The sequence below is a fragment of the Ovis aries genome, chromosome 7, assembly GCF_016772045.2.
Source record: "Ovis aries strain OAR_USU_Benz2616 breed Rambouillet chromosome 7, ARS-UI_Ramb_v3.0, whole genome shotgun sequence".
Taxonomy (NCBI): Eukaryota; Metazoa; Chordata; class Mammalia; order Artiodactyla; family Bovidae; genus Ovis; species Ovis aries.
This window is the reverse complement of record NC_056060.1, coordinates 40,997,501-41,141,679: the sequence shown is the minus strand read 5'-3', so window position 1 is coordinate 41,141,679 and position 144,179 is coordinate 40,997,501. Positions and strand designations below refer to the sequence as shown.

At 38.7% G+C, this 144,179-nt stretch overlaps 3 protein-coding genes and 2 non-coding genes across 7 annotated transcripts; 3 read left to right on the top strand and 2 right to left on the bottom strand.

Annotated features, from left to right (window-relative positions):
* Positions 1–29,745: 29,745 nt before the first annotated feature.
* Positions 29,746–33,629, bottom strand: ARF6 (ADP ribosylation factor 6). 2 transcript variants are annotated; one of them, XM_015096683.3, is made up of 2 exons: positions 33,568–33,629; positions 29,746–33,467 (listed from the first exon to the last, which is right to left on the bottom strand). In XM_015096683.3, exon 2 carries the CDS (start codon positions 32,991–32,993, stop codon positions 32,466–32,468), a length of 528 nt encoding a protein of 175 aa, XP_014952169.1. In that variant the 5' UTR covers positions 32,994–33,467; positions 33,568–33,629; the 3' UTR covers positions 29,746–32,465. The 2 variants fall into 2 exon arrangements, with proteins under 2 accessions (XP_014952169.1, NP_001156020.1); NM_001162548.1 differs by lacking the exon at positions 33,568–33,629 and having other exon boundaries at positions 32,466–32,993.
* A 24,324-nt stretch (positions 33,630–57,953) lies between these two features.
* LOC114115902 (U6 spliceosomal RNA) lies at positions 57,954–58,060 on the top strand. The gene has a single exon (XR_003590011.1). It is a non-coding gene; the product is annotated as a U6 spliceosomal RNA (small nuclear RNA).
* Positions 58,061–72,827: 14,767 nt separating this feature from the next.
* Positions 72,828–130,701, top strand: NEMF (nuclear export mediator factor). 2 transcript variants are annotated; one of them, XM_004010504.5, is made up of 33 exons: positions 72,828–72,954; positions 73,796–73,864; positions 73,984–74,086; positions 77,434–77,559; positions 86,497–86,645; positions 88,539–88,606; positions 89,617–89,703; positions 90,900–90,973; positions 91,827–91,897; positions 91,978–92,053; positions 92,435–92,497; positions 94,378–94,455; positions 94,548–94,756; positions 94,980–95,171; positions 95,610–95,673; positions 99,745–99,833; positions 105,510–105,613; positions 106,976–107,038; positions 111,821–111,933; positions 113,249–113,306; positions 113,774–113,832; positions 113,911–114,031; positions 115,569–115,845; positions 116,596–116,638; positions 116,787–116,836; positions 118,918–119,071; positions 124,213–124,290; positions 124,436–124,633; positions 125,810–125,842; positions 126,654–126,754; positions 126,851–126,894; positions 126,977–127,056; positions 127,325–130,701. In XM_004010504.5, the coding sequence occupies exons 1-33, from the start codon at positions 72,896–72,898 to the stop codon at positions 127,400–127,402; spliced, it is 3,231 nt and encodes a 1,076-aa protein (XP_004010553.2). In that variant the 5' UTR covers positions 72,828–72,895; the 3' UTR covers positions 127,403–130,701. The 2 variants fall into 2 exon arrangements, with proteins under 2 accessions (XP_004010553.2, XP_012036708.2); XM_012181318.4 differs by having other exon boundaries at positions 115,566–115,845.
* KLHDC2 (kelch domain containing 2) lies at positions 128,537–143,326 on the bottom strand. Its single transcript, XM_027971721.3, has 13 exons — positions 142,869–143,326; positions 140,289–140,368; positions 138,523–138,640; positions 132,947–133,062; positions 132,565–132,646; positions 132,322–132,405; positions 131,718–131,798; positions 131,582–131,640; positions 131,074–131,183; positions 130,605–130,677; positions 129,216–129,303; positions 129,074–129,126; positions 128,537–128,846 (listed from the first exon to the last, which is right to left on the bottom strand). Exons 1-13 carry the CDS (start codon positions 143,019–143,021, stop codon positions 128,723–128,725), a joined length of 1,221 nt encoding a protein of 406 aa, XP_027827522.1. The 5' UTR covers positions 143,022–143,326; the 3' UTR covers positions 128,537–128,722.
* LOC114115946 (small nucleolar RNA SNORA11) lies at positions 133,814–133,937 on the top strand. The gene has a single exon (XR_003590050.1). It is a non-coding gene; the product is annotated as a small nucleolar RNA SNORA11 (small nucleolar RNA).
* Positions 143,327–144,179: the final 853 nt, after the last annotated feature.

Genomic DNA, 144,179 nt, shown 5'->3' with positions numbered 1-144,179 from the left:
TAGATCTAGGAGGAAATAAAAAATTGACATTTCAGAATATCTGAACTATAGCAATAATGAAAATACTACAAATCAGATTTTAGAGGTACGATTAGAACAGTGGTCCCAGGGAAGCTTATAGTCTTCAATAATAGCTATGTCTAAATAAAAAGGAAAAAAGAAAACAAGAACCTAAAATTCTGATAAAACTTTAAACTCTCAATATGTTAGGTTTAGTTATTTTTATTTCTTTTCTAAGGAAAACAGAATTAAGCTATAAAGATAAAAATAGAGGTTAGTGAATTAAAAGTCAGAGAAAAGGTAGAAATAAATTTCAAAAGCTGTTGCTTTAAAAACAAAACAAAAGGCAAATAAAATCCTGTCTAACAAATCAAGGACAGAAAGGGAAAATTTGAAAACATAAAAGAAATGAAACATAAGGGCAAATAATCACAGATACAGAAGAAATTGAAACACTCATGAAAGTTTGATGATGTAAAAGTATAATTTAACTAACTTTCCAAGAAGAGACAGAAAATCGAAACAGACCAACTGTAGAGAAGAAACAGAGAAAATGGTCAAACAACACAGGTTACAGTCTCCTGGGAAGCTTTGAATCTCCTAGAAGTCCAGACTGTGCCCCAGGCCAATTTAATCTACATCTCTGGGAGATAGCAGTAGTTTTTAAGCTCCTCAAGTGTTCCAATACTTAGCCAAGGCTGAGAAGCACAATTCAAATTATTAAAGACATTGAAAATGATACTTGAACTGCTCTTGGGAATTCCCTGGCAGTCCAGTGGTTGGGACTTGGTGTTCTCTGCTAAGGCCCAAGTTTGATCCTTGGTCAGGGAAATAAGATCCCACAAACCTTTCAGTGCAGCCGAAAAAAAGCAAACTACTCCCTTCCATAGAAAAATAAAGGAAATTCTTGTTAACCATTTACAAGGTAAATTCTTACCTTGCAATATTACTATTGATATTATTACTTTGTATAATAAGTAATAATTATTATTTATAGTAACTATAACATAATTTATAACATTATTATCAGTGTTACTTTGTGATAATACCAATTAAGATAAAACTGATGCTAAAATATGACAAAGATAGCACACACAGAAAACTATAGGCCAATATTTTTGATGATTATCAATGGCATAAAGCTTACAGTGAGTGTCAGCAAACAGAATCCAGCATCATATTAAAATAATAATAGACCAAGTAGCTTTCCTTCTAGGAATGCAGGTTTGGTTTAATATTATAAAACCTATTATAATAACTCACCATATTAATAGATGTGGGGAGAAAAATCATACGTATGAGTGCCTCTATAGATGCTATAAAAAGATAAGATATAAATGTACTATCACCTCTTGATTAAAAACTCTCCCTAGAATAGGAATAGATGTATGCTTCCTTAGGGCTTCCCTGGTCTCAGAGGTTAAAGCGTCTGCCTCCAATGTGGGAGATCCGGGTTTGATCCCTGGGTCGGGAAGATCCCCCTGGAGAAGGAAATGGCAACCCACTCCAGTATTCTTGCCTGAAGAATCCCATGGACGGAGAAGCCTAGTAGGTTACAGTCCACGGGGTCGCAAGGAGTCGGACACGACTGAGCGACTTCACCTCACCTCACCTTAGTGTGACAAAAACGATCTCTCTCTCCAGTCTCAAAGCTAGAACCCTGCATGCTGGCTTGTGTACCCACTCAGGTCTTTCCACTGGCTGTGTCCTCCTGAAACATTGTGCGTCCAGACCTCCCCAAGGCTGATTTCTCCTCCACGTTTGCATCTCTGTTCAAATGGTACCTTCTCTGAAGGCCTCCCATGAAAATTCAGTGGAAGCAGTTCACCCTCCCCATATATCGATTTCATTTATTTATTCACTGTCTTCCCTCCTTAGATTAAACTCTAGACGAGCTGGGTTTGGCCTGTTACAGCACCACCACATTGCCAGCGCCTACATCAGTGCCTGGCTTATCAAGTGGGCACTCAGTGAGGAGGGCGGGGATTGAAGAGAGAAGAAATCCTTCTGGAATACTCAACCCAAAGCATAGCAACACAAAAGCCTTTTTATGAAAAATAAAATACTGTGGTTTGTGAGGTTCTTTAAATATTAAAATCAGACAATGCAATATCTCCAATTTAAAGCATTTCATTTTGCATTGCATCTCCATCACGCAAGAGTCTTTTTTTGGCAAATTCCCCTGCTTTGGGCTTCCCTTGTGGCTCAGCTGGTAAAGAATCTGCCTGCAATGCAGGAGACGTGGGTTCAAGCCCTCGGTTGGGAAGATCCCCTGGAAAAGGGAAAGACTACTTACTCCAGTATTCTAGCCTGGAGAATTCCATGGACTATATAGTCCATGAGGTCACAAAGAGTTGGACACGACTGAGCAACTTTCACTTCACTTCACCTGCTTTGAAGCATATGCTTTTCATTAGCTATATTTCTTCTTCTTGGAAATAGCCATAACAGGAGTTTAAAATCAATGACTTAGACAAGAATCTGCCTGACTCTCGTCTTCATCAGCTAGTTTCTCTTCTCCATCCACCGTTTTCTCCTGGTCAATGGGCACCTCAGCCATCCCACTGATCTTTCTGTTTGCCCATCTTGACTGTCATTATGTGCTAAATCAACACAAAACCTCAGATATAGAACTAAGAATGGTCCTAGCTTAACCTGGCCTTTTCTGGGATAAAAATGCCCCACAACCATACTTCTGGTCCACTAGGCTAGTGAATGGGCTTCCCAGGTGGTGCTAGTGGTAAGAACCCACCTGCCAATGCAGGAGACATAAGAGATGTGGGTTTGATTCCTGTGTTGGGAAGACCCCTTGGAGGAGGGCATGGCAGGGCAACCCACTCCAGTATTCTTGTCTGGAGAATCCCATGGACAGAGTAGCCTGGCAGGCTATAGTCCATAGGGTGGCAAAGAGTCGGACATGACTGAAGTGAATTAGCACACAAGATATTGAATTCCAAACTAGTTAAGTTAAAAGAGAAAAAACTTAATGGTGAAATGTGTGTTGACACAAGTATTATTGATGTACCTGGTCTTTAGCTAATGTAACAGGAGCTTTTCTGTCTTTTAAAAGAGTGGATAAGGCTGAGTTTATTTCAAAATCATAAGAGACATGGAAAATCATGGATCCTATGTAGGGCACACATCTGGCTCCATCCCCAGTATCCTTGGGACTATCCCGCCATGAACAAGGCAAAAAATATCAAAACATACCAACATTTACCTAATTTTTAAGTGAGTTATATCAAGATTGAAGGCCATTCATTGAATTTCCGAGAAATAGAGTAAATTAGACATTACATAAACTCTGCAAGTATGACACATTCCCCCTGAGAGGAAATGTTTGAACATTTATGTGAGATATTAGAGAAGAATATATACAGGCTTCTCAGGTGGCGCAGTTGGTAAAGAATCTGCCTGCCAATTCAGGAGATACAAGAGATGCAGCTTCAATCCCTGGGTCAGGAAGATCCCCTGAAGCAGGAAATGACAACCCGCTCCAGTATCCTTGCCTGGAAAATTCCATGGACAGAGAAGCCTGGAGGGGTGACAGTCCATGGAGCTGCAAAGAATTGGGCATGACTGAGCGTGCAGTGCACACATCCAGTCAGAGCAAATTAATGAAAGTTTAAGGGCATTCCTCCTCCGCTCAAAAATCTTTTCATGAAAAGTTTAAGCAAAGAACAAAGTTGAAAGAATTTTGTGATGAACATCTATGTACCTTCCACCTTGATTCAATTATTTCTGTGTTGTTTATACTTGCTTTATCACCTTATCCATCCCTCTACCATTATTAATCCACCTTATTGTTCAATGTCTTTTTTTTTTTTTTTTTGGCCACCATGCACAGCTTGCAAGATCTCAGCTCCCTAGTCAGGAATTGAACCTGGATCATTGCAGTGCCAAATCCTAACCACTAGACCAGGAAACTCCCATAGATGCATTTTTCTTAAAATTATAAACATCAGTACACTTCCCCCTAAATATTTCCTCCCTATGATTAACTAGAATTCAATATTTATTTACAGTAAAATTAGTATATACAATGAATACACTTCAATGTTTGCTGAGTTTCAACAAACGCACATATTACTGAGTTTTAACAAGCACATATATCTGTGTAAACCAAACCTCTATAAAAAATATAGAACATTATTATTACCCCCCAAAATTCCCTTTTGCCCCATCCTAGTTAATCCATACTTCCATGCCCTTAGAAGATATCAATATTCTGATTTTTTTCCAACATAGATTCAGTTCAGTTCATTCAGTCGCTCAGTTGTGTCTGACTCTTTGCGACTCCATGAACCACAGCATGCCAGGCCTCCCTGTCCATCACCAACTCCTAGAGTTTACCCAAACTCATGTCCATTGAGTCAGTGATGCCATCCAACCATCTCATCCTCTGTCGTCCCCTTCTCCTCCTGCCCTCAATCTTTCCCAGCATCAGGGTCTTTTCAAATGAGTTAGCTCTTCACATCAGGAGGCCAAAGTATTGGAGTTTCAGCTTCAACATCATTCCTTCCAATGAACACCCAGGACTGATCTCTTTTAGGATGGACTGGTTGCATCTCCTTGTAGTTCAAGGGACTCTCAAGAGTCTTTTCCAACACCATAGTTCAAAAGCATCAATTCTTCCGTGCTCAGCTTTCTTCACAGTCCAACTGTCACATCCATACATGACCGCTGGAAAAACCATAGCTTTGACTAGACGAAACTTTGTTGACAAAGTAATGTGTCTGATTTTTAATATGCTGTCTAGTTTGGTCATAACTTTCCTTCCAAGGAGTAACCGTCTTGTAATTTCATGGCTGTAATCATAGGTTAGTTTTGCTTAATTTCATATAGATGGTATCATAAAGTATATACTCTTTTGTATATGGTTTCTTTTGTTCACCTTGTTTTCAAGATTCATCCATGTTATTTTTTGTATTTATTGTATATTATTGAGTTGTATTCTACTATATCACAGTGTATACATCCAGTCTCATATTAATGGATACGTAGGATGTGAGAGTTGTGCATTTAGAATCCCCACCCGCAATATTTGAACATTCCAGTTGCTCCACGTCACCACCAACATTTGGTACTGTCAGTCATTTTAGGTTTAGTCTTTTGGTAGGTGTGTAAGCAATTTTATTTTTAAATTAAAATATTCTTTCTATTCCAAAAAATATTTGCAGTTTACTAAAATTCATTTAAGATGAAAAACAAGCACAAAAATTAGAGTGAGAAAAAGAATAAGTGTTCATAGGTATGATGAGTTCAGGAAGTATTAGTACAAAGAAATAAATGCATGAAGTAAGTGCTTTGTAATTATTAAAAATGGTCCACTTCATCAGACCCTGGGGATCTTAGTGGCCAAAAAAAAAAAAACAGGGGGAAAACATGACCAGTTACAGGATTTATACTGTCCTTATTGTAAAAACTTATTAACTGTTCAGGAGAAGGCATTTATAAGGTACTGGGAGAAGGCAATGGTACCCCACTCCAGTACTCTTGCCTGGAAAATCCCATGGACGGAGGAGCCTAGTAGGCTGCAGTCCATGGGGTTGCTAAGAGTCGGGCATGACTGAGCGACTTCACTTTCAATTTTCACTTTCATGAATTGGAGAAGGAAATGGCAACCCACTCCAGTGTTCTTGGCCTGGAGAATCCCAGGGATGGGGAGCCTGATGGGTTGCTATCTATGGGGTCACACAGAGTTGGACACAACTGAAGCGACTTAGCAGCAGCAGCAGGTCATAAGGAATCTCTCCTGTAGGGTCTCATATAGAAGACCCTGATTGATTCTATAGTACACATTTTCAACTGTGTGTTCTATGATAAATATACATTGTGTATCAAATTGCCCTTTTAAATATAACATCCCTCAGTGCAATCCAAAGGCTTATTGGAGCTTGTGACTCCAGAACAACCCTAAGAAATGAAGTGCAGCAGAGAATGTGAACATCGCCTTTTGTACTGAAATGAGATCATGTAAATCACTTTTTCTAGTTTTTCTCTCTGCCTCACAGTCTCTGTCTTACCTGAATTGATCTCTTTAATTAAAAGAATTGATGTATATTAAATTAATTTCAAATTATTCATATTTATTTCTTGAAACATTATACCCTTATCTCTTCCCTCAAAATTTTGTGTAATATTTCTTTGTTTATGTGTTTTCACAGATGATCCTACTACCTCTCCAGTTTGATTATAAACTCCCAAAGGCAATGGCCATTTTTATATTGTAGTCAACAGTAAATGTTGACTAAGATATTACTGGTAGAGAAGAAAATATGACATAAATATAAGCACTATGCAGTTATACAGTATAACATAACATTTACGTTAAAACAGAAAATGTTTTTATGATGCTAGGATAATACTAAAACACATGTGAAATACCATAAATCTGGTATAGTATAAACCTAAACATAGAACCATTTAGAAGTCAGTATTATTTTGTATGTTCAATTATCATTTTAGTTCTTTCCAAGTTAGGCCTTTAATCATTTTGCTCTCAGAAATTCTAAGAGGGAAAATCTGTGTTATTATTTGAAAAATCTTTCTTAATTGTTTATAAGAATGCATAATACTTAGCGTGTTCCTCTTCAGTATTAAATATTATTGTGCTTGCATTCTCAGTAGCTAAGTCATATCCAACTCTTTATGACCCTGTGGACTCTAGCCCACCAGGCTCCTCTGTCCATAGAATTTCCCAGGCAAGAATACTGGAGTGGGTGTCATTCCTACGCCAAGGGGTCTTACTGGCCCAGAGATCAAACTCATGTCTCCTGCTTGGCCGGTGAATTCTTTACCACTGAGCCACCTGGGAAGCCATTAAGTATTACGACCGCCTTACTATGGTGATAAAAGCTACTGGTGGCAAACACTGCGTGCTGGCTGACCAGCCAACGCTTCCAACACTCTTCTCCCTTGCCTGCCTCTACTGCAGAAGGTATAAAAGTTAAAAACTCACTTTCCTAGTTGTCTTGGCAGCTTTGTGTGGTTACATGACAGTGTTACAAATAGGACACAAGGGAAAGTGTGCTGAATATTATTTTAATTCAAGTATAGTTGGTTTACAATATTGTGTTAATTGTCAGGTGTACAAATTAGTGATTCAGTAATTTTTGCAGATTATTTTCCATTAGAGGTTATTATAAGATACTAGGTATTACTTCCCTGCGCAGTGCAGCATATCCTTTTTGCTTCTCTATTTTATATATAATATCCCATATCCCTTATTATCCCTTCCCCATTTCCTCTCCCCTTTCGTAACACAAGTTTGTTTTCTGTATCTGTGACTCTGTTTCCGTTTTGCATTTATATTTACTTATTTTTTAGATTCCACATATAAATCAAATCACTTGGTATATGTCTCTGACTTATTTCACTGAGCATGGTATTCTCTAGGTTCATCCACACTGCTGCAAATGGCAGTATTTCATTTTCTCACAGCTGAGTGATATTCCATTATAGGTGTGTGTGTGTGTGTGTGTGTGTGTGTGGTGTGTGTGTATCACATCTTCTTGATCCAATCATCTGTTAGTGAGCACTTGGGTTGCTTCCATGTCTTGACTATTGTAAATAGTGCTGCTTTGAAGATTGGGGTTCATGAATTTTTTCAAATTAATGTTTTTGGTTTTGTGGGTATATACCCAGGAGTGGAATTGTTGGACCATATGGTAGTTCTATTTTTAATTTTTTAAGGAACCTCTGTACTGTTTTCCCTATGGCTATACCGATTTACATTCCCATCACAGTGTGCCCTTTTCTCCATACTCTCTCCAACATTTGTTACTTGTAGACTTTTTCATGGTAGATATTATGATAGGTTTGAGGTGATATCTCACTGTGGTTTTCATTGCATTTCTCTAGTAATTAGGGATGTTGAGCATCTTTCCATGTGCTTGTTCACCATCTGTATGTCATCTTTGAAAAAATGTTTATTCAAGTCTTCTGCCCATTTTTTAATTGGATTGTTTAGGTTTTTTGATATTGAGTTGTATGAGCTGTTTGTATATTTTTAATATTAACCCTTTGACAGCTGCATCGTTTGCAAATATGCAAACCCATTCCTTGGGTTCTCTTTTCATTTTGTTGATGGTTTCCTTTTCTGTGCAAAAGTTTTTAAGTTTAACTAGCTGGTTTTAGAAAAGGCAGAGGAACCAGAGATCAAATTGCCAACATCCACTGGATCATGGAAAAGAAAGAGAGTTCCAGAAAAACATCTATTCTGCTTTATTGACTATGCCAAAGCCTTTGACTATGTGGATCACAATAAACTGTGGAAAATTCCAAAAGAGATGGGAATACCAGACCACCTGACCTGCCTCTTGAGAAATCTGTATGCAGGTCAGGAAGCAACAGTTAGAACTGGACATGGAACAACAGACTCATTTCAAATAGGAAAAGAAGTACGTCAAGGCTGTACACTGTCACCCTGCTTATTTAACTTCTATGCAGAGTACAGCATGAGAAACACTGGACTGGAAGAAACACAAGCTGGAATCACGATTGCCGGGAGAAATATCAATAACCTCAGATATGCAGATGACACCACCCTTATGGCAGAAAGTGAAGAGGAACTAAAACGCCTCTTGATGAAAGTGAAAGTGGAGAGTGAAAAAGTTGGCCTAAAGCTCCACATTCAGAAAACAAAGATCATGGCATCCAGTCCCATCACTTCATGGGAAATAGATGGGGAAACAGTGGAAACAGTGTCAGACTTTATTTTTTGGGGTTCCAAATCACTGCAGATGGTGACTGCAGCCATGAAATTAAAAGACGCTTACTCCTTGGAAGAAAAGTTATGACCAACCTAGATAGCATATTCAAAAGCAGAGACATTACTTTGCCGACTAAGGTCCATCTAGTCAAGGCTATGGTTTTTCCTGTGGTCATGTGCGGATGTGAGAGTTGGACTGTGAAGAAGGCTGAGCGCCGAAGAATTGATGCTTTTGAACTGTGGTGTTGGAGAAGACTCTTGAGAGTCCCTTGGACTGCAAGGAGATCCAACCAGTCCATTCTGAAGGCGATCAGCCCTGGGATTTCTCTGGAGGGAATGATGCTAAAGCTGAAACTCCAGTACTTTGGCCATCTCATGTGAAGAGTTGACTCATTGGAAAAGACTCTGATGCTGAGAGGGATTGGGGGCAGGAGGAGAAGGGGACGACAGAGGATGAGATGGCTGGATGGCATCACTGACTCGATGGCCGTGAGTCTGAGTGAACTCTGGGAGTTGGTGATGGACAGGGAGGCCTGGTGTGCTGCAATTCATGGGGTCGCAAAGAGTCGGACATGACTGAGCGACTGAACTGAACTGAACTGAGGTTCCATTAGTTTATTTTTGCTCTTAATTCTTTTGCTTTAGGAAACTGACCCAAGAAAATATTGCTATGATTTATGTCAAGGAGTGTTCCATCAATGTTCTCTTCTGGGAGTTTTATGGTTTTGTGTCTTACATTTAAGTCTTTAAACCATTTTGAGTTTATCTTTATATATGGTATGCAGGAATGTAGTGTGTTGTATTCATATTTTTCCTGCTCTGCTTTCCATGCTGGCACCTAAAAGTAACACTTGGCAGAACCACAGCTGTGTTCCAGCCATAGGACAGAAATTCCTAACTACGGATGACAGACTGGCAAGATGAGAAAGAGCTTGGATCTATGATAACATACCTTTATCTTCATATTACCTATGAATTTCCTACTGTGGTGGCCAGCATCCCAATTGGCCCCCAGTGACCCTTAACTCTTGGCCTTTACAGCTTTGAGTAGTACCCTTCCACAAGGAATTAGGGCTGGCCTATGTGATTAACAAAATAGAACAGAGTGATGTTGTGTGACTTCTGATGCTGGATCATAAAAGGCATCACAGCTTCTGCTTTGCTCTCTTGGATTGCTCACTGTGGGGAAAGCTAGCAGCCATCCTTTAAAGACATTCAGGGAGCTTTCTGGAGAGGCACATGTAGGGAGAAAATGCTTCCTGCCAACAGTCAGCACCAATTTACCAATCATGAAAGTGAGCCACTTTGGAACTATATCCTCCAGCCCCAGTCAAGCCTTCAGATGACTACAGCCATGAGAGTTAGCAGCAATCTGATCAAAGACCTTAAAACAGATTTACCCAGCCAAGCGACTCTTGAATTCTTGAACTATAGAAATCATGAGCAAGAATAAATTATTGTTATTGCATAATCCATGAAACTTTAGGGATTATTTGTTTTGCAGAATTAAGTAACAGATACATCAGAGAATTCTTGTTATATAAGAGGAGTTTCAGCTCAGATGGTAAAGAATCTACCTGCAATGCAGGAGATACAATTGTTATTTGGGTAACTTTTTATCATTGGAAGGACTGATGCTGAAGCTGAAACTCCATTACTTTGGCCACCTGATGTGAAGAACCAACTCATTGGAAAAGACCCTAATGCTGGGAAAGATTGAAGGCGGGAGGAGAAGGGGACAGAGGATGAGATGGTTGGATGACATAACCGACACAATGGACATGAGTTTGAGTAGGCTCCTGGAGTTGGTGATGGACAGGGAAGCTTGGAGTGCTGCAGTCCGCAGGGTCGCAAAGAGTTGGACACGACTGAACTGAACTGAAACAGTTCTAGGTGATAAACTACTCCTGGAAATTTCGTGTATGTGAATCCCATCTAAAAACTGTATTCAAAGCGATATCAAACCCAAAATGAGGTTTAATTTCAGTACCAGTATGAAGAATAAGATGGGAAAAATGAACCACATTTCAAGAAACCTAAACTCTAGCCCCAACTCTGTCATTATTAACCTATGACGTTGGGCAAATCTACCAGAGATCCTTTTCTTCATTTGAATGATGAGGAAACTGGACTAGATGATTTCTGTAGCTCCTTTTAACTCCTAATTTCTGACTCTGAGCTTAGAGTTCAATGGTTCAAAGAATTTGAAAAAGAATAAATACATGTATATGTATAACTAAATCACTTTGCTGTACATCTGAAACTAACACAACATTGTTAACCCTCCAATATAAAATTAAAAAAAAATATTTAAGGTTCATTGGTACTGTTTCAGGGCTCTGATAACCTTTAAAGAGAAAATTTTACCTGTTAAGTTAGTGTAGTAATGGTAAATATTGAGGAAAATGCAAGGTTATTGGCATTAACATGCTATTGTTGGTGACAGAAATTGGTTTAATCCTCTTAGAAAGCAATTTGGTATTATGTCGGTGGGTTTCTTTTAAGCCAATGTTCTAACAGAAAAAAAAAATGATAGTGTCATTTTAGAAGTGGAACATATAGTACCCTTACAAATAATGTTTAAGAGTTTATACTGATAATGTAGAGAAATATATTTTCATACTAAGAAAAAGTTTAAAAAGAATAGAGATATCTCTTGATAGTCTTCTTTGGGTGGTGAAACTAGAGATTACTTTCCTCTCCATCTCCCACTGTTTTTATATTTTTCAAATTTTTCATCCATGGCTCATTTTTATAATTTTAAAGCCTGAATGAGAGCCTAGAGAAGGTAAAATTCAAAGAGGAAAATGCAAAAGAATGAAAAAAATTCAAGAGGGTGACTTTGGGTTCATTAAATAAGCCAAGATCTACTGTGGGTAGCTTGGTAGTTAATCAAGAGCAGATGCTGGCAGTAAGATAGGCCAGTCAAAGAAGAAGCAGTTTGATGAGGCTATGACTTGGAAAACTGGATTAGGAAATAATCAAACACATATGGCACAAAACCAAGAGGAACAGAGGAACAGGAATACGGCAAATCCCAGGAGTCAAGGCCAATAGGAAGTGAACGATGAAACAGAACAAAATATACAGACATAGCAATCACCTAATAACAGGTGGACTGAGAAGACTAAAGTTAACATTCTGTGCAGGTATTGCTGTAGTTATGCCTATTTTTAAAGATTTTTTAATGTGAACCATTTTTAAATTCTTTATTGAATTTGTTACAATGTTGCTCCTTCTTCTCTCTTTTTTTTTTTTGGGGGGGGGGGGGGGGAAGATTTTTGGCCACAAAGCACGTGAGATCTTCGCTCCATGACCAAGGATCAAACCCACACTCCCCTTATTGGAAGACAAAGTCTTAACTACTAGACCACCAGGGAAGTCCCATGTAGTATGTGTATTTAAGTTAATCAACAGACCACAACATCACATATACAAAAAGCAAAGATTTTTTTTTTGCAACATACAGTGGAGTATGAGTGCTAGGTTATAAACAGTTTGGAATTAATATTTAGCACAGTTGTTGTTAGTTTTTCCTATAAATTTTTATATAACAATATCAGTTTTGCAGTTGTTGTGCTTTAGAAGAGATTGAACATTTTGTTTGGTACTTGCTTTTACTTTCTGGGCACTGAGATTAATCAGGAGATCAATAGCGAACATGGGCAGTAACATCCCCAGAAAGTATGTATGATCTCAAAGTGTAACAGAGGGACTGTACCAACTTAGTGAGGGCCTAGGGAGGAACTTATCTCTGCGACTTTTAGATTCAGACTTTTCCCCTCTGTATGTCTCCCCACTGAATTAAAACTAAAACCTATTGGTTGAGTATCTTTAAGAAAATAGGGCAGTACTTACAAGAGTTGTTTTGAAACTACAAATCAAAGCAACAGAGAAAAGTTCTCCCTTTGATATTGAGACTAGATGTAATCTGGAGACAGAGCAAAGCCAAAGCAAATATTGTTAGCTTAACACACAAGCGTACTTCCTCACATGCAGTGCAGTGCTCTACAACATGATGACTGCACGGTTCTTGCTTCATCTCACCGATTGATCCTCCATCCATTCTCCCCCGACCCCCTATCCTCTAATTATGAGCCTTCCCTTTGGATTTGTCCTTGGATCCCCAACCTAAACTTTCTCCTGGGGACAGCTCATTCACATCCATGGTAACGCATGAAAACTTACTGAGCACCAACTATGGACTAGGCACTATGCTATACATCAGAACACAGCAAGAATACATTGTCCATGAGCCAGAGAAAAACACTTGAGTAACAACAGTATAATGTGGTAAGTAGTACTGAGTGAAAGTCACTCAAGCATGTCTAACTCTTTATGACCCCTTGGAATTCTCCAGGCCAGAATACTGGAGTGGGTAGCCTATCCCCTCTCCAGGGGATCTTCCCAACCCAGGAATCAAACCGGGGTTTCCTGCATTGCAGGCGGATTTTTTACGACCAACTGAGCTATCAGGGAAACCCATAATGCGGTAAGTGCCCTACTAAATGTTCGTGTGAATCATAGGAGGAAAAAAAAAAAAAAGAATGTGACTGACATCTGAGAAGTTTTCACAGAAGGAGATATTGCTAAAGGATGACCAAAATGTTCAAAGATGGATGTGAAAATTTCAAGCTAAGGAGACAGTGCAAAGACACTGCATAACATGTTAAGGACAAGTTTGACGTGGAAGAACTTAGAGGAGTTCAAGGGGGTAGAAGGAAGGGAGGCCAGAGATAAAGTGAGTGCTGTGGAGAGTTCTTCTAAGCACTGGTAATAAGTTGCAACTTTATTCTTTATGTATTGAAAGCCATTAAAGGCATTAAGCAAGAAGGAGACAAGATCATCTTTGTATTTTAAAATGATCCTTTTGGTAGCAATCTGGATGCTTCTTTGCTAAGACTCAAGCGAGTACAAAGTATTTCAATAATCCAGGTGAGAAATAACGGGAGCCTAAACTAAGAGAGGGGCGGTGGGAGATGAAGAGGAAGGACAGATTCAAGAGCACTGATCAGATCTGTAAGCAACAGAATGTAGGTGGGTAAAGAGAGGGATCAATAAAAGGCAAGTTTTTGACATAGTTAGCTAGTTTGATGTGATATCACTAAATGAGACAAAGAATATGAGGCAAGTATGATAGAGATAAGGCAAAGGATAAAATGAACATACATATTTTGACATGGTGAACTGAGTCCACTGGGATATCTGCAGGCAGATATCCTGGGAACAGTTGAATACAAGAATGCAGAACTTAGAAATGATATGGGGAGTCAAAGCCACTGGCAAGTGACAGCTTCAGTGCTGAAAAGACATCTAGGAAAAATAGGATGAAAAGTATCTAATTGTCTAGACAGTCGCATTTTTCTCTGATACTCTACTGTTAGAAAATCTGTCCTCTGTCTCTGTTCATTACCAGACTTTTCTGTTTGGACATCCTACCATCACCACAAACATGAGTGAATCTAAAATGGTTGAATATCGGAATTATGTATATTTCCATCTTAGTAATTAGCGTTTCACAACTGGATTACCGCAGCAGTTTCCAGGCTTCCTTATCATGCAGCTCACTACTTTACAATTTATATTGCCAGATATTTCTTACCCTTTCCTCACATATCATTTCCCTGCTCAAAATCCTTTATCAGCGTCCTGTTAATCACTGCAGCCCAGCCGAGCCCCACATTCAGTCTCTCACTTCTCAGCACTATTCTTCTTACAGGACTAGGCTCCTCAAGTACCCCAGTGTTCACCGCACCTTGGTTCGGGCTGTACCCCTATTTCCTCCTCTCAGTTTAACCAAATCCCATTGAACATTTCAAGCAGGATTTCTCATCTTTTTGACCATTTCCCTTTAATAAAGCTAACTCAAAACCTGCTTCATCCTTGTCTGCTTCCACTAGAGAGGCTGGAAAAGTTCAGTGCTTGTTTTCTGAGCCTTCCTTGCAACTAGGAGAAACCAGGTGACATGGTTCTAGCCAATGGTGCTGCTCCCTTCTCCTCCTTGCCTTGAAAATGAGCACAGGTACTCGGAACTGCAGCAACCATCATGGGCTCATAAACAAACGAGGCAGCCTGTTTAGTCTTACAGCCTGGGAAAACACAAATTACAAGGTAATTGATTCCATTCCTTATGTCACACCAGGCCACAATTGCCTACCTCTGGCCTTAAATTAGGTGAGAAAATAAGCACTCACTTGTTTAGGCTACAATTGACTATCTTTGTTTTTTGCTGCATAAAAAAATTCCAAATTGATATACATGCCATACTTCCATTATTTATTTTCAAACAATAAGATACCCTTAATAGCTAATATTAATAAATTCATATGAGTGTTTTTATGTGCAAAAATTCACTGGACAGTTCAACACATATCTAATAAACTGTCAGCTAAGATATGTAGACACTCATATCTTCCACCAGTTACAGCTTTGTGCAGAAACTATTCTTGCTGAAATTCAGAGAGGCTAGGAGAAGCAATAATTAAAATGCTTATATTAGTTAAAGGGAGAATTTCAGTTCTTCAATTGCAATATGTTTAAGTTATTCTGTAAGTATTTAGTCCTCCTTTACTGAAACTAAAAAGAGAGTTCTAAATTACTGAATTTTATATATATATATTTACATTTTGCTTTCCCACTAAAAAGAGATGGGTGACTCCTCACAGAAGAGCACTGAAGTATCTTTGTGTCCTGATGTGGACAAAGGATCTTTCCATGCTCTGGTAGGCATCCTCTAAGGAGGCCCTCAGTGTTCCCTACCTCATGGTATTTACAGCCCTGTTTAACCTGCTCACATAGGGTGGGGCTTGGATTTAGGGGCCAGGTCTTATGGTAACTCTATGTTTACCATTTTGAAGAACTGCCAAACTCACACCACAGTGGCTACAGCATTTGACATGCCAGAAAAACTACTTTTTTATCTCTAGAGCAAAGGGCAAATTATTTAACCTGAGTTTCCCATAATTTATAAAATGGGATAATTCCAAAAGTAAAGACTAACCTTTACTTAGCACTTACATGTACCTGTACTGTTCTATGTAATTTCTAAGATTTTACTAATCTAATCCCCTGTGTAGGGTTGTCAGATAAAATAGAGGATACTCCAGGAAATTTAGATAAAAAATAATTTTTTTTTTTAGTATGATTCTGTCCTCTGCAATTTTGCCCAAGGTCTCATAGTAGTATGTGCTATTATGTGCCAGGGTGGGAATCTAGGCAGTCTAACTCTGGAACAACTGCTGTTTATTTCCCGTAACTTCAAGCAGTTCTTGCAAGGTGGATTAAGTACATTTAAAAACTTGGTACCCACAACAGTAAATTTCCAGTAAATGTTAGTTCTCTTCCAGGCTTCTTCCTTTGCTGGCCTTCTTTGCTGACAACTCCCAAGCCTTTGTGTGCCCATAGCACTTTGTTTATACTCTTTTGTAGTGTGTGTGTGTGTGTGTGTGTGTGTGTGTGTGTGTGTGTGAGTGTGTGTGTTAGTTGCTCAGTTGCATCTAACTCTTTGCAATCCCATGGACTGCAGCCCACCCGGCTCCTCTGCGCATGGAATTCTCCAGGCAAGAATACTGGAGTGGGTAGCCATGCCCTCCTCCAGGGGATCTTCCAGACCCAGGGATCAAACCCAGATCTCCCACATTGCAGGCTGATTCTTTACCGTCAGAGCCACCAGGGAAGTCTCTTTCACAGTAATAGACTACAGAGAGGTTGTCATTGCTCAATGGTCATAATTTCTAAACTGAGACTTCAGTGAAAAATTATTTAAATATCAGTTTACTGTAGTAGGTTATGGTAAGGATACCAGCATCCTCAGGGAAAACTTTAAGAAATAAACACTTATTTTATAAATGCAGAACAAAAAAGTGAAATTCTCTGTTCTCTCTAACTTGGCACCTCACTTCTGATTTTGTTCTTTAAAAGTAAGTCTTCAATTTAATCAGGGATCAAGAATATCAAATTTGATGAAATACTAAGCACATTAATCTAATCATATTCCTGTATTTCAAATGTCAATTGTTTAAATATATTAACAGCAATTTTTTATTTCTCAAACACATTAACCTCTAGAATTCACCCCAGAAGATTTGCAGAGATTTTTTTTTAAAGTAGTTCTTTAGCTTTCTGCAGTAATGAATGTGCCTTTAATCAATCATTCAACACAAAAGAAGTCAGATTTTTTTCTCTCTCTATCTCAGTGGTGTATAGAGCAACCACATCCCTATGAGGAAGTGCTCTACACTTGTTCACTCTCTGGAATTTTTTCTGTTTATATTTGTAACTCAGTATACATTCATTCTTAGAAAATGTAATATGGTACAGAAGAGGAAACACTGGTATATATCCATTGTGATCCTGCAATAACGAAAAAAATGTCTGCATATAAAGCTGGTTCCAATGTCATAGCAGTCATTTTGGTTACTGTGTTTCCTGCACCAACTGCTGTCTTTTTCCAGCTGAAAATTACATTGGCTGAGAGCCATGCCACAGAACCTCCACCCTGAGGAGTGACTCAGATAATTAGACAAAAGCATGAAAACCTCTCCAGGATTTTTTCAGACTTCTCTCTTGACATTCCTTTCTCTTAGGCATAGAATTGGTGACTACACATTTTGTGTAGTTGAAGGGAAAAAACTACCACCATTCATAAATCTACAATGCCTGTTCTCAATCATCATCTTTAAAAATGTATTAATACAACAAATAGTTGGCTCTGCAGTATCTTGAGAAAGTCTTTGTTCACTGAATGTTTTTTATGTACGATATAATTTTTCAAACTTACTATGGATAATTTCAAACATTCGATTGAATACCCATGTACACATTTACTCAATCTCAAGAGTTAGCAACTCATAGTCCATATAGTTTCACCTGTAAGTTCAGTTCAGTCGCTCAGTCGTGTCCTACTCTTTGCGACCCCACGAACCACAGCACACCAGGCCTCCCTGCCCATCACCAACTCCCGGAGTCCACCCAAACCCATGTCCATTGAGTCAGTGATGCCATCCAACCATCTCATCCTCTGTTGTCCCCTTCTCCTGCCCTCAATCTTTCCCAGCATCAGGGTCCTTTCAAATGAGTCAGCTCTTTGCATCAGGTTGCCAAAATATTGTAAACCCCTCCTTATTCCCAGATTATTTTAAGACAAATCCAAGAAACGTAATTTCATCAAGTACTTCAAGGCTAGCATAAGTCTTGAATTTTATTTCTGCTTTCATTTTTTTATTATTATTAAGTTAGAGGGAAGAAAGAAAATAGAACTAACATCTACTGAGTGCCTCCCATGCCAGATGTTATGCAAGAGATTTCTCCTAAATTACCACTTTTAACGATAAAACCCTGCTGGGTGAACATTACCAGTCCCATGTTTAGAAAAGGAAGCAAAGAGAGAAATTTTACAGTGTCACTTAACTATTGAGTAGCAGGGCTTGGGTTCAAACCTTGGCTGGTCAGGTTCAAACCTGACTCAAAACGTTATGCTGTTTCCCCAAATTGACCCTGTCAGGCAGGGTCCTAAAATGCCGGTGGAAAGGTAGGAGTTGTCTTAGACAACCTTTTTGAGGAGGGGGCACCTCTTCCATCTTCAGCCCTCCCTCCGTGCTATGAATGATATCCCAAAATCATGCACAGGATGTTTCCAGAGTCTAATTCTTTACTCTGGTATTTCTAACACTTATGCAGAAGTCACAGTTTCCTCAGTCACTATTTTGATGCTCAGGAAAGTGACATGGATTCTGATGTGCACCAATAGGCGACATACTTCAGGTTTTATTAGGAAGGGATGTGCAGTAAGAAAAAAACACAAACAACAACAACAACAACAAAAACCCTACAGCCTAGAAATCTCCATATGCGTAGAAAAATAAATATTAACATGTCTAAGCACATGGAAACAAAAACCCTGTCAACAATACTAGAAGGAAGATTAGTTATCCAGGATATAATTTGGAAAATTTTCCATACTAGTCTAAAATCTATGCTCAAAAAAAAAATAAATTTTTTAGTTAATAAAACCTATACTCCAATGAGATTTCCAACAAATAATAAGAGTACCTGTTAGCATTTATTTAAAATATTTTCTCCAAGATGGCTCTATTACATTATTACACTAAGTAAAGAAAGAAAAAAAAAAAAGAATCAATATGTGATATTTTGTTGTATAACTTGTTTGTCTCAACGACAAAAAGAAAATAAGATTCCTCAAATAAGTTTCTAAATACCTGGTTCTTGTGTGAAATGCATTCACTATCTTAAATCAAGTATTATCTATGAATTGGAGAGAATGAAAAATATAAATCAGGGACTTCCTTGGTAGTCCGGTGGCTAGGACTCTGTGCCCCCAATGCCGGAGGCCTAGGTTCGTTTCCTGGTCAGGGAACTAGATCCCAGAGGCCATAACTAAAGATCCCAAGTGTAGCAACTAAGACCATGCTCAACTAAACAAATAAATACATGTTAAAAAAAAAAAAAAATATATATATATAAATCAATCTTATAAAAAGAATTCAAATCATACATAGGCAATCAACCATAAAAGGCTAAGAATTTTTCATATACCAGTACTACTGTTTACTTTGTAATACTTACCTATCTTTACCCTCAAACTTGATAATTACAGTTCAGATTTTTTAAATTTCAAAAAGAAGCCATAATACAATGTGTTCATTTCAGATATAGATTTAAGGTTCCTAAGGAACAATTCATGGTCTAGGAAAAAACTTGAGTGTATCAAATGAAAATACAATGTGTCAATAGCTACCAGCGTCCCAGGTTTGTCCTGTTATGTCTACAAAAGAATCCTTAGGTATTAACCTCAAAAATCTTGCTTTAAAAGTAGTTTAAGCATCACTATTGGTTACCTTGAGCTAAATATAAATACAAAGATACTGACTGACTTAACACTTTACTACCAGATCACTATGTTTTTTTTTTAGTTTGAAGTATTAACTACTATTTTTGATACCAGTGAATGTATTGGAAAAATGAATGAATCCCAAATACTAATATTAAAAGAGCTGTTTTTTAAATTTACTTATAGCACAAAAGAAGATTTTTTTAAATAATTCAACATTAAGCTCTCAAAGTCAAAGCCTCAGAAAAAGGAAAGTTATGGTTCATAGCCACTGACTCATTTCCTTAGATGATTCAACCTCCTGGCTTTAACAGTGCCTTGCCCTCCCCTCCCCCTTCCACTTTTAATTCAGTACTGGGGGAAATAAACCTCTACCACTAAACAGCTAGCTTTCCTGTGCTAGCACATCATAATCTTTTAAGTAAATGAAGTCTCTCTACAAGCTTTTATATACTTTTGATATTAAAGTCCTATTATATAATTAACAGTGGCTCAAACACACTATGCGGATTTTTCCAAAGGTTATTGAAAAAATGCAGAGGTGTTTTTTCCACCTCTTAAATATGTCACTGGCACAAAGATGATTTCATTAAAATGTGCATCCTTCTGCTACCCTACCCTGCACAAACCTTTGAAAATAAGCCTGGGCTTCATCTCACTTCTCCACGTATTCTTTAAATATTTATATACCTCAAATGTTATATTCCTGATGAATAACATGTTCATGAGCTTAGCTGATACAAAGTAGAGACCCACAAAGACAGATAAAGAGAATTAACACAAATACACCAAAGGCATGTCTACACATACCCAGAACTCCTGGCCAAATTCACAACAGAACCCAATACATCTGGCTCCTCCTCCCCAAGTAAGGCAAGACTAGCCAGCCACACAGAGTTCAGAAACCATGTGTACTGATGCTGCTCCTGAAAAACAACAAACCATCCCCTAATCAGAGGCATATAGAGGTATATAGTTCAAACCAAGTTGAAAGAAAAAGTGAAAGTCACTGTCACTCAGTCATGTCCAACTCTTTGGGACACAGGATTTTCCAGACCAAGATTCTGGAGTGGAGAGCCTATCCCTTCTCCAGGGGATCTTTCTGACCCAGGAATCAAACCCAGGTCTCCCACATTGCAGGCAGATTCTTTATTAGCTGAGCCACAAGGGAAGCCCAAGAATACTGAAGTGGGTAACCTATCCCTTTTCCAGGGGATCTTCCTGACCCAGGAATTGAATGGGGGTCTCCTTCATTACAGGCAGATTCCAACTGAGCTATCAGGGAAAACAAGTTGGGGTCACCTTATTTAACATAAGGTAGGAGAGAAGAAGGCCTCTTCCTCCTCACCATCTATGGCACTCCTCCTGCCCCACACCACCCCCTTGTTTACCCCAAAGCTTTTCTTGTCAACCAGGCCCACAGGTGATAGCAGATATATAAAGAAGAATGTTTGGGAGTTATTTAAAATTGCCAACTTTTTCACTCTTTGGAGGGAAGTACCCTGCTCATACACTTCTAACAATCCCTGCCCTTCCAAAAGTTGTTTTGCCTCCAGGAGCATCCACAAGTCCCTGATAAGTTGGATTAATGATGGACAGATCTCCTGGATGACTGCCACCATGTCTTACTGGATTCCATGTTGGGAAAAAAAAAAAAAAGAAAATTATTTCAGTTTATTAGAACCTTCCCCTCCTAAAGCCTATTGCTTTGAAGTCAATAAGACTTGAGTGTGAATGTAGGCTTTCCCATTTAATAGCTGTGGTATAATGGGCAAATTACTTGAATTTTGTACAGTAGGTTTCTTACCTGTAAAATGAAAGATTACACCACTTATGTAGCTAGTCTGTTGTGAGGATAACATTTAAAGTCTGTTGCACACTGGAAGGCACACAATAACCACTCAATAATGTGTAATTCAATAAAATTATTTAGTACTATACTCCACTTTTTCATCCCGTAGGATTTTTTCCTCTAACTCTTAAATCATTGCAGAAGATAGACCATGAAATTCAGAGCTGATTCTGACAGGCAGTATTGTCAATTTGCAAATCTTTTTTTTTTTTTTTAATAATTTTATTTATTTATTTTGGCTGTGCTGGGTCTTCATTGCTGCTCAGGGTTTTCTCTAGTTGCAGGGAGCAGGGGCTTCTCATTGCAGTGGCTTCCCTTGTGTTGGTGCACAGGCTCTAGGGCACATGAGCTTCAGTAGTTGTGGCGCACCGGCTTAGTTGCTCCATAGCATGGGGGATCTTCCCAGACTAGGGACTGAACCTCTGTTTCCTGCATTGACAGGCAGATTCTTTATCACTGAGTCACCAGGGAATCCTGCAAATCTTAAGCTTCCTAATAAATTGGTAACTATATTTTAGTTAAATTGGGATTAGGTCAATCATTATGTCTACAAATTAGAAACTCTTTTAAATTTCACTCCATGGCCATATAATTGCCAAATACAAATAAATTTTGCACCTAGCCTCAGCTACATCACTAATTGCTTTGATTTCCTGGACAAGTCAGAGCCACCATGGCTTACTTTTCCATCACATTTGTAATTACAGTGGGGCTGGAACTACTCGGGCATGGTCACTGCATTTCCAAGAAGAGAGCTCCAACTAAGCTAAAAAATAAAAGTATATTACAGGAGTTAAGGTTTTCCCTGATAGCTCAGTTGGTAAAAAATCTGCCTTCAATGCAGGAGACCCTGGTTCAATTCCTGGGTCAGGAAGATCCCCTGGAGAAAGGATAGGCTATCCACTCCAGTATTCTGGCCTGGAGAATTCCATGGACTGTATAGTCCATGGGGTCACTAAGAGTCAGACATGACTGATTGACTTTCACTTTCACAGGAATTAAGGTGAATGTTTTTCAAATGATTTCTTTTTCAATTTTCCTTTCCCTCTAGGAAACAGGTGGTAGGGAGCACATGTTCTCCATTCCCCAATCCACCGTTAATAATCAAGACCTGCTGCTGCTGCTGTTGCGGCTGCTAAGTCGGTTCAGTCATGTCTGACTCTGTGCGACTCCATAGATGGCAGCCCACCAGGCTTCCCCGTCCCTGGGAGTCTCGGCAAGAACACTGGAGTGGGTTGCTATTTCCTTCTCCAATGTGTGAAAGTGAAGTCGATCGGTCGTGTCCTACTCAGCAACCCCATGGACTGCAGCCCACCAGGCTCCTCCGCCCAAACTAGTTTCTGACAACTTCACTCAAATTTATCTAAGGAAGATCTCAATGACTTTTAATGTCAATTCTAAAGAAGTCATTCTGAACTTGAACATTCTTGATCTCCCTGTAGGATATGATGTCATTGATATTCTGACCCATGTCTTCTAAGTCTTCTCTGTTAACACCCTCTTCTAACCATCCCTTAAACATTGGTGGTCCCCAGGGAGGAGTTCTATTCTCTGCCCTTTATTCTTCTTACTCCAAGGAAATCTCAGTAGCATCTTTGGTTTGAAAAATCACCTACAAGCTAATTCCTAAACTTCTATCTGCAATCTAGATGTCTCATAACCCAGTTGGATGTAGACTGGACATCTCCATGTAAATGTCCATACCATAGGCACCTAAAACTTACTGTCAAATCTGGGTATGTCATCTCCTTCCTCCCCTTAAACTTATTCTTTTCCAGCTATACTTTTACAAATATAAAACTTTAATTAGCAGCCACTTATGCAAAATTTCCCTCTTCTTCCTCTCATTTGGTTGACCCAAACTCATTTATTCTGTCTCTAAAATAGGGTTTCCGAAACTACAGTCCTCGGGACCCTTGTCTGTTTGTTGTGTGTGTGTGTGTGTGTGTGTTTTAATATTGGGGTGTGGGATCAAATGAGTTTGGGAAATGCTGGGTTAAGGCAGGACTTCTAAGACTCTTCAATATACTGCTAAAGTGTCTTGTGAATCCCAAATGCAGATACAATCTGAAGTGTTTCCCAAATAACTTGGAAGCCTTTTTTTCCAAGGATTATCTTCTGTGATCAGTGTACCAGAGAACATACTTTACAAAATGCCATTCAAGGATTTCTCAAATGGATCCTCTCCTCTACACCATCATAGCCACTGCTTCAACTAGGAAATCCTATCTCATCTAGTCTATACAGTAGATTTCCGGCCTAGGAGCTTTATTCATCTTTTATACAGTATTTCGTAAGCTCCCTACAGTGTAAATTTTAGGCAGTTTCGTGCTTAAAAATCTCACAGCTTTTTCCTAGTACCCAAATTATAGAATCCAAAGTTCCTCAAAAAACCAAAGGCACTTCATGATCCAGCCCCTCATCATCTTTTAATCTTTACCTCAGACCAGTCCACGCTATGCTCAAGGCCTAACTAACCATAAATTCCAGAGTGGTGGTAACACTCTTTTGGGTTTTGCACATAACTGTTCTGCCTAAAATGTCAACCAGCTTTTGCTTATCTGAGTAATTGCTATTTGTCCTTTAAAACTCACCTCAGATAGTCCTCTTCTGAAGCCTCCCATTCCCTAGTCAGAGGAAGGTGCCTCACTGGTGTGCAGTCAATGAGTCATCTACCATAACACATCTTTGTAATTAACTGTGTATATTTATTTTCAACTGAACTGTGACCTTCTTGAAGATTAAAGACATTTATTTATTCCAGCTACGGAGCCTAGTGCAGTGCCTGGAACCTAGTAGATGAATGCTTGGTTAATAAATGCATCAATATATACATTATCTTTTAGCTCTTTCAATATTCTTTCTTTCTGAAAACTCATTTAAACGTATAAAGTATGGGTTTTATCCTTGGAACTTTAGTTTGGGACCTAGAAAGATATTTGCCAACTTCAATTAAGGGCCAGATAGTAAAGGCCTTGGGCGCCATATGGTCTCTGCCCTAACTATTCAACTCTGCTGTCACTGTGCAAAAGCAGCCATAGACTGTACACAAATAAATGACCATGATTATGTTCCAATAAAACTTTATTTAACAAAAGCAGGCAGTGGGCCAGATTTGACTTGTGGACATTGGTTGTCAATCCCTGGCTGAGAGAGCTTATCATATCTCAATGATCCTTAACTGGTACCCTCTAATGAAGTTACTGAAATTATAAGCATGGGATCAGGAAGAAATAACTACACTCTAAAAATGAACTGTCCAGTACAGCAGCCACTAACCACATGAGGTCATTGAGTACAGGAATGTGGCTAGTCCTAAATGAGATGTGCTTTAAATATACAGTATTGCATACTCTTGGATTTTGAGGATTTTGTGTGAACACAAGTGAAATTATCTTAGTAACAATTATTTTATACTAGTGACATTGAAATAATATATTTGAGTTAAACATTTTGCTAAAATTGATTTCACTGTTTATTTTTACTTTTTAAAACGTGACAACTAAAATATTTTAAATCATATACGTGGCTTGCAATATATTATATTGGACAGGACTGCTCTGAGAGAAAAGTTACAAGAGTATGCCTAACAGATTCAACCTCTTTTCATTCAAATTATAAATGAGACACTTTACCTGATTATCAAACTGTTTCTATTCAAAGCTGCTGTGTATCTGGCTTTCTATCAATGATGCTATCATTATCTTTTACAAAAAGATTAAGGATCATAATCTAATTCCTTCTCCCTCCACATTAACGTATGAGTAAAGTGGCAGATAAATATAGGTCAGCCAGTTAAATTGGAGTTTCAGATAAACAACAATTTTTAGTATATAATTTTAGCATATGGTTTGGGATTATTTGTACTGAAAATTAATGTTTGTGTTAAACTGAAATTTAACTCGGTGTCCTGTATTTTTATTTGCTAAATCTGGCACTCCTAGTCAGACAAGTCTTTTCTTTATCTACCAAATACTATACATAGATTACTACCCTTGCTTACCTATTTTAACTGAGATAATCAATTCACTTACAACAGTGCTTAGCATACAATAAGCTTGAAGTAAGTACTGATATTGTTATTCCTCTGACTTTGTGGGTCTGGTACAGAATATAATCTCTCTCCTAAATCTAGTATTTGATAAAGTATTTCATTACTTACTTTGAACATTTCACATGTGTCTTATCTAGCCTTAAATTTCCACCTCATATAGAAATTACTGAGAAACAAAATAGGATTGTTAAATAAGGCATTTTGCAACTTTTTATCAACGTTTACTCTTAAGTTCCAGCTTAAATTCCTAAGTATGTGAATAAAGCGCCCTTGATAACCCTGGACTCTAGGCTCTTGCTATCAGGAGGATACAGTGTTCAATAAACCTCACTTACAAAATGTGAGGTTACAAAAAGCAAGAAATTCATGTATTAATACCTGAAATGTCCATAGTTATAAATTTATCAAGTAAAGACAATATAAATTGTACACTCTGAATTTTCTAAAACCTTCTTAAATCAGGAGTCTATATATAAATAATCATACATTAATCAGCTCATTGAAAATGTTTACCTATTTTTCACAATGATCTGTAAAATTCACAATCCAGCAAGTAGTCACATGTTATTTTTATAGAAAAAAATTTTTTCTCAGTTGGAGTTTAATACAATACTATGTTTGCCACTATACAGAAGACTCAAATTATATAGGGACTGAAAATCTGTTGATGACCGAATAAAATTATGGGATATTCCTCAGAATAAGCTTTCTGTAACCACACACAAAATTTTAGGTACATTATTAACCAGTGGTTCACCTCAGTTATATTCTCAGGACAGTATAGACTACCTGAGTCCAAAGTCTGTCTCTGCTACTTATTAACATATGCTATCTAGTTGGTGACAAACAGGGAGGCCTGGCATGGTGCAGTCCATGGGGTCACAAAGAGTCGGACACCACTAAGCGACTGAACTGAACTGATCTAATCCTCAGTTTTCTCAGCTATAAAACGGGAGCCCTTTCTGCCAAGGCGTTGAGAGGATTAAGAAGATATGCATGAAATGCTTAGAACAATGCCTGGCACATGGCAAACATTCAAAAAACGCTAACTCTTATTATTCTTAGAATGTTTTCCAATTTGATTTCTTTGTGCCCCTGTAGCTCCAACTTAGGACTTATTCACAAAACTAATTTTTAGAAATAAACAGATCTGGAGGAGAGAAAACACTTTGCTGTATTAGAACAAACTTCAAAAGTCCTGATCCTTGCTTCTATAACTCCTTTAACAAATTTGGCTTTTGCCCTTACATCCTATGACTTTCTGAGGCCAGTCTATTCAGATGTAATGGGAAACAGCTTTCATGCTTATGACTAGCCAGTTTCACATAGACCCTTCTATGAACAAGAAGTATTTTTATTTTTTAAAGCTCACTTGTAAATATCCTCCATAAAACTTACTTCCATAACTCCTAAATCATTTTAGGTTCTAAGATAGTTAGGAATTCCCACATCCTACTATGTATATAGTATAGAACAATTTTTCTATGCAAGTAATAATTCACATGTAAATTATTTTTCCTAATTTATATTGATTAGAGGAATAGTGTTGTGGTCCGTGAATAGTACAATAAGAAACCAAATACCATGCATTATATTATTTTCCAAGTCCAAATAAAACACTTCCTCTTACAAAGTTTCATAATTAAAAATACTGGATTCAGGACTTGATTAAAATAATACCAACTGAATAAAAGCCACAGTTCAATGATGTTGTCAAACTATCCCAAACTAATCCAGGTTACCTGGAGGAAAGGCACTTTGAGGAAGGGTACGAAAAACATGCTTAACTTTGATATCCAAAGACCAGTGAAACGACCATAAAAATAAGAGAAATATTTTTAATGAAATGATTCACTAAATTTTTAAAAATGTGAAAACTGATACTGTAAAACTATGGATTTCACACACTTCATCCAGCAAGAAAAAAGCCCAGGTTAGACTACTCAAATACAAGTCTCAAAGATCACTACTTGTTCAACTGTGGTAAATTACATGTGCCACTGTTTCCTAAAGTTTTGATTAGACTCATTTAACAATGGTCTTTTGAGGGATTTGCTCTATATTTTGGTAATGCTTTTAAAATTGGGCTTTAGGGAATTCCTTGGTGGTTCAGTGATTAGGACTCCATGTTTTCACTGCCGAGGGCGTTTTCAGTCCCTAGTTGGGGAACCAAGATTCCACAAGCCTCGAAGTGCAGTCAAACCCCGCCCCCCCCAACCCCGTGCCGAAAAACAGGGCTTTAAATCTGGGGTCAACAAACATTCTCAATCAAGAGCCAGATAAGTAAATATTGTAGGCTTTTCAGGATACTGTCACATATTCTCATTTGGTTTTTTTGATCAGTCTTTTAAGATCCTTTAAAATGTGAAAAAACATTCTTAGCTCTTAGCTTAGTCTCTATAAAAACAAGAGTAACTACATTTGCCCTTGGCCAGTTTCCCCACCCGTTTTACACTATACATATTATCTTTTTGTTACTATGTCAATTTCATTGATATTAATTTTTCTGCCTTCAAATCTTTGTTCAAAAGTCACCTTCTCAATGAGTACTTCTCTGGATACATGCCTACCGATTCCCTATGTATATATATGTGTGTAATACATATCACCTAACATTTTTATCACTCCTACCTCCCAACACCAATATAAATTCCATAAAGGAGATTTTTGTCCACTGATATATATTTTTTTCTTCACTGTCCCTAGAACAGTGCCAGGCACATCAGTGGGCTCTCAGTAAGTAAACTTACACACTTAGAAAAACCATGGAGGAAATAACACAGTTGATCCTAGAACAACTTGGAGGTTAGGAGCACCGACCATCTGTGCAATGGAAAATCCAAATCTTTGCATAATGTAGTTGCACAGTATCTGCTGATTCAACCAACTCCAGATTATGTAATACTGTAGTATTTACTACTGGAAAAAAACCCATGTATAAGTGGACCCACTCATATCCAAACAGTTCAAACCCATGTTATTCAGGGTCAACTGTATATCCAAATGAAGACAAGAGAAAAAGTATCCAAGAAGACTGACAAATACTTTTTTAAACATTGTTTCAGGCAGTCATAAAACACTTTAAAATTCAAAAGTATTTTCTTACTGCCAAAGAAAGTAAGGTTATTTCTAGACTAATTCCCTGGAAGTTTACCATTACTTTGGCTTATTTAACAAATTTCAATTGTTATTCCTAAACCCCTCTATTCCACCTCTTTGACCTCACCTCTATGTATTCCCAGCCCATTCAACTCACTTATCTAGTCTGGCAACTTTCAAGTTTAGCAAAGCAGGGAGGGAAAAGTTACTTTGCCTCTTTTATCACTCCATCTCCCAACATTCCCTTCTACAAATTTCATAATATTGTAATCTTTCCTACTTTGTCTTTACCATTCAAAATAAACAAAGCAAAAGAAGATTCTAGTGAATATTATATTCCAAACACATTATACTCAGTGATTATTTCTAATTGCTGTATGTGGTTTTACAATTCTTACCTCTAAGGAAAAATCTGCCTTACCACCACTCATATACTCGGCAAGGTAAAGAGGAAATAACTTTGGGAATTCAGGAAGTTTCACCACCATTCAGATTACAGCTATAATACTCCTAAGCTTATATTAAAACATAAAAACTAAGATATAAAATATCCTCTACTACTATCTTTGATACTTGATAGCCATTAATAATATTAATATGGGAGTTAAATTATACGAGATCAAAGATATTCTAAACAAACTACTAAGTTAATAGTAGAAGACTACTATTCTTTGCTAAGAAGGAATGCCCACAAAAAAAGATGTTTTAAAAAACCCTTTATATGTTATTTTCATGTTTTATTTTCTAAAGGGCTACAATTCTGCCATGCTTATAAGACAAGCAGTCTTGGTTTTTAAAACACAAACTTTCTAAAATCCAAGTCAATTGTCAACGATTAAAACTATGCTGTAGGCTAATTAAGAGACACAATTCTGTTCTAAAAAAAAAGAAGCAGCATAATAAAAACTGCTATAGAACTTTCACTTTCTAAATTTTTCAACTGTTTTTGTGTCCTAAAAGTTATCATAAATTCAGATTAAATTTGGTGGAACTAAATCAGCACAAAATTTCCTTGACAGCCAGAATCACAAGAACCAAACTGAATTCTTTTTCTTCTTACAAAGGCTAGATGACTCCCAAATTAAGTCACTTTGCACCATACATCCCTGGAGAAAAACATGGCCCAACACACATGTCCCACTTAATCTAGTTCAAACGAGTAACATAACGTGAGAAACTGCACTGTGTAATTCCTTTATTTTCTGCATATTAGTGCTTTACCAACACTACAACCATAAAGAACACAATTCCAAGTACTGTACTTTTTAGTTTGGGGAGATCACAGTCTACAGACTCATTTACTTATATTAGACAAGATTAACCCATTCAACTTACTGCAGTTTTTAAATGCACATAAAATACAGAAATTGATGCAATTAAACAAAATCCTCAGGATCTTATTTCTTAAATTCTTAGATTGTAATTTTTTTCTGCAGGCTTAATTACCGGTCCCCATGATCACCAATGGTTATGGCTCAATTTAACTACACCAATTTATCAACCTTTTATATCCTTAAAGATAACATAAGTGAAAATTACAATTTCTTATCAAAAGGTTTAGGGTTTTCCAAATTTCAAATATTTGCTCCCCCTCCTCCCCCCACCTTAAGACATTTCAAATAAACTAAAAATAACCACATCTCACCTGCAACATTCCTTAGCAATCACTTGATGTATAAAATTTTAACTATGCTCCCAGTTATTTTAAGACACAAAAATGGCTGCCTACCAATGTCTTGTCACAAGTTAGAAATACTACATTTAAGAATTAACATGAGGGTTTCAAGTTTCCTCCAGTTTAGGCATTTATACCTTTGTGCTTGTCTCTTCAGGATGTTACTGTAATATTGATATTTGTATAACCCATGTTTATGTACCTTATATGTAATCATTTAAAACACTAGTAATTAAATGTATGATGGAGCTTTGGGAATTTTAAAAGCAACGAAAATGTTCTTAGATGTGTGTCAGCTTCATTTCCAGAGATACTTCTACTAAAGTGAAACTGAGAACTTGATACTTTAGTTGCATTTTGAATTCAAAAATCCCTCTGCACCATTAGGAGCCTACAACATAGCACCTTTTCTCATCTGCTTTAAGTAAAACGTTTGTCAAGAGTTTTACTTTGAAGAGTTAATTTTCTATAGCCTTGTATTTCTCATACATCTTTGGTAAAAGCTCCATTATACAATATGGCCAAAGCATGAAGGACCAATACTGTCCAATCATATACCATGATATCCCGTTCAATTTTTGTTTTCAGACACCCTCATAAACAAAACCCACTTCACCTTTTCCTGTAAACTGCGTTTGCAGTCTACATTTTTGAAATTCCCTAAGTTTTAATTCCTTGAGGATCTCTACAATTAATCCTTAAGGCTATACGAGAACCAGATGCTGCTACACTGTTCTATACCAAGCATTAACATTTGGTTCAAAGTTTTATCATAGTGGTCTCAATAATCTAGTTACTGGTCCTAACCAGCTAAGCAAGTAATCTTGTTAAGATCTGGGTATCACCAGCAAGCACACTGCTTACACTTGAAGAAAAATAAGTTTACATTCATTGTCATCTGTAGGTTCTTCTTCTACATCTTACTTCCCCTTTGTCATTCCTCAAGTCTACACATCATTCATTCATCACATTTCCTTCCTTAAAGGAGATAGTGTATTTTTGAACCAACAGGATATCTATTTGCATGAGTTAATCCAACAGAATACTTTTTATAAAACATCTTTTCCAGTGTTCTAATTAATGGATATGGATCACTCATTTACTAAAAAAAAAAAAAGACATCTTCAGGTTAATCAGTTGCTGTAATGTGGAAACAGGTTTTTTTCAACTAGGTAAAAGGTGCATATAATTTGAATTGTTAAATAATTAATTAATGAACAAAATAACCATTCCAGTAATTTAAAATCTACTGGTCTTTAGATATTTGAAACATGGTAAAAGGATATATTCCAGTTTTGCCCAAAAGTCACTTAAAATATCTACAAATATTTCATCTGAGTATGTTATACACCATTATTGCTCCATTTTCTGGAAGAGTATGTTTTTAAAGTTAACAAAGAGGGAAAACACAGCAAAGTTGCTAATTTTGAAGTGAAAAAAAATCTGCGTCCTTGACAGGTTATATTTTCAGTTTTATGCAGTGTAAGTTAGCTTTGCAATGGGGAACTTGAGTTTTATCCTTACTCATGCATGATGTACGTTTCAGAACTTAATAGCTGAAATTTCAAAGAACTGCTTACATTATCTGTTTAACATACTGATGTGCAACTGGAACATATTACAAGGATATTACTCATTATTTGCCACTGTGGGCTAAGTTTACTATACTGGTCTTAGATATAAAAGGTCACATTTGAATTTACTTAAAGTCAGAACTCATAAGAGGGGGCGAAAAGGCCTTAAATATAAAAGACAAACAGCAGTTTGATTAAGCAATAATTTTCAGTTTACTAGATGAAACAGACTTGCAACATAGTCTGCATGAATGCAAAATAAGCCATCTACAGCAAGTGATAAGGAAACTGGGCAAAAAGGAAAAAAGCATACATTGGAAAAGAAGATTCTCTCGAGATAAAAAAATCAAACCATTATTATAAAGGAATTTACCAAGAACTGCTATATTTCCCCCATCCCATTTGCTGGAAGTCAACAAGAGCATCTAGCACTTTGTGTTCATGTCAAAAAGTCAGATCAGAGCATCCTAACGCAAAGCAAAAAAAGAAAGAAAATCCCTAACCCCCTCCCCCAAACCGCAGAACTGTAACTCCAGAGTTCAAATTCAAAAGAAGAGAAAGTGGCAATTGAAAGAGGTGATGGTGGCGATAATCCTATGAATGGGTTTTTGATTTCTCTCCTTTCCGGGGGATGGGTGGAGAATGCTCATTAGGATTTGTAGTTAGAGGTTAACCATGTGAGCCCCTCATAGAGTCCGTCCCCCGAGGTGGCACAGGAGGGCTGCACATACCAGTTCCTGTCCCGAATCCGGGTCAGGCCCAGTTTCTCCTGGATCTCGTGGGGTTTCATGGCATCGGGGAGGTCCTGCTTGTTGGCGAAGATGAGGATTATGGCGTCCCTCATCTCCCGGTCATTGATAATGCGGTGCAGCTCCTGGCGGGCCTCGTCGATGCGGTCGCGGTCGGCGCAGTCCACTACGAAGATCAGACCCTGGGTCCCGGTGTAGTAATGCCGCCAGAGCGGCCGGATCTTGTCCTGGCCGCCCACATCCCATACGTTGAACTTGACGTTTTTGTAAGTCACCGTCTCCACGTTGAAACCCACAGTGGGGATGGTGGTCACCGACTGGCCCAGCTTCAACTTGTACAGGATGGTTGTCTTGCCGGCCGCGTCCAGGCCCAACATGAGGATCCGCATTTCCTTGTTCCCGAAGATCTTAGATAGCACCTTCCCCATCGCGTCGGAAGAGCCGGGGCCGGGGGCATTCAGGTGTCCCGGGTCCCCTCCGCCAACAACGCCGCCGCAGCCGCGAAACAGAAACGGAGCCTCCCAGTCGCGAGGGCGCCCGTGCGGCCTGCGTGGGAGTCGCCTCCTCTGGGCAGAGGCCCGGGCCCGCCGCTCACTCGGGCATCACCCACCACACAACTTGATTCCTCCAGGCGCCGCGGCCGCCGGGCGCTGAGTCTGCGCCGGGAGAGCCGCCGCCCTGCTGAGGCGCGGCCCGGCCCGGAACTGCCCTTCCCCCCGCAGGCGCCGCGCGAGCGCCGCCGCGGTTCCCGCTCCTCCGCCTTCTCCTGGAAGACTGCGGCCCTTCGGCCCGGTCCCCGGTCCGCGAGCACCGCGCTCACCACCGACCCAGGCCACCCGAGAGGCAGCGCGGCTCTGGCGCCCGGTCAGGTCATAGATCCTCGCGGGAACTCGGTGCGCTGCCTGCGGAGACACAGAGAGGGAAAAAGGAGTTACTGCGGGAGCCCCAGCGGAGAGTGGAAGCCGAGGGGGCCCGCCTCGTCAGCTCAGCCCAGGAGGTTACCTCCAGCCGCCGCCCCGCGCGCGGGCTCCCTCCGGCCTCCACAGCCTCCTCCCAGTTCTGCCGCTGCCGCCGCCGGAAAAGGCGCCGAGGAAACCGCCTCACTTCCCCTCCCGACTACGCAGGCGCAACAGAGGGAGTCCAACCGTTCGGGCAAGAGCGACCTCTGTAAGGAGAGCGGCCCGCGCGCCAAGCGTCGGGGCGCCACGCGCTGGGGGCGGGGCTACGGCGGCCCGGAGGTCTCGCGGGTGCGGCCAACCCGCACCCCCGCGAACCTGGGACTCTGACTAGCTCCCACCTGTCTGTCGCTCCTCTAGCGATTCCTTCCTCTATGCGTTCCTTCTTCTGCGCTCTCACTTCCTCCACTCCCAACTCGATCCAGGGGAGCTGATCCTCTACGGAGCTCCAAGGGGTGGGGCTCACGGACCGCCCGCTCCCCCAACGAACGCCTTCCCCGTGCTCCTTCCAGGCCTGTTCGCAGACCCCGATACCTGCCTGATGCTCCGCGAGGTCCCTCCAGCCTGCCGCAGCCTTCGGGAGCCCTCAGTCTCCCAGGGAAGCCGTAGCCACGGTTTTTACCTTTCCCCTGGCCCTCTTTGGCTTCCTTTTATCCCTCGTGTTCTGTGCGTTTCCTGAAAGACACGTGGGAGGCAAGTGGTTCGCGTGGAATCTGCCAGTCAGTGCGGCGCTTTTACTGGGCTTCGGTTTGTTCTCAAGCCCGTCTTTGGGGCATTTGAGCCCAATCTCAACACATCTCGGCAGGACCAGTCCACGTTTTTGTTTTGTGTTTTTTTAATTACAGTATTATCAACAGTTTCCATGCTTTTTCAGCTTTTTAGGAGGTGATAAATTTTCATGTATAAATATTATCATCTTTTAGTGTAATTAATAATAACTTCTTACCCAGCCACTCATTTGGAGAAGGAAATGGCAACCCACTCCAGTGTTCTTGCCTGGAGGATCCCAGGGACGGGGGAGCCTGGTGGGCCGCCGTCTATGGGGTCGCACAGAGTCGAACACGACTGAAGCGACTTAGCAGCAGCTGCAGCAGCAGCCACTCATTCTCAACTTTAAGAATTAGAAAGACTACTTCTGTTGCCTCGATTTGAGCATTTAACCTTACTGAGTTATCTCATGTTTAAACTGAGTGTACTACTGACTTTGCTGTCCACAAACCCTATTTGAGGGTTAAGTAATAAGTATAATGTTTGTAGAAAACTTAAGGAAACCTTTTTGTGTCAGATGTTTATTGGTAAAGCTAGACCTAAAGTGAAAGCTGGAAATGAACGAAAAACGGGAAAATAATGTTCTTTTTTTAAAGAAAATGCTGTAATAACATAAGGTAACATACTTCTTTCTTCACAGTTTAAGAAAATGTGATAGTGGTAGATGGGTTAAATGATAACCTCATAAACGTCAGCCTGAAGTAAATTTACTTACCAAAGTTATTAATATTCTAGCAGTGATTTACTTACCATCAGCCTGAATATGCATGCACTGTCTTAAAATTGAAAGAAAGATTTAGAGTCAGAAGATTGGGGTTCAGAGTGTCACCCCTCCATTTCATAGCTGTGAATCCTTTCCTCTAAACCTTTGTAAATTCCATCTTCTTTAAGCTGTTGAAACAGATGAAAAATGATATCATCTAGAATGAAAGTCACTATATTGATTGTCATGAACAGTCGTGTCCGACTCTGTGCGACCCTATAGACGGCAGCCCACCAGGCTCCCCTGTCCCTGGGATTCTCCAGGCAAGAACACTGGAGTGGGTCGCCATTTCCTTCTCCAATGCATGAAAGTGAAACGTGAAAGTGAAGTCACTCAGTCGTGTCCAACTCTTCCTGACCCCATGGACTGCAGCCCACCAGGCTCCTCCATCCTTGAGATTTTCCAGGCAAGAGTACTGGAGTGGGGTGCCATCACCTTCTCCAAGGAACACTGTATTACATACTTTAAATATTTTCCTTCAACCTGCACAACAACCATGTGAGGTAACTTTAAGTATTAGTGGAAACTGAGGGTCAGAGAGGTTAAGTAAGTTTTTGAAGGTTCTAGTGTTGCGATCAAATGGTGAATCTATGGCTCATCCTCTTAACCCAAATTTATGCTGTCTCCCTGAGAACTTCACACGGTTGGTTGGAAGCTCGATTATGTTATAGTTGACTCTTGAACACCATGGGTTTGAATGGCACACATCCACTTGTATCAGTACTTGGCTTTTTTATTTTTTTTTTCGGTAGATTTGTAGTATGTTACTACACAATCCGGGTTGGTTGAATCCACATGTGAAACCTGGGATATGGGGGGCTGACCTAGAAGTTATCCTCAGAATTTAGGCTGTGTTGATGTGAGACCTCCAATGTCCCTATTGTTCAAGGGTCAACTGTATTTCTCAAAATGCTTTATAACTATTGGGTTGGCCAAAAAGTTCATTCAGGTCTTTCTGTACAATGATATGGGAAAAACCCGAACGAGTTTTTTGGCCAAGCCAATATAAATACGGTGCCATCAGTTCAGTTCAGTTGCTCAGTTGTGTCTGACTCTGTGACCCCGTGGACTGCAGCACACCAGGCTTCCCTATCCATCACCAACTCCCAGAGCTTGCTCAAACTCATGCCCAGCGAGTCAGTGATGCCATCCAATGATCTCATCCTCTGTCGTCCCCTTCTCTTGCCTTCAATCTTTCCCAGCATCGGGGTCTTTTCCAATGAGTCAGTTCTTCGCATCATGGGGCCACAGTATTGGAACTTCAGCTTCAGCATCAGTCCTTCTGATGCCATAGTAATTATTAAAGTTCCATAGTAATTATTGTTTGAGGAAGGAATTTTTTTATATGAGGCAGTGACTATTGTATCTTGCTTCATTCCAACATAATAGTTTTCTCAGAGCAGATTCCAGTTCTCCCAACTAGATGGAAGATTGATTTTCTGGGCTTTTACTTATTTTTCAGTGAAAGGTGTGATATAATTAAAAATGGAAGCAACTTGAAGCACTAGCATCTACCTGGCACTGGCACTGTGCTAGGGCTAAAACAGTTCATGTTTGAAAGCCAACTTCCATTTATCTTCTAACAGAGTAAGTGAAGAAAAAGACTTTGCATTCTCCACATAATGTCCCCAGTGACAGCATGTAGGTCTCAGGAGTTCAGTCATTATTTACTGAATGAATATCTTTTATACCACAGAGGAGGTAAAACAAAGAAGGAAGCACACATACAATTTTTATCTGTGGTTTGAAATAATAGGTTAGTCAAGATTTTCATACAGTGGCATATCTTACAGTGGCTCTTCATGTAAAAAATTATACAATAGATTATTTTAAGTAATGATCATAAAAAAAACAATAATAACCAGAATATACATACAGTGAAAAATTTTAACTCTATATATGCACACTTTTTAAAAAAAAGTGAACTTCACTAAAACCAAAATATCTGCAAAAAGTAACAATTTAGAGAACTACTAAATCATCATATCACTGATGAAATTTTGTTTTCTCGACACTTTCTTGAAACAATTGAAAAAGTAAATTTCAATTTAAAAAATATTATTGTCATTCAGTGAAATATTTTATAAACTAAAATTTACATTTATAAAATAAAGTATTAGATTTCTCAGTTTGCATTTTATTTCACTGTTTTAAGTTACAGACACAAATGTAAGATCTAAAGACTAACTCCTATAGAAAACTGGATCTCTGCTTTTAACTCAGCTTGCAAATGAAGAGATTTCTCCAGCTTGCTTTCAAACAAGACTTCACTTTTAAATGCCATTTCATAATGCCTAATCTGTTCAATATCATGTTTATTGTATCCCTAACTAAAGCATCATCTTATAAGAAAAATATTTACTTTCATAAAAGGACTTAGCTTTCCACTTTAAAATGAAATAAATGTCTTCTTTAACAATAGCACCTCATGCTATTTACCCTTATTTCTGAACTCCTATAACTGAAAAGTCACTCACTTTGTATGACTCGGTCGTATCTTTCTATTCCATGCAGGGTCAGGGAAATTCTGGCCACACATTGAGGGTGGAAACCAAAATGATAGTTCACTCCCTCTTCCCATGTCAGCTGAAGAACTGCTTTCTAGTTTTTCCTCTTTAACCATTAAAAAAAAAAAAAAAGTATATCCCTATCAAAACCTTGATAATTACTTTAGTTATGCCTGAGTATGAAGACTTTCATTTTCAGCAATATTAAGAGTGGAAAAGATGTAACTAAAAACAAAAGTTTAAACTACAGTTGATATTTTAGCAAGTAGTTTAATAGTTATGTCTTCAGACCATAAAAATAAACACTGGGGCAATGAGGTCTAGTGGCACAAGTGAATACAAAAAGCTAAATTACATCCTTAACTTACTCCTAATACTTCTCGATTTAGGTTTAACTTGGGTAATTTGTTCATCCTCATTGATCATAAATTTATCTGTTCCTGCATTAGAGAAATCTCTCTTAATTGATTAGGGCAGTTTATGTTATTTCCCTTTTCAGTTGAAGGAGCTGAGGCACTGAGAGGGTAAGCAACTCCTTAAGATCAATAAATGGTTCAGAGGAGAGTTAACATTTTTTTTTGATCCAAGTCTGGTGTTCTTTTCTCTATTGTGTGAACCCTGGAAGCTGGGTTAGATCAATGGTTTTCAACTCCAACTGCACATGACGATCAGCTGGGGCATTTTTAACTATAAATGCTTGAGCCCCACCCCAGGTCAAATTAAGTCACAATATCTGTGATAGAAGTTCTGCCCACCAGTATTTTTTAAAGCTTCCAGAATGATTCTAATGTGTAGCTAAGATTGAGAACCACTGAATTAATTAATTAATTTGGGGCTCCAAAATCACTACAGATGGTGACTGCAGCCATGGAATTGAAAGACGCTTACTTACTCCTTGGAAGGAAAGTTATGACCAACCTAGATAGCATATTAAAAAGCAGAGACATTACTTTGCCGACTAAGGTCCATCTAGTCAAGGCTATGGTTTTTCCTGTGGTCATGTGCGGATGTGAGAGTTGGACTGTGAAGAAGGCTGAGCACCGAAGAATTGATGCATTTGAACTGTGGTGTTGGAGAAGACTCTTGAGAGTCCCTTGGACTGCAAGGAGATCCAACCAGTCCATTCTGAAGGAGATCAGCCCTGGGATTTCTCTGGAGGGAATGATGCTAAAGCTGAAACTCAGTACTTTGGCCACCTCATGTGAAGAGTTGACTCACTGGAAAAGACTTTGATGCTGGAAGGGATTGGGGGCCGGAAGAGAAGGGGACGACCGAGGATGAGATGGCTGGATGGCATCACTGGCTCGATGGACATGAGTCTGAGTGAACTCCGGCAGTTGGTGATGGACAGGGAGGCCTGGCATGCTGCGATTCATGGGGTCCCAAAGATCCGGACACGACTGAGCGACTGAACTGAACTAAACTGAATTAATTAGTAACTTCCTGTCACATCAAAAGTTCTATAAATTCTGAATGCTATTTATTTTCTTCAAATTTCAAAGCTTGGACTAGGACATCGATTAGTAAATTAATTGAGCCCAATTCACTTCCCCAAACCCCAGCTATCAGATAAACAGGAAAAGGAATATCTATTTGGCCCCTTTCATCCTATTTTCTACCTAAACTGTGATTAAGTCAAATAAGAGAAGTGTCTGCATACCGGGCAGCCAAATGGAAACTATCCACAGACAAGTTTTAGTCTAGAGCTTATGACTTTGATCATCCTATGGTTACCAACAGTTCTGTCTTACTTTCTCTTTATTTAACGGTGTTGACTAACTGATGAAAAAGTGAAAAGTGAAACTGTTAGTTGCTCAGTCCTGTCCGACTCTTTGCCAACCCATGGACTGTAGCCCACCAGGCTCCTCTGTCCATGGAATTCTCCAGGGAAGAATACTGGAGTGGGTAGCCATTTCCTTCTCCAGGGAATCTTCCCAACCCAGGGATTGAATTCATGTCTCCTGCATTGCAGGCATGTTCTTTACCATTTGAGCCACTAGGGAAGGCTATTTATAGATTAGAAACCAAATAATTAAATGGTTTCAAATGCTACACATTGCTCTTTCAAAGAGAGAATAAATGGATGAATGAAAAAGTCAGTAGGAAAGAAGCAAGAAAGGAAGGAATATAGAAGGGAAAAGGAAGGGAGGTAGGGAGGAGGGAAGGAAAAAAAAAAGGATTGTATTGAAAAGCAGAGCTTGGCAATGTTTTAAATTGATAGGCTAACCTAATCAAAAACCCAGTTTGGGGTTGAAAGGAAAAATTCCTTAGAAAAGCATAATCAGGTCCTCCTCCATAACCTTTTCTTTTTTTAAAATGTTGTTTTATGTGCACCAAGAATAAACAGTGGAACAGTTTTTGCTATTCAGTACCTTTGGACTATCAGTAAATTACTGTTTTTAGTTACTCCTGCTTCTAACATAAAATTCTGAGCACAATGACCAAGATTTATGAGTGTGGAAATGGTTGTACAATCCTAGCTAAATGTTACACTATAACCAAGTTAACAATGGCTTAGCTGGGCAAAATTTATGAGTTTATTTCCATTTCAAGTAAGAAAGATTTATATTCCAATAGGCTTAGAAAGACACCTACTAGATTATATGTCTACAAATACTAGTCAAATAATATAAGCCTGCTGAGCTCAAGACTAGCTTCAGGGGTAACTACAATTTTATAAACCAGAGTCTATGGTATGGTGACTCTCTCCAGTGAACTAGGGGGACACTTCTATACTCTCTTCACCATAGGAAAACCCTGCTCCCCTGTATGCTGACTTCCCAAATTAACTAGATTGATGCTAGAAAAGGAAAGTTCTGGAGCATTTTGAAGCAGTTTCTGATGTTTGACTTCATTTCCAAATGTAAAAATGGGTCTTTCTGCTGCTTATTATATCTTTTAGACATTACAAGAAATATTAAGTAATGAATTCAACTTTCACAGTAGTGATGTTGGTTGTGTAAGAAGGTAAACACCTATGACTTTATAACAGTTTCAATGTAGATACATTGTTAACCATGTATCAGAGATTCTAGGAATAGAACAAGATACCCAGTGTATTGAACACTTTTGGCTGTCTTTGGAAATGGTACCCCCACCCACAGGAACACAAAGTAGACTTCTGTCAGCCCTATTGGTTTTTCTATGTTCTACTTCCGCACATATATCTCACACCATACCAAATGAACTACAGGTAGACTCATGATCCTAATTTGCTAATTGTACTCTTATTCCTGAGAATTTAAAATCAGATCACTGATTCAATGGACAAGAGTTTGGTTAAACTCCAGGAGTTGGTGATGGACAGGGAGGCCTGGCATGCTGCAGTCCATGGGGTCAAAAACACTCGGACACGACTGAGCGACTGAACTGAAGGAAGACCATTATCAGTCTGTCTCTTCCCAGTAGGTCCATATCCTCTTAACTAGGGACTGTGTCACAGCCATATTCTGGTGGCAGACAGTCTTTGTCAAGAAAGAAAAAGCAGATGTACAGTGAGAAATTGAGACAAAATATATTATACCTTGGGCTCCACTGCACAGTTCCAGGCCCTTCCTGAAGTCTGTCTTCATACCAACCCTTGAGTTTCATGAAGTACTTTCATCTTTATATAAAATGACCTTTCTTTTTGCTAAAGCAAGCTCCACAAGGCTTCCCTGGTAACTCAGATGGTAAAGAATCTGCCTGCAATGCAAGAAACCTGGTTTCGATCCCTGGGTCAGGTAAATTCCATGGAGAAGGGAATGGCTACTCAATCCAGTATTCTGAAAAATTTCAAGGACAGAGGAGAGCTGCAGTTCATGGGATAGCAAAGAGTCAGACTTGACTGAACGACTGACACTTTCACCTTCAGTTTTCTTTCAAGCTCCAGTAGGCTTCTGTTACTTAAAAATAAAAGTTAAAGCTTTATAAATGTATCAATGTAGTATGGAAGCAAAACAAAATTTTAACAATATATCAAAGTTACAGACTTTAATGCTTCATTGAAAATTAATATACCTAATATAAAATAATTGTATACTGTCACCAGTATTATGTAATAAAACCACCATTAGAACTGGAGTAGGTAGGAACAGACTATTGACAAATCTAATAATTGATTTATAAAAGGCTCTAAACCACTCTGTGACCTGGTCTTTTGACCTATCGCTGAATAGCTTTAGAGAGCTCTTAGAATATGTTAATGCATTCTCTTATGCTATAGCAATAGTTCTCTTAATGTAGGAGGAAAAGACATCCTAGAATTTCTGGAGAACTTTTTCAGTCAGTATCATTTGCTCTGATCAGAAGGTAATCAATAAAATTAATAAAATCTAGGGGAATCCCCTGGTAGTCCAGGGTTTAGGACTTGGTGCTTTCACTGCCGTGGCCAAAGTTCAGTCCCTGGTTGGGGAACTAAGATCCCACAAGCCACATGGTGCAGCTAAAAAGAAAAAAGTTAACAGCCTCTTCCAGGAAGATGGCGTAAACATACTTTTTTCAATTCCTCCTTCTAAGTACAACTAAGAACCCTGGATGTTACATAGAAAAGAAGCATAAGAAGACTGAAAGATGGAGAGAAGGCAGGCTGATCAGGGACTTAAAGGCCCAAGGAATGACATGGTGGTGAGTTCCCTGGGTTTTCTTTTTGCCTCATGTATCCCAGACTTGGAGCTGGCAACCTGGAAATGCCAAAAAACCTCCAGGCATATTCTCTCTTTAAAAAAGAATTAGGAAAGGGGCAACCTAGCAAGATAGAAAACTTTTCAAATCAACCACTTTACACTAAACCCAAAGAAAAAAAGCTGTAGCCTCACCTTCACCCATGGTGAAGGGTCAGGTGAGCAGCTTAGGCTTTCACCTCACCAGTCTCTTAACAAGGTGCCCTAATCCCCTGCCTCCTCACTAGGCAGAGTGGGGAATGAGGTCTTTCATCCCCATGCCATGTTGATGAGCCCCATCCAAGCCCTTGGTGTCATTGGAAACTTCATGGGGAGCCTGAACTGCCACCTCAGTTAGGCAGTAAGAAGGTTGAATCAGTGGGGGTGGTATCAGAGGAGGTCTACTGGAAAGTCAGGATTTTCATCATGTAGAGGCCAGGCCCCTCTTCCACCATTACCCTCTTGATCCTCAACACTGCTAACCATTCATGGTGTGGTATCAGTGAAAACCATGTTGGGAGCTAGCAGTAAAGAGGCACTTCCCCCTTCCAGCCTGGGAGGTATCCCTGGAGGCTTAGTGGGGAGCCAGTGATCCCACCCCCACCCAGAAGTAACAAGCCCCCCAGGCTGTCACAGATTCTAGTGAGGAACCTGGACTTCTGTTTCAACTTGACAGTAGTGAGGTGATGTTCCACTTCCCTGTTGGAGAAGTACTAGAGGAAGCCAGTTAAAACAGAAGGTTAAATAAAATTCAGAGTCTTATAATAGTCAAAATATTCAGATCTCAAACAAAAAGCAGATTATTCTCCAAAAAAAAAAAAAATCATCAAATTCTCAAACAGCAATGTCAAAGTGAATGAAAAAGGGAAATCAATAAATGCCAATATCACTATGACAAAGATGTTAGGATTACCTGACAAAGATTTTATAGCAGCCATTGTGAAAATGCTTCAGTGAACAATTGTGAACACATTTGAAACAGCTGAAAAAATAGAAAGTCTCACCAAAGAAATAGGAAGTCTCAAAAAAGATATAGAAGATATAAAGAACTAAACTGAAATTTTAGAACTGAAAAAATGTAATAACCAAAATTTTAAAACTCGACAGATGAACTCAACACAGAATAGAAGGGATGGAGAAAACAATCAGTGGACTGCAAGATAAAACAATAGAAATGACCTGATTTGAACAACAGAGAACAAATAGAATTTTTTAAAAATTGAGAAGAGACTCAGAAACCTGTGCTACTATAACACAGTTTCTAATGTTTATATCACTGGACTCATATAAGGAAAGTATAGAGTGGGCTGAAAAAGTTCCCAAAGAAATAATGGCTAAAAATTTCCCAAATATGGCAAAAGACACAAACCTATAGATTTAAGAAGCTAAACAAACCTGAGGAGACCCACATCAAGATACATTATAATCAAGCTTCCTAAAATGAAAGCCAAGGAAGACATATTGAACAAAACCAGAGAAAAACAGCACCTTACCTATAAGGGAGAAAACTATTTAAATAATAGTGGATTTTTTTTTCTTTTTACTTTATTTTACTTTATAATACTGTATTGGTTTTGCCATACATTGACATGAATCCACCACGGGTGTATACAAGCTCCCAATCCTGAATCCCCCTCCCACCTCCCACCCCATATCATCTCTCTGGATCATCCCCATGCACCAGCCCCAAGCATCCTGTATCCTGTATCGAACATAGACTGGCACTTCATTTCTTACATGATAGTATACATGTTTCAATGCCATTCTCCCAAATCATCCCACCCTCTCCCTCTCCCTCAGAGTCCAAAAGTCCATTCTATACATCCGTGTCTCTTTTGCTCTCTCGCATACAGGGTCATCATTACCATCTTTCTAAATTCCGTATATATGTGTCAGTATACTGTATTGGTGTTTTTCTTTCTGGCTTACTTCACTCTGTATAATCGGCTCCAGTTTCATCCATCTCATTAGAACTGATTCAAATGTATTCTTTTTAATGGCTGAGTAATACTCCATTGTGTATATGTACCACAGCTTTCTTATCCATTCATCTGCTGATGGACATCTAGGTTGTTTCCATGTCCTGGCTATTATAAACAGTGCTGCAATGAACATTGGGGTACATGTATCTCTTCCTATTCTGGTTTCCTCGGTGTGTATGCCCAGCAGTGGGATTGCTGGGTCATAAGGCAGCTCTATTTGCAATTTTTTAAGGAATCTCCACACTGTTGTCCATAGTGGCTGTACTAGTTTGCATTCCCACCAACAGTGTAAGAGGGTTCCCTTTTCTCCACATCCTCTCCAGCATTTATTGCTTGTAGACTTTTGGATCACAGCCATTCTGACTGGTGTGAAATGGTACCTCATTGTGGTCTTGATTTGCATTTCTCTGATAATGAGTGATGTTGAGCATCTTTTCATGTGTTTGTTAGCCATCCGTATGTCTTCTTTGGAGAAATGCCTATTTAGTTCTTTGGCCCATTTTTTGATTGGGTCGTTTATTTTTCTGGAATTGAGCTGCATAAGTTGCTTGTATATTTTTGAGATTAGTTGTCAGTTGCTTCATTTGCTATTGTTTTCTCCCATTCAGAAGGCGGTCTTTTCACCTTACTTATAGTTTCCTTTGTTGTGCAGAAGCTTTTAATTTTAATTAGATCCCATTTGTTTATTTTTGCTTTTATTTCCAATATTCTGGGAGGTGGATCATAGAGGATCCTGCTATATATCGAAAACTATAAAACACTGATGAAAGAAATCAAAGAGGACACTAGTAGATGGAGAAATATACCATGTTCATGGATTAGAAGAATCAATATAGTGAAAATGAGTATACTACCCAAAGCAATCTACAGATTCAATGCAATCCCTATCAAGCTACCAGCGGTATTTTTCACAGAACTAGAACAAATAATTTCAAGATTTGTATGGAAATACAAAAAACCTCGAATAGCCAAAGCAATCTTGAGAAAGAAGGATGGAACTGGAGGAATCAACTTGCCTGACTCAGGCTCTACTACAAAGCCACAGTCATTAAGACAGTATGGTACTGGCACAAACACAGAAATATAGATCAATGGAACAAAATAGAAAGCCCAGAGATAAATCCACACACCTATGGACACCTTATCTTCGACAAAGGAGGCAAGAATATATAATGGAGTAAAGACAATCTCTTTAACAAATGGTGCTGGGAAAACTGGTCAACCACTTGTAAAAGAATGAAACTAGATCACTTTCTAACACCACACACAAAAATAAACTCAAAATGGATTAAAGATCTAAACGTAAGACCAGAAACTATAAAACTCCTAGAGGAGAACATAGGCAAAACACTCTCCGATAGTGGATTTCTTATCCAAAACCATAGAGGCCAGGAGGAAGTGGTAGGACATTTTTAAGTCCTGAAAGAAAAGAGCTGTCAACCTAGAATCCTATATCCAGTAAAAATACCTTTTGAGAATGAAGGGGAAATCAAGACATTCTCAGACAAAGGAAAATAAAGAGAATTTCACCAACAGACGTTTCCTAAAATATTACTAAAGGAAGCTGGAACTTATCTGAACAGAAAGGAAGGAATTTTTTAAAAAAAGAACCTTGAGGGTTTCCCAGGTGGCTCAGTGGTAAAGACTCTGTCTGCCAGTGCAGGAGATGTGAGTTCAATCCCTGATGCAGGAAGATCCCACATGCTGCAGGGCAACTAAGTCCATGTATCACAGCTGTTGAGCCTGTGCTCTAGAGCACAGGAACCACAACTACTGAGCCTGTATGCTGCAGCTATTGAAGCCCACATGCCCTGGAGGTCGTGTTTTGCAACCAGAGAAGCCACACAATGAGAAGCCTGCACACTGCAACTAGAGAGTAGCCCCGCTCTCTGAAACTAGAGAAAAGCCTGCATGGTAACAAAAACCCAGCATAGCCAAAAATAAATAAATAAAAACAAAATATTTTTAAGAAAGAATCTTGGAACATCAGGAAGGAGGAAAGAACATGGTAAGCAAAAATATGGGTAAATATAATAGATTTTCCTTCTCTTCTTTCTAAATTATTTTTGATGATTGCAATAAAAATTTATAACAGTCTCTGATTTGGTTCTAAAGATTGTTGAGGAAGAATTATATATAATTATAATAATAAAGGAATATACATGTATGAAGCAAAAACTGATAGAAATGAAAGAATAGATGCATCCACATAGTTGGAGGCCTGGGGTGCTGCTGTCCATCAGGTCGCAAAGAGTCAGACATGACTGAGCGACTGAACAACAACAATGTAGTTAGAGGCATCAGTCTCTCTTGCAATAACCAATAGAACAAACTAGACAGAAAATGGACAAGGTTACAGAAAAACTCAACAATGGCATCAACCCACAAGATAATCAAAATTAATAGAACATTTCACCTAACACCACAGCATATACACCCTTCTCAAGTGTCATATCCAGGGCCAGAAAAGAAATACCAACAAAATTTAAAGACCTGTAAGTCATACCGAGTATATTCTCCATCCACAATGGAATCAAACTAGAAATTAATAACAGAAAGGTAACAGGAAAATCTCAAAATCCTTGGAGACTAAACAACATACTTCTGAATAATTCATGGGTCAAAGAGGTCTTAAAGGGAAGGATAATACACTGAAATGAATGAAAGTGAAAATACAATGTATATAATTCTGAAGGACACAGCTAAAGCAGTGATGAAAAGGAAATTTATAGTACTATTTTCCAAACTTTTTCATCACCCCAAAATAGAAACTCTATATCCATTAAGCATCCTCCCATTCTCTGCTCCCCTCAGCCTCTCTCTACTTTCTGTCTCTATGCATTTGCCTTTCCTAGACATTTCATATAAGTCGAATCATGCAATATATGTCCTTTTGTGTCTGGCATATTTTTATTTGGCATAATGTTTTTAAGGATCATTTATGCTATACATGTGTCAGAACTTTTTCCTCTTTATGGGATAGTATTTTGTTCACATGGTTTTCTATTAGGGCACTTGGGTTGTTTCCACCTTTTGGCTATTGTGAGTAATATTGCAGCAAACATCCATCTGCAAGTAACTGATTCCTTGTTTTCAGTTCTTGTGGCTAGGAATAGAATCACTGGACTATATAGTAATCATATGCTTAACTTTTTCAGGAACTGCCAAACAATTTTTCATAGCACCATTTTTCATTCCCACCAATAGTGTGCAAGAGCTCCCCATATTGTTGCCAACACTTATTATTATCTTTTTTTTTAAGTGATCCTAGTAGGTATGACACAGTATCTCACTGTGGTTTTAATTGTATATCCCTAATGATTAATGACTTCCCTGGTGGCTCAGACAGTAAAAGCGTCTGCCTACAATGTGGGACACCCCAGTTCAATCCCTGGGTCAGGAAGATCCCCTGGAGAAGGAGATGGCAACCCACTCCAGTATTCTTGCCTGGAAAATCCCATGGACAGAGGAGCCTGGTAGGCTACAGTTCTGGGGTTGCTAAGAGTCGGACACGACTGAGTGACTTCACTTTTGATGATTAATGATAGAGTGAATGAATGAATAAATGCATAAACAGGCTTACTAGTTGAATTAATTTCTATCACAAAGGGTAAATCACTCTTTTAGTCTATATTATTGTATTACTGTACAAGAGCACTAATATTTTTTTAAAAATGATAAAGTATAACTCAGCATTTGTATTTATTTGTCTTGCTTATACAAATACTCTTTTTGTAATATGTAATATTGTTTATCCATACATCATGGTGACTATAGATTATCTCCTTTTACAGAATACTGCAACTAATACATAGTGATTTTGTCTGTCTTTGTTTTTTGCCACATGTTAGGCCACGGCCCCTTGGGAAATGAGTTGAAGAAAATGAATTAGAGCTCTGCCATTGTACAGCAAGGGGGTTCATTTGAATAGGCACAAGCAGACAGTGCCTTTAGTACTCTGTGTATAAATAAGGCTTTTTTCAGGGCACACCCTGAGGAAACTATGAAGCACTTTGATATTAAATTGTTATACAGAGAAAACTTAGTGTAACAATACATTTTAATTATTATCAATGTGACTTGTAATAAAATAATGTATTTGTAAAACATCTCTTAGCAAGCACCATGGTGCTATGTATTCAATCATCACATGAAATCTCAATAAGAAGCTGTCTAAACCACACTCCAAAAGTTTAAAATTTCCCTCTCCAAAATAAAAGTGAAAGTACATTGCCATTTTAACCTTAGAAGGCCTCAATGAGCTTCCACTGATTCAAGGTAAGGGGAGGAGTTCAAGGGGAAGATATTACCCTCCTCACCACCTTTGTATAGGGAAAGCCCTAGGATTTTTATACTAGTCATAACCAGAGGCCAGCAGTTATGCAAGATTAGAACTATTCCAGTCATTCTCCTCTTAGAAATTACGCCCTTTTCTCAAGGTTCAAGGTGAATAGACATAATCCTGTATCTTAGACTATTTGTATCATGTCAAACAACTTCCTTGTTTCTGTTTACACTTTTAATCTAACTTGTATCCCTAATATTAATTAATAGTTAACATTTCAGGACACCTAGCACATAGCAGGCGCTGGCTCAGTAGTTAACTGTTGGATGAATGAATGAATGATTTAAAGAACATTATCTTGATCCTCTCTCCCCTTCGTCAGTATAAGCTGTATGCAGTTTAAAATATTTGTTTCTATACCGAAAGCGAGGCTGTTCAAATATACTAACCTCGATAAATAATTAACCTTGAGAATAGAAAGTTACAAAAAAGCAAATTAATTTGCCAATTATTCTGGCAGGTGTGGCATTAGTCTGATTCTATGGTGTCCTCAAACAAAGGAAGCACTTTTTCAAACTTAATCTGGTGAAAGTGAAACGTTCTAAGGCAATCTAACACTTTCAAAATGAATAAATTAAATACAGTAGAAAGCTTTTGCCACATTGGTGTAAAGAGTTAGAATCAATAACTGCGACAAAGTTTGCTAAATATCAGGATTTTAATGTATTAAGTTTTGGTTTGGAGATGTGATTTATTTCACCTCAGATCAAAATCAATGTAACTAATAGCCATGGAGTGCTGCTGCTGCTGCTAAGTCGCTTCAGTCGTGTCCGACTGTGTGCGACCCCATAGACTGCAGCTCACCCGACTCCTCCGTCCCTGCGATTCTCCACGCAAGAACACTGGACCACTCCAGTGTTGTCGCATGAAAGTCAAAAGATATTTAAATTGAGGACAATAACCCCATAAGTTTAGTTTATAAGTCTAGCAGCGTGACACCGTATAAGTAACTGTGTTCACTTTAGGATTATATTCTGATATTTGAAAACCTGTCAGAAGAAATGAGCTTCTGATAGACATTGTGAGATACTGTGTATTAACTATACTAAAGGCTTTTCCTTCAGAGTGTGGCCAAGAAGTAAATGTTTATTACGCCTCGTTAATCCATTGTTCCTTTATTAAATGTAGCAGAATCGGGTTAGCCCATATGGGCGTGTCTCTGAAATGCAAATAACCTATCATAAAGAAAATCCTGTCCGCAGCAGCGAAACTGTCGCGCGGTTGCGAGGGGCCGCGGGGCCGGGAGGCTTTCTTGGGAGGAGGAAGCCCAGGACTGGACTGAGATCCGGAGACCGCGGAGATCCTCGCCCCTTGCGGCACCCGGCTCTTCCCCTGCGCCTCCGGAGTCTCCGTCCTAGAGAAGCCCCGCCTCACCTTCCCCTAGTGACCCCGCCTCTCGCCCCCTTCCTCCCCACCGAACCGTCCCTCGTAGCCCACCGCACCCTCCTCCTTGCCCCACCTTCCGCCGGCCCCCGGCTACTCTCTTCTCCAGCCCTGCGGGTCCCGCCTCTCACAGCCCAGGCGGCCCCGCCTCTCCCTGCCCAGGTGGCCCCACCTTCCCTTTCGGAGGCCCAGCCTCCTCCACTTCCTCATTCCTCTGTAGTGGGCTGGGCTGGACCGAGCTGGCGGTTGGTGCTGGAAGCAGTGCACTGGGCTCGTTCTGTATCTTCTTGGCGGGTGATCATTCCGCCTTCTTTTCTTCAACCGCGTCAGCTTTCCTCTGGTGTTCTCTTCCGGCTATGCAGCCCAGGGTCTGGCCTTAGGCTAGTGCCCTGCTTGATTGTTGCTAAGGCGGTAAGCCGGGACCCGGTTTACCCACAAGCCTTCTCTCCCGGCTGCCAGGGCAGAAACCCTCTGGTTCTGACCCCATTAATGTTCCCCTGAAGGACTGATTTATAAATGACTCGAGCGCAAGCGAATGGACGTGTGTAGACAGGTTGAGACATTCCATTTGGAATGAATGCAGAATCGATTCTGACGTTTAGTGCCTCAAAATTAACTGTCATTCAGATTATGTTTTGAAAGGGCAAAACCCCAGACAGCCCATAACCTTGGTTTCTGCACTGTTAATAAGTAAAAACCTAGATAAAAGCTGGCAAGGATGTGGCGAAAAGGGAAACCTTGTGCATCGTTGGGGTTGCAAACGAGTTTAGCTGCTATGGAAAACAGTATGGCTGTGTGTCAAGAAAGTCAGAGTAGAAAGACCACATGATCCAGCAATCCCACTTCTGGATGTACAATTGAAATTTGCTAAGAAAGTAAAACTTAAATGTACCCCTCCCCCCAGAAAAAAAAAAAGGAAACACGTGAGGTGATGGATGTGTTAACTTGATGGCAGGAATCCTTTTACAATGGACACAATTCATTACATTGTACGCTAGCTACCTTAAATATCTTACAATTTTATTTGAAAATTGTTCCTCAATAAAGCTGGGAGAAAAGTGCCTGATGCAAATTTGTGCATAATTAACTTTGTACTGGTATTGTGTATATCACTAATTCATAAAATAATACAGGTGAAAAGTATAGAATGATGAAATAGTGGTTAGGGTAACTGATAGTGGTTCAATTTAAATCGTCATCAATTATACATCAAGTTGAGAGACATACTGCCACTAAAAGTATAGTGACAAATTTCAAAAGCAGAACATAAAAGTTTTACTTAAAATTATGATTTTTAAAATGGATATGAGTATAAAAGGGTGATTGTAGAAGGATACAGAACACAAAATAGAAAACCAGACTCCTTACAGGAGGTCAAGGCTGATTCATCCTTTTGGGGTGCCCTGGAGATGCCTGGAGCTCTTTCAGTTCCTGCCCTTTGAGTTTTGGTTAGCCAGAGTTTCCTCTGTGAGCTTCCCTAAATTAGAGGACAGAGTATGCTGCAATAATAGACACCCCAAAATACAGTGATTTAAATGAAATGCGGGTGTTACTGAAGCAAACTTGAGTCCACTTAACTGTGTGAAGTAAAGTCAATCTAATGACACTAGGTTGTGGTGAAAGAAAATGCAGCTTTTATTGCAGACACCAAGCAAAGAGTCTAGGCGGCTAATCCTCAAAAGGCCCAAACTCCTCAGTGGCCCTCAGGGAAAGGTTTTTAAAGATAGGATGAGCAAGAGGGTTACAGGGTGTGTGATCAGCTCATGTACATTCTTCTGATTGATTGGTGGTGAGGTAATTAGGAGTCAACATCATCACCCTTCTGATTCCAGCTGGTCTGCAGCCTACAGTCTTGTGGGCAGCATACAGTTAACTTCTTCCACCTAGTGGGAGTTTCAGTATCTGCAAAGCAGCTCAAAAGACATGGCTCAGAATGTTATCTATAGCCCTTGATGAGGCCCTAAAAGTCCTTGACTTTACTTAATGGCTAAACTCTTATTATTTTTCTTGCTTGACTGTTTTCCTTTGTTTTTACATTTTCTCACTTCTCTGATTAAATTTATTCTTTGGAACTCAGGGAAGGCTGAGGATGCTAAAGTTTTTCTACAAAATAAAGACAGGCAGAGAATATGAGTGGCTTGGGAGGATATGTCTTGAGAAAGCCACATAGGGTCCTGCTTGGTTACAGGACCTGCTTGCCCAGGCAAACAGGGTTGTTCAACTCCAGTAAGTTATTCATGGGCTCTGGTTTCTTTCCACTTAACGCTGCACCTCACCTCACCTCACCAGAGTTGAGGTCCGACTCTGCAATCCTGGGGATTGCAGCACACCAGGCTTCTCTGTCCTTCACCATCTCCCAGAGTTTCCTCAAACTCATGTCCATTGTGTTGATGATACCACCCAACAATCTCATCCTCTGTCGCCCCCTCCTCCTCCTGCCTTCAATCTTCCCCAGCACTATGATCTTTTCCAATGAGTCAGCTCTACATATCAGGTGGCCAAAGTATTGGAGCTTCAGCTTCAGCATCAGTCCTTCCAATGAATATTCAGGGTTGATTTCTTTTAGGATTGACTGGTTTGATCTCCTTGGTGTCCAAGGGACTCTCAAGAATCTTCTCCAGTACTACAATTCAAAAGCATCAGTTAATTCTTTGGCACTCAGCTGTTTTTATGGTCCAACTCTCATGTATATGGATATACATGACTACTGGAAGAAGCCATAGCTTTGACTATATGGACCTTTGTTGGCAAAGATGTCTCTGCTTTTTAATATGCTATCTAGGTTTGTCATAGCTTGTCTTTCAAGGAGCAAGCATCTTTTAATTTCACAGCTGCAGTCACTGTCTGCAGTGATTTAGAAGCCCAAGAAAATTAAGTCCATCATTGTTTCCACTTTTTCCCCATCTATTTGCCATGAAGTGATGGGACCGGATGCCATGATCTTAGTTTTCTGAATGGTGAGTTTTAAGCCAGCTTTTTCACTCTCCAATTTCATCCTCATCAAGAAGCATTTCAGTTGCTCTTCGTTTTCTGCCATTAGCGTGGTATCATTTTCCTTGCTACTGCTGCTAAGTCGCTTCAGTCCTGCCAGACTCTGTGCGACCCCAGAGACAGCAGCCCACCAGGCTCCCCCGTCCCTGGGATTCTCCAGGCAAGAGCACTGGAGTGGGTTGCCATTTCCTTCTCCAATGCATGAAAGTGAAAAGTGAAAGTGAGGTCGCCCAGTCATGTCCGACTCCTAGCGACCCCATGGACTGCAGCCTACCAGGCTCCTCCGTCCACGGGATTTTCCAGGCAAGAGTACTGGAGTGGGTTGCCATTGCCTTCTCCATCATTTTCCTTATTTGCATTGGCATTGCCAGAGGTTTGCACTGGCGCCATCTAGTGCTTGGGGAGACTTCCCTGGTGGCTCAGACGGTAAGAGCATCTGCCTACAATGCGGGAGATATGGATTCGATCCCTGGGTTGGGAAGATCCCCTGAAGAAGCAAATGGCAACCCACACTAGTTTTCTTGCCTGGAAAATCCCATGGACAGAGAAGCCTGTCAGGCTACAGTCCATGGGGTGGCAAAGAGTTGGACTCGACTGAGCAACTTCACTTCAGTGCTGGGGGAAGGGCAAAAGAGCAGAGTTGATTTATTTTTCAGCAAGTGATGCAGAAGTGGCACGTACCACTTTTACTCATATTCTGTTGCTGAGAACTTGACCACACTTGGCCTTAAGAGAAACTCGGAAATGTGGTCTCTAGCCGGGGCTTCATGTGCTCAACTGAAAATTCATTAGTTTGGTAAAAGGAAAGAACAGACTTGGGGGGACAGCTATCATTCTGCCACATTCCTTCTGTCGACAAAAAAGTTAGTCAATCTAAGAATTGGAAATTTTTATTCCAGCCAAATTTGAGGATTATAACTCAGGAAGAGTGTATCAGAAAGATATCTGAGATATCAGATATCAGTGTATCTGAGAAATATTGTAGAAGTATAGGCACAGTTATAAGTTTTTTTGGGACATCAAATGATGTATATTGACAGATTACATAATCCAGATCTAAATGCCATGTGGTAGGTCATGTGACCCCTTCCTTACAAGACCAAGAAGAAATGTTATCTTTGAAGGAGTTGCCTTGTTGATGCTAGGAGAACGTTGCTGTTTAAGGTCGGGGAGATGTTCCTGCTGATGGGGATGGTTTGGTTAATGCATGATGCAGATACAGCATGCACGGTGGCAGGAGAGAGGAGGGCAAAAGGCAGAATTTTTTATATTTAAATTTTTCTCGTCTTGCCATAAAACATACATTTTATTTTTAAAACTTTTTTCATAAAATATAAATTTTTATTTCACACTCCTCTTTCCTTCCAGTTAGTCCCTTCTTAAGTGGAGTTTGTTACTTCAGTTTACAGACAGTCCTTACTGCTTGCAATTGAAGTACCCTAACTGATGCCTCATTCTTCAGGTCTCAATTTAAATGACACCTCCTCAAGGAGGCTTATCTAGCTGTTACCCAAAAACTCTGTTCTCTTGGTGGGTGTTGATCCAAGCCAAAGATTGAAAGAAGGAAGGATTTATTTCTTGCAGCAGAAAAGGAGAGCACCAGGAATCTTCCCCAAGCAGTGAGCTCAGAACTGCAAAACTTTAAGCTAAGGGTAAATGTATAATCATGAAGGGGCTTAGGCAGAGGAGAAGCCAGCACAGAATCACCGCAAAGATAAGCAGAGTCTAAGGTTTAGAGAGAAGGCAATGGCACCCCACTCCAATACTCTTGCCTGGAAAATCCCATGGACGGAGGAACCTGGAAGGCTGCAGTCCATGGGGTTGCTAAGAGTCGGACACGACTGAGCGACTTCACTTTCACTTTTCACTTTCATGCATTGGAGAAGGAAATGGCAACCCGTTCCAGTGTTTTTGCCTGGAGAATCCCAGGGACAGGGGAGCCTGATGGGCTGCCGTCTCTGGGGTCGCACAGAGTCGGACATGACTGAAGTGACTTAGCAGCAGCAGCAGCAAGCTTTAGAGATACCAAGGGAAGATTTCATGCAAAGATGGGCTCGATAAAGGACAGAAATGGTATGGACCTAACAGAAGAAGAAGATATTAAAAAGAGGTAGCAAGAATACACAGAAGAACTGTACAAAAAAGATCTTCATCACCCAGATAATCACGATGTGATCAATCATCTAGAGCCAGACATCCTGGAATGTGAAGTCAAGTGGGCCTTAGAAAGCATCACTTTGAACCAAGCTAGTGGAGGTGATGGAATTCCAGTTGAGCTATTTCAAATCCTGAAAGATGATGCTGTGAAAGTGCTGCACTCAATATGCCAGCAAATTTGGAAAACTCAGCCGTGGCCACAGGACTGGAAAAGGTCAGTTTTCATTCCAATCCCAAAGAAAGGCAATGTCAAAGAATGCTCAAACTACTGCACAATTGCACTCATCTCACATGCTAGTAAATTAATGCTCAAAATTCTCCAAGCCAGGCTTCAGCAATACATGAACCGTGAACTTCCTGATGTTCAAGCTGGTTTGAGAAAAGGCAGAGGAACCAGAAATCAAATTGCCAACATCCACTGGATTATGGAAAAAGCAAGAGAGTTCCAGAAAAACATCTATTTCTGCTCTATTGACTATGCCAAAGCCTTTGACTGTGTGGATCACAATCAACTGTGGAAAATTCTGAAAGAGATGGGAATACCAGACCACCTGACCTGCCTCTTGAGAAATCTGTATGCAGGTCAGGAAGCAACAGTTAGAACTGGACATGGAACAACAGACTCATTTCAAATAGGAAAAGAAGTACGTCAAATCTGTATACTGTCACCCTGCTTATTTAATTTATATGCAGAGTACATCATGAGAAACACTGGACTGGAAGAAACACAAGCTGGAATCAAGATAGCTGGGAGAAATATCAATAACCTCAGATATGCAGATGACACCACCCTTATGGCAGAAAGTGAAGAGGAACTAAAAAGCCTCTTGATGAAAGTGAAAGAGGAGAGTGAAAAAGTTGGCTTAAAGCTCAACATTCAGAAAACAAAGATCATGGCATCCGGTCCCATCACTTCATGGGAAATAGATGGAGAAACAGTGGAAACAGTGTCAGACTTCATTTTTTTGGGCTCCAAATCACTGCAGATGGTGATTGCAGCCATGAAATTAAAAGATGCTTACTCTTTGGAAGAAAAGTTATGACCAACCTAGATAGCATATTAAAAAGCAGAGACATTACTTTGCCAACAAAGGTCCGTCTAGTCAAGGCTATGGTTTTTCCTGTTGTCATGTATGGATGTGAGAGTTGGACTGTGAAGAAGGCTGAGTGCTGAAGAATTGATGCTTTTGAACTGTGGTGTTGGAGAAGACTCTTCAGAGTCCTTTGGACTGCAAGGAGATCCAACCAGTCCATTCTGAAGGAGATCAGTCCTGTGATTTCTTTGGAAGGAATGATGCTAAAGCTGAAACTCCAGTACTTTGGCCACCTCATGCGAAGAGTTGACTCATTGGAAAAGACTCTGATGCAGGGAGGGATTGGGGGCAGGAGGAGAAGGGGACGACAGAGGATGAGATGGCTGGATGGCATCACTGACTCGATGGACGTGAGTCTGAGTGAACTCCTGGCGTGCTGTGATTCATGGGGTTGCAAAGAGTTGGACACGACTGAGCGACTGAACTGAACTGAAGCTTTAGCTGATTAAAGTCATCAGGGTCTGACCCATGGTCAACATCATCATCCCTTAGGTTCCAGTTGATCTAGGAGTTAAGCACTTCAGGCTAATCTTTACTACTGAAACAGAACTGGGAGTCTTTATAAATGATTTATTATCTTTGCTTTTGTTACTTCTCTTGCCTGATAACAGTCACTTGTTCCTGCATTCTTTTTTTCCCTTAAGATCATTCATTAGAGACTTGTTCAAGGATAAACATTGTGACCAAGGTTGGATCACAGAATGACTTAGGCCAAAATGTCAGGAAAGTCATGCATGGTTCTCTCTTTCCAGGGATTTCCTACCCTCGCTACTCCATCTGCTTATATGATTGCTTTCTCTAAAGTAGGTCTTCTCCCCTTTTCCTGCCATTATTGTTTTTATCTCAGCACTTTGTTTCCTTTATGGCACTTAACACAACTTGTAACCTTTTTTTTTTTTTGCTATGTTCTGTCTCCCCACTGTGTCCCTTTTCGTCACCACGATATCTCCATTACCTAGCACACTGCTCATTATTGGATAGACAAAAAATAAATTTTACCTGGTGTTAAATGAATCAAACAGTGGTCAAGAATGATTCAGAGAGTTCTGAAGTGACCAACTAGATGTATTGGTAGAGAAGTTAGAAACCGTTTGGAGGAAGGGACCAGAAGATGATCAGTTTTGTTTGCACATGTTGAATATGAAGTTTTGAATAATTTCGGTATAACACCTAGTAGGCAGCTTGAAATACAGATCTGGAGCTCTGGAAAGACCATCACATTGGAGCTATAGATTTGAGAACCTTGAGAACTGGTGAGATCAGTCATGAAGAGCATGAAGAAACTACAGAGAAGGTTTAGGAGGAACTCCAAAGAATAACATTTATACAGCGGGCAGAAAGAGCAGCAAAACTTTAGAGGGCCCAGCAGGGGCTGTCAGCAAGAACCAGGGAGAAACCTTCAGGGAGCAGGTAGTGGTCACAGGTAGTTCAGATGGCTGAGCGGGGTGTAAATTATGTCGCATAGTCTGAAAGATCCCTTAGAACTGCCAGTTAGGAGGCTTAGATACGGGAACCTTATAATAATTTCAGTGAGTAGTGGGCTGTGGTCTGAACAGAAGGTTAGGAAGTGAATGTAGTAACTGTAGAACATGCTTTCAGGAAGGGCAACCATGAAAACAGATTTTATTTGGAAAGAGAGGCAAGGTCAAAGGAGACTTGAAAGAAAGCTTAGAGTCTATATAAGAGGGGAGGGGAGACAGGGAGCGAAGATGGGTGTGGAAATAACTGATGGAAGAATTTGATAGGAGCAATTGACAAGAAGAGACAACAAAGAGTTGCCTTTCTTTGAAAATGTAAAGATAGTGCTCACTTCAGCAGCACATATACTAAAATTGGAACAATACAGAGACAAATAGCATGGCCCTTCCACAAGGATGACATGAAAATTTGTGAAGTGTTCCATTTAATTAAAACTACAATGAGGTATCACCTCACACCAATCAGAATGGCTATCATCAAAAATCTACCAAGAATAAATGCTGGAAAGGGTGTGGAGAAAAGAGAATCCTCTTGCACTGTTAGTGGGAATGTAAATTGATAGAATCACTATGGAGAGCAGTATGGAGATTCCTTTACAAACTAGGAATGAAACTACCATATAACCCAGCAATCCCACTACTGGGCATATAACCTGAGAAAACAATAATTGAAAGAGATGCATGTACCCCAGTGTTCTTTTTTTTTTTTTTTTTTTTTATTTTTATTTTTTGTACCCCAGTGTTCTTTGCAGCACTGTTTACAATAGCTAGGACATGAAAGCAACCTAGATGCCCATGGACAAATGAAAGGATAAAGAAGCTGTGGTACATATATTAAATGGAATATTACTCATCCATAAAAAAGAACACATCTGAGTCAGTCCTAATCAGGTAGATGAACCTAAAGCCTGTTATACAAAGTGAAGTCTTTTAGAAAGAGAGAAACAAATATCATATATTAATGCGTATATATGGAATCTAGAAAGATGGTAAGCAGGGCAGCAATCGAGACGAAGGTGTAGAGAACAGATTTGTGGACACAGTAAGGGAAGGAGAGGGTGGGGTGAAAGGAGAGAGTAGCATGGAAACATATGCACTACCATCTGTAAAACAGCCAGCCAGTGGGAATTTGCTGTATGAAGCAGGGGGCTCAAATCAGGTGCTCTGTGACAACCTAGATGGCCTGGATGGAAAGGGAGGTGGGAGGGAGATTCAAGAGGGAGAGGATGGATATATGTATGTGCTATGCAGTGCTTAGCGGCTCAGTCGTGTCCAACTCTTTGCGACCCCATGGACTGCAGCCCACCAGGCTCCTCTGTCCGTGGGAATTCTCCAGGCAAGAATATTGCAGTGGGTTGCCATGCCCTCCTCCAGGGCTATATGTATATCTATGGCTGATTCATGTTGATATATGTCAGAGACTAATACAATACTGTAAAGCAATTATCCTCCAATTAAAAATAAATTTTTAAAAATACAAAAATAAATAAATTTAAATAGATATATAAAAGAAAATATAAAGATAAATTTTAGAGGAGAGTGGAGTAACAAGGAGTTGAGGTGTTTCTGATGGCCTTTAAATTATCTATGAAGAGGGAGCAAAATAATCAGCTGCAACGGGGGAAATGGAGGGGGAATTTGGACTAGTTTTTAAGAGAAAAAGATGGCCAAGATTGCCTGTATAAAACAGAAAAGGTCTGCTGATTGCAGAACTACCATGGCTGGAAATTCTTTTTTCCTCCTTCTCTTTATGCCTTCCTAACCTAGTCTTGTTCCTAAAAGACTTCAGGTTGCCAAATAATAACTCTTGCACAGTCTACTCCAATACTAGATTTTTTTCCCCCAACAATAACGGGCAATGAACAGACGGCTCCCCCACGTTCCCTTCAACAGTGAACATCGAACTGGCCTCCAGCTCTTCTGCAGACCCCAATCCCCGCTACTATGGATCACATTTCTTGGTACAGCGAAGGCACCTCCTAAATGCTTGCTGTGGACAATGGTAGATTTAGGGACAGAAGGTCCGGTTCCTTCGTAAATAACTTCTTCACAGCGTGCAGCACGTGTTTAAGATCTGCTGAAGAAAGGCAATGCTGAGGGACCGCGCACTGCATTTCCTTTTGTGCTACCTGCGTGTCCGAACACAGCACCTATGAGCACTAAGAGCCAACCGACCAACTTTTCTTAAATGAAAATACAGTAGTCCAAGCAAAACACCAGGAGCCGAGGCAGGAACAGGAAAAGGTGCGAGTTCAGGCTCGCAAACAGACCAGGGGGCAGACGATATCCCCGCCCCATGACGTCACATGGCCTCAGCCTCCCGGCCCACCCTGCGCTGGGCGTGTCTTATGCCTGGCACAACCTCTACTTCGCCCCGCCCCCAGATGACGTCACAATATCGCAACCTCTAGTATCTCCCTGCCGAGGTTTTTCATCGCCGGGCGTGGTGGCGCGCGCCTGTAGTCCCAGCTACTCGGGAGGCTGAGGCTGGAGGATCGCTTGAGCTCAGGAGTTCTGGGCTGCAGTGCGCTATGCCGATCGGGTGTCCGCACTAAGTTCGGCATCAATATGGTGACCTCCCGGGAGCGGGGGACCACCAGGTTGCCTAAGGAGGGGTGAACCGGCCCAGGTCGGAAACGGAGCAGGTCAAAACTCCCGTGCTGATCAGTAGTGGGATCGCGCCTGTGAATAGCCACTGTACTCCAGCCTGGGCAACATAGCGAGACCCCGTCTCTTTTGTTTATTTTACGATTTTAAGGGAACCTAACTTTTCTGTACAACTAATGCATTCAAATTTTGTGTAAGCAAACAACAAACGTTTACCTTTTTCCAGATAAATACTTTTTACGTATTCAATAGTTCACTAATGTGTACATTAAAAACAGACGAGATATACCTGGCCTATTGCTGGCTCACTCTTTAACACTTGTCTCCTATTTTATGTCTTCTTTACAGTTAAAACTCACTGGGTAACTAGGATATTTGAAGAATTGTACCTACCTCACCACTGACCCCTACTGGAGAATCAGCAGAACGTCTTTGCGGAAAGGCTGTCATCACCCTTGAAACCAACAGGGGTTGCTCGTTTCCTCACAACCTATTGGAGAAAATGGTTGCTCCGCATCAGTGGAAAAATGCACCTCCGAGGCCAGATTTCTTAAATTCTTCCCATGGCGGTTAGGTTTGCTAATTTTTATCGCCGTTTCCCTTACTTAACCGACCTTCCCTCCCCACCCTCCTGCCACTGGATGTTACCTCATTCACCGCTAGACTATCAAAGTTTTTGCTTTTAAAGGTTGCTGGCGGAGTATCTAGCCCTTCTGCCAATCCTTACTTAGTGCGGGTTTACAGATAGGGCTAACCTTCCAAATAACTCCCTCCTTTTAAGGGAACAAGCAACCTATAAGAGGAACCCAGACGTTCCTGTGATAACCAAGGAAACCGGAACAATGTGGCAAAATGCTGTCAGCCTGTTTCACCCTCTCGGAGTGCCCACAGCTAACCTTAGATGGCTTAAAATTCAACATTTGAAAAACGAAGATCATGGCATCCGGTCCCATCGTTTCATGGCAAATACATGGGGGGGTGGGGAATGGAAACAGTGGCAGATTTTATTTTCTTGGGCTCCAAAGTCACTGCAGAGCCATGAAATTAAAAGACTCTTGCTCCTTGGAAGAAAAGCTATGACGAACCTAGACAGCATATTAAAAAGCAGAGACTCTACATAGTCAAAGCTATGGTTTTTCCAAGTAGTCATGTATGGATGTGAGAGTTGAACCATAAAGAAGGCTGAGCACCGAAGAACTGAAGCTTTCAAAATGTGCTGCTGGAGAAGACTCTTGAGAGTCCCTTGGACTGCAAGGAGATCAAACCAGTCAATCCTGTGGGAAATCAACCCCGAATATTCATTGGAAGGACTGATGCTGAAGCTGAAGCTCCAGTACTTTGGTTGCTTGATGTGAAGAGCCTTCTCATTGAAAAAGACCCTGATGCTGGAAAAGATTGAGGGCAGGAGGAAAAGGGGCGACAGAGGATGAGTTGATTGGAGGGCATCACCAACTCAATGGACATGAGTTTGAGGAAACTCCTGGAGATGGTGAAGGATAGGGAAGCCTGTGTGCTGCAGTCCATGGGGTCACAAAGAGTCAACTGAACAACCACCTTAGCGGTGGAATTGAAGTGCAGGGAACTTCGAGCACTATGTGGGGATGGGTCTGGAACTCAGTTGTTTAGAGCAATACCTCAGAGCCCTCCACTGAGCTATGTAGAGCAAGTGTTGTATCTTTGTCTCATTTTTAAAAGAAATAAGTGAATAAGGTGTGAAAGAAGAGACTCTTTAAAATTGTCAGAAGTTTTTGATGGTCTGTAATAGTAATTTTATCTTTATGAAAGAACTGTTTTAGAGCTTTCCCCTTTAAATTTAGGCATTTTAGGGGCAGAGCTTCTCAGTTTTGTGGAATTGAGGTGTGGCGGGCAGGATAATGCCCCACAAAAAAGTGAACTTCCTGATGTTATTTTATGAGTTCATAGAGTGAACTTCCTCTATGTTATGAGGTAAGAGATATTTCACACATGTAAATAACTTAAAAATTTTGAGATGGAGAGATTATTCTGGATTTTACCATTGGTCCCAATGTAATTACAAGGATTATTACAATTATATAAGGGAAGAAGGAAGATCAGAGTCAGAGAGATGTGAACTGGAAGCAGAGATTGGAGTCATGCAGGGTCACCAACCGAAAAATATGAACAGCCTCTGGAAACTGCAGCCTGCTGACCTGTTTGGGACTTCTGACTTTCAGAACTGTCAGATAAAAGAGTTGCATTGGTTAAGCCACTCACTTTGTGGTAATTTGTTACAGCAGCAATAGAAAGCAAATAGAAGGTCAGTCTGTACCTGAAAAAACTTGTGAGGTCAGAAAGGAATCATTCCAGTATCTGTCTTCTTTAAAATTCGTGTACTTTTTTTTTTTAACTTTTCATGTTCAATAAGTTTTCAGGGTTAATTTTTTTCCGAGTTGTGTGTGTGTATATCTTTCTTTAAAGCATAATGTTTTAACAGTCCATCCATTTATTCATCTATCCATTCATTTATCCATCTATCCATTTTTTAAAAGTTTACATGCCAAATATTTACCAGACCCTAGGTAATCAGGTACTAGCTACTGATACTAGATAATCAGAAATAGGACAGACATTTGCCTTTGTAGAGCTTCAGGTCTAATGAAAGGTGGGGCAGGGGGCAATGTGCTCAGTCACTCAGTTGTGTACAACTTTTTACAACCCAGAATATAGTCCATCAGGGTCCTCTGTCCATGGGCTTTTACAAGGGGGGTGGGGGAGGGGGGCAACAGTCATTTAAAAATAGGCCATTTTTAAAGTGATTTGGGTTCTCATGATCCCTGCCAAAAATATCTAATTCATTAGCTTGCCTGAATGCCTGAAATACCCAATACCAAAAAAGCTTTCTCCTGGCCTGGGTTAAAATACGGTTTTCAGAAGGTCATTGTCACAAATGCACTTTGTTTGGCATTTACTCAACACCATTACTAAATATGTAATTTAACCATCTACCCAATACTTAGTAATACTCTACAATTTCCTACTACATCCATGAAAGAAGTTCAGTATATCATGCAGTTGACCATACTCTTTTCTAAGCCTTTAATTTTGATAACAGTGGAATATTTTAGACATTCAGCAACTTTAAGGTTTTATGTTCTCAAACCTACTAAGCCTTATCATTTATGGTTTCTGTTTTTGGTGTTTGTTTTGAAGGGTCTCACCATTCCAAGAACATATACATAATGATGTTAATGTTTTAGGACTCTTTTATCTCCAGAGCACACACATACCTGATTAAAAAATAATGCTTTGTCCCTCCAAAACAATGCATTTTTGTTCTTAAGCCTGCTTTACTATTAATATTAGAACACTTACTTTCTTAAAACATTTTTTGCTTATTTGCCTTCTGTGTGTTTTCTGTAGGGTATACTGTAGATCGAATGTTTGTGCCCCCTTAAAATTCCATGTGTTGAAACCAACCCACAAGGTCATAGTATTTGGATATGATGTCTTTGGGAGGTGATTAGGTCATGGAGGTGAAGTCCTCATGAATGGCATTAAGTGCCCTCGTGGAAGAAACCCTAGAGAGCTCCTTTGCTGCTTCCACCACATGAGGTCACAACAAGAAGATGCCTATCTATGAACCAGGAAGCAATTCTTCACCAGATCTACTTCCCAGTCTTCAGAACTGTGAGAAAAAAAAAGGTATTTATTACTTAAGCCACCCAAACTATGGTATTTTCGTTACAGTAGCCTGAAGGGACTAAGACAGTGTAGAATAAACTACTCCAAAGTTTTGTCATTTGAAATAATTATTTTATCTCATTATTTTGAGGGTCAGGAATTTGGGCACAGCTCTGCTGAACAATTCTGCTCCAGGTGATACTGCCTGTGGTCACTTACTGGTATTCAGTTGATAGCTGGTCTGATCTGGACAGTCCAAGGTGCCTTACTTGATATGTCTGGTACCTTGGTAGGCTCGACTGCAAAACTGCATTCAGTCATGACACTCCCTCTCCACGTAGTATTCAAGACTCTCCGTGGCATATTGTGAGACTTCTTACATGGTGACTCACTCTTCAAGAGACCAAGTTGAAAGTTACCGGTCCACTTAAAGGCTAAAGGCAGAAAGAGCATAGCATTGCTTCTGTCTGCTGTGCTTTATTAGTTAAAGCAGCCACGGGCCAGCCTAGATTCAAAGGTGTGGAGAGAACAGAACCTCCTCTATGGATGTTAAAGAATTTGTGACCAGGACTCCCCTGATGGTTCAGTGGTGAAGATTCAGTGCTTCTATTGCAGGGGGCATGTATTTAATTCCTGATTGGGGAACTAAGACGTCACTTTGAGCAGCAAAAAAAAAAAAAAAAAAAAATTGTAACTATTTTAATCCCCCATATGTATCCATTACCTGTGTTTTCTTTTTAACTTCTGTGAGATATGTCATACATATGAAAGATACAAATGTAAAATTTAAAGTGCTTATAAAATGACCAACTATATAACTGGTATTCAGAAATAGAACTTGCTAGCATCCTAGAAGCCCATACCCAAATAGCCTTCCCTCTTGGACATAACCACTATTCTAACTTTGTGACATTGTCCTGTTATACTTTATGGTTTTACCACCTGTATCTGCATCTCTAAATAGTTTTTCCTTCTTTAAGCAGTGTTGACTTCTAGGAAGTTCTGGATTGCATTAAGACAATTTATTTCTCTGAAACTATAACCTCAGCGCCGAAGAATTGATGCATTTGAACTGTGGTGTTGGAGAAGACTCTTGAGGTTCCCTTGGACTGCAAGGAGATCCAACCAGTCCATTCTGAAGGAGATCAGCCCTGGGATTTCTTTGGAAGGAATGATGCTAAAGCTGAAGCTCCAGTACTTTGGACACCTCATGCGAAGAGCTAACTCATTGGAAAAGACTCTGATGCTGGGAGAGATTGGGGGCAGGAGGAGAAGGGGATGACCCAGGATGAGATGGCTGGATGGCATCACGGACTCGATGGACGTGAGTCTGAGTGAACTCCGGGAGATGGTGATGGACAGGGAGGCCTGGCGTGCTGCGATTCATGGGGTCGCAAAGAGTCAGACACGACTGAGCGACTGAACTGAACTGAACTGATAACCCCAGGGGTTACAGATAACAAATCAACATTTTCATCCCTCGACATCTCAACCATTTCTTGCCCTGCCTTGTTTCAATCTCATTTTGCCTTTCTGTTTGTCCAGTTTGTGTATCTTTCTTGGAAAGTAATAGCCCCAGTAGAGAGGATAATATTCTATTTCTGGTTTATCCTCTAAGTGTAGAATGTCTCATCTTTCATTCTAGATCCCAAACTTCTACTGAGAAAGCCAAATAACACTGATGCCTAATGCTGACTTTTCAAGAGACTAAAATACCTGATATAAAACAATGCCTGGGGATCAATTTATGGCTATTGAATGAATAAATGGGTGAATTTAAAAACCTTGTAAAAAGTTGGCTTACTGGAACATGGTGCAGTAGGGAACTCCTAGGCTCTGTCTGTTCCTCTCAGAAGAAATGAATAAGCTGGCAAAAACTGTCAGAATCATGTTTTTTAGAACTTTAGAATCTTAAGTTTAAAAATTTACAGCAACCAGGAAAATGTTTAATGAATAAAAAAAAAAGACTGCAGAATGTTAGTACTGGAGCTCTGTGGCATTTTCATCTTCTCTTCCATTCCCCACTCTTCAGTTCAGCAGGAAGAGATGCTCTAAGGGATCTATTATATTTTTGGCACACTTCCTTACCTCATGGTGGAGTAGCAGTCAAATTTCTCCTTAGTAGTCAGAACAAATCATTGCAGCCAGCATAGCAATTCCCTTCTTTGCTTTTGACTCAGAGGAACAAAGAGCCAAAAATTACTAGGCAGCAGTCTAAACTTTTAGTTCAATGGAATCATTATTGTGTCTTCTAGAAGAAATATTTCTCCCTTTAGGCCTGAGAACTCTAGGCCAGCAGATTACAAGCCCACAAGGGGCAGGATGAAAAATTTTTGCTAGTGAATCACTAGAGGTAGTAGTGAATAATGCCACTCCCATTTCCATCCCTTCTTTCCTGGACTCATGAATATTGGCTATGGGAGAAATAGCACCCTATATTGGACACTGAGTCAGAGTATATAGAACCTCCTGAAGAACCTTGCCTCAGTCCTGTGAAGTATTGGCATCTAGCTGTGTTGTAACTGAATCCTTGAAAGGTTATGCTATCATTCTATCAAGTCAGTTGCTTCAGGATGGTGGGGGAAATGGTAAAACCAGTAAAATCCATGAGAACAAACCCATTACTCCACTTCATTTGCTGTGAAGTGAGTTTTTGATCAGAAGCAATGCTGTGTGAAAAACCATGATGGTGGAAAAGGCATTCTGTAAGCCCTGGATGGTAGTTTTGGCAGAAGCATTGCATGGAGGGTAGGCAAATCTGTGGCCAAATATACGTCTGTTCCAGTAACAACAAAACCTTGCCCCTTCCATGATGGAAGTAGTCCTGCGTAATCAATCTGCCTCTAGGTAGTGGCTGATCACCTTGGGGAAGAGTGCCATGTCCAGGACTCAGTGTTGGTCTTTGCTACTGGCCAGTTAGGCGCTTGGCACTGGCTGCAGCCATCTGCCTTAGTGAGTGGAAGTCCATGTTGCTGAGCCCCTGCATAAGTGCCACCCCTGCCACCACGGCTACTCTGTTCATGAGCCCTTTGGCTAATGACAGAGGTAGCTGGGGAAGGAGTTTGGGTAGTATCTACAGAATAAGTTGGTCATCTTTCCGCTTGATTATTAAAATCCTTCTCTACTTAGGTCAATCTTTGGTGAGTATATATATATGGGATCCAAATACCTCCATATTCTTCACCTGTTTTGATAGGTCTGTCCACATACCTCTCCCAGACTTCATCATCACCAATTTTCAAATTACATTCCTTATAAGTCCCTAACCATCTAGTCAAACAATTGGCCTCAGCCCATGAATTGGTGTATAATTGCATAGATGGAAATTTCTCCTTCCAAGCAAAATGAACAACCAGGTACTCTGCTCAGAGTTCTGCCTGCTGGGAGGATTTCCTTCATCACATCCCTTCAGGGAATGTCCCAAAAGGGGTCAATAGTGCTGCAGCTGTCTGTTTTAGGGTGGATATATCATACAGGACTACCTATACACCAGGCCCAAGTCTTCTCTTCTCTTCCTCAGTCATCTGATTATAGGGAACTCCACATGAGGCCATAGGTGCAGGCTGGAGAGAGAAGGTGGTATAGCAGGAGTGGGGAACATGGGCATTTGGACCACATCTTCATGTAGCTAATTTGTGCCTTCAGAACCTGCTTGGGTCTGATTTCATATCTACCAATTCCATTTGATGATGGAAGGCTACTGTGCACCCCCAACTTTGTAGCATGGTGGGTTAGGTAACACTCAGTCCATGATAGGCAGCTCAGGTTGCATGGTAACTTTGGAGACCTGTGGTTAAGTATTCAGTTTCTCCAAAGCCCAGTAGCAGGCCAAATGCTGTTTCTTAAATGGAGAGCAGTTATCCACAGAGCATGGCAGGGCTTTATTTCAAAATTCTAAGGGCCTACAGGGTGCTTCATCTACAGGGCCCTGCCAAATGCTGCAAACTGCATGCCTGTCTGCCACAGCCACTGCAAGCCCCATTGGACCTGCTGGATCACATGTGGCAGAGCAACTGGCATGGCAGCCTGGACCTGATGCACAGCCTTCTCTTGATATGGACCCCACTCAAAATTAATAGCTCTTTCGGTCCCTCAGTAAATGGGCCAGAGTGACACACCCAGAGGAGGACTATGTTGCCTCCAAAATCCAAAAAGGCCCATTGGCGTTGTACCTCTTTTTTAGTTGGAAGGGACCCAGATGCAACAATTTAAACTACATTAATAATGGATATCTTGACATATACCACACCACTGGATCCCTAGAAATTTCTCTGAGACAGTTCTCTGAATTTTTGTCAGATTCATTTTCTCCCTCTGACACATAAATGTCTTACCTATAAATATACAGTAGCTGCTGTGTCTTTTTCCCTAAGTCTAATCACCGTGGTGTCATCAATGTAACGGATCCATGTGATATCTGGTGGAAGGGAAAGGTGATCAACGTCCCGGCAAATTAAATTATGATGTAGGACTGGAGAGCTGATACTCCTGAAGTAGCACAGTAAAGGTGTATCTGGCTTTGCCAGCTGAAAGTAAACTGCTTCTTGTGGTCTTTCTAACAGAGACAAAGGCATAGTAGATCAACAGCTACATACAAGGTGCTGGGGATGTGTTAATTTGCTCAAGCAATGAAACCTCATCTGGTATAGCAACTCCAACAGCAGTCCATACCAAGTTAGTCTTACAACATGCACTGTTATTCTTCAGGGTCCATCCGTCTTCTGCACAGGCTGATTAGGTGAGTTGAATGGGATGTCGTGGGAATGGCCACCCCTGCATCTTTAGGTCCTTGATAGTGGTAGTAATCTCTGCAATCCCTCCAGGAAAGCAGTATTGCTTTTGGTTTACTATTTTCCTGCATAGAGACAGTTTTAGTGGCTTCCACTTGGCCTTCTCCCCATAATTGCCCTCACCGGTCAGGAAACCTGTGTGGGGATTCTGCTAGTTGTTGAGAATGTGTATTCCAATCATACTTTCCAGCACTGGAGAAATACCCGCATGGGGCGTTGGAGGACACACTGGGCCCCCTGTGAGACAGACCTGAGCAGAAGCTTCACTGACTACCTGACATCCATAAACCCCTACTCTGAGTGGACCACAGCCATGTTTTGAGTCTCCTGGAATTAGTGTGAGTTCAGAGTCAGTGTCCAGGAATCCCCCCCAAAGGTTGACCATTTCCTTTTCTCCAATGCACAGTTGCTGTGGTAAAAAGATGTAGCTCCCTTTGGGGAAGTCTGGGAGAAAGATGAGCAGTATGCATTTTTGGCAGTGTCCTTCCTCAAGGGCACCCAGATTTCCTCTCAAACAAGAGGTTCTGGGTCTGTGAACTGGCTCGAGTCTGAGAACTGACTGAAAGACTACAACTTGGTTTTTATCATTTTTGTTCACTTAAGTTACAACTCTTTTGCTTATACAGACCAAATAAGAATTTAGTAAGCTTCTGATACATTTCATTTCTAGGAACACTGTGCTCAAATAGCCAACACCATCAGTCTCCCTAGTCAGACTATTCTGATTGCTGCTTTGACTCTGCTGTTCACTATGATCATCACACCCACCTGGCCTCTGCACGTGATTGTAGAGCTGCCATTGCTTTCTGCCACTCAGGCTGCAGTTACTCCCCTTGGATTCAGGTTTCCTGAATCAGTGGCACCTGCTCCCACTACAGAGAAACATGATCACTGATATCTTCAAGGATGCCCAGGACCCCCTCACAAATTTATTTCTCACTGTTGTGGGGCAAGAAGTGTCCTCTGGGCCAGCGTAGGCCACCCCAAATTGTGCCTGAATGGCACATTGACTACTTTGAATTAAAGTTACTTAAGAAATGGCCACCATGAGAGAGACACTATCATCCTCCTTTCTCTTTTTCTGAAGGCAAGAAATAATCTCTCACATGAAAGGTGCACTCCCTGCCTCCAGAGGTAGGACACCCTTAACCCTAGAGTCAGGGAACTCAGGCTGAGAAGCCTGTGTAAATGAACCTCATTACTTCCTTATTACCCAAGTCTATATTCGGTTTAGATTCTTCACTACTTGAGTGCCCAAAAGCCTAAGCTTTTTTGTTCTGTCAGTTCCTCACAAATTTATTAATTTATCTAAAAAGTATAAAGGTTGCCTGCTTTGGCCACTTCTTAGGTCCCATTTCTATGAAACCTCCATGTGCATTAATTAAAATTTATTTTTCTTTCTCCTCTTATGTTGTCTTGCATCACTTTTATCAAATCCAGCTAGAAGAACTGAAGAAGAATAAAAGCAGAGATTTTTCCCTCGCTGACACTACACATTGACTATGTCCATGAGCTGAATGGAAAGTAAAATTAATAAATTATATAAATATAATTATATGGTAAAAAGAAGGCAAGATTAAAATAGTTTTGATAATTATATAATAAAATCGGCTTTAATGATTATATGATAAAAGTAAGAAACATTGAAATAAATAGACTTTTCTTCCCACATATATATCTCAATAAGAAGTACCATGTTTATATTTTTGCAAGACTGATTTCCTGCTGTATCGTTAATCCTCTGGTTAGGCAATCTTGTCTTATAAGACTATAAATTATCCTGAAGTGAAACTCTGTTGGTTCCTAATGATTGCCACTTCATTTTTCTGAGATCAGTAAACTTCCAAGTATGGGCTACAGGCCCTATTCATCTTGGCAGTTACAAATACAGATACCTTGAGCCAAAGTTAATTCAAAATCTCTGGTGTCATGTTCAGGAATTTGCTTTGATTATCACCACAGTGATGAGTGAATCACACCAAAGCTTGAAAAATCACAGCTCTAGATGATCCTACTGCTGCTGCTGCTGCTAAGTCGCTTCAGTCATCCATAAATAACTACCTCTAAATTTTCAGTTGGGACAAATGCCAATAAAATCTGTTAGTGATTTCAGATATTCACCTTTATTTTCTCTTTGAAAATGGGAAGATGATTTGTCCATTTACTCTTACCTCTTATTTTTCTCACAAGTCTCTAAGTATCCCTGATTCAGAAGTTTTTCAAAATCAAGAAATTATTCCAAAACCCAGAAATGATAGAATTCCATAGTAAATGATAGTTTCTTTATAACACTTATCTTTATCTTCTTTTTCCCCTTATGTGTTTCCTTGTATTTTCCTTCTGACGCTCATTTTCCTTGAGAGACAAAGCAGAAGCTATGTATGAGTTAGTCCAGTGGTTGTCTTATGTATAACTTAAATTAGTATCCTGCTCCTATCTCATGAGTCTAGGTCTAAGGGCCCTAAAGTAGTGTTTTACCATGAAGTATTTTAGTTTTTGTTTGTAAAGAAGATCCGTTTCTATGTGGATTGCTTTTATGTAAAATATTTAGGCATTATTTGGGAAATGCCTGAAAGAGCCAGCATAAGAACCTTAGTATTGTTTATGTCCAGTTAGACCTCTCGCTTTTACTGTTTGTACTACAGTTAATGGGGTTCCCCGTCTTTCCTAAAATCAAGTGGCTTATTCCATATTTTTATCTATTTTGCATGATTTACTGTGCCATCTGATGCAGTAATGCTTCGCTGTAAGTGCTAAAGCAACCCACTGGACCATCAGTTCCCGGTTTCTTCTGAAATTATCCACCCAGCCGTTTTTACTTAGAGTCGCCTTCTACTGGTGGGAATTCGGCTTGCCACGACTTGCAGCCGGTAAACCCTAGAATTCTGGTAGGTCTGGATTCCTCGCCGGGCGCTGTGGCGCGCGCCTGTAATCCCAGCTACTCGGGAGGCTGAGGCTGGAGGATCGCTTGAGCTCAGGAGTTCTGGGCTGCAGTGCGCTATGCCGATCGGGTGTCCGCACTAAGTTCGGCATCAATATGGTGACCTCCCGGGAGCGGGGGACCACCAGGTTGCCTAAGGAGGGGTGAACCGGCCCAGGTCGGAAACGGAGCAGGTCAAAACTCCCGTGCTGATCAGTAGTGGGATCGCGCCTGTGAATAGCCACTGTACTCCAGCCTGGGCAACATAGCGAGACCCCGTCTCTTTTGAGTTCTTACCTTTAAAAAGTCATTCTTATTTTTTAATATCTTTTCATTTTTATCTTTAATCTTACTTCACCATTATCTAGCGAAACAACTGAATAATCAGGTTGCCAAGTATTTATGGAGCCCCTGTTGTATATCACGGAGAAGGCGATGGCATCCTACTCCAGTACTCTTGCCTAGAAAATCCCGTGGACGGAGGAGCCTGGTAGGCTGCAGTCCATGGGGTCGCGAAGAGTCGGACACGCCTGAGCGACTTCACTTTCACTTTTCACTTTCATGCATTGGAGAAGGAAATGGCAGCCCACTCCAGTGTTCTTGCCTGGAGAATCCCAGGGACGGGGGAGCCTGGTGGGCTGTAGTCCATGGGGTCGCACAGAGTCGGGCACGACTGAAGCGACTTAGCAGCAGTAGCAGCATTGTATATCACGTACTATGTTGAGCCCAGGGCCTCCCAATACCTAGAATGAATAAGAATCTCACAGTAAAAGCAAATGCTCTTCAGAGAGCAAGACTTATCAGAATAGGAACCTGAGTTGGTTTGCTTTGACCATTGAGGGTAACTGTAGGGCGAAAGAAATAGTCCACTGCGTTAAATTTCAACAGTGTACGCCCCAGGGAAAGTGGTAGTTCCTCAGGTACACAGAGCCGTACCTGGGGAAATCCTCCTAGTACGTTGCTCATAAATTGTTATGACCAGTAGGGGTCACTATGGAGGCTGGCTTGAATCCCGAGAGGCCAGGGAGCAAAGTAAGCGGACTAGTTTGTAAGCTTTCCAGGAAGGAATGCAGTTTCAAGAGAATAATTTGTATCTATTTCCAATTGTTTTGGTACGACGAAAAGCTAATCGATGACGACTTGACTGCCGAGCGCTTGACAAAATGTGACACAAAGACGTTCGCTTCAAGGAGTATTGGATCTTCTGCGCGGCCGTAGATCCGCCTAGTGCGCCTGCGCATAAGAGTAGCGGCGTTGAGTCAGGCCGGCAGTGGAGCAAACTGCGGTAGCGACCCTCAAGGCTCGCCATGAAGACCCGCTTTAGCACCGTTGACCTCCGTGCGGTACTTGCGGAGCTGAATGCCAGGTACCGTACGTCGGATGACCAAGCTTGTGCGGGGGTGCAGGAGGCAAAGGCCATGGCCCTACCGTAGAAATAAGAAGGGCCTTGTGTTTTCCCTCCCCCCCTCCACCTCCGGGTGCTGTTCTCCTGTAGACCTGGCTAGGCCTGAGTGGGCGAGCGCGTGACATCTTTCCGTGGCCCTGAGGATACCCGGGGGACCCCGGCGGCCGCGTGCTCCACCCCCCGGCTGTCCTGGGCTGCTGGTCTCGCCAGGTCTTGCGTCCTACTTTGGCAGGGCTCTCGGCTTGCCGGCCTGAGTTGCCCCGGTCTGGCAGGAAACGTTTACTAAAAGAAGTCAGGTGGACGCGAGGACACCAGAGTAAGTCATTAGTTCCAGAGGTTTCCACACCAGAAGCTTGGTTTGGTAGACTCTCCTCCTCACCCCAAAGAGTTTTAGCTGGAGGTAATAGATTCGGCCAGAGACCTGCTTTCTAGTTCGGTTTTTATTAATATTATTTAACTGTGTGAGCTTTGTCATATTTCTCAGGGCTTCGTTTACATTTTTTTCTTCTGTGATTAATTGAGTTAGATTTTACTGTATTTCCTAATATATATATTGGATCACTTAGAAAAACTCAAAGCATTGTATGGGGTTCCTGGAGCTGGTCTGTCACTTTTTAAAAACAGTTACATTCGAGGTTTGGGCAGAAGGTCGCTGGCCTTCAGCCTCTGCTCTCTGGTTGACCCTCTATCTTTGAAGATTCGCTCTTCGACAGGCTGTGCTTCCGCCTACGCTTTAAATTGTGGGAAGTTTTATGTTTCAATTGGTAGTATGATTTATTAAATGTTTCCTTTCTCTTTGCAGCTTGCTAGGAATGAGAGTAAACAATGTTTACGATGTGGATAATAAAACGTATCTTATTCGTCTTCAAAAGTAAGAGCATTTTATAGGCTTGTTTTATCTTTTGTAATTATTATTATTATTTTTTTAAAAGCAACCTACCTTTGGTGCTGGTAGGACCCTAAAGAAATTTTGACTGTTTTCTTCTACAGACCAGACTTTAAAGCTACGCTTTTACTCGAATCTGGCATACGAATTCACACAACAGAATTTGAGTGGCCTAAGAATATGATGCCGTCTAGTTTTGCCATGAAGGTAAACTTTATTATACTTGAAGCTTAATGTTAAGGCCCCGAGAGTGGTCACTAACAACTGAAGTTATAAACTGGTTTTTCTTCGTTGGTATAAATAAAACAGGTACATACAGAGTAGTTGAGACATACTGGATGAATAAAGGAGATGTTTATTAACTTCTCCCTTTTACTCATCACACCACTTTGTGTTCCAGATCTTTCCTTCCCAAAGTTACCATTCTAATTCAAGCTTTTATAGAGCTGGACATTATAGTCTTTTAACTCTGTGCTTCTCACTATCAAAAAAATGTTGTTTCAGACCAACAGTGCTTTTTCTACAGCATCGTTTGGATTAGTTACCCCACTTTTACAAGTCAGGCAGGCTCATTTTTAGTATGTGGTAAATCAGTGACTTTTCCTAATTCTCACATTTGGGAATGCCAGATATAGCTTTGTGGCACTGACAGAAGCTTGTTTTCACCAAGATGGTAGAGAAAGAAAAAACAAGTTTTACATATGTATTGTATGTCTGCCTATACTCATGGTAATTTTCGCTTTTTTACCATTCCGTGGTGTGGGCTTCTGAGTCTGTATCCCGCACCCCGGCGTTCTTGGCTTTCTGCTTCCTGCCCTGCTTCCCTAGCCTTGTCTTCCACAGTTCACTTTTCAGCTGCCAGTATATATTCTGTTGGAATACTCAATGACATTAGTATGCTACCAGCCATATCTTTTTACTTTTTACTTCTCTCTGTTTTACTGTTAAAACTGAGATCCTGCATCTGTGAATGTATTACCCATTTGCTTATTGACATAACAGGTATACTGAGAGCTCATGGTACAGAGGAAAGACGTTAGACTCAGATTTACATAACTTTGAATTAATGGTTTTGCTGCTGAATACTATTGTAACTTGGAAGTTTTACTTAACCTCTTGGAACTTGTTTCTTTAAATGTAAAATATAGATAATGCCTCTGTTATGGGGTTATTGGTGAGGATTGATTGAAGTTAAATGTAAAGCACCTAACACAATGCCTGACACATAATAGGGCTCCATATGTATTAATTTCCTTCTTCCTCTCCTCCTCACTTTCCTTCAGAAATTTATTTGTTTTGGCATTGTGTTATTTCATTAGAGGCTTTACAGAGAAGATCCTTATCCCCAGCAACTTAGAATCTGTTTTGGATTACACGTTAGGTAAGTGTTTCCCAAATCACAAGGCCTGTCACAAAATTATCAAATTTTTAAAAGTTTCGTTTACTTAATAGTAACCCAAAATGTTTCTTTTGGAAATTGTCCTTAATAATAATGACACTTTATATTTGTTTAGCACTCTTCAAGGAATAATACTTCATTTGAGTTGTTTAGCAACTCAGTGGATATGAAGAACAAATATCATTTCAGTTTTACAGATGATATAACAGATAATAAGCTATATGCTTTGGGGATTGTGTAAACATCCCCAAATAAGACTATATCAATAGGAGATCAGACACTCAAAAAAAAAAAAAAACTTTTATGAGTTAGGTATACATGTCAATCTAAATATGTATACAGATTCCCTCCAGTGGAGTAGACAACATTAAGCACTTTATAAATATCTAAGAGCTGTTACTGTTGTATGTCAGGCAGGATCATGTTTAGTATGTGGTAAATCAGTGACTTTTCCTAATTCTCACATTTGGGAATGCCAGATATAGCTTTGTGGCACTGACAGAAGCTTGTTTTCAGCAAGATGGTAGTAGAGAAAGAAAAAATAAGTTTTACATATATATTATATGTCTGCCTATACTCATGATAATTTTCCCTTTTTTACCATTCCGTGATGTGGACTTCTTTTCCATTCAAGGATGCCTTTTATCTTCATTTTAACTGTATTTTTCTCATAAAAATATTACTGGGGAAATTGATTATGATTTTCACCTGGGAATTTAAAGATAGCCCTGAATGTAGGTCACTGTTTAAATCAAAATTAATGTAGGCCACTTCTAAATGAAAACTGTTAAATTTAGGAGGGGGAGATTATTTATCTTGTGAATGTTGAAAAGTCTCATATCTGCCTGAATATAATGTGAGTATAAAATTCTGCCTGAATACATAAAATGACAATTTTAGTCAGTTTGAATTGTAGCTCTGGAGAACTCTTCTTAGTTATGAAAGAATTGGCATTGATTTGAAGAATGACCCTGCATATTTCTTCTTTTTTCCTTAAGATGGTTTTAGATGAACTTATCTGTAAAATTTGTCCTGGAGTTGAGTCTTGAGGAAAAGAAAGCATCCTTTCTTTCTGGTCTTGACTAACAGGTCTTTCAAATTCAAAAATGAGAAACAGTTGTTAAAAATTTTTTAAGGAGCCACAGAGTAGTTTTGTTTTTGGTTGATGTCATACTTAGATATTTATACTAAAGGGTAGTATGGGTTTCCCTCATAGCTCAGTTGGTAAAGAATTTGCCTGCAATACAGGAGACTCAGGTTCAGTTCCTGGATTGAGAAGATCCCCTGGAGAAGGAAATGGCAACCCACTCCAGTACTCTTGCCTGGAGAATCCCATGGACAGAGGAGCTGGGGGGCTACAGTCCATGGGGTCACAAGAGTTGGACACAACTGAGTAACTTTCACTTCGAAGGGTAGTACATGTAATATAAAACAGTAGGTATTTACCAAGTAAGTTGCCTTTGGGTTTAATATGTTCATTTTATTTTAATTGCTGATAAGAACAAGAACCTTATGACTAGGGATAGAAATGGGATTTGATAAAAGATAGGAGTTGCTGCATTTGGATTTGAGCTAAGTTGTTCAAAAACTTGGAGATAGTACCAGAAAAATTCTGCTTGGGATTTATTAATAAAGTTTGTGAGAATAGGTTATAGGTTGTAAGTTGTAGGACTGATTTATAGAATTTTAGTAAGCTCATGGTTCAGAATTTATATTTGAACTGAAAGATTAGTGTAAATCACTAATCTTGGACACAAACACACAAAAGGAATTTGGGATATTTAAAAAAGTGGAGTAGAAAGAGGCTTTAAAAAAAGGTTACGGTTTTGTGTGTGGTCTTCAGGACAAGAACAGGAGTTTATTTAGCAGTGATATGAAGCAAAAAAGTAAATTGCATTATCTGTTATTGTCTACTTAAAAACTGAATATGAAGTACTGTTTCAGAGTTAGCAACCAGAGTGGTATGAAATAAAATGTATTTCTTCTGATTATCATTCTGTAAGTTTTGATTTTAAGACTACACTGTTTTATCTACTAGTCTTAAGATATTATTCCTAATGGAAATTAGAAGGATAAACTTACTTATAAACCAATACCAAATGATTAGAAATTCACTTTTACTATTTAAATGCCTTTTTCTTCTTTTTCTTGCTAGTGCCGAAAACATTTGAAGAGTCGGAGATTAGTCAGTGCAAAGCAGCTTGGTGTGGATAGAATTGTAGATTTTCAATTTGGAAGTGACGAAGCTGCTTATCACTTAATCATTGAGCTCTATGACAGGGTAAGTTAAATTTGGGGGTGGGGTGAGGAGAATTCACTGTATTGTCGATTATTCGTGTAATAGTGCTATCAGACATAAGCAGGGAACATTTTTTTCTTGTGAAAAGCCATTGGTACACTAGGATAATGTAGTGCAATGCAAGTAAAATGTAATCTTCCATTAATCTTCATTTTATCTGGAGGCCAGAATTTAGGCAGACCTTAGCCATTTAAAATAGTGTTTGAGGGACTTCCTTGGTGGTTTGTGGTTAAGACTGTGCTTCCACTGGGAACTAAAATTCCATATGCCATGTGCGTAGCCAGAAAAAAACAAAAAATAATAGCATTTAAATGTGGTAGATGAAGATCTGAGAATTGAAGATATTATCTGGTACTTTAAATTTCAGGACTAATGTGATAGAGCCAGCAAATTGTCAAATAGTTTTGTTATAAACAGCATTTGAGACTTAGGGACATTGCCACGTTTTCAGTGTCATCAGTTATAAAAGGAAGACTGCTGATGGCCTCACCATTCTTCTTGCCTCTTAATCCTTAGTTACCTGTTCTGTCTTGGAAATGTTTTTTCATTAGCTGTCAACAGCAAAATAAATTCTATTTGCATGAAAAATTTAAGTATAAAAAGTGAGACCATAGAAGTGCTAGGTGAAAATATGTATTAAGATGGACAAATTTGGGATGAAAAAGACTTTTAAGCTTAACAGTGAAAATAATAAATATAACTACTTAACCTACCAGTAAGACAGTTTAAAAACTGAGTAAAGCAGAAAACACCATGAACTACATATGAAGTGAAAAACTAGGGAGAAGTATTTTTAACTCATAGGGTAAATAAAATGTTCATAACCCTCAATATGTAGTTTTCACAAACCATTCAAGTGGAAAAAATGGGTGAAGTACTTGATTACACAATTCGGAAAAGAATAATACAAATGGCTTATGAAAGCATGGAAACATATAAATTCACAAATTACTGAAAGATAAAAATATTTTTCTTTCTCCTCTTATTTTATTTCTTGGTCAGCATATAAATGATTGGAATGTTTGATGACAACCAATATTATCAAGAATGTACAGGGAGTTCCCTGCTTGCCTAGTGGTTAGGACTCTGAGCTTTCACTGCCATGGCGCAGGTTTAATCCATGGCCAAAAAAAAGACGAATTAAAAAAAAAGTTGTTCAGGAACAAGGGCAGATTAGAAAAGTACTTTCGAGGATTATTTGACAGATTATAAGGTGATTTTTAAAGTTTATGTGCCTAAACCTTTGACCCAGGAATTCCATTTCTAGGAATTTGTTATAAGCGTTTGATGCAGGTACTTGGAAAGGATCATGTCAAGGATATTCTCATAGTGTTTTTAATAGTTAAACTTGGAAAGAACCTGAATGTCTTTGTTTTTTGCCTTTTCTCCTTTTCTCTGTGATTATCATTTCCTATATGGTCCCATTTATTTCTTTCATGAGTCATTTGGACTGGACTTAATTACAGCTCTTCGGTGGAAATTGGTCCCTATTGGTTCCTTTTATGTGAGATAGAGAATTTTTGTCTTCTTTCTAGACTCCAAGCAACTTCAGTATTCAAAGCTAAATTTGACTAAGAAATTAGTTAAGTAATCAAGGGAGACCCAACTAATAGAATACTGTATAATTTTTAAAAATAATATTGAGACTTTTTTTCTTATGACTTTTCACAAGGTGCTTTTAAGATTTTTCAGATTTTTGTTAGATAAATGTGTACTTTAGTGAATTATCACAAGTGAACTTACCTGTGTTAGTTATTGACCTGAATGTGGGACAGGGACAGCAAGACCAGCTGTTGATCCCTGCACTTTCTTTTACTGTCTGTGCACTTCTCTTTGCCAGTGATCTTTCCCCTTCTGCCCCCTCCTCCCCTGTAGGCAAGAGCAGCTACAGCTGTAGCCCTCCTGGAATTGATTTTTGTATGTGGTCTCAGGTAGTGGTCCATTTGTAAAAATTTGTATGATAACTTTTAAAAACTTTTGTTTTGAAATGATCATAGATTCATAGGAAGTTGCAAAGATAGAACCAGAGAGGTCTGGTGTAACTTTTACCCAGTTTCCCTTAGTTGTACATCTTATATAATTATATTACAGTATCAAAATCAGGAAATCAATATTGGTACATATAGTCCTGTGCATTTTACCACGTTTGTAGTTTAATGTAACCACCACTGCAATCAAGATACAGAAGTCTTCCATTACCACAGAGATCTTCCTTGTGATACCCCTTTGTAGTAACACCCACCTCACTCCCTCACATCCCAGCACCCTGGCAACAATTCATTTGTTTCATCTCCATAATTTTGTCACTATAAATTGAATCTTTAACAAAGAAAGCAGCCTCAGAACCTTAGTTAAAAGGACATACCAGATACTCTTAAATAGAAGTTGATAAACTATATAACCTGTAGCCTCTTTTTGAAAAGGCTGTGAGTTTAAGAATGGCTTTTACATTTTGAAAGAGCTCTTTAAAATGAAAGAAGAATATGCAACAGAAACCATATGTGGCCCACAAACCCTAAAATATTTATCATCTTGCCTTTGATGGGAAAAGTTTGCTTACCCCTGCTCTTAAATAATACTCATATGTCTGAGCTAATATTGGACAGATACCAGACTGTATCAGGGATGCCAAGTTAGAATTTTTAACTCTTTTTAGTCTAGAAGCAGATGTTTTCATGAAAATAGTGTTAACCTATGATCTGGGACAACTAGAATTGATTATACAGGACTAAGTTGGAGAGAATCGGATTATGGTTATTTTTTTCAGAATATCATTGATTTTATTTTTGTGATCGTTACATGATAAAGCTCTTTACCTTTCTCTGACCTGTGAGTTAGTATACTATACTAGTGCAAATTCGAGTGATATATTCTTTAAATGGTAGTTTGCTCTCTTTGGTCCCTTAGAATTTAGGTACAATTGCCTTTTACTGAGATTGTTTTACCGCCCATTGACAATGTGTATATTTACATAGGTTCAGTAAGAATTTGTCCTTTTTACCAGGTTACAGTTAGGCAAATTTGAAGATAAATCTCATTTAATTAGATGTGAAAAGCTCACCATTAAGGAATAAACCTTATACTTCATGAGTGGAGCCTGTGTCCTCAAAGTCCTCCTGAGAACCTAACCTTGGACCTCTTGTGTGGCATATAGGATCCTAGCCTGCAGTAAGTGAGGAAGGTCACTTCTTGTAGATTTGCATGACTTCAGGTAGAGAAGAATTTGCTTACATTTGTAGGTGTACCACAGATGAAGCCAGTAGTGTTTTGTTTTTTTCTTTTTTGGCTTCTGTGGCTTTGACTTAGAAGCAAATAGTAATTTTTAAGTCTCTGGAATAATAGAGGCTATAGAAAATAAAATTCCAAATTTCTTGTGAATTCTTCAGGCAGCAGTGATTATTATGGCTTTGTAACTCTTGATACTATGTGGCTCTAGATTTGCTGTCTGTAGTACAAGGAGGTTTATGTAGTATATGTTAGTGTTAACATTTCTTACTACACCTGTGTAAATCAGTCCAAGAAGCAGAGTAGCTTGTATATGTGTGATCAAGAATAATTTTAAATGTTGTGATTGCAAGAGGAGACTTAAAAATCCAAAATTTGAAAAGCGACAAGAAAGCATAAAATGTTTTAATATCCTGCCAGGTGTTGTCTAGCCAGTACTCCTGGGGATTCTAGGGATGTATATCTTCGATTTGCTACCCTTTCTTAAAGTTTTTATTAGTGTATTTTTTCCGCTACCCTGGGTCTTCGTTGCTGCACTCGGGCTTTCTCTAATTGGCAGTGAGTAGAGGCTCCTCCCTAGCTGTGGCGCGTGGGCTTCCCATTGTAGTGGCTTCAGTGGTTGTGGAGCATGGGCTCTAGATGCGCAGGCTTCAGGAGTTGTGGTTTGTGGGTCCTAGAGCTCAGGCACAGTAGTTGTGGCACTCAGGCTTAGTTGCCTGGCAGCATATGGAATATTTCTGGACAAGGGATCAAAGCTGCGTAGGCAGGCAGATTCTCAACCTCTGGCCCACCAGAGAAGTCCCTGCTACTTACTCTTGATTAGGCTTTTTTACAGCTTGTTAAAAGTGGGCTTTAACTTGTAGAAAACTGACAGTGCAAACAGTTCTTGTCTGATGGCAATGAAAATTAATTCCATGTAATAAGATATTCAAATTATTCTTGTCAGGAGAAAAGATAGCCTCAGAGGTTGCAGTTTATTGCCCTCAATTGGCAGTCTTGCGCAATCACTCTTTTCTTGCCCATGCTAAGTACTTTACTAACTGCACTTCTTTTAGGGCCAGGTTTGCCATCTAGTTTTCTCATTAATTAGTTAAGTAACTTTTGGCAGTTACTAAGGTTGTATTTTGTCTTCTGGTGACCGCTGTTTCTGTTGTTTTCTGTTTTTGTCTGGTTTTCAGTGCATGAGGTGCATAGTTGATTTACCTTTGTAATTACCTTCTGGGGTTCATAGCGCTTTTCCAGAATCTGTGATTTGGTGTTTTTCATCAGTTTGGGAAAGTTCAGTCATATTTTCTTTTGACCTGCCTTCCAGTTCACTAATATTATTGCTCTCAGACAAGAATCATTTGGAATTGTTCTGTTATCTGATTCCTCTGATGTCTGCTTTTATAGTCTGTTGTTTTGATTTTAATACATTGTCTTTTCTCCTCACATGCCTGATTATTTTATTGTGTTCATGCATTGAGTAGGAGAGGCAATAGATATGCTATGATACCTGAATGGTGTTACCCTCCTTTAGAAAGGGTACTTGCTTTTGACAGGTAGCTAAGGACACAGATAATCCCAGATTACCTTACTCCAGTCAAGAGTTGAATTGATTAGGAGCTGGGCCTGGGAAAGCTGGATAATTTCCAATTTATTCCTTGTCCTGGGATGCAGCCTTTCAGGGTCACTATTCATATCTGAACTTAATCAGGGATAACCCCCTGCTAGCTCCCACACCTTTTACATGGACCCTGAACTCAAATTTTTATTCTCCTTAGTTGTCCTGTGACTCTATCTAAATTCATGCTCAGCTTGCCAGCCTGTCAGCTGTTTCTTAACTATTACATAAATGATCCTAAAGTAGCTCCAAGTATGATGCTCACCTTTCTGAGTTTTCTTCTAGATTTTTATCCTGTAAATGTTTACTACCTACCTTGTTTGCATTTTTTGTTTCCTAAAAGACTTGCTTTGTGTATTTTGTCCAGTTTTTCTCAATAGTTAGAATTATCTAGACTACCATAATAGAATTATCTAGTCTACCATTTAAATGTAAAATGTTTATACAATTAGTACACGATTACATACTCAGTATATAGAGAAGTTCATAGAATTAAAATTGAAGGTCTTATCACTCTTGGCCCAACCAGTTCCTCATCCCAGAGTAACCACTATGTTTGATGTCCTATTTATGATCACTTCCCTTCCTCCCCTTCCAATTAAAAAGGAGAAGGCTTTTTTTTTTTTTCATTGAGAGGAAAAATCTCTACAATTTAAGTAACTACAGAGTGCCTTAGGTTTAACTCTATGAAGTTTAAGCTTATATATCAGACATGACCTTTTTTCTTTTTTTCCCTTTTTTCAGTTTAACTTAGCGCTTAATGATGCAAAATTTTTTTCCATAGAATAAATCTTTTGTATCATTTAAAGATCTAAAGAATTTTTCAATTTTATAATAATTTTAGATGTGTAGAAAATTTGCAAAGATAATAAAGAAAATTCCTGTATACCCCTCACTTAGTTCCTCCTGATGTTAACATCTTACATAGCCATGGTACATTTGTCAAAACTTAGAAATTCACATTGGTACATTACTGCTAATTAAACTATAAGTTTTATTTAGGTTTTGCCAGTTTTTCTACTCATTTTTTTTTTTTTTTTTTTGGTTCCAGGATTTAATCCAGGATACCCCCTTGCATTTAGGGCCTTTTCTGTTTTGAAGTCTCTGCACAATTGACATGTATACTGTCTAGATTCCAGAGACCCAATTAGTGATAAGTTTAGAATAGGTATTCAAGATTTATATATGAGAGTAAGTGCTTGGGAATTTTCACTGTGTTATCTAAGAGAAATATGTTGGTTGATTCTTAGAGTAGATCTTGAAGATTGCTCTCATCTTTTTATAGCAGAATCTGAACGTCTAGTCTTCATGTCTGGAATTTTGATGTATGCTTTATTTAAAATTAATCAGTATAAAGAGACTATTGCCACTCAGACTCTTAAAGTCAGTTTATTAATTTGTGATATGAAGGATCTAGTAGGAAAGACTCTGGAGAAAATAAGATTAGAAAGTAGATTTTTTAAGTACATCAGAATCAAGTGCAGTGTTTCCCCAAATAAGTTCCTTGACACCACTTCTGTAAGATAATAGCTTAGAAAAATGGGTCCCGAATAAGGTAAAGAAAAAATTTTTAACTCTAGAACTTTCCACTGCCTTTAATATGATAGTATGATGTGTATGTACCCCAGGGAAGGGTATTTTACATAGAATTTCCAAAGCTTACTACGTCACATTTTTTTTTTTTTTTTTTAATGGGAAGTAGTGGGAGCCATCTTAACAGAAAACTTTTGGGAAACCTTGGTTTAAAGAAAGCCCTTTTAGGGAAGTAACTACCTTACTTGAATCTTCCAGATGCTCTTGATAACTGAACAGTTTGATTCAACAAACATTTATTGAGCACTTTCTACATGCCAGGCCCTATGGCCAGGTCTGTTTTTCAGGTCACATCTTTATGAACTAATTAGACATTATATGGACTTTTGTCCAAGTCTCCTACTTTCTTGCTGCAGTTAACATTTCTGTTCTTTAAGTTAAATAAATATTTAAATTTCTAAATGCATGGTTTCTTTGAAGTTAGAACCTTTAGCAGTAGGTCCTACTCTTTCAACACCAGAAACTTCAGATTGTCTTTAGGCATACCTCATTTTACTGAGCTTTATTTTATTGTGCTTTTCATATGCTGCATTTTTTTTTTCACAAATTGAAAGTTTGTGGCAGCCCTGCATCAAGTAGCTTTTCGCTTGATGTACCATTTTTCAACAGCCTTTGCTCACTTTGTATCTCTGTTTCATTTTGTTAATTCTCACAATATTTCACTTTTTCATTACTATTTTTATAGTAATCTGTGATCAGTGATCTTTAATGTTACTATAAAACAGCTTGCTGAAAGCTCAGATGGTGGTTAGGAGTTCTTAGCAATAAAGTATTTTTAAGTTAAGATATGTACATTGTTTTTACAGTGTATTATTTATACACTGGACTTTCCTGGTGGCTCAGACCGTAAAGCGTCTGCCTACAATGCAGGAGACCTGGGTTCGAGCCCTGTGTTGGGAAGATCCCCTGGAGAAGGAAATGGCAATCCACTCCAGGACTATTGCCTGGAAAATCCTATGGACAGAGGAGCCTGGTAGGCTACAGTCCATGAGGTCGCAGTCGGACACAACTGAGCGACTTCACTACTCACTACTATATGTTTTGTTATATATTATATATCATATTGTTACACATTACAGTATAGTGTAAACATTATTTTTATATGCACCGAGAAATCAAAAAATTAATGTGACTTGCTTTATTGCAATATTTGCCATATTTCAGTGGTCCGAAACCAAACCTATAATACCTTTAAGGTATACTTGTGTATCTGTGATCGAGGTGAATCATGGCCCCATCTAGTGAAATTGATGTTATTCCTCATCAGGTTGAGACTATTCCCACCATCTTTGATGACACCTTCTGAGTACTTGCTAAGGCATTTGTGACTGCTTCATGAAAGCTTTTTTGTATTTTAATTATACAACAACCTGTAGCTTCACTATCTATAATAAATTTGAAAGGTTATATTCTTTGGGCAGTTTATTTTCATTAGGCTTCTCCCTTCTTTTTTATTAAAAAGATTATGTTAAATTTTTAAAAGATTTTTTAAATCCTCACTTTTTAATGAAAAAAAAAATGTTGAAGTGTTAGTCACTCAGTCATGTCCAGCTCTTTGCAACCCATTGACTGTAGCCCACCAGGCTCCTCTGTCCATGGAATTTCCCAGGCAAGAATACTGGAGTAAGTTGCCGTTCCCTTCTCCAGTGGATCTTCCTAACCCAGGGATCAAACCTGGGCCTCCCCATTGCAGGCAGATTCTTTGCTGTCTGAGCAAATAAGTATTTTAATTTTTCCCTGTAGTTGTCTTCCACTTGCCAGGATACAGGATTTTTTTGTCTTCCAATTTTTTTTATTATAAAACATTTTTCTACTTTTTAAACATAGTCTTAACAGCTTTTAAATATCTTGTCATATTGATATAATTTATTTAACACTTTCCCCAATTTTTACATTTAGGCTGTTTCCAGTTTTTTTTCTGTTGTAAATAAGCTGCAGTTTAAGCATGTAGCTTTTGGTTTTATTGAGTTACTACATTAGGCCACAGGAATAACCAATTGTGGGATTCCTTGATCAGAGGATATTATGACCTTTATTGATTTTGCCACATAACTGCTATTAAAAGACAAATTGCAAGTGAAAATATAAATAAATAACTTTGTGTTTGGCTTCTGAAATATATGTGCTTTTTATTAATAAGCTATAGCGTTTGTAGATTTGCCTCAACCAGGTGCAACATTAAGTTCAACCGGTGGTCATCAAGGTGTTAATTGATTATTTTAATAGTGCCCTCTGCAGAACCATCAGAGAGAGTTTAAAGTTGTTCCAGATCCCTTCATTGTGTTTCAGACTTGGAGTGTTTAGATTTATTTATTTCACAGTTGATGCTGGGTCAGTGTAAGGAGCATTGTTGAGATGTAACTCAAATGCTTTTTGTTTTTAACTTCCTCTCTGTAGCCTTCATTGGGGTTTTAAGAGACATTTCCTTTATCAATTTTTAAGAAAATTTAAGAAAAACATTTAGGAAAAACATGAAATTATATTTTATTCTATTACAGGGGAACATTGTTCTTACAGATTATGAGTACCTAATTTTAAATATCCTAAGATTTCGAACTGATGAGTCTGATGATGTTAAATTTGCTGTTCGTGAACGCTATCCAATTGATCATGCTAGAGCTGCTGAACCGTTGCTTACCTTGGAAAGGTAACATGTTTTGTTTATTAACTCATTTCATACTCTATTAGATAGTAAAATAGATTATACGTCAGGATATGAAAAAACTTGTCACATAAGGAAATAATTTGTTTACTTGCATAAAATAAATTTGGACTGCTTGAATTATATAAATGTACACTTGAATGTAAGCAGTTAAGCCTTATTTGGGAGTAGCAGGTGTATACTTTTTAATCTTAAGTTTGTTGTTATGTCAGATGTTTATAATTTCTTGGTGAATTGAGGGGCTTATTAGCTATTCTTTAAGAAGACAATGCATCCGGTCCCATCACTTCATGGGAAATAGATGGGAAACAGTGTCAGACTTCATTTTGGGGGGCTGCAAAATCACTGCAGATGGTGATTGCAGCCATGAAATTAAAAGACGCTTACTCCTTGGAAGAAAAGTTATGACCAACCTAGATAGCATATTCAAAAGCAGAGACATTACTTTGCTGACTAAGGTCCATCTAGTCAAGGCTATGGTTTTTCCTGTGATCATGTATGGATGTGAGAGTTGGACTGTGAAGAAGGCTGAGCACGGAAGAATTGATGGTTTTGAACTGTGGAGTTGGAGAAGACTCTTGAGAGTCCCTTGGACTGCAAGGAGATCCAACCAGTCCATTCTGAAGGAGATCAGCCTTGGGATTTCTTTGGAGGGAATGATGCTAAACTCCAGTACTTTGGCCACCTCATGCGAATAGTTGACTCATTGGAAAAGACCCTGATGCTGAGAGGGATTGGGCGCAGGAGGAGAAGGGGACGACAGAGGATGAGATGGCTGGGTGTCATCACTGACTCGATGGATGTGAGTCTGAGTGAACTCCGGGAGTTGGTGATGGACAGGGAGGCCTGGCATGGGGTCGCAAAGAGTCGGACATGACTGAGTGACTAAACTGAACTGAAGAAGACAATGGATATCTTGGCAGAGTGTGAAAGAAGATAGAAATTCTGGTTTAGTTAAAAGAAAAGGAATATGGTGAGATAAGGTTCTGACTGTAGCTATAATCTGACTGGAAGACTTTGCTAACTAACAGGCTACAACAGTGGTTTTCAACGTTTAGCGTGCATCAAGATCAGCTAGAGGGGCTTGGTAAAATACAGACTCTATGCACCACTCCCCCTCTAGTTTTTGATTAAGTAGTTGTGGTGTAGGTCCTGGGAATATACATTTCTAAGAAGTTTGTAGATGAAGTTGATGCTGATTAGGGGGTTGTAATGGCCCACAGCATCCTTGAGTTCTTTCTAAATGCTTAATTAGGTAAAGCCATTTCAGGTGTTAAGGTGTATTAACAGGGAGGGATAAATTGGGAGATTGGAATTGACATGTACACACTACTGTGTACAAAATAGATAACTAATAACATGCAAAGAGCACAGGGAATTCTACTCTACTGTTTAGTGACCTATATGGGAAAAGAATCTAAAAGAAAGAGTAGATATATGTGTAGGTATAACTGATTCACTTTACACCTGAAACTAACATTTTAAATCAACTATACTTCAATAAAATTTTTTTTAAAAAGATGGTAACACCAATCTCCACAAGCTACATTTAACTATTGCATAAAAATGTGTCTTTTCATGTCATACGAGCACACTGATAACAAGCAGTATGACTTAGTTGAAGAAGTATTGGGTTTCTTTGGAAAACTTGGTTTTGAGTCCCAGCCTGCTGTTCAGGAACCTAGTAACTTAGATAAATTACTTTTATGACTCCCCCCCCCCCTGCATCCCCACTTTTTTGTTTTTAACCTATAAACTACTCATATTTTAGGATATTTTGAAGATCAGGTAAACAGATGCATGTCAAAGTATTGTGAATATTTCTATAAGATCTATTAAATATAAAATAATAAGGGGTGTGTTAATTTTGTTTCACAGATTGACTGAAATACTAGCCGGTGCACCCAAGGGTGAACTATTGAAGAGAGTTCTTAACCCATTACTTCGTGAGTAATCCTACATAGAGCAACAAAGTATTTGTTAAATAATACGGTTTTCAGGAATATATTTAACACATTCAGATCTAGTTCTAGTAGAAATTTAAATCTAGTAGAAAATTAGAACAACTTGATAAATGTAGAAAGGAGTTTAAAATGATCTTTAGAGTAAATAGAGGTTTATTTTCAAAGAAAGAGAAATTTATTATACTGTATGAACTTTGACCATTACCTTTTAGATCTTATTTAGCAGCAATACAGTTATATAAACTAATAGTATGTTATCTAGTACTTGATTGCTAGCTGTAGTTTTCTAAGAAATCAGTTTTTTTCAGTGTCATAAGCTTTTTGGTTTGTTAACCCACTTAGCTTGGTTGGGTTTTCTTTCTTTTTGCTTTTTGATTTTTATTGGTGAGTCTCAGAGGATTCTAGGATGTGCCTGGTACTGTTGATAACCAGCATAAAGATTTTCCAGTAAACTTTTATACTTGAGAAAAGTCATCACTTATCCCTGTATTAAGGAATCTGAAAAGGACATATGAGAAGACAGGTACCATTGATTACTAAGGGAGTTACTCTTCCTCTCCTATGAAATTAGAATGCATTAAGAAGTTATCTTTAAAACTTGCCATAAGTTAGTATAACATGTGAAATTTGTAAGTTTGGATTTTTCAATAGAAAAATTTTTATTCTCTTCATGTGGTATATTACATTAACCAGTTTTCAGATGCTAAACCAACCTTACATCCCTGGTTTGTAATCCTTTTATATGTAGCTAAATTCCATTAAATTCTTGTAACTTTTACACTGATTTCCACAGGTTTATTGTCTCAAATTTTTATAAGTAATTTCTAGTAACTGTCATTTCTGATAACATTTCAAAATTAGTAAACTAATTGTTATTTTCACTGGTTACTGCTATTGAGTAAATGACTTATATTGGGATATACATTAGTATTATATTTTGAATGTGAAATTTTATAGGAAAATACTGCAAATAATATCCTTTGCTTTTATAGCCTATGGGCCAGCTCTCATTGAGCACTGTCTTATAGAAAATGGATTCCCTGCCAATGTCAAAGTGGATGAAAAATTTGAAAGTAAAGGTATATATGCATGCTACAAGTTTTGCCCATTTTTATTTATTTCATTTTTTAAACCTATGAAAATTATTTCTGGTAAAAGTAATCAGTGAGTGCATAGTTTTAAACTTTGACCTATGAGTATTCTGTCCATATGATATTCCTGACTTTGTACTCTAATGTGACATTTTATCCCTAGTAACATGCAGTTTAATCTTTTGATCTACCCTATTACCTTTCAATTATGAAATATTCTCCCTCCCTCCCTCTAAATTTTTGAAGGGGTTACTGCACTTGAGACAATCTCTGGAGGCTTGAAGGAGTTGAATTATTCACCTTCAGACTCAGCACCTGAGGTGCTTCTAGAAGTAGCATTATTTATGCATTTTAACTCTGTGTAAGTGCTGTGCTGTGGCTATATAGTGAATTAGGCTTTTGTAACTACTTAAATTCAATTTCTAGATTAATTAAACCTAAATTAACTTCCAGATTAGGATAATAAAAAATTATAGGAAATATAAGGAAAATGGAAGATTTGGTCTTTGACAAGTTTTTATCTGCAGATTCTCATGTAAAATTAAAAAAAAATCATTTTTGCTATTTATGTTTTGGGATTATATATTATTTCTTAAGGTTTAGGGTGCTGTCAAATTTTTTGTGAATTTAAAAATATAAACTGAATGTTTGAAATGAATGATTTAGTTTCTGAAATATATGAATTCAGTGCAGTCTGGTTCAAAATGCCAACAGGTGGTATTGCTAATTTTGGTATTATACTTCCTTTTTAAAAATGAATCTGATCTGTGCAATAAAAAGCATATAAAAATGTTCAGGAAAACTCTGGAAAATAATAGTAATGATAGAGAATAATCTTTTCATAGATTAAAATGCATTATGAAACTGTAGGAATTAAGTTTTGGGAGAAGGAATACACAGCATAAAGAATTCAGAAACATGCCCAAATATATGTGAGACTTCAGCATATGAACAGAAGTACCTTTCAGATCATGAGGGGAAAGATGGATTCAGTAAAAGCTGTGGGACAACAAGTGACCAAGATATATTCTTATTTAATACATTGATTATAAGCATGAAATAACTAATTTTCTTAAATAACTTTATTATTTCATAAGCATTTTCTATTTTCTGCATAGATGTTTAGTAATGGCTAATGGACAGTTGATTGGTACTCATTCTTTCCTTTCTTATTTCCTTATTAGATATTGAAAAAGTACTTGTTTGTCTACAGAAAGCAGAAGAGTATATGAAAACAACATCCAGCTTCAATGGAAAGGTAGTGCCACATAATATTTGCTATATATTGTTGTGGCTTAGATATTAGAATTTTTATTGAAGGATCAGCATATGTAAATTTTTTGTTGTAATTTGGAAATTTAACACCTATAATATGCTTATTCTAGGGTATTTTTTTTTTTTTAATTGCTGTTGGTTTCTGATTTTTGTTCTGTTCCTTAAATCTTCTACAAAATACTGGGTCAGTATCAGCACTCCCAGAAATTTGAGGAATTTGAAGATATTTCCTCTTAGGTTGATTTTTAGATAGAAAAGCACATTTTAATTTGCTATCACTTTCTAAAAATTTACTAGCATCTTTTTAATTATTAAATATCTGCTGAATTATCTCGTATCTTATTTTTCTTTCCTATTCCAAGTATAACTTCACTTATAAAAAGGTTTAGGAAAAGTTCTGATTAATTATAGCTAAATTCAGTCCAAATGTACCCATCACCCAGTTATTAAAATGAACTAAAATTTCCTACCAGCAGTGTGAACCAAAGACTTTTTCTGCTGGAAGTAAAGTGCTTTTGGCTCTTAAATTTCAGAACATCTGAAAAATGGAAGAAAAAAGCAAAATGCACATGTATAATCCTACTACTTTATCAAATCATTAATATTCATTTTCTTTATTCCCTGATTTTCTCTTGTCCATGTGAATTAGTAGGTTCTAATGATTCTTACTGATCCTTAAAAACATCATTTTGAGAAGGGATACAATCAATAGACAAATCCTACTGATTATTTTTAACTAGAATAATTTTATAAGCTAATAAAGTCAATATCATTCAAGGAAAGTCAGTCTTTGTTAATTATAAATAGAAATTAGTTTTAATGTTGGATTTTTATAGGGGTATATCATTCAGAAAAGAGAAATAAAACCAAGCCTAGAAGTAGATAAGCCAACTGAAGACATACTCACGTAAGTATGTAGGCATGGGTCTGTTTGCTTTGGGTGTTTATTAATGTTCTTGAATGTGATATAGTAAATATGTTTTACAGGTATGAGGAATTTCATCCTTTCTTGTTTTCTCAACATTCACAATGTCCATATATAGAATTTGAATCATTTGACAAGGTGGGTTTTCTGATTCTGTTTTTTGACCAGTTAGCATGATATGAATTAGATTAATCCAGCTTCCTTTGAGAAATTGAAAATATTTTTGCTCTACAATCACTATGAATCTGGACATTAAAAATCAGTGAGGTCACAGATACAGACTGTTGGAAAAGTTTGTTGTCACTTTATTTTAAGGTGAAGGACCAAAGATCTGAACTTAATTTGATTCTTGACTGTTTAACTGTATAATACATTTACTGGAAATCTGCTCAAGTTCATCAAGTGGTTATGAAACAAAATGGACTCTAAAATTCTGTGTATGAAATTTGATGCAGAGACCATATTTTTCAGGTTTTTTTTTTCAGCTGGTTGATTGTCTTTTTCTTTTTTTTTGATAAGGCCGTAGATGAATTTTATTCCAAGATAGAAGGTCAGAAAATAGATTTAAAAGCTTTACAACAGGTATGGTATTATTTAAAACATTTATATTAAACCTTAAGTGTGGTTTATATAAAACCGTACTTGAATATAAATAATGTTTAATATAATTTATTATATTAAATTTAATATAAACTGGACTTAAGTGTGGTTTGCTGGGTAGGTGATGCTCTCATACAGGAATGGGTAGACTTTTAGAAGTAGTATGGGAATGCCCTGATCTCTTAGAATATTGATAAAGGTCCAGGGGAACAAGTGTTAAACAAAAACCCCACTCATTTGCTTTATCAGTGTATAAGATACTCTCTAAACCAGAAAATACAGTGACAAGGAAGCCTGTTATTTATTCCCTAGTATGATTTGCTTTATTACAACTACCCAGAGCTTCTCAAACTTTGCTGTAAAAGGAATAGTGTTTCAAGGAGGAGATTTTTAAATGGGCCAAAGGAGTGAAAATGAAGTGAAAGTTGCTCAGTCATGACCAACTCTTTGCAACTCCGTGGACTGTAGCCTGCCAGGCTCCTCTGTCCATAGAATTCTCCAGGCAGGAATACTGGAGTGGGTTGCCATGCCCTTCTCCAGGGCATCTTCCCAACCCACAGATCAAACCCAGGTCTCCCGCATTTCAGGCATATTCTTTACCATCTGAACTACCAGGGAAGCCCTGGGCCAAAGGAGAGGGAAGGTTTTTCAATACATATATTAAAGTGGGCTTTTGAACTAGACCTTTAATATGCTTTGTGTGCATCATGACTCCTCAAGGAAGGTTTAATATGCTATGTTTTCCCAGCACATCTGACCATGTTTAAGGGGCTTTCACTGCAGAGAAATTTTAGAAAATGACCACAGTCATCTTGAGTTCAAGGAGATTTGATTTTTAAAAATATTCATAAGATCTTAAAATATATGTGCAAAAACTTTACGTGAATGCCTGTGTCCTCCCCACCCTCAGGTTTTTTTTTTTTAATTAGTAAAAATCAGAATTTCAAAGCAGGTGGGTTACCAGTTACATAGTATGATTGCCATATGGTGGCAGCACTTTAGCAAGTAAACATGTTTAAGGGTAACATTGAACCCCATATTTTTATGTGCATCAGAATACACATGGATTATATTAGCAATTTTTGTGCATTCTTTTAATAGTCACCATTCTTACAATTTAAGTATTTTTAATATTATATCCAGCATGCAAATATTCATTAATTGGTGATGCTGTGACTATTGTGAAAAATTAGCTCCCATATCAGTAAGTTGTGTGGAACTTAAAATGTAAGTTCCAGGTGATAAAATGCTACACAGTCATCCCTCACTGCCTGCAGTGGATTGTTCCAGGAGCCTCTGTGGGTACCAGAAATCCCAGGATTTTACAAAATGGTATAGTACAATGAATATAGTCAGCCTCCCATATCTGTAGGTTTTGTATCTGCAGATACTGAGTACTGACTATATAAAAGGTCAGATAACTACCCTCAACCTTTGTATAGTAAATTTAGGAAAAAGAATAGATACAAATAAGAGAAATTAAAAGCAGCAATAAAATAAAAAGATGCTATTTTAGGAACTCATGCTAAGGATGCATTCCCCCAAATTTTACATTTATGTCATAGGGAAAAATGTCTTGAATTCTGCCTTGAATAACGCAAGGGCATTAGGGACATATCTTAAATATACATTCCTATATAGCAAATGGGAGGTAGATGGTCAGAAGAGGTAATTTTGGATCATGAAACACTTTGGGGTAGGATAGACCTGGGGAGGTGGACTACAGGGGGCTTTAGCTGGCTAGTAACAACATTGAGGAGGCAGAAGTAGGGGTGGGAGAGTGAGTCTCAGGAGGTAAGAGAGAGACGGTGCAGATGGTAGAAGAAATCTGATTTTTAAAAATTCTATTTTGTCAACAAAAGGAAAAACAAGCATTGAAGAAATTAGATAATGTCCGAAAGGATCACGAAAACAGATTAGAAGCTCTTCAGCAGGCTCAGGTACCATGTTTAAGCTTTCTTTCAGATACTTTTTAAAAAATGGAAAGTTTAACTGGCATTGAAACAAATTTTTTTTTGGCTTATTTCTTAAGGAAATAGACAAACTTAAAGGAGAACTTATAGAAATGAACTTACAAATAGTTGACAGAGCCATTCAAGTTGTTCGAAGTGCTTTAGCCAACCAGATAGATTGGACGGAAATCGGGTTAATTGTGAAAGAAGCCCAGGCTCAAGGAGACCCTGTTGCAAATGCAATCAAAGAATTAAAACTACAAACAAACCATGTAACAATGCTGCTAAGGTAAGTTTGGTTCTTAGTTAAGCAGTTAATGTTTATTTTGCTAAAACTGGATTCATTAAAAATTTATTTGAAAATTTTTCTTTGAAAATACTGGGAAACATTAATTTACATTAAAATAATGCAACTTTTTAAGTACTGTAGACCATTTATGATTTCATTGAGAAAAAAAATAAGAAAGTGATGTCATTGACATTAGTGAAATACTATTGAATATTTTTAATAGAAATCCATACTTGTTATCAGAGGAGGAAGATGACGATGTTGATGGTGACATCAGTACTGAGAAAAATGAAACTGAACCACCAAAAGGAAAAAAGAAAAAGCAAAAGAATAAGCAACTGCAGAAGCCTCAGAAAAACAGGCCATTGCTTGTTGATGTTGATCTCAGCTTGTCAGCATATGCCAATGCCAAAAAGTAAGTCACAAATTTAAGTATAAATTAAATTTATTTTTTGGCTGTGTTGTAAGGCATGCGAGACTTTAGTTCCCTGACTATCAGAGATTTAACCTGTGTCCCCTGCAGTGAAAACATGGATTCCTAACTACTGGACTGCCAGGGAATTCCCATAAGTATAAGTTTTAGGTACAATATTATCTGCAATAAATCTGTTAGGGTATTAAGGATAAAGAGGTATTATTTTGACTATGTATACTTTGGGGTGAAATACTTTTCAGAAAATATTTTAAAACCTTGTACATTATTTAACTTTTTCATATACAACATACAAAACAAAGTTGCATAATGTGCAAAACTTGTTCTTAATTGTTTGAGAGTCTCTAAAATCAGGAATAATGTAAATGGAAAACTAAAGTGTAAAGATTTTATCTGAAATTAAGGGATACATTTTTCTAGGTATTATGATCACAAGAGATATGCTGCTAAGAAAACTCAGAAGACTGTTGAAGCTGCTGAGAAGGTACTTAATATGTCTTAGAGTAAACGTTCATTGTTTTTCTCTGCCTTATTAATTTAATGGACTTAATTATTTCTTCGCAATCTCAAAAATGAGCAGTGATCTCTGTCAATTCCCTTATGACTATACAGTGGAAGTGAGAAATAGATTTAAGGGACTAGATCTGATAGAGTGCCTGATGAACTGTGGATGGAGGTTCGTGACATTGTACAGGAGATAGGGAGCAAGACCATCCCCAAGAAAAAGAAATGCAAAAAATCAAAATGGCTGTCTGAGGAGGACATACAAATAGCTGAGAAAAGAAGAGAGGCAAAAGGCAAAGGAGAAAAGAAAAGATATACCCATTTGAATGCAGAGTTCCAAAGTATTAGCAAGGAGAGATAAAAAAGCCTTCCTCAGCAATCAATGCAAAGAAATAGAGGAAAACAATAGAATGGGAAAGACTAGAGTTCTCTTCAAGAAAATTAAGACACACCAAGGGAACATTTCATGCAAAGATGGGCTGAATAAAGGACAGAAATGGTATGGACCTAACAGAAGCAGAAGATATTAAAAGAAGTGGCAAGAATACACAGAAGAACTATACAAAAAAGATCTTCACGACCAAGATAATCACGAAGGTGTGATCACTCACACTCATGTAGAGCTGGACATCCTGGATATGAAGTCAGGTGGGCCTTAGGAAACATCACTATGAATTAAGCTAGTGGAGGTGATGGAATTCCAGTTGAGCTATTTCAGATCCTAAAAGAATGCTGTGAAAGTGCTGCACTCAATATGTCAGCAAATTTGGAAAACTGAGCAGTGGCCACAGGACTGGAAAAGGTCAGTTTTCATTCTAATCCCAAAGAAAGGCAATGTCAAAGAATGCTCAAACTACCGCACAATTGCACTCAATGGAGAAGGCAATGGCACCCCACTCCAGTACTCTTGCCTGGCAAATCCCTTGGATGGAGGAGCCTGGTAGGCTGCAGTCCACGGGGTCGCTAGGAGTTGGACACGACTGAGCGACTTCACTTTCACTTTTCACTTTCATGCATTGGAGAAAGAAATGGCAACCCACTCGTGTTCTTGCCTGGAGAATCCCAGGGATGGGGGAGCCTGGTGGGCTGCCGTCTATGGGGTCACTAAGAGTCGGACACAATTGAAGCGACTTGGCAACAGCAGTAGCACCAGGGAACATTTCATGCAAAGATGGGCTCGATAAAGGACAGAAATGGTATGGACCTAACAGAAGCAGAAGATATTTATTAAGCAGCACACAGTAGTAAAGTAATGCTCAAAATTCTCCAAGCCAGACTTCAGCAGTACGTGAGCGGTGAACTTCCAGATGTTCAAGCTGGTTTTAGAAAAGGCAGAGGAACCAGAGATCAAATTGCCAACATCTGATGGATCATTGAAAAAGCAAGAGAGTTCCAGAAAAACATCTATTTCTGCTTTATTGACTATGCCAAAGCCTTTGACTATGTGGATCACAACAGACTGTGGAAAATTCTGAAAGAGATGGGAATACAGACCACCTGACCTGCCTCTTGAGAAACCTATATGCAGGTCAGGAAGCAACAGTTAGAACTGGACATGGAGCAACAGACTGGTTCCAAATAGGAAAAGGAGTACATCAAGGCTGAATATTGTCACCTTGCTAATTTAACTTCTATGCAGAGTACATCATGAGAAACTCTGGGCTGGAAGAAGCACAAGCTGGAATCAAGATTGCCAGGAGAAATATCAATAACCTCAGATATGCAGATGACACCACCCTTATGGCAGAAAGTGAAGAGGAACTAAAAAGCCTCTTGATGAAAGAGGAGAGTGAAAAAGTTGGCTTAAAGCTCAACATTCAGAAAACTTAAGATCATGGCATCCAGTCCCATCACTTCATGGCAAATAGATGGGGAAACTGGTTGACTTTATTTTTCTGGGTTCCAAAATCACTGCAGATGGTGACTGCAGCCATGAAATTAAAAGACGCTTACTCCTTGGAAGGAAAGTTATGACCAACCTAGATAGTATATTCAAAAGCAGAGACATTACTTTGCCGACTAAGGTCTGTCTAGTCAAGGCTATGGTTTTTCCAGTAGTCATGTATGGATGTGAGAGTTGGACTGTGAAGAAAGCTGAGTGCCGAAGAATTGATGGTTTTGAACTGTGGTGTTGGAGAAGACTCTTGAGAGTCCCTTGGACTTCAAGGAGATCCAACCAATCCATTCTAAAGGAGATCAGTCCTGGGTTGTTCACTGGAAGGACTGATGCTAAATCTGAAACTCCAATACTTTGGCCACCTCATGCGAAGAGTTGACTCACTGGAAAAGACCCTGATGCTGGGAGGGATTGGGGTCAGGAGGAGAAGGGGGCGACAGAGGATGAGATTGTTGGATGGCATCATTGACTTGATGGACATGGGTTTGGGTGGACTCCGGGAGTTGGTAATGGACAGGGAGGCCTGGTGTGCTGCGGTTCATGGGGTTACAAAGAGTCGGACATGAATGAGCAATTGAACTGAATTATTTCTTCCATTTTTAAATGAGGTTTTCAAATTCAGAAATAGTTTTCAAATATAATTTTGCTTAAAATGTGTATATTTCCAGTATTTATTTTCTCCCCTAAGCCTGTCTTCACTGGATTTCTCTATCTCAGTAATTTCCCCTTTGCCCAAGTTAAAAATGCTGGTGTCATCTTGGAGTCTTCTCATATTCAATAAGTCCTATTAAATAAAAGTGAAGTGTTTTTTCTCTGTTCAGATCTTCCAGTTTCTTCCCATCTTATTTAAGACACTGTAAAGCCCTTTTGGCCCATCAGGTCCTACGTGATCTGCTTCCCTTTGATCACATCACGTATCCTGTTACACGGGGCTTCCCTGGTGGCTCAGTCAGTGAAGACTCCACCTGCAGTGCTGGAGACGAGTTTGATCCCTGGTTGGGAAGATCCCCTGGAGAATGGCAACCCACTTCAGTATTCTCACCTGAAGAATCGCATAGACAAAAGAGCCTCGTGGGCTGTAGTCCATGGGGTCGCAAGAGTTGGACATGATTTGGCAACTGCAGCAGACAGTTACATACTCTTTCCAACTATAGTGGGATCTTAAGCTGTTCCTACAACAGTGGTCCATGCTACTTTCTCAGGGCGTTTGCACTTGCTACCCTTTCTGCCGAGAACGTTCTTCCCTCAGATTTTTTGTGGTTGGATCCCCCTCTTCATTCATATGTCTACTTAAATAAGCCTTTATCAGAAAGGCCTTTTTGGACCACTCTAAGTAAAAATACGACTGCCCTCAGTTTCTCTTTACTGTTTGTTTTTCTTATTTAAAAACATACACCCCAACGTATGATTATCTATCTTCCCTCTAGAATGTAGATTGTATGAACGTGGAATCTTTATCTGTTTTATTCATTGCTGTGTCCCAGTCCCTAGAATATTGCCTGGAACCTAGTCACACTAAAATCTGTTAAATGAATGGCCTTCATGACTTACTTCTATCTTCCTCTCCAACCTCATTTTTTGACACTTTACCCTGTGATCATACTTGCTGATCAAGCTGACCTTTTCCTTATCTTTTTATTCTTTGCATTGGTAATTCCATTAATCCTTCAGGCTTTAGCCTAAGTGCCATTTCCTCAGAAATACCTTTTACCATAATCAATTATAAATCTGGACTCCCTTGTTATACTCTTGTAGCATCCTTTGTAGCATTTACCATGTTTATTTGAATAATTATGCATTTATATATCTCTTCTCCTAGACCCCAGTGACTTATTCATTGTTGTGTGTCTGACATCTAGCCCCAAACCTCCTGTATGGTTGCACTAATTATCTGGTAAACAAGTGAACTGTTTGAACCGTGCCCTCCCCCGCCCCCCCTGTTTTTTTTGTAGGTCTTGAGCAGATATTTGTTTAAAATCATTTTAATGTTTAAAGCAGAGTTTTTTTCATTGCCTTCATGTGCATGTTGTGTGTATTAATATATAGATTATGTCATTTCGTGACATCTAAACTATTTCTTGCCCTATCATTTACTTGGTATTATTTAAATAAAATTTTTAGCAAATTACTTAAAAACTCTTTTCTTATAAATAGGCATTCAAATCAGCAGAAAAGAAAACAAAGCAAACCTTAAAAGAAGTCCAAACAGTTACCTCTATTCAAAAAGCAAGAAAAGTATATTGGTAAGTGTTCATTTTTGAAATATATTTTGTTTTTATCAAACTTCTACATGCACATTGTTTAGAAAATCAAGCAGTTCTACAAAGCTTGTTAAAAACCACTAACCCTGCAAACTTTTGTAGCTCGTGGTCTCAGAGTGTGACATGTGGGCTCCCAGGAGGGCAGGCTCTAATAGTTGTGGCCTATCGAGTTGTTGCCCATGGACTTAGTTGCTCTGTGGCATGTGGAGTTAGTTCCCTGACCAGGGATTAAAACCATGTCACTACATTGCAAGGTGGATTCTTTACTGCTGGACCACCAGGGAAGTCTCTGCCTGCTCTTACTGCCGCCTCTCTCAAGGAAGCTTTTAGTTCTTTTAGCTGATTCTTTCGTTATGTACTTCCATTTCTCTTAGTAATGTATTGCTGCCTAATTTTTCTGTTTTATACTCTTAATAACTTCCCATTATGGAAAGATGAAGATTTTTTCCTTTTCATTTGTGCTCCATTACATACACACACATCACCTAGCTTCTCAATATAGTTACAGCATAATTTTGTCAAGATTGATATTCTGTATTGAGTATTATGGATATTTAAATTGTAGTCACAGCTGGTTCATACAGTATTCTGCGTTCTTTTCCTTTCCTGCTCAGCATTTTATCTTCCCTGAGGTTAATAATTGTCTTGTTTCATTTACTTTCTTTTTCTTTTGTCCTTATTAGTAATCATGTTCAAATTATCTTCCAAGTATGTTCAGACAGTTGGAATCGTATCAGTATCATCTCCTCGCTGAAGTTTTCCCTGGAGCTTTTTGATCTACTTTGTTCTAGGTGTTTTCTCTAAGCATTTTAAATTCTCCTTTTATTACTATTCTGCAAGTTCTCTTTAACCTCTCTCCTGAATCTCAAACTTCCATTTTCTTTGTTGATGGACTGTGTGGTCTAGAATCTTCATGAAAAGGGGGTATGTAAGAGGTAAAATTTTGAGGTCTCCAATATCTAAAAAAATTATTTTACTCTTAACAGTTTGGATGGGTATTGAATTCTAATTTGAAAATGTTTTCCTCAGACTTTTGAAAAGGCATTTTCCATTGTATTAACTTCCAGATTTGATCTTGAAATTTGGTGTCATTTGACAGTTGAATTTTAATAGGAAACTTGTTTTTGCTTTTCTGTAAACTTCTGGATCTTTTTTACTTTCTAAAAGTCTTATTTTGTACATATGGGACCCCCTCAACAGATGCTTTTTTTTCCATCTCTCTCTTTGTTCTGAGTTTTTTTTTTCAACTTTATCTTCAATCCTTCCATTGAATTTTTTGATCTTCTATTTCTTCCTATCATGTTTAAGTTGTGAGCTATTTTTGGTTATTTCAGTGTTACTTTAAAAATTTCTGTTTTTTAACAGTATATTTCTTTATAACTGAGAATAGTTTTGCTGTATTACATTTTATTTAATATTCTTTTCTTAATAGGTCTGTCTTCTCCAAGTTTCTTTTTCTATTTTTGGTTTTGTCTCCAGTGTTCACTTGTGTTAATGTCTGGTGATCCTAGACTGTCTGCTCATGTTTTCTAGTAGAACTGTAAAATGCTGATTGGAAGTTCTTTGTGGTTTGTTGGACTTGTAAAATAATCTGTGTGGTCCATTTTCTGTGCAACTCTTAATGTCTTTTTGCCACTTTTTGCCTCTTTAGCTGGTCTCATTTCCTAGAAAAGTTTCTTTTGCTTATGCTTGTAAAGTGAAGATTTGGTTGTCTCCGTTTTAGGGGACCAGTGGAAATAATAAGCTAGAGAGTCTTAGTATCCAGTATTTCATACATTTACTTAATTGCCCTATTTTTACATATTAATATATGTAATTTGTGATTTATTTTCTCTAGTCCAGTGATCCTCTTTGTACCCTTTTTATAGGTTTAATTTCTGGCTTTTCTGTTAGAATGTTGAAGGGGTAATTACCACCATGTTCAAAGCTGGAAAGATCTAGGGAAGTTGTTAACTTCTTAATCAGATTTTTAGCCAGCCTTTCTGTTTTAAACTTCATCTTAAACCTGTTTCTAGCAGTACCTTGTGCTTTTTATGGGTCACACAAGCGTAAGTTGATTTGTTTCTTGACTTTTTGCACCATCAGCTTAGGATTCAGCTTCTTGAGTCAGCTCACTTGTCCATTTATTTTCCAGCTTTCAAAATTTTTTTTCTTTTTTCTCTAACATCTCTTGAATATCATTGATGTGTAATTTTTATTTCTCATAATGCTTTTGTTAGCTATTGATACAAGATTATATTATCTCATAAAACAACTGAGAAGTGTTCCTTTGTCAACTGTCCTTGATGGAAGTCAGCTGAGATTTTCTTTATGGGAAAGTTTTTCATTACAAATTCAAATTCTTTACTAAATAATAGGACCACTCAGATTTTCTAGTTTTGGTTAGCAGTGCTTTTCTAAGATGTTGTCTATTTTGTCCAGAGTTTGAAATTTATTGGCAAAAAGTTTATTAATATCCAACTTAACTTTGTTTTCTCTGTTTTGGCTGTACCATGTGGCATGTGGGATCTTAGTTCTCTGACCAGGGATCAAACCTGTGCCCCCTCTAGTGGAAGCGTGGAGTTTTAACCACTAGTTCATCAGGGAAGTCCCTCCACTTAACTTTTTAACATCCCTAGAATCTTTAATTACTTCTCTGTTTTCATTCAAGAATTACTTGTGCCTTCTCTTTTTCTTAATTAACCTGATCAGAAGATTTTCAGTAGTATTAGGATCCTTAAAAAACTAGTTTTTAACTATTGATCTCCATATTATATATGTAATATTTTAAGAATTATTTTCATCTTTGTGCTTTTCTTTGGTTTTTTTTTTTTTTTTTGCATTTCCCTTTCTGGTTTCTGGAAACAGAAGCTTAGTTCATTGATTTTTTTCCCCCTTCCCTCAGCTTCTTTTCTAATATAGTTAAGCAATAAATTTATATCAGCATGGCTTTATCTTCATCTACAGCATTTTGTTGTTTAGTATTTTCATTATCTTTCATGTCAAGATATATTCTCATTTCCAATGTGATTTCTCCACCCGTGCATTATTTAGAAGTATATGTCTTACTTTCTGAACATATTGAGAGGGGGATTGGTTATATTTTTGTTACTGATTTTTAGCTTAATTGGTGTAATAGAGATGATATTCTGTATCTCAGACATTTGATGTTTATTGAAACTTGCTTTCTGGTCCAGTCTATAGACAGCTTTATTTATAAATGTTTCATGTATAATTGAAAAGAATGTCTTTTCTAGAGTTATTGAGTACATTTCTTTAAGTATCAAGTCATGTTTATTAATCATGTTCAAATTTTTGGCACCTTTGATTCTTTTTAATGATTGTTTTTCCAATTACTGAGAGAGATGTGTTGAGTATCATACAATTATGGATTGTCGCTCCTTTTACTTTTGCATTTTTGCTTCATATATGTTAAGGCTATCTAGTTAGGTGATACCAATATAGAACTGTTTTCTCTTTTCAGTAGTTGAGCCTTTTACTACTTTTAATGAAATGTCCTTTTAACTTACATCTATTTTATCTGTCTATGCGAAATGTTCAGACTGTTTCAATTGGTTTTGGTTAGTGTTTGCATGGTATTATGTTTTGCTGTCATTGTATTTCAACATTTTTATATCCTTATGTTTTAAAGGATATATATATATCATTTTTTTCCCAGTCTGACAGTCTTTGCATTTTACCTGGAAAAATGACTGTGTGTGTGTGTTCGTCACTCAGTCGTGTCCAACTCTTTGTGACCACATGGACTGTAGCCCACCAGGCTCCTCTGTCCATAAATTCTACAGGCAAGAATACTGGACTGGATTGCCATTCCTTTCTCCAGGGGATCTTCCCAACCTGGGGATCGAACCCAGGTCTCTCTCATTGAAGGCAGATTCTTGACCATCTGAGCCACCAGGGAATCTCCAAGAGAATTGACTATGTTTATATTTAATACAGTTTCTGATATATTTTGGCTTAAATCTACTGTCTTACTGTTTGCTTTCTATGTGTCCCATTCTATGTTCTTTTTTGTCTTCTTTATTGCTTTCTTTTGATGCGTTGACTTTCTTTTGGCCTGTTAGTTATGCATTCCTTTGCTAGGATGATTACAAAATACATCCTTAATTTACGTTTCTCATTCTTTGTGTCCTTATTGGATATATGTCATTTTACAAACCTTTTTACCATCAGTGGGGAAGTGGTTAAATCCATAGTACATCCATTCAGCAATGAGGAAAATATATTTTTAAGTAAAAAGAGAAAAAAAGATGCAGAACAGTGTGTTGTGTCTAAAGAAAAGGTTTAGAATAAGCAGTTTATTTTAGCTTTTTTATATATAAAGAAATACTTGAGAGGGGTACATCAGAAGCTAATGGCCCCCTTGGTCAGCAGCAGTGGTAGAAGATAGAGATGTAGGATCTGTCACTCTATATTTCTATATAGTCTTAAAATTTGAGCCATGTATATGTATTACTTAATAAAAAATCATTTTAGAAAATAAGAGTAGAATCCTTCTGCTGTTACATTTGATATAAGAGAGTTTCGTTTAATGCCTGTGCTCAACCTGTCATTTTTTAAAAAATATTTATTTATTTGGGTATGCCAAGTCCCTTAGTTGCAGCATGAGGGGTCTAGTTCCTTGACCAGGGATCGAACCTGGTCCCTCTGCATTGGGAGTAAAGAGTCTTAGCCACTGGACCACCAGGGAATTCCCCGATCTATCGTATTTAGCCAGGAATTTTAAAATTGTAGGTTAAATCATAAAAAGATTATCTTACTAGTCACATGTAGCATAGAAATATTTACGTTCATCTCATTTTCTAAATATCATACAAATATACACTCTTCAATTAAAAAAAACAAACCTTATTTTGTATTGGGGCGTATAGCCGGTTAACAGTGTTGTGGTAGTTTCAGGTGAATAGCAAAAGGACTCAGCCATACATATGCATGTATCCGTTCTCCCCCAATCCCGCCTCCCATCCAGGCTGGCACGTAACACTGAGCTGAGTTCCATGTGCTATACAGTAGGTCTTTGTTGGTTATCCATTTTAAATTTGACAGTTACACTCGTTTTATCAGTGGTGGTATGTATTAACCATGAAAACCCAAGTTAATTTGCTTCTTCAGAAAAATAATTTTACACTTCTGATGACAATTTTTGGTTTTACATATTTTAAATGTAAAGACTGTCATGTATGTAAACGTTAAGTTGATTAATTGAGGACAAAGAATGTCATATATGTAAACATTCAGTTGATTGAGGACAGAATGGGAAAACAATTTTTCTTTCTTACCTGCAGTCCCAAAGAATATCCAGTGCCCCACTGAAAGAGAGCTAAACCTAGGGACCAGGTGACATTTTATGTTTTTTGTAATTCATTATTACAACTTCAATCTAAGACTGTCTATATGGGAAGGAGATAAAGAGAAAACTTTTTTTTAAACATAATATTAAATTGCTTTCTACTAAGACTGTTTTAAGAATATCCTAAGGCAATTTATTACAAGTTTTCAGTAAAATTCAGCTTGATATCTTAAAAGAAATTAAGCCATCAAGTTGTCTTAACCTACACATAGGAGAGCCTTCTGGTTCATTTTGTTGAGTAAAAGGATCTGAATTCAGGCAACTATGAAGGGGGAAAAATGTTAACTTTTTTCTTTAAAATTTGGTAGGTTTGAGAAATTCCTCTGGTTCATTAGCTCAGAGAACTATCTAATTATTGGTGGACGAGATCAGCAACAGAATGAAATAATTGTGAAAAGATACTTGACACCAGGTAAGTAAGATTAAAATTCTAAAAATTTTTTCTTAAGTAATTGGATTGGTTATCTCAGTGTTAGGTGTAGATTTTCATCTTGTACTCTTTTGTTTGACAGATTTAATTGGTAGAGTTTCATGGTTTATGGTTGAATATGTGCTTTGATACTTAAATTTTCATTTTAAGTGAATATTCCTAAAGGATTAATGCTGAGCTAATCTGTAGTTACTAGATTTCTGATTTTCTGCTACCTTAACAAAATAGCTTTTAATTTTCCAAACTGGCTGGACATCAAATTTTTTAAAGCTTAATTTTTAAATGCTGAAGTTTGCAAATGTTTTATGCATTTAGAAACAGGGCTTCACCCCTGTGTTGTAAGGCCTCTCATTTGTTTTTGTTTGCTGATAACCATCACTTCACTGTGGCTGAACCCTCAGTATGGGTATCAGAAATCAATAATCAATATCAGAGCTAATCTCATGTCCTTTGAGGATCCAGAAGCAGGAAAGAAAACAACAGGGTTCAGGTTACATGGTGCCCAGGGCTTGCTCTCTGTCTTCTCTAACTCTCTTCATTGTGAGCTGAGCCTTTCATGGAACTGTATGGGATTTGCTCTTCTTTGAGTTTCAAATCTCAGATGAACTATCCATGGCAAACAGTGGCTGCTCATTTTTTCTGTTAGAAACCAGGCACTTTACTTTTCCCTAGTTGACCATCATCCATGCATTCATCTATTTCCTCATTTATTTGTCATCACACATTTCAGAATAAAACTAGAAGTCCTTGTTGTGGCTTGCAGGGTTCCTGGCTTCTTCTCTAGTCTCATTTCTTACTTATCTTCAGTCTGGCTTCATGATTGTTTGTCAAATTTGTCAACCATCTGTGGTCCTTAGGACCTTTGTTTGCATTTGCTACGATGACTCATTCATCACCAGGTGTCTCTCACCAATCAGCAGGCTAGCCTGGGCTCGCTTATATGGTAACTCAGCAAATTTCTGAGAGGAAAAAGAGGAAGCATACAAGCCTGTCTAGGCCTAGACTGGGAACTGGCATTTGGTCATGTCTGCCACATTCTCTTGGTCAAGGGGTAGGACCATATTTGAGTGACAAGGAAGTGGACTCCACCTCTTGATGCAGCTTCAGGGTCATAGAGCAGAGAGGTGTGGACAGAGGGAGGGAGAAGAACTATGACCATTTTATCTGCCTTATTAGCATAGCTTTCCTCTGAGGAGGCCTATGAGAAATCCTCCCACGGTGGGAGATGGTCTTTTCTTTATTTATTTTCTTATACATTTTGGGTTTTGAACGCTTTAAACAATAAGTAAACAATTTCAACTTAAACAGAAATAAGACTTACAGTACTATTTATTTGTTTTAAAGGGGACATTTATGTCCATGCTGACCTTCATGGAGCAACTAGCTGTGTAATTAAGAATCCAACAGGTAATGTAATTCATTCTGTTATTCAGAACTTTTGTTTAAACTATTTTTAGTATAAGAGAAAAAACACTAATAGGGGTAAGGGACACTTTATTATAATGATGTTTCAGTCCATCAGTAAGATATAGAGTAGAAATAAAACAGAAAGACTGTAGAGAAAATCAATAAAACCAAAGTTAGTTCTTTGAAAAGATCAATAAAATTGACAAACCTTTAACTATACTAACTGAAAAAATAAGATTCAAATTCCTAAAATCTGTAGGACTTTTAAAGAAGACTGAAATTCAGTCCTTCATAAACTCTTCCAAAAGACACAAGAGACAGGAACTTTCTAACTCATTCTTTGGGACCAGTATTACCCTAATAACAAAACCAGACAAAGATATCACAGTGAAGGAAACCACTGATCAGTATCACTTATGAATAGAGACACAAAAATCCTCAACAGACTATTAGGAAATTGAATCTAGCAGTATATTATAAGGATTATACATATGATAAAATGGGATTTATTCCCAGGAATGCAAGGTTAATTTAACATATGAAAATTAATCAGTGTAATACAGTATATCAGTAGAACAGAGGACAAAAACCACATGATGATCTCAACTAATGCAAAAAAGCCTTAAAGCCTTTGGTGGTAATCTAGTACTCATTTGTGATAAAAATACTCAACAAACTAAGAATAGAAGGACATGTCCTCAAGTTGGTAAATAACATCTATAAAAAATTCACAGCTAAAAATCATGCTTAATTGGGAAAGACTGAGAGCTTTTCCCCCAAGATCAGGAATAAGATGAGCACATCTGTTGTTGCCTTGCTTCTGCTCAACATCATATGGAGGTTCTGAGTAGGCAGTTAGGCAGTGAAAAGTTTAAAATATCCAGATTGGTAAGGAACAGATAGAAGTGTCTCTGTTTGCAAATGGCATAATCTTACATATTTAAAACCTTAAGGAATCCACCAAAAATTATTAGTTAACAAGTTCAACAGTATCTAGGATATAAGGTCAGTATATAAAATGTCAGTTATGTTTTTATATACTAGTAATTAATAATATTAAGAGGAAATTAATAAAACATTCTCTTATAACAGCATTGAAGAAGAATAAAATATTTAGTAACAAATTTACCAAAAAGTAAGACATATACACCAAACTACAAAACATCATTGAAAGAAATTAAAGAAGATCTAAATAAATGGGAAGATTTCCAATGTTTATAAATTGGAAGTCTTAATATTGTTCTGATGGCAGTGTTTCCCACACTAATCAACAAATGTGGTGCAGTCTCTCTCACCACTGCCTGTTTTTGCAGAGATAGACAAAATTCATCCTAAAATTCATGTGGAAATGCAGAGAAACCAGATTAGCCAAATCATTGTTGAAAATGGAGAACAAAATTGGAGTCCTCACACTTCCTCAAAACCTCCTACAAAACAGCTGTCAGTGTGGTATCAAGACAGTGAGTGTGGTATTGGTATGAGAATGAACTGATAGATTAATAAAGAGAATTGAGATTCCTTGTTTATAGTCAGTTGATTTTTAGCAAGGGTGCCAAGGCCATTCAGGAAGGATAGAATAATCTTTTCAACAAATAGGGCTGGGGCAATTAATATCCATGTGCCAAAGAATGAAGTTAGAAATAGGAACTTCCTACCACTTATAAAAATGAACTCAAATACATCATAGACCTAAATTTAAGAGCTAAAACTCTAAGACTATTAGAAGAATATTGGCTCTGGAAGTCATTGGCTTTGGTGTCATTTTAGATATGACATCAAAAGCATAAGCAGCCAAAGAAAAAAACGTAAATTAGAGTTATGCAAAAACTAAACCTTTAATTCAAAGGATTCTGTCAAAAAAATTAAAAGACACTCCACAGAAATGGGAGAAAATATTTTCAAATCGTTTATCTGATAAAGGACCAATATCCAAAAAACTCTAGAACTGTTTTGACTCAACAGTAGAAAGGCAATTTTATTTTATTTTTAAATTTTTATTTATTTATTTTTATTTTTTATTTATTTATTTTTTTAAAATCTTTAATTCTTACATGCGTTCCCAAACATGAACCCCCTCCCACCTCCCTCCCCATAACATCTCTCTGGGTCATCCCCATGCACCAGCCCCAAGCATGCTGTATCCTGCATCAGACACAGACTGGCGATTTGATTCTTACATGATAGTATACATGTTAGAATGCCATTCTCCTAGCTAGAAATTACATAAAAACATCATACTGCAAACACTGAATCCAACCAAAATTACTATCAATATGAGAGAGTGGGAGAATGGGAAGTATACAATGTTGTGTGTGGGGGTGATTGTGAAAGAGAGGTCATAATTCATATGGAAAGTTGAATAGATAATGACTAAAAGCAAGGTCCTATTGTATAGCACAGAGTTCTATATTCAATATCCTATGATAAACCATAATAGAAAAGAATATTTTTAAAAAGAATGTCTATATATATGTGTGTGTAACTTAATCACTTTGTTGTACAGAAGAAATTAACATGACAATGTAAATCAACTATACTTCAATTAAATAGAAAATAAATATATCATGACTAAAACTGAAAAAAAAAAAAAGAATGCCATTCTCCCAAATCATCCCACCCTCTCCCTCTCCCTCTGAGTCCAAAAGTCCGTTATACACATCTGTGTCTTTTTTCCTGTCTTGCATACAGGGTCGTCATTGCCATCTTTCTAAATTCCATATATATGTGTTAGTATACTGTATTGGTGTTTTTCTTTCTGGCTTACTTCACTCTGTATAATCAGCTCCAGTTTCATCCATCTCATCAGAACTGATTCAAATGAATTCTTTTTAATGGCTGAGTAATACTCCATTGTGTATATGTACCACAGCTTTCTTATCCATTCATCTGCTGATGGACATCTAGGTTGTTTCCATGTCCTGGCTATTATAAACAGTGCTGCGATGAACATTGGGGTACATGTGTCTCTTTCAATTCTGGTTTCCTTGGTGTGTATGCCCAGCAGTGGGATTGCTGGGTCAGAAGGTAGTTCTATTTGCAATTTTTTAAGGAATCTCCACACTGTTGTCCATAGTGGCTGTACTAGTTTGCATTCCCACCAACAGTGTAGGAGGGTTCCCTTTTCTCCACACCCTCTCCAGCATTTATTGCTTGCAGACTTTTGGATCACAGCCATTCTGACTGGTGTGAAGTGGCACCTCATTGTGGTTTTGATTTGCATTTCTCTAATAATGAGTGATGTTGAGCATCTTTTCATGTGTTTGTTAGAGAAAGGCAATTTTAAAATGAACAGTTTTTAAAATGTCAAATAGATGTTTCTCTAAAGATATACAAGTAGCCCACAAGCACATGATAAGATGCTCGGCATCATTCATCCATTAAGGAAATGCAAATCAAAACCACAGTGAAATGCCACTTAACACCCACAAGAATAGTTGAAAAACACAGTGGAAATTCCTAGCGGTCTAGTTATTAGAACTCCAAGCTGTCTGTGCTGAGGGCTCGGGTTCAGTCACTGGTTAGGGAAGAAAATTCCACAAGCCACACAGGGTGGGGAAAAATCCAAATAAAAAAGCCAAAAACAGTAATGAGTTGGTGAAGTGGTGGAGAGACTGGACTCTTTATACACTGCGGGTGGGAATGGACAATGATCTAGCTGCAATAGGAAAGAGTTTGATAGTTTCTGAAAAAGTTAAACATAGTATTTACCATGTGACCCACTCTTAGATATGTACCCAGGATAATTTAAAATGTGTCCAAACTTGTGTGCAAATACTTACAGTAGCCAAGAAATGGAAATACCCTGTATCTCTGTTGTTACTGTTGTTTAGTCACTAAGTTGTGTCCCATTCATTGTGACCCCATAGCCCACCAGGCTCCTCTGTCCATGGGATTTCCCAAGCAAGAATACTGGAGTGGGTTGCCATTTCCTTCTCCAGGGGATTTTCCCAGTGCAGGGATCAAACCTGAGTCTCCTGCATTGGCAAGTGGATTCTTTACCACTGAGCAACCAGGGAATCCCCAACCTGTATCTCTGTCAGTTGATAAATAGATACAATGTGGTGTATCCATAAAGTAGAATATTATTCAGTCTTAAAAGGAAATGAAGTATTGACAAATGCTCTAACATGAATGAACCTTGAAAACATGCTAAGTGAAAGAAGCCAGGTATATATGATTCCATTTATATGAAATCCCAAAATAGGAAAATCCATAGCGACAGAAAGTAGATTAGTGATTGCCAGTGGCTGGGAAAAATGTAAAGTGACTGTAAATAGATACAGAATTTCTTTTGCAGATGATGAAAATGTTCTGGAATTAATAGTAATGATTGTATAGCTTTATGAATATATCAAAACTCAGAATTGTATACTTTAAAAGTGAATTTTATAGTATGTGAATTATATCCTAGTTTTAAAATATTTGAATTCTTAGGGATCTGTTAATATGCTCTTGATTTTTACTTTTTAGGTAATATAGTAATTCTGGTGGTCTTTAACCTTTAAATAGGTTTTTCTAAATTATCCTTTCTAGAATGAGGTTAGAATTACTGATAAAAGTGAAAGGATATTTTCTGAACTTATTTACTTAGACCATTTAAAAACCTGCTCTATAAATACATTTTTAAAATAAAAATAGTAACTTCATACACTGTTGAAGTTAAAGTGTGATATTGTTATTTAAAATATAAGAAATGAACCTGTCATCCTGTATATGGTTTTCATGTCTTGCTCTAGAAAGTCCATACTTCGGTACTGAAACATTGTAGTATCATTATTACAGGAGAACCGATTCCCCCTCGGACCTTGACTGAAGCTGGCACAATGGCTCTTTGCTACAGTGCTGCTTGGGACGCTCGAGTTATCACTAGTGCTTGGTGGGTGTACCATCATCAGGTAATAAGGGCTGTGGTCCTGTTTCTTAATTTAGTGAGAATGGTAACTGTTCCAAATTTTGAGGGTATGGAATTGAACAAGGCAGATAAAGTACCTTGTGATGGAGTTGACATTTTGATATTGAAGAAAAATATATAGTGGCAGGTAACAAAGTTTTTTTCAAAGCATAGTAAGGGGATAGTGATATAGGCTACCATTTTGAATATAGTGTCAGGGAGAGCCTTTCTGGAAGGGTAAGATTTGAGCAGAAACTTAGAGCAATCCATGCAGTTATATGGGATAGACTGTTCCAGTTATTACTGGCACACTGACCTAAAAGGTCTTTCACCTGTTCATCTTTGTTGAAATTTTCTGAATTCTCTTTGGCTTTTCCTGTAAAGTAGGTTATCAGTGGTGAGTGGTTATCAGTGGTGGGTGGGTGTTTTTTTTTGTTTTTTTTTTTTCATATACCCTTGGTTTTAGTAATTGCCATTTTTTTGTGGTTAATGCTATTTTCTTGATGGTACTTCATTCTATATATGATTTCACATTGCTTTTCAAAGTCTTAATGTTATACAACAAGATTAAAAAAGGTCAATACTAGTATTCTCCCTTAGATTTAGTTTCATTTTATATTTGTTTTTATTTGTTTTCTGCTGTGCTGTGATACTGTGTTCTTAGGAAATTAATATCACTTCTGGGGTTATTTCTGCCTTTTGTACAGTGTAATAAAAATGGCTTTAATTCTTTTATGAATAGATTTTTTTAGTGTGCTTTTAATCCCTTGCATACCTATATTAAAGATACTCTCAGATTTGCTCGTTTCACAGATGTGTAAAATTTTTTTTAGTTGTGGAATTATATTGCTCACTTCCTATTTTGCCAAGTTAGAATATATTTTTAAAAATAAGCTATTATCCTTATTTACTAAAATGAAAAGTTATTTCATTACCCCCCCCAATAAATAAGATGAAAGATTATTTCATCCGCCCCCCACCCCCCCCACAACCGGCCACAAAAAAAGTCATCTCAGGAAAGGATTTAATGTAATAAATAGAGTTAATATAATATAGTTTTATACCTTTCTGTTAAGCTTGGTCCATGGTATTTGACAATGATTGATGTAGTATATCCTTCGTTATTTCTTCTCTTTGTTACCGACAAAGTTACACCTATCTTTGAAGAGATATTTATCCTTTCAGTGTTAAGAATTTTTGCTGAATTATAAACTTTTCAGGACATACTGCTGTTTGCTTTAATATGGCTTTACTTTCTCAGGTGAAAATTTTAAAAATGTGTTTAAGACAAGAGTATAATGTATCATTGTGTTTCTCAGGTATCTAAAACAGCACCAACTGGGGAATATTTGACCACAGGAAGCTTCATGATAAGAGGTAATGACTTGTCAGTGGATTGTGGAGACAGGTTTGAAGACCATCTGCTAACATTCTCAGAGCAGAAACTAATAATTCTGATTTCATATATGAAGTATGTTATTAAGGAAGATTTTACTGTGGTTTGGCAAATTTAGCATTTGACATGTTCATGCCATATATATTTTTATTAATAACAATGTCCTTTCACATAGTTTATGTTTATAAGGGTAAGAAAGTAAATAGCATGACCTTTTTTCTAAAAATAGATTATTCAGGATCTGGCTAACCCAGAAGATGAGAGCAAGCATTCCTATTTTTTCTTTCTTAATTCTTATTCCTATACATAATGCCAAAGTCTGTTAATGGAAAATGTTGCTTGATGACAGCAAAAAAAAAAAAAAGAACACATTTGACTACTGTATCAGATACCTTATAAGCATAAAATGCAGAAAATGGATTTTTTTAAATGTACATTATCTTTGCAGGAAAAAAGAATTTCCTTCCTCCTTCACATCTAATGATGGGGTTTAGCTTCCTCTTTAAGGTATTCTTCTTTTTTTTTTCCCCTGATTTTTACTAGTCTTACCTAACGTTCCACCAATGAAAAGAACTGTTTCTGTAGGTAGATGAGTCTTGTGTTTGGAGACATCGGGGTGAACGAAAAGTCAGAGTGCAGGATGAAGACATGGAGACACTGGCAGGTTGTACAAGTGAACTCATATCAGAAGAAATGGAACAACTAGGTAGTATACAGATTTTAATAAAGTAGCTTATAATGTTTTCCATTGTCTAGTTTTGCTTCTGAATTTTTAGAAGATCGTCTCTTTTGGGATAATTAAAATTTCAAAAATACCCAGCTTGTTATCAACCTTATTGAATTTTCGTTTTTTGAAATGTTCAGTATACTTCTAGTGAATTATAAAGTGTTTAATTGAATCCATAACCAATACTTGAATGTATGTTTATATTGTAAAACTTCAATATTTAATGCATACATATATGCTAGGTCGCTTCAGTGTGTCCAACTCTTGGCAGCCCTGTAAACTGTAGCCTGCCAGGATCTCCTGTCCATGGGATTCTCCAGGCAGGAATACTGGAGTGGGTTGCTGTGGTCTTCTCCAGGGGATCTTCCCGACCCAGGGTTCAAACCCAGGTCTCTCAGGTCTCCTGTGTTGACAGGCGAGTTCTTTACCACTAGTGCCACCTGGGAAGCCCAGTATTAATGAGTAATAATACATAAATGTGTTTATCAGAGATAGACTCAGGTATATATAAATAAGTATTTACTTTTGGATTTAGGATTTAGAAACAATACAAAGATGAGTTATTATACATGCAGTTTCTTATGAGAATTTACCTTGATTTAATAATATATTTGCTTCAAGTAGAGAGCAGCTATGGTTGCTGGAATAAATTCACCTGCCTACCTAAAGGAACTAGGGAATATATGCCCTCGAAATTATTTTTACATATTCTACAGTCATTGCTTTTTAAGAATATCTCATTGTTTCACTTAACAACTACTGTTGTATATGATTGTTTTATTTAATTTTCACCATGTTCCTGACATGAATACTTTATTTACATTATTTTTTATTGAATTCTCACAACCATCCTTGGTTGGTGGCATCTCATTTTTATAGGTGAGGTTCCTGGAGAAGATGCAGGAAACACGGGTTCGATCCTTGATTCAGGAAGATCCCCTGGAGGAGGGCATGGCAACCCACTCCAGTATTCTTGCCTGGAGAATCCATGGACAGAGGAGCCTTGTGGCCCTCAGGTCATAGGGTTGCAAAGAATTGGATGTGACTGAAGCAACTGAGCGCACACACATGCACAACTGGACCATATTATTACCACTAGATGGTGTTCCTTTTGCAAAAGTGTGAACACTTGGCTGTGTGCCAGCTACATAACTTGTTTTATTTCATTTCAGTTCTCATGCGCAAATTATGATAAAATTGGCAGAATTTCTATAACTGCTTCTATTTTTCTCATTTTGGAAATAACAAAGACACGATACAGTTTTCATTGCAGAAATGATTGCAATGTCTAAAAAATTTATTGTGGTATAGGATCTTGGAGATCCTTTATTCCAGTCAATTCCTGATACAGAGTATCCTTTTATCTAAGTGTAACCTTTGGGGAGGATCCAGTATTTTTCTGGTGATGTTTTGGAGAAGGAGGGAGTGAATAGAATATTTTTATGAAGTTTTCAAGGAAATCATCTAACTTGGTTGTGACGATAGCACTCTGACTTTCCTTATTGTAATTTAGCAGATGGGGGTGAAAGTAGCAGTGAAGAAGAAAAAGACGAATTACATGAAACTCCTGTGGAAGTGGAGCTCGTGACTCAGGTTGACCAAGAGGATATTACTATTCAGAGTGGTGGCAATGAAGTAAATGAACTAATTCAGGAAGAAAGCTCTGAAGATGAAGGAGAATCTGAGGGGGTGGTAAAAGATCAGGAACCTGTTGGTGAAATGAAGGATGAAGGAGAAGAGACATTAAATTATCCTGATACTTCCATCGACTTGTCCCACCTTCAGTCCCAAAGGTAATTTCAAAGCCATAATTTTCAGTCTTATTTTGTAAGCTCGGAGTGATGACCTTATAAAAATAATGCCCAGATTGACTTCAGTGCTTTTACCCTCCATTGTCCTCTGATCTTACTGTGTGTTCACCATTTGATAAGGGGGTAGAACTCTCTTAAATTCTCAGGACCCAGGGTAGAAAAATACAGTAAATATGAAAGTTGCCAAACTAGATGAAAATAGAGACAAGTTAATGTTTATAAATTCTAATAATAAAAAGGCTATTACACTTTTTTTTTTAAAGGGTGTCTTAAGTCTTTAATGTCTCACAGATCACTAAGTAAACACCACCATAGCTATAAAAACTTTATTAAGTAGTTAAGAAAGGCTTAGGAGTCAGACCAGTATTGAGTCTTAAAGTGGGTCCTTGGGCAAGTGACTGAGTCTAAGCTTCAGTTTCCTTCTTGGTGAAGACAGAATGGTACCACCCTTCATAGGGTTTTTGTGAAGGTTATATGCATGTAAAGCATCTCGCAGTGCCTGGCATATTATAGGTGTCCAATACATGTCAGCTATTTAAGAATATAAAGTGAGACAATGAGCAGTTTTTTTTAGGATGAGCAATTTGATTATACTTTTTCTCATTTTGCCAAATTTGAAAAGGTATAGCATTGCCAGTAATTAATTAGGAGAGTGATATGGGAATGTTTGGGGTCTTTGTAACTGAATGCCTGTAAAGGCTTGTGGACTCCTCTTTCTGTTTGTTTCCATAGGTCCCTCCAGAAATTGTCTTCAAAAGAGGAAACTTCTAATATGGTAACATTTTTCTTCAGAGTATTTTGAAGAACATCATGTCATTCTCAATAAATAATAATTTTCTATTTCTTAATTTTGGCTTTTGAAAAATTAACAGCAGTGATGTTATTGTTTGTATTTGCTTGTGTTTTTCTCTTAATTTTAATAGAGTGACAGTAAATTGCAGAGCCGAAGGCATTTGTCAGCCAAGGAAAGAAGGTAAATATACTTGTGTTATTTAACTGAAAAGCATCTATTTCTTATAATTGACAGTTTGGTTATGACAGATTGCTTGGCTGTTATAAAGATCTCATTAAAATTACCAAGATTTAGCACAAATTTTGTTTTGTTTTTTACATTCAGCTCTAATAGGTTTTTCTCTTTTAAGGGCCTAGTCTGCCACTATAATCAGATAGGTCAAGTAACACAAAACAGACCTTCTATTACATGAACATGTACGGTAATAATTGCAGTATATTAAATAGGCTGATTCTATGATACTATTGACAGAAGTGAAGAGGAATACAGGCATACCAAATTTTATTGTGCTTTGCAGATTTTTAATTTTTTTTAACATATTGAAGGTTTATGGTAACTCTGTATGGAGCAAATCTATTGCCATCGTTTTTCCAACGTCATTTGTTTACTTCATGTCTCTGATCATATTTTGATAATTCTTGCAGTGTTTCAAGCTTTTTATTATTAATTGCTCAGGTGATCTGTGATCAGTGAACTTTGTTTCTATTATAAAGCGATTATGAGGCACTGAAAGCTTAGGTGGTGGTATTTTTTTTTTACCAATGAAGTATTGATTAAGGTATATAATTGCTTTTTAAAGGCATATTGCTTTGCACACTTGATAGACAACAGGGTAGTGTAAGCATAAATTTATCTGCACTGGGAGAGCAAGAAATTCATGACTTGCTTTACTGCAGTAGTCACTTTACTGCAATGGTCTGGAACAGAAATTGTAATATTTCTGAGGCATGCCTGCACTGAAATTAGGCAATTTTTATGTAAGAGGAAGACTTGGGGGTTTCTTCCCCTGTCTTTTTTTTTTTTTTTTCCCTTTAATATAATAGGGCTTAGATGGCAAACAGGAAAAGATAAAGAGTGAAAGGACAACCAAGACAACTACTGCAGGGTGAAAAAGACTACAACTGGTAAAGCACTCCAGAAAGAGGCCCTAGGTTGGAATGGACAATAAACCCTTCTGTTTGATAATCTTTACAAATTATAGAAAACTGAGTGCTGGTATTTATGAGTATGGTATCATGCTAGATATTATGGTAGTATGCAAAGAGGGAAAATAGAAAGTTTGTGCCTTCAAGAAGCTTTTGAGTCCTGGATTCAAGAAATAGCCATAAGTCTGTAAATAGTGTTATCTGAAAAGTGATATCGTATTTCAGGAATAAGAATTTTTTGTGCATTGGAGTGTTTTGGGAAATACCATCAGAAGTTTTTACCTTGAAGATATAGTTGCATCTTAGATAATGCAAGTTAAGGTCAGAAACTTCAAGGAGTATTAGTATGATCAAAGACAGGGAAGTGGTAGGTATTTGGAAGTAATGTTGAGAGTGCTTTGGGGAAATGGATAAGTAGATTGAGGTGGAAGGAACAAAATGTTCATGTTTGTGAATTGATAGTGAAATTGAATCAAAAGTGGAGAACCTAGAATAACAAGCTAAGTGTTTTAGACTTATCTTAAAAGTGATGTGAGGAGGACTTTGGGGAGATTTTGAATGGGAATGTGACATAGGTAAACAATAACGGAGAATTAATGTATAAGTTCATGTAGAACAGATTATGGGGAAAATATGGAGGAAGTCTGGGTGGTAAGTGATAAGGACTTGGACTAGAGCAGTGGCATTGGGAATGTGATTGCACAGTAATAGGATTTTCCTTTCCTCTTTATTTTCTAAGATCCATTTATTCCACTAACAGACCACAAATGTTTTACTGAATATTTAACATCTGCCAAGGCCATGGTGATACAAAGACTACAAATTCCTTTGCCTGGCCATCAAGGTGTTGAGGGATTAAATGTGGCTACTGAATCAGGATAAGTCAAGTATGACAGTGTGTTAAGCCTCGATGCCAGGAAGAATCATACATGCATGAAAGAAAATTTTTTAGCTTTTTCTTAAGTGATGACTTACACTCCATTTATACTGTAGCCTGGTGATAACAAGTTAAGCAGAAGGCATGACCTCATACATGTTCCCTTCTGCATGTCATTTTTTTAGGGTATTAATTTGAAATTCTAAGATTAAGATATTTTCCATTTCATTCATATTTAGGGAAATGAAGAAAAAGAAGCTTCCAAATGACTCAGGGGATTTAGAAACGACAGAAGGAAAGGACAAAGAAAAAGACAATGCTCTACACATTGAAACTCATCAGAACACAAGCAAAAATGTCCCGGTTGTTCAGCCAATGAAACGAGGACAAAAGGTAATATTTAGCACTATATGATTCACAAGTGAAGTTGTGAGGTTCCTTTTTTAAGGTTTAAGTGAAACGGAATAATCTTGTGTGACTTCCTTTGAAAATTAGTTGAAAAGATAGTGTTAAGGAGCATAGAGATCACTTTCTGTTCTTTTAAGATCATCTATACAGAAACTCTCAAGTTATGTAGAAGAGGAACAGGAGATTGATTTATTTGCCAGGGACACTCAGCTAAAAACTGGCAGTGCTGATCTGATCATTTAACTTAGTAGTTCCTTTTTCAATTATTAACGCAATTTCGGTTGAAGTGAAGTGAAGTGAGCTCGCTCAGTCGTGTCTGACTCTTTGCCATCCATGGGATTCTCCAGGCAAGGATACTGGAGTGGGTTGCCATTTCCTTCTCCAGGGGAACTTCCCGACCCAGGGATCGAACCCGGGTCTCCCGCATTGCATGCAGGCGCTTTATCCTCTGAGCCACTGGGGAAGCCCCAATTTTGGTTACAGTTCTTAACTATTTTATGAAAGTAGGGGATGAAGAAAGAAGAGGTAGTGGATGTAGACTATACTTTAAAAAATGTAGCTGTGTAGAGATTGTGAACTGATGTATAGGTGTATCTTTAAGAAAATTAAATTCCTTAAAAAAATTTTTTTTTTAAATTTGGTTTTCTGCTGTGGAGTTTATTTTTGGTTGTGCTGGGTATTCACTGCTGCTTGGGCTTTTCTCAAGTTGAGGCAAGCAGGGGCTACTCTCTAGTTGCAGTACACAGACTTCTCATTTCAGTGGCTACTCTTGTAGAGCACAGGCTCTAGGCATGCAAGCTTCACGAGCTGTGGTACATGGACTCAGTTCAGTTCCTGGACCAGGGATGAAAGGGGAAAAAAAATCAATTCTCCCTGTATTACTATGTAAATTCAACATGAAGTCATTCAAAAAAGGATTGAGATTTTTAATTAACATTTGAAAGTTCGTTTGAAAGAATATGTACCAGAGAATAGTTGAGGGAAAGAAGAAGGATGATCTCCCTTGAAAAAGAAGAAGGATGGATCTCCCTTCAGTTCAATTCAGTAGTTCAGTCGTGTCCGACTCTTTGCGACCCCATGAATCGCAGCATGCCAGGCCTCCCTGTCCATCACCAACTCCCGGAGTTCACTCAGACTCACATCCATCGAGTCAGTGATGCCATCCAGCCATCTCATCCTCTGTCGTCCCCTTCTCCTCCTGCCGCCAATCCCTCTCAGCATCAGAGTCTTTTCCAGTGAGTCAGCTCTTCGCATGAGGTGGCCAAAGTACTGGAGTTTCAGCTTCAGCATCATTCCCTCCAAAGAAATCTCAGGGCTGATCTCCTTCAGAACGGACTTGTTGGATTCTCAAGTCTTCTCCAACACCACAGTTCAAAAGCATCAATTCTTCAGCGCTCAGCCTTCTTCACAGTCCAACTCTCACATCCATACATGACTACTGGAAAAACCATAGCCTTGACTAGACGGACCTTAGTCGGCAAAGTAATGTCTGCTTTTGAATGTGCTGTCTAGGTTGGCCATAACTTTTCTTCCAAGGAGTAAGCATCTTTTAATTTCATGGCTGCAGTCACCATCTGCAGTGATTTTGGAGCCCAAAAAGTCTCCCTACTAGGTAATAAGACATTTACTGTTAGACTTTCTAAAACAGAATGGTATTAATGAACGGCCAGGTAGAAAAGTGAAGCAGAATAAAATCTAGACACAGAATGATAAATTGTGTTTTAAAGGGTATGAAGCATTCAAAATTAGTGGCTAGTCATGTTTGAAAAAATACTAAAGTAAATATCTGGTGGAGAAAACAACCATCAATGTAACTGAAAGAAAGGGCAAATTGCACGGTAGGGGGTAGATCAGAGAAATGTTTATGTAAACAAGGGGAATTTTTTCACCCATCAAATTAATAGATAATGTGTATTCAGTCATTCAGTACAAGTTTGAATATATACCATGGGACTTCCAATCAAGAATCCTAACAGTGCATTTACCCTCTGACTCAGCAATTCTTATTTTTAGTCATTTATCTTAAAAAAAGTCGTACGTATGCACTAAGGGTATTCCTCCAGTTGATAGTATTAAGCAGTCTTACTGAGTACTTATCATTTCATCTACAGATGAAGGAGAAGGCAATGGCACCCCACTCCAGTACTCTTGCCTGGAAAATCCCATGGACAGAGGAGCCTGGTGGGCTGCAGTCCATGGGGTCGCAAAGAGTCGGACACAACTGAGCGACTTTACTTTCACTTTTCACTTTCATGCTTTGGAGAAGAAAATGGCAACCCACTCCAGTGTTCTTGCCTGGAGAATCTCAGGGACAGTGGAGCCTGGGGGGCTGCCGTCTATGGGGTCACACAGAGTCGGACACGACTGAAGTGACTTAGCAGCAGTAGCAGCAGCTATAGATGAAATTTAGGCAGTCTGCAAATAATGGCTTTGCTTTTCTTTCTCATGTTTCTTGTACTGACTCAGACATCAGTACAGTGTAGCATAAAAGTAAGAATAGCATGCCTCTTTGTTATAGTAATACAGTAAAGGGACTAATTCTAAGATTTTTAACATTGTAGTATGTTTCTTATGGGTTGTTGGTAGATATCCTTTTCAAAGGGCTAGTTTTAATAATCATGAGTTCAATTTTATTGAATGCTTTTTCTGCATCTATTTTTCTCCCTCAATGAGTTCATATGGTGTAAATTACATAATAAAACCCCCTAATACTGTCCTTGCCTTGTTTGGGTATCTAGGTGATACTAGCTTCATTAAGTAAGTTTGGTACTTTTCCTTTTAGATGCTCTCTAGTACTTTGTATTGGAGAAGGCAATGGGACCCCACTCCAGTACTCTCGCCTGGAAAATCCCATGGACGGGGAGCCTGGTGGGCTGCCATCTATGGGGTCACACACAGTCTGACACGACTGAAGTGACTTAGCAGCAGCAGCAGTACTTTGTATAAATGGAGATCATTTGTTCCTTGAAATTTTTTTTTAGCGATTGGGCCTGATGTTTAGGGATATCTGGCTTCCCTGGTGGCTCAGATGGTAAAGAATCTGCATATAATGCAGGAGACCTGAGTTCCATCCCTGGGTTGGGAAGATCCTCTGGAGAAGGAAACGGCAATCCACTCCTGTATTCTTGCCTGGAGAATTCCATGGACAAGGAGCCTGGCTGGCTACAGTCCATGGGGTCACAAAAGAGTTGGACACAACTGAGCAAGTAACACTTTCAGGGTAGGTTTTGAAGTACTTAATAAATTTCTTTAGTGATCATAACTCCATTCAGGTTTTTTTTTTTTTTTTCAAAGTTGGTTTCCCTAAGTTATATTTTGCCAAGAAACTATTCTTTTTGTTGAGTTTTCCATTTGATGGTTCAGTTTATTGGTAACAGTGTTCATTTTATTCTCAAGTTTTTGCCTTTTTTGTGTGTGTGTGTGTGTGGTGTAATGTACATATAGTGGGCTTCCTGGGTGGCTCAGTGGTAAAGAATCTGCCTGCCTCTGCAGGAGACACAGTGGACCCAGGTTTGATCCCTGGGTTGGGAAGAGCCCTTGGAGGAAATGGCAACCCACTCCAGTATTCTTGCCTGGAAAAATTGTATGGATAGAGGAGTCTGGCAGGCTGCAGTTCATGGGGTCTCCAAGAGTCAGACATGATTCAGTACACATGCTACATATATATAGTAATATGCAGATATTTTGCTTTTAGCTCAGTTTTTATATGCATGTATATCTGTGAAACCAACACCCAGAACACCACCCTTGAATGTTTGTATTACTCCAGAAAGCTCACTCTTGCCCCTTTCTAAATAGTATTCCCACCAGAGGAAAACATGTCTTAATCACAATAGATTATTTTGCCTGTTTTTGAACTTTATGTAGAAAAGCAGTCATCCTTTATACGTTCCTGTCTTACGTCTTTCACTCAACCTTGTGAATCATCCATGTTGCTGTAACAGTTCATTTGCATTGCTAAATAGCGTCTGCCAGTTTCTGTCTACTATATTGTTCGTCATTGAAGACCTGTATCTTTGAGATTCACAAATATGCATTTCTGTCCTGTATAGCTACGAGTGGAAATGCTGGGTTATAGCGCACATGTTGTTTGGCTTAGTAGGTATTATCAGTTTTTCAGGGTACTTGTACCAATTTGCCACCAAGCTGTGTATCCAAGTTCCAGTTGCTTTACGTCGTCACTTTCGTTTGGTATTGTTGGGGTTTTTCAAGTCATTCAAGTGTGTATATACTGAAATCTTAATTTAGCTTTTAAAAGTTGGGTTGTCCAACTTTCTCACTGATTATAGTTCTTTGAAATCCTAAATACATGTCTTTTCTTGGTTATCTGTACTATAAATATCTTTCATGTTTTGAGACTTGCTTTTTCACTTCTGTAGTAGTTTTTTGATGAGCAGCATTTGTCAATTTTAATGAAGTCTGATTTGTCAGTCTTGTATAGTGTTTTTTGTGTGTCTTATTAAATATTTACGATTTTATAAATTTGTTATTTGGGTCCTAGCTAAGACTAGTCAAGATGAAAGCCTTTGGAGGTGAAGCCTGTATGTCTATGGTTTTAAAAACTGGTCGAGTGATTTGGATGTGTACCCAGAGTAAAGAATCAGTAGTTTAATTGATGAAATCCAAGGTATTAAGAGTCTTTGCAGTAAATACCCAGCTAAACTTTGCTGTACCGTTTCCTGTTCTTATGTGTATCCTGACGGCAACCTTGTGTGATGACTAGCTGTTACCACTCTGTTCTGTCTTTACATTATAATCTTGCCTTTCCTGTATTCCCAGATGCAGTGAATCTTTCAGTTCTGCTTTATTTCTTCCCTTCAGTTCTTGCTCAAGCTAAAAAAGTCTCCTTTCTCTAAATTATCTTAGATATAAACTTGTTTGCATTTAGAATATTTTGCATTAATTTACTCTTATTCTGTGTATCTTCTTTTTCCACAAGATGGTCAATTGTTTGAGGGTGAGGACTATGGTTTATCCATCTTCAAAGACTCCATATTGTTTGTTAAAGTGGTGCCTTACTGAATAAGCATTTTGACAGAATTAAAGACGTGCCTTTTCTTTATATACATGTCTTAACATTTTCTTACTGCTAAATTTTTCCAACCAAAATTTTTTTTCTTTTGTAGAGTAAAATGAAAAAAATGAAGGAAAAATACAAGGACCAAGATGAAGAAGAACGTGAGCTCATCATGAAACTGCTGGGAGTAAGTAACATTTAATAATACTTTTGTTTGTTTTTCAAGGGGCGTCTAGACCACTGCCTATCACATGCTGTGCATTTAGTACTTGATTAAAGAACTGACAACACTGAAAATACTGTCAGCATTAACTGTTTTTCCCTCTATGAAGTCTGCAGGTTCGAACAAAGAAGAAAAAGGGAAAAAGGGAAAGAAAGGCAAAATAAAGGATGAACCAGTGAAGAAACAGCCCCAGAAACCTAGAGGTGGACCAAGAGTCTCAGACAGCATAAAGAAAGAAACTCCATCCCTTGAAGTTACCACTCATGAGTTACAAGACTTGGCTGTAGATGAACCACATGACGACAAGGTTAGGCTACCACATACATGGGCTTTTGCTTCTTAATTAGGGTGACCAGCATCTCAAGGTTCCCAGGACAGGGGATTTACAGTGCTAAAATAAAACCAGGGTGAGTGGTAACCCTATTCTTAATGGGAAGTTTCCTTAGAAATATAGCCTAAAAGATCTAAATTTTAATTGCCGTATATAAAATTGGCAGTGTTGGTTAGTTCCTAAAAAGTTTATCATAAGCTATTAGAAAATTTTATGGAGAAACTAGATTCTGGTGGAAATTCTGTTAAAACAGATAACTAAGATTATGTTGACCATGAATGAGAAATGAATTTGCACTTTTTTAATTTTTTCTATAGGAATATATACTATATTACATGATGTCAAATGTGACTACACAGTGTGAAATGTTAACATTTTTCTAGTTCAGATAGTTGCCTCGTTGTTCTATCAGCAGAGTACGAACGTCTGGCCTTAATGTATATCTTCTTGCATGAATATATACAGCCTTTTGAAACTCTGAACAAAGGATTTATTGTTTTATAAATTGGTAAAAAAAATTTTTGTTTCACCTTTATATTTTTATTCATGGCAGTTAAACTTTGGTTGCATTGTGTGCTCCACTCAGTGCAGGTAGTGCTTACAGGGATCCTAAATGTTTTCTTGGTTCCCTGAACAGTGTTGTTTAGTAATATTAAAACTCACTTTGTCTTCAGATTTTTATATTACTCTGTAAACCTTACACTCAAATATTCGTAACTGTTAAAATATTCATAATCATCAATGGGCTTCCCTGGCAGCTGAGATGGTAAAGAATCTGCCTGTAGTGCAAGGAGACCTAGGTTCAATCCCTGTGTGGGGAAGATCCCCTGGAGAAGGAATGGCAAGCCCTCTCCAGTATTGTCTGGAGAATCCCATGGACAGAGGAGCCTGGTGAGCTGTACAGTCCATGGGGTCGCAAAGGGTCGGACCCAACTGAGTGACTAACACTCTCATTAGCATATATTCTGTGGAAGTCTTAACTTTAGGGCACAACCTTTTTCTCTTTGAATGGCATCACTTTCTCATATATTAGACACATGTATTAACTTAGTCTATCTTATATTTATCAGTTTTTCTCTTCATAGATTTCAGTGGTATAGAGTTTCAATTTAAGTTACAACTGACTTTTAAATTTTTATATATTTGAAACAGGAAGAACAAGATCTAGACCAGCAGGGAAATGAGGTATGATTTTGTGTTGGGGTTCATACTACAACACTGACTGCAATCCAGGTCCCACAATATCTGGCATACAACTTCTAGCTAAAACTTAAAAAGGCTAAAAAAAAAGATTGTAAGCTCTGGAGTAATATGTTCTTGGGTTTGAATCCTAACTCTTACATATAATTACAGCCTTGGAAACATTTTTCTTTGTGCCTTAGTTTCCTCATCTGAAAAATAGGGATATAATTGCCTCTACTGGGAGAATTGTGTGAGAACTGAGGTAGTATACATAAAGCATTTAGAAAAGTTCATGGCATATAGTAAGCACTGACTGTACCAAGTGTTTTGTCCTAAATCTAAATTTACTCATGTTGTTAGATAAATACAGGCAATCATCTAGGCAGCCCACAAAATGGGAACTTTAAGAAGCCCTAGAATTTATCCTTAAGAACAGGCATGAAAGATGACTGTCCTAATCCAGTTTCCTGACTTTGACATCTTTAACATTTGGGGATGGATAATTCTTTTTTGGGGGGAGTTGTCCCATCCTTGGCATCTACCCAATAATAGATGTCAATAATATTGTTTCTGCCCCCAATGGTGATTCAGTTATGACAACCAAAAATGCCTCCCATTTTCTCCCTTTCTCTTAAATATATCTAAGTGTCATTTTGAAAATCGTCATTAAGCTCTGCTTTATATATAGCCCCAAAGGGTGAAAGATTATATATCTATCTATCAGAAAATGGTAAAATGTATTGATTATTAGAATTTTCCTAGTTTAGGGTTGGTATAAATAGCTTTTGTAATTGTTTTTGTTTTCCCTTTTTAGGAAAATCTGTTTGACTCTTTAACAGGGCAGCCACATTCTGAAGATATACTACTGTTTGCCATTCCAATATGTGCCCCATATACCACCATGACAAACTATAAGTAAGTCATTATGAGTTGACTCAAACAGCTGCCACAACATTGACTTACGAATCATTCTGTAATCTGTTTAGTAACACATGCAATTCCTTTTTAAAGATACAAAGTGAAACTTACTCCTGGAGTTCAGAAAAAGGGAAAAGGTATTTAAAATCTTTTTGTGAATTATGATTTTAAACATTTCTTGACTGAACAGAAGTAGATTCTTCTATTTTCTGCTTACAGCTGCGAAAACAGCCTTGAATAGTTTCATGCATTCCAAAGAAGCAACAGCAAGAGAAAAAGACTTATTCCGCAGTGTAAAGGTAAAGTATTCCTGTAGAAACCTCTAGAGATCGGTGGTACAGTTAAATGTGAGCAGTTATAATTTTTTTATTTTTGGTTTTGCATAGCAGATGGAAGCTGCAGCTATTATTCTGGTAGAAATTGCTGTCTTACTAGAAGCAATATAAAATAAGTAAAATAATTTCAGATGAATATTTTAGAAACGCCATTCTTTTGGCAGCAGAGGACATATAAAGATCATAAAAATGTGATTCTGAAAATATTCAGTTTGTTTTTTTTTTTTTTTAGGACACGGATTTATCAAGAAACATTCCTGGCAAAGTGAAAGTGTCTGCACCCAATCTTCTGAATGTAAAGAGAAAATAGCTGAAATGAAATTCTAAAATATTTGAGAAGAGTCAGTTTTAGAGTCTTTTGGAAGTTCAGAGATGAAACCATCATGTAACACGACTTCTGCATTTAAAAGTGAACTAACGTTGCCTTGCTGTATTCGCCAAAATGACTTGGCTTTTTTCCAGTTTTGTAGAGCGGAAACACTATGATAGGATTTCCTAAAATATTTGTGGACAGCAAATGCTACTTGTAAACAACTGCAATTATTCTACATTTTCTTGAAATTTGGAAGGTTAATAGTAAGTATTCATTTCATGTTGTAAAGAAATGGAGTAGTGAAGTGGCTCAACTGGTTAGACTATTGACTTGGTAGTCTACTGTACATAACATCTAATATATCTGTTACAGGCCAGTCACAAGTTTTGTTTTTCCTGGTGGGGGTTGGAGTGGTTATACATTTAAGTCTTGAGGAAGTAGACTACTTCTGCCTTTACTCATATTAGACCAGATTTTAAATACAATCATTCCCATGACTTGGCTTAAGATAACACCTAGAAGAAATTGGTGTTAATAACTTCCACACATTTATATGATACCTTTACTTTTCATCTTCTTTCTTGTAATCTCATTCAGCTCTGTGCCTTTTTATTTTCCACCTCTAGTAATTATCAGTAGCATGTTACAGAGTATCTTAACCTGTAATATTATAAGTGCACTTTCAGGTTTACCACTAAAGACTCCTGACCCAGCTTTTTTATTCTGTCTCCTAACAATGGAGAATAAAGTCATACGTTATTTCCATTCTTTGTGAGCTGTAAAAGCTGTTAACTTTGAAACAGTTGAACAGGCTGCCTAGAGTCAACATGAGCAACTCCACTTGCCCCGGCCCTTACACCAAAGCACTGGGGTCAAGGACTGGACGGCCGTTGGTCCTTCCAAGGTTTCTTTAACCAGCTTAGTCCTATCAACAACCACTTTATGTAGCCTAGTGTTTTAAATTCAACATAACACACTACTCAAGAAACAGCTAAAATATTAATATCTTTAAAAAGTAACTTCACCATTTTGATACTGGTAGGAATAATTAATACGTTTCTACAGACATAGACCCTGATGTTACCAAACAGGAAATAATCATTCCTTTGGGTAAAAAGCCCAAGTATTAACTTCTGCTGTTAAATACATTTATTGTAAACTTTAGACACAAAAATAGGTTCTCTAGGCCATTCACATGCACATTAAAACTAAAAAGCTGCAAACTACAACAGTGTATATAATTATACAAATGATTTCACTCTGATGTTTACAGAATTGCTGTCCATGCAAGTGATCAGAGGCATTGTCTATGAAGCCTTAAGATCCAGAAGTGTTGTTACTACCAAACCTCTGATTAACACTGTGAAGTAAGTGTTTTGGAAGGCAGTTCCATGAGTTGGCTAACATTTCTTTAAAGCAGATGACAGCTTCTAAACTTAGCCTGAAAATGGACAAAGAAAAATAATTTCACTTTACTGTTTAGAAGTATATTCACTTGAAAAACTACCAAAAATGAAAAAGCACTTTAAAGATTTTCATAGGAACTGGATAGTTTTATCAATGAAAGTTTATTATTGCCCTTAAATTATCCATAAACCTATTTTTTCAAAAACACTAAAGTGTTTAAGAAGCAATTTTAAATAAGTACCAAGTAAAAAAGTTACTTACCTTACAAGAGATTTTGGTTGAACTGAAAATATAAGTATTTCATTACTGTGTGCCTGAAAAATAGACAAGGATACATTAAAAGTACTTCACAAAGTTTCAGCAATAATATGAAGTGTCCTTTAATAAAGGGTGGTGTACTTACAGCTCTGTGATGGACAAGAAGGTTATTGGCACACCCTCCAAACACAATTACTTCTCCTTCATCGCTGGCACAAGCTGTATGCCATAATCTACATTTAAAACAAGAACTTGTTTGAAGTCACCCCAAACACCAAATTGATAATTTATACTAGAGAATAGAGATGATGAAATAAAGACTAAAGGTCTTTAGCGCAGACCAAAACATAAAGTTGAGACACAGTTATCTCAAGGAAAAGTACAAAACGCTAGAAAAATCAATGTCTTTTATTTGGATATCATTCTTCTCTGGTCCATTCCTAATTTATGCAATGAGGAGTCTGAACTGAACAATCTGTTCTCTAGGTTTTTATGAGCAATAAAAGTTTTTGGGAGATGAATGGTATAAGCGCTCTCCTTTTCATAGGCAGGGTCAGTTGTCCTTACACAAAACATCTGAGGAATGTTTTACTCTGCCTGAGTAAACAGCATCTTCAGGCCTGACTCTCTAGAAAGAGTATTTGTGCCAAAAGGCATCTTAGTGGCATGACTGTACTACTTAGGTTAGAGGCATGGATAAAAATGCAAGCTGCTGCTGCCGCCAAGTGGCTTCAGTTCTGTCTGACTCTGCGACCTCACAGACAGCAGCCCAACAGGCTCCCCGGTCCCTGGGATTCTCCAGGCAAGAATACTGGAGTGGCTTGCCATTTCCTTCTTCAGTGCATGAAAGTGAAAAGTGAAAGTGAAGTCGCTGAGTGTGTCCGACTCTTAGCGACCCCATGGACTGCAGCCTACCAGGCTCCTCTGTCCATGGGATTTTCCAGGCAAGAGTACTGGAGTGGGGTGCCATCGCCTTCTCCAAGATGCAAGCTAACAGTATACAAATGTGCTTTGAATAACAATTCTGACTACATCATTTCCTTTTAGCAGTCTGTAACAATTCTGAGATAAGAAAAGTAGCAGTGTTCTAACAGGCTCTTTTTGGATGATTCAACTTCCTAATATTTGTTATACAGCATAACTGTAAATTTGATTGAAAGTTTTTCATTTCCTCACCCTCAAACATTCTGCAGGGTTTTGAATTCTCTTCTAGAAGAGAACTAGAATTTGCTTTTTCAAATAACAAATCTAGAAACAGTTCTACTCTGGTAAAGAGCTTTAGTATAAATTTTAATGATGTCAGTATTCTAATGAAGCAAAAAGCAGAATCTAGCCCTGTTTTTCATGCATAGATGATGAAAAAGAAAGCACTAATACTAAGAACATTGGTTTTCTTTCAAATTAAACCTTAGTGAATGCTAGGGTTTTTATGAGGAAGTGAATGCAGCCAACTGAATTTTCTCATTCATTACCAGTCTTATACATCTCCAAGAACCTCACTCAACATAAGAACTACCTTTTAAATAGTTTATACCTTGGTTTTTCAGTATGGGGATGATTAAACTGTATCCATTCATTTTTACTGATGCAGTATGTCCAGGCATCACCTGATTAAAGCAAAGAAAAAAGCATGAAGTATGTTGTTCTGTCAATGTGACACTGATATTTCAAGAGTGCAGCTTTAGTAAAAACAGTAATAAATCAGATTTTGAGTAGATACAGAAAGTATATTTCCTTTTTCCCCCTGCAGTTAGGCATTTAAGCCCTTTTCATGTTACAGCCATTTAGCAGGGCAGAGAGCTCTAGGTAATTTTTCCTTTTTTTTTTTACTGGACAGATAGATGTGTCATATGAAAACAACTGTATGTATATTATAGGATCAAAATTAATACCAAACCTTCTAACCATCCCTATAGCCCTCTGATACACCTAAAATACTGATTTTTTCCAGCTATTTATATATTACTTATGAATGACATATAATAACTTTTAAAAGGACTTACTTAGTGGCTGTTTATCAGTGGTAAATCCTCCAAAGAGAAAGAGATGATCTGAAGAAACTGGTGTGAGTGAGTGCCAAGATCGGCCAACTGGGCATATGCCTTGTGGAATTCTGAAAATGATAGCTAAGTTACAATATCTGCATAAGCCACTACTGTATTTAAAGCAGAGAAATACTAAAGTTTTCTTTAAAATTTTATATGGAATTTTGAAGAGACTTTAAAAAAGGCTTCTTGATATTAACTACATGCTCTTCAATGAACTATTTCCTTGGAAGGAAGGTCAACTTTGGATCTTTTCAACAAACACTGAGCACATGTTATGTGCTAGACATACAGTTATGGGAACTGAAAATTTAAAGATTCTTTAAGGTGATCATGTTTACTTAAAATTAATTGTTACAGAAAAAGAAAGCCAGGTACATTATGTACTAATAATAGAGAGTAAGGGGGAAATCCATTGGAATTTTTTGGAAAAACTTTCCTAAATAATTATCTAAAGGATACCTACAGTTCATTCCACTCCCATGTATCCAGATTAAGATAGTGAAGGTCATTCATTCTAGCATCCTAAAAAAGGATAAATTAACTAGTTATCATTCTGAGTAACTGAAAAGCACATCTTTGAAACTATTTTATATACTCACTCGGTATCTGCCTCCAAACACAAAGCCTTTGTTTCCAACAGCTGCACAGGCATGGGCAGCACGAGGTGAAGGTGGTTTACCCTAGTTAAGTCATAAAAACAATTTGATGAATAAGTGAAGGTTTTATAAATACCAGAAAAGTCTTTTCTGGAAGTGGGATAGAATGTGCAGAATACTTGAGCTCTTTAAGCTGAAGTGCAAACTTGTAGTAAACAGCAGTACTGAAGGCTGACTACCAAAACTGGGAGCTTTTGAGAAACATTACTGAATGGGCTAGTTAACAGAATGCTTACTTTTCTTTTAAAATAAAAGCTAGCACATTATATGACACTGTGTCAGAGGAAGAAGACATCTAACATTTGAGTAATTTAAATCCCAATCCAGCACTAGGTCATTTATTTAATTACAAACTATACCACTTTTAACAGCTATTAGATGATAGATACTGGGCTAGTCTATACATTCATTAACTTTTTAGTTTTAGACTTCTTGGAGAATAATGAACTGTCAATTTTATACCACTTGCCAACTGCCCTTCTCGTTGAAGCGTAGTTGGCAACTGCTCTTGCTTTAATAATTAACTCATTATTCTTCAGTAACTCACAGTAGTTATAGGCTGGCTCCAGATAAATGTTTCAGTGTCTAAAATATGTACATGATCATTCCATCCTCTTGGATGACTTGAATTCTACAGAAAATAAGAATCTGAGTTAGTTTTTACAAATAATGTTTGTAAAACAACCTTTGGTTTATTAATAGGGCAAAATGAACAAAGTTAATAGCAAACGAAGTATATTATTTCAACAGACTAAGTAGGTCACATATGCGAATATGAAACTTCATTTACCCAGAAAGATGTTTCATCAAATTCAAAAGTTCCCAATACTTTGTCTTCAGGTAAATATCCATACCCTCCAAAAAATATTAACCTGTTTGATAAAAAACCAAGACATTAAAAATTCAAACATGCACAGGATACAATAGATTTTTTTTGTTTTGTAATATTCCATGAGCTGAGAAGGCACACTTGAGTATATAAAAATACTTACTCAAATAATAATGGCTAATATGGCTAACAATGTCGTCTTAGGTGCTTTGCTGTTAATTTACTTAATCTTCATGGGCCTTCAGAGGCATGGTACATGATTACAATGGTTATTAGCAAAGGATACGTGAACGGCAAAGTACTTTCCACATAAAAACCCAAACCTATAGTGCTGGTCACTCACTTGTTTTTATATACCCAGACACCGAGTTTGTCCTTTGATGATGGAGGAACTCCTTGGCAGTCAATTCTTTCCCAGTGTAATACTCGGTCCGTAGACCTTGAATCCAGCATGTAGAACTGCCAGAAGCAATGTTAGATTTTGTTACATGAAGGAAATTCAACCTTGGCATTTAATGTTATTGCATTTATGCTAATAAGAATGTCGTCTAATTCAGTACTACTGAAAGTATAATTGCAAACTGGCTGCCAGTCTGCAAAATGCTACCTAGTCTGAGTCTAGGGAAGAAATTTCTGCCAGAATGTAAATTACCTAAGTCACTGCGCACCTTGTTTGTGTTCAGCCTATTTTTTTTCCCCATACCACTTTTTGGCTGAAGGACTAGAAAGTGTTAATTTACTACATTCTTTGCCTGAGATAGGCACTTTAAATTGTACTGATCTAATTTATGTATTGTGGGATGGTATTACAAAAAAAAAAAAAAATCAAACTTAGCAATTCATCTTCAAATTCAATTTAACAAACATGTCTTAAGTGCCCACTTAACTCTAGGAGCTAAGGACAAATCTTGAAAGATTAAATATTCATTTGTCTTTCAGAGGGTTCGCATCCAGGTACTTACATTTAAATAGTCAATAAGTTAACTTCTTTTTGTCTTTTTCTCAACTGTACTGATTTAACCATTTCTCTGATTCCCCTTTACTAAAGTCATTACTAGTCTTTTCCCCAAGTTTCCTCATGTTGTGTCAAAGTTCGTTTTCTCCCCCTTGACCCTGAAAAATACATGGCTCAACAACAGCCTACAGCAGTGCCTTACAAAACCTTTTAGGCACAAAACCCTTTCTTCCAACAAAATCTTAAGCAAACGCCTAAATATAAAAATAAGAACCTGAAGAAATGGCTTCTCTGTTTACAACATACCCAACAGAAATCTGAGTTCACTGTGACAACGGGCAAAACTTGTGGCCTTCCTATGAAGAAATAGAAAACACAGGCTCCTCTACACCTCCACGTGCTGCTGGGCAGGACCAGTGTGACAGGGCTCAACATGGAAAGAAAAGCTACAGCATTTAGTGGGGAAGTTTGCCACTTAGAGCATGTCAGGTCCATGCATGGGTGAGCCATGAGTGGTGTTATAAAGGCTTTTCTTTGGATGGCAAAGAAAAGAAAAATAGATTCCAACTACATGCCATCTGGAAAAGGCAAAACTATGGAGACAGTAAAAAGATTGATAGGAGTTTAGGGGGAGAGAGGAGATGTATACACGAAGTACAGAAGTTTTTATGATCAGTGAAAGACTTTGTGTGACATTATAATAATGGATATATGAAGTATGCAACCCGAAGAGCATGCAACATTATTCACTTAATTAAAGTGAACTGTGATTTAGCTTAGGGTGAACTGTGAATAAATAAATAAGTGGAGCTAAGTTATGACCAACCTAGATAGCATATTGAAAAGCACAGACATTACTTTGCCAACAAAGGTCCATCTAGTCAAGGCTATGGTTTTTCCAGTGGTCATGTATGGATGTGAGAGTTGGACTGTGAAGAAAGCTGAGCACCGAAGAATTGATGTTTTTGAACTGTGGTGTTGGAGAAGACTCTTGAGAGTCCCTTGGACTGCAAGGAGATCCAAGCAGTCCATTCTGAAGGAGATCAACCCTGGGATTTCTTTGGAAGGAACGATGCTAAAGCTGAAACTCCAGTACTTTGGCCACCTCATGCGAAGAGCTAACTCATTGGAAAAGACTCTGATGCTGGGAGGGATTGGGGGCAGGAGGAGAAGGGGATGACAGAGGATGAGATGGCTGGATGGCATCACCTACTCGACGGACGTGAGTTTGAGTGAACCCCGGGAGTTGGTGATGGACAGGGAGGCCTGGCGTGCTGTGATTCATGGGGTCGCAAAGTGTCGGACACGACTGAGCGACTGAACTGACTGACAGTTGTTAAAAGGAAGGAGGAAAAGGGTAGTGTGGAGCCTGCCTAACCCCATATACTTCTCTCACAGGTGTCCCAAAGCATCACCCCCAAAATCCCTAGAGTTCCTAGGAGCAGTTTGAAATCTGAAACCAGTTCAGCCCACATGCTCCGTCTATACCAAATCACTTGGCATTTCCATAAACCAGACATATCTGCGTGTAACTCTGCATCTCGGTACCTATATATCTTGCATAATACTCCTTCCAACTGTACTATGTGATTCCACTCACGCATCACCTCTTGGGTTAACACTTTTTGTTTTCTATTCCTGTCCTACCAAACACAGTGGCATGAAAGTCAAGAAACACCTGGGGTAACAGGCAAATTTGGCCTTGGAGTACAGAATGAAGCAAGGCAAAGGCTAACAGTTTTGCCAAGAGAACGCACTGCTAAGTCGCTTCAGTCATGTCTGACTCTGTGCGATCCCATAGACGGCAGCCCACCAGGCTCCCCCGTCCCTGGGATTTTCCAGGCAAGAGTACTGGAGTGAGGTGCCATCACTGGTAATAGCAAATACCCTCTTCCAACAATACAACGGACGACTACACATGGACATCACCAGATGGTCAACACCGAAATCAGACTGATTATATCCTTTGCAACCAAAGATGGAGAAGCTCTGTACAGTCAGCAAAAACAAGACTGTGGCTCAGATTATGAACTCCTTATTGCCAAATTCAGACTTAAATTGAAGAAAGTAGGGAAAACCACAAGACCGTTCAGGTATGACCAAAATCAAATCCTTTACGATTATACAGTGGAAGTGACAAATATATTCAAGGGATTAGATCTGATAGAGTGCCTGAAGAACTATGGATGGAGGTTCATGACACTGTACAGGAGTCAGTGATCAAGACAATCCCCAAGAAAAAGAAATGCAAAAAGGCAAACTGATTGTCTAAGGAGGCCTTACAAATAGCTGTAAAAAGAAGAGAAGCGAAGGCAAAGGAGAAAAGGAAAGATACATCCATTTGAATGCAGAGTTCCAAAGATTAGCAAGGAGAGACAAAAAAGCCTTCCTCAGTGAGATCAGTGCAAAGAAACAGGAAAACAGTAGAATGGGAAAGACTAGAGATCTCTTCAAGAAAATTAGAGATACCAAAGGAACATTTCATGCAAAGATGGGCTCGATAAAGGACAGAAATGGTATGAGTGAATTAACAGAGTGAAAGTGAAGTCGCTCAGTCGTGCCCGACTCCTTGCGACCCCGTGGACTGCAGCCTACCAGGCTCCTCTGTTCATGGGATTCTCCAGGCAAGAATACCGGAGTGGGTTGCTATTTCCTTCTCCAGGAGATCTTCCCGACCCAGAGATCAAACCCAGATCTCCTGCATTGCAGCCAGACGCTTTAACCTCTGAGCCACTGGGGAAGCATGGACCTAACAGAAGCAGAAGATATTAAGAAGAGGTGGCAAGAATACACAGAAGAACTGTACAAGAAGGATCTTCATGACCCAGATAATCACGATGGTGTGATCACTCACCTAGAACCAGACATCCTGGAATGTGAAGTCAGGTGGGCCTTAGGAAGCATCACTTTGAACCAAGCTAGTGGAGGTGATGGAATTCCAGTTGAGCTATTTCAAATCCTAAAAGATGATGCTGTGAAAGTGCTGCACTCAGTATGCCAGCACATTTGGAAAACTCAGCAGTGGCCACAGGACTGGAAAAGGTCAGTTTTGATTCCAATCCCAAAGAATGCTCAAACTACTACACAACTGTACTCATCTCACACGCTAGAAAAGTAATGCTCAAAATTCTCCAAGCCAGGCTTCAACAGTATGTGAACCATGAACTTCCAGATGTTCAAGGTGGATTTAGAAAAGGCAGAGGAACCAGAGATCAAACTGTCAACATCTGCTAGATTATCGAAAAAACAATAAGTTCCAGAAAAACATCTACTTTTGTATTATTGACTATGCCAAAGCCTTTGACTGTGTGGATCACAACTGTGGAAAATTATGAAAGAGACGGGAATACCAGACCACCTGACCTGCCTCTTGAGAAATTTGTATGCAGGTCAGGAAGCAAGTTAGAACTGGACATGGAACAACAGACTGGTTCCACATCAGGAAAGGAGTGCATCAAGCCTGTATATTGCCACCCCATATTTAACTTATATGCACGCAGAGTACTTCATGAGAAACGCTGGGCTGGATGAAGCACAAGCTAGAATGAAGATTGCTGGGAGAAATATCAATAACCTCAGATATGAAGATGACACCACCCTTATGGAAGAAAGCGAAATAGAACTAAGGAGCCTCTTGATGAAAGTGAAAGAGGAGAGTGAAAAAGTTAGCTTAAAACTCAGCATTCAGAAAACTAAGATCATGGCATCTGGTCGCACCACTTCACGGGAAATAGATGGGGAAACAGTGGCTGACTTTATCTTTTTGGGCTCCAAAATCACTGCAGATGGTGATTGCAGCCATGAAATTAAAAGACGGTTACTCCTTGGAAGGAAAGTTATGACCAACCTAGACAGCATATTCAAAAGCAGACATTACTTTGCCAACAAAGGTCCGTCTAGTCAAAGCTAGTAGTTTTTCCAGTGGTTATGTATGGTTGTGAGAGTTGGACTATAAAGAAAGCTGAGCTCCAAAGACTTGATGCTTTTGAACTGTGGTGTTGGAGAAGACTCTTGAGAGTCCCTTGGACTGCAAGATCCAACCAGTCCATCCTAAAGGAGACCAGTCCTGAATATTCATTGGAAGGACCAATGCTGAAGCTAAAACTCTTAATCCTTTGGCCACCTGATGCGAAGAACCAACTCACTGGAAAAGACCCTGATGCTGGGAAAGATTGAAGGCAGGAGGAGAAGGGGTCGACAGAGGATGAGATGGCTGGATGGCATCACCGACACAATGGACATGAGTTTGGGTAAACTTTGGGAGTCGGTGACGGACAGGGAGGGCTGGCGTGCTGCAGTCCACAGGGTCTCCAAGAGTTGGACATGACTGCAAATGAACTGAACGTATATTCATGCACCTTTCTGACTGCATCTGTCTCGTACAGGCCTGAGAAAAACATGCCTTTTCCCTATTTGGGCAAAATATAGACAAAGTCTGAACAATAGTATCTTATGGTAGCGTGTTATAGGAATGTTAGTATATGAAATTTTGTCAGTGTTAATTTCTCCTTACAGCTTTTTGAGTTGTGGCCTGTTAAATTTTACTGTGTATGTTAGTTGCTCAATTGTGTGCAACTCACTGTAATTCCATGGACGGTAGCCCGCCAGGCTCCTGTCAATGGAATTCTCCAGGCAAGAATACTGCAGTGAATAGCCATTCCTTTCTCCAGGGGAATCTTCCCAACCCAGGGATTGAACCCAGGTCTCGTGCATTGCAGGCAGATTCTTTACCATCTGAGCCACCAATACCCTGCCCCGCCCCCCAAACTGCATCTTGTTTTTAGTTTACTAATGTTCATCTAATACTACAGCATTTTATTAATAACATAATAAGTAGCTGCAAAGAACATACCACAATCAAGTACACGTTTTTGAACTTGAGCAGGAATAAACTGGGCTAACCTTAGAAATAAGTGGTCTGAAAAAGAACAAAGTTACCTGAAACCATCCTTACACACACTAACCTTATTTGTATTGCCTCTTGAATGGTGTCCTCCAAACAAGTACAGCACCCTGTCCACACACACGGCACAGCTTCCTGACATAGAAGGAGGAACATCACCCTCAGTGTTAATTTTTTTCCTGAGAGGGAAAAAACTGAATGTAAATAAATTTCCCCAAGAAGAAATGCAACAGTGTATCCATTCTTCTAATTCTATCCCCACAATAAAAGGAAAAACTAAGGTGTGAGTAGCTCTGCTGAGGTCTCTTCTAGCTCTGAAATTAATTAGAAGAATTAACTTGTCCCTTTCGCCCACTCCACAGGCTGTGCCAGCATGGGAGGCTCTGAAAGCCCACGTGTCATGTATCACTCTAGGAGCAAACTATCTCAACATTTATATCTCTAACTGAATTGTTTGCTTTTTCTAGTTACTTGACCATAAATGATGGTTTTGTTTTTTTGAGTGGGCCAAGAACCCAAAGGAAGAAAACTTCAATATCTCAGTCCTGACAGATTAGTAAGTGTTTTTTGGTTCAGTCACCTTTAGCCATTCAAATTAGTCTGATTCCGACCTTATGTAATACTATAGACACTCAGGTAGTGTCTACTATAGGCCAGCCATTCCTCTGAGTGCTCTTTACTTGTTTTAACTCTAAGTCTAAAAGTGAATCTGAATCAAAAAGTTAATTCTAAGATTCAGAATATTAATATGACATTCAAGGGCTTCTGCTCCTAATATCGCTTCATCTATGTTAAGCTTTATGTTTGTTTGTTTCTGGCTGTGCTGGGGGACATGCAGGAACTTAGTTCCTTGACCTGGAACTGAACCTGTGCCCCCTGCAGTGGAAGCGTGGAGTCTTAACCACTGGACCACTAGGGAATTTCCAATTTTTAAGTTTTGATAGACATTTTGTAAAAATTCTTTATGGGATTGAATTTTTTTTTTTAAGTTTCCCCATTAAAGGAATACAATTATAAATGTCCAGTTCTCTAGAAAGAGCGTTGAACAGCTAGATTAACACTAGCTATATGCAAAAATAATCCTGGTTTATTTTTAGTTGAACTCTTAAATCAAGTGGAACTAGTATACTCCTATTTCTGAGATCTCAAATCTGCTAAAATATATAACAGACTAAGTTTTCAAAAAGCAAACCATGGGGAAAACTACTTTCTAAATCCTCCAACACAGCCAACCCAGCATTTTGAGAATTCATTAATTCTGCTAAGAACGTACTCGAGTATTACTGGTATGAAACTGGCAAAAAGTCCTTTCAGAATAACCCGTTTGCATGGATGGCAAATTTAATTTTTTTTTTTTTTTAAGGCAAAACATGCTACCTCAAAGAAATCTGCACAGAAATTTTACTATTAGAGCTCATTAAAATAGAATACTACCTTTATTTCTAGCAAATATAGTCTACAAATTCTTCTCTCATTCAAAATACGTAACAAGATATAACATACTGAATGTATATATGGAACTTTTATTGTATTTCCATTCCAGGATCTGAAGCCTCTACCTCTTTAATATTGCTATAATACTTGACACAGTTCTGAATAGAAATTTCTTCAAAGGCCATAAAAGCATCTAGTAACTCCTGAAGAAATACAAAAGTATTTAAGCTTAGCAGCTAAGCTAAACTAGTAGAACATGGTTTTCAAAATATACAGCTAGGTTAGCATCTTTAGTTAAAGTGTTTTTATTCAGTAGTACGGGTTTTACAGAGTGTGTTTTTGTTTGCAACCTTATTTAGATGTTCTAGTCCCCCTCTTAATATCCACAGTTACCATCTTCCAGTCTCCATGTTGTAGATCCAGAGTTCTTCTCTAGGCAGATAAAAGTCATATAATCCTCTGACTTGATTACTCTAAAACAACAACAAAAAGTTGCAAATACAAAAAATAACTTGTATTCTAAAGAGGCACTATTGTATATTTTTTCACATCTATCTCATTTGAGATACTGAGAGTTACAAGAAATTAAACAGGTTTTAACAATTCTATCACATGTACAGTTCTCTCTACCCCATGCCTCATACTTGAAGTAATGCTTAATATAGACAAGCCTCAATTCAAATTATCCATACGGCAGTTGCAACGATGCATGAAGTTAAGAGATCTCCAGGTAATCTCTAAGGCCACTGTATCCTGAACACTCCATGCACCAAATCTGAGTTACATGACCTCATGGGAGATTATCTGTGTCATGCTGGCAGGCTAAAGAAAGTTCTACCTTGAAAGCACCTGATCCACACTAACAGGTCAGACGTTCTTCCCTTTTAGCCATTCATTCTCTACCAAGAAGCACAGAGGGCAGAACTGCAAATATTAAGTCATTGTACAAACTCTTAAGTTCTTTGTTCTGCTCCATTTCCCTTCAGATAGAGCTTACTATATGCCAGAACTAGTAAAGTGCTATCCATGGAGTGCTATATTTAATCCTTACAACCACGGTAAGAAATAGCTGGTATAGGTTTCTCATAGAAGTTGCCCAAGGCTATTCAGCAAGGAATGGTGGAACCAGGATTCCAGCCTCCTTTCCCTGAATTTGCAACTTCAACCACTTTGCCTGACCTCTCCAGACTTTGAACCACCCTGGCCACTTTCTGAACAATGTTGACATACAGTAAACAGTTGCAGTTCACTAAGAATGGGTGTCAGAGTCATAAGCTTGAAAAACACACAGAACAGAACATCTGGGCATGCAGACATTTCTCTTTCCACTCTACCACTTATGAAACAAAAAGGCTGGCAGCAAGATAGCAGGTTGACCCAGAGTACATCAGTCTGGCAGGAGGAGGAAAAATGACTTCTGTGTACAAAGCTAAGGTTTATTGAAATCAAAACAATCTCCCAAGGGCTTCCGGTGTGTGGTACTCTTAGGGCTGTAGCCAGAATGTGGACCAAGGCCTGTTTGAGAACTACAAACTTACTTCACTAGTCACGCTTCTCCACCCCGCCTCAGCACTGGACATCCAGGCCCTCCACAACTCACCTTCAGAATCTTACACCCGCACAACCCTTCTCCCCTCTCCCCTCACCTTCCCTCTTCCTACTTAAGATTTAACAGTTTTACTTTTCTCCAAGGCAATTATTTACATTTTAATAAAAGTCACCGGGTACCAGCCACCTTGCTCCTACCAAACACCCTCTTCTGAACACTTACTCATTGGAGGCTGGGGAAAACATTTCAGATTAATTAGGATTAGGAGAAAGGAACCAAAGGAAGTAATCAAGACCGATTTTTCCCAGCTATCTTTTTCAGAGTCATCTCAAAAAATGGTCACATCAACTGTAGCATAAGCTAAAATCTGTTACCAGAATCACCTAGTGCTTCCAAGTCATGGAAGGCACTGGTGTACAGGACTACATTTCTAGCAAATTGGAGCATGGGCAGATCATTTTTTTTTTTTTAAGGGACTAAAAATATTTTTGGTAAGAACAGATCCGAACCACTCCAGCAAATGAAATAAGACGATTCTAGAATGTGGAGTGTTATTAAGAAGCTCTAAAAGCAAAAGGGCAAGATAACTAGTGAGAAGGTTTAAATAGGAGGCACTTGGGCAGGATTTCCAGACACAGGAAAAGAAACACAACTACATGTAACTACATTAGTTACAACTGGTAACTAATCATACTGGTTCATGACTAAGGGTCAAAGGGCTGTATTCTGTAGTTAAAAGCTGTTACTGTTGATCTTTTTTTTTCAGTTATTGATACAAATTTTCCATTAATTTTCTTTATAGGAGTTTCATGTGAAAAATCTCAACCCTTTTTCAGCTGAAACCAAGAGGAAAATAGCCCCGAAACATTCGAATAACACTAGGATGGCAGGTGCACAGGTGTAGCTGGGACTCCTGAACCGGCAGGAAGGTTCAGCAAGCCAATTCTTGGGGAATTCCGAAGCATTTTCCCTACGCGGCCGTCTCCCCGTAAGTGGGCCACGGCATCAGCGGGCACCGGACCCCGGCTCTATGCCCGATAACAAGTAAAGAGTGACCTCACACACCGTCACTTCCTACACACCAACCCTTTAAAATAAAAACGTTTCGCGGTCTCGCACCGCCCGCCGCGCCCTCGGCAGGTAAAGCTCGGACATCTAACAGCGCGCTGGGCAAGCGCGGGCAGGGAGCGGGGAGCAGGCTTTGTAAGCAGAAGGCGGGCGTGACAACAGACCAGGAGCCCTGGGACGGGTGGGGAGACCCGTGGGAAGGTTCCCACACTCGCAAGAGAACGAACCAACCGGCGGAGTCGCGGCGCGGGGGCGCTCAAGGCGCCCGGGGCGGCCACGCTGGCCCTCCCGCCCGGCCGGCCGCCCCCGACCGGTAACTGCCGGCCGACGCCCGCGCGACCCGGCCGCCCACTGACCTTGTAACCGCCCCAGACGAACATGTGGCGCCCGTCACTGACGGCTACGTGGCCGCTGCGCTCGGCGGGGCAGGCGAGCTCCGCCGATTCGTAGCCTTCGTAGGCCGGCCCTGGGAGCTCGTCCTCCCGCAGGTCCTCGTAGCCATCGGCCATCTTGAGGCTGCACTTCGGTTCACCAGGAATCCCCGCACCCGCGGAGGAGAAAAAGACAAAGGAAAAGGGACGCGCGGCGGCGGCGAAAGGCTCGGCGTTACGGCCGCGCCCCGCCGCCCGGGGCTTTTGTCCTCCCGGCCAGTCTCTGCGAGGACGGCCTCTCGCCGCCTGAGTAGGGGTTGCGGGCTGGGGGCGGCGAGGGCGCAGGGACGCGAGCAGGGCGGGCGAGGGTCCGCCTCGGGCTGATACCAGCTTGCAGCCCGTCAGCCCCGCCTCCAGCTCGCTTCTCGCCGCTGAGGGCCCTTGTTTACGCCGCGCTGGGAGCCGCCCGTTCCGCTGACGCCGCTCGCCGGGATCCGGAAGCGCGGCTGGCGCTGAGCGCCCCCAGCGCCAGGTCCTCCCGCCGCCTGCGCCTGCCGGGCCCGGGCCCAGAAGCTAAAGGCACTTCCAAGCACCTCCGAGCCTCCCTTCATTACGAGGAGATGCTGAATTAGCCAGACACTTCCAAAAAAGAAGGTCTTGTTTGACTGAAGGATGTTCACAGCCCGGAAAGGGCTAGCAAATTGCTCAGGTAGTAAGTTTCAGGGTCTCCAGAGTCGGTGCCCTGTCTTTCCCAGGAGAGTGGATGGTGGTGGCACCTTTACCCTCACGCGTGGTCCCAGGTGGCCCCAGCCGCAATTGCTGGGCGGCTTTCGGGCGGAGGCGCCGCTGTGTGCGCCAGGCAGCTCCGGGACTGCGTGCCACCCCGATGTGCCTGCAGAGTGGTTCATAACGTCTCTTCTCGATAAGCTCTTTTGGTCCAGCAGAAATTTTAATTCAGTGGTGCATCCTCCACCCAGTTTGGAAAACTGTGCTTAAAAAGTGTATCACCTCCCAGGCCTTCAGGAAGGAAAGTGAATCTTGTTCACACAGACACTATTTTAGCTTACATTTTATATGACACTTTTCAATTAGATCAAGAGAAAATTAAGAATTATTGTGATCTAAATTTGATTCCTCACTTGTAAAACATTGATACAATGGAATATTATTCAGTACTGGGAAATGAGCCATTTTTTTCAAGCCATGAGAAAACATGGAGGAAACTTAAGTGCATATTGTGAGTTGCTCAGTCGTGTCGACTCTTTGCAACTCCATGGACCGTAGCCCGCCAGGCTC

What these genes read in the sequence shown, in the direction of transcription:
- ARF6 (XM_015096683.3), bottom strand. Translation starts at nt 32,993, where the DNA reads ATGGGGAAGGTGCTATCTAAGATCTTCGGGAACAAGGAAATGCGGATC.
- NEMF (XM_012181318.4), top strand. Translation starts at nt 72,896, where the DNA reads ATGAAGACCCGCTTTAGCACCGTTGACCTCCGTGCGGTACTTGCGGAG. An exon ending in CTTGCGGAGCTGAATGCCAG is followed by an intron (nt 72,955 to 73,795) that starts GTACCGTACGTC and finishes TTCTCTTTGCAG; the next exon opens with CTTGCTAGGAATGAGAGTAA. An exon ending in GGTTTAGCTTCCTCTTTAAG is followed by an intron (nt 113,833 to 113,910) that starts GTATTCTTCTTT and finishes CTGTTTCTGTAG; the next exon opens with GTAGATGAGTCTTGTGTTTG.
- KLHDC2 (XM_027971721.3), bottom strand. Translation starts at nt 143,021, where the DNA reads ATGGCCGATGGCTACGAGGACCTGCGGGAGGACGAGCTCCCAGGGCCG. An exon ending in ACATGGGAGTGGAATGAACT is followed by an intron (nt 131,184 to 131,581) that starts GTAGGTATCCTT and finishes TATCATTTTCAG; the next exon opens with AATTCCACAAGGCATATGCC. An exon ending in CACTGATAAACAGCCACTAA is followed by an intron (nt 130,678 to 131,073) that starts GTAAGTCCTTTT and finishes TGCTTTAATCAG; the next exon opens with GTGATGCCTGGACATACTGC.